The sequence below is a fragment of the Cricetulus griseus genome, chromosome 4 (assembly GCF_003668045.3).
Source record: "Cricetulus griseus strain 17A/GY chromosome 4, alternate assembly CriGri-PICRH-1.0, whole genome shotgun sequence".
Classification (NCBI taxonomy): domain Eukaryota; kingdom Metazoa; phylum Chordata; class Mammalia; order Rodentia; family Cricetidae; genus Cricetulus; species Cricetulus griseus.
This window is the reverse complement of record NC_048597.1, coordinates 52,211,532-52,336,161: the sequence shown is the minus strand read 5'-3', so window position 1 is coordinate 52,336,161 and position 124,630 is coordinate 52,211,532. Positions and strand designations below refer to the sequence as shown.

The 124,630-nt window shown below is 43.8% G+C and overlaps 2 protein-coding genes across 2 annotated transcripts in view; one reads left to right on the top strand and one right to left on the bottom strand.

The window, feature by feature from the left end:
• The first annotated feature begins 36,450 nt into the window (after positions 1-36,450).
• Positions 36,451-90,747, top strand: Fstl1 (follistatin like 1). The gene is made up of 11 exons (XM_027412705.2): positions 36,451-36,582; positions 36,723-36,779; positions 71,718-71,822; positions 75,462-75,591; positions 76,576-76,608; positions 78,050-78,180; positions 81,998-82,116; positions 83,383-83,495; positions 83,791-83,901; positions 86,350-86,426; positions 88,102-90,747. Exons 2-11 carry the CDS (start codon positions 36,723-36,725, stop codon positions 88,144-88,146), a joined length of 921 nt encoding a protein of 306 aa, XP_027268506.1. The 5' UTR covers positions 36,451-36,582; the 3' UTR covers positions 88,147-90,747.
• Positions 90,748-117,891: 27,144 nt separating this feature from the next.
• The window catches only part of LOC103161082 (butyrophilin subfamily 2 member A2), an 8,674-nt gene continuing 1,935 nt past the window's right edge, over positions 117,892-124,630 (bottom strand). The window contains exons 2-3 of the mRNA XM_035444121.1: positions 119,864-120,392; positions 117,892-118,256 (exon numbers count right to left, since the gene is read on the bottom strand). Coding sequence (XP_035300012.1) covers positions 117,892-118,256; positions 119,864-120,392 — 894 coding nt within the window. The remainder of the gene's footprint in view (positions 118,257-119,863; positions 120,393-124,630) is intronic.

The following is a 124,630-nucleotide window of genomic DNA, read 5'->3' as shown; positions in this document are numbered from 1 at the left end:
ACACTAGCCAAAGTGCTTCTCATTTCTCTCTGCTCAGCAAGTCTACTGTAAGCCTCAGGGGGTAAGTGAGGAAGTTGGAGGTACCACCAGAGATGGGTCAGAAGTTTCCTAGATCTTGGGGTTAAGCCTACAAGTTAGCTAAATGCTAACTTGAGGTTTGGGAATGGGGGAGCAAGACCATTGGTGGTACAAAGAGCTTCAGATAGCTCCCTCTCAAGGCTCTTAAACAGCTGGGTCACAGGGTGAGACTTTTCCAGAATGTTCTACACTTCAAGCTGCCATCTTGGTCATCCATGAATTTTGGAAAAAGCCCAGAAAAAGAAAATGACTTAACCAAACAAATGTAGCAAATGGGGGAAGGGCACTAGGGGATGGGTGAGTGAAAGGCAAAGAACAAGTAGGAACAATTTAAGGAAATGATAGGAAAAGCAGAAAGAAGGACTGAGAAGACAGTTTAGCTGGTAAACTATTTCAAGTATAAACTATTCGTACCATACTTTATGGAATATTTCATTTTCTCTTTGCTTGGGATGCTGGGAATTTAACTCAGGGCCCCATGTGTGCTAAGCACACTCTTTGGTTGGCGAACTATTCATCTAGCACTGTCCAAATATACTAACAAAAGGCTTTGCATTCATAGAAAGTGTTCTGTGTCACCTTTCATGGATGGAGACGTGAAGGGCAGGGACCGAGGTGTCCATGCCCCCAAACACTGGGTAAAACAGATTTTCCCAGCCCTCATTTGTCATCTGGCCCTTAATTCATGAAAGCAGTTGCACTGCAATGTTATTCTGGGGTTGTTCCGGCTCATCAGAACAACTGACGGAAAGCAATTATGAAATGTGAGAAGATAGGAACTTTGGAAATCACTGAGATCAAACTCCTTAACTTCTCCATATTTCCAGAGACCGAAGCACAGTACAGGGACATAAAAAGGTTTAACCAGGATCATGTGGCTGCTCGTGGAAAGTTGGGACCCAAGACAGATGTTTTGATTTCTAGGCAGCCGACTACTCAAAGATTTCCTTCTTTGGTTTCTTATTTTCATACTCTACTCAAGGTAGTCCACATTCCAAATGGGTGAAATGTGACCCAAAGCTCTGGTTTCTCTCTTTTGGAGTGTTTTAGGTTTTTGTTTTGTTTTGGTTTTTTTTGTTCTATCTGTTAACCATGAGGAATTGAATTTAGTCAAGTACATTGAAGTTGTCTATGAGACACTCTAAGCACAGCTGAAACCAATTAGATGCTAATCAATTTTACTCTGTCTGATGCAGAGTGGAAAAAATGTCCCAGAAGTCTCTCCACCCAAGATGTTCTTGGCCACAGGTCCCTTGCTGTGGGCCCTCCCACCTCTCTTAGTCATATACACTCAGGAAGGAGACCCCGCCAACTCCCTTCAGACCCCAGCAGAGAACAGTCCCGACCCAGTTCTCCCTTGAAGTAAAAGTGCATCTTAGAGGAGAAAAACAGCAAACTTAAGGCCTATCCACACCAAAACTTCGAGAGTATGAAGACTTGAGGAAACCCCAGCCCTATCTGCTCTCTGAGGCCACCCCAGGAGCTTGTGTCCTCCCATGACTGCCCTCCAGCCCCACCCCTTCTGTGAGTAATGAGGACCAAAGCCTGCTTTCAAATCTGACAACTCAGAGTTTGATGTGCAGAGTCACTGTCCACTTTTGACTGAATCTAAAATTGAGCTAAAACCCAAAGCAACCTCTGGCATGTCTACAATGCACTAATTCACATCGCCAGGCTATCTGCATATATTTTTCAAACAGCTGCTGAGGAGTACAAGCCTCAAACTAAACATGACTTCACAAATGACTGTGACACCTTTCCACATTCTTAGCATTATCCTCACAGGGCCACCAGGGCTGACTGGCTATGAGTCACCACCCCTAATCTACAGTCAGGGAACTTGAAAGAGCCAGGTGCCCAAATGCTGGCGGTCATGGAGTGTTGAAGTAATCAGATCCTTAGCAACAAGGGTCCAGAGAAAATACTAGAATGTTATTCTTGCTAGAGGGAGGGTTCAGGAGTCCGTGATCACATGCAATAAAGGCCTTATGTGCAAACATGAAGACCTGAGTTGGACCCACACACACACACCCATAAAAATGTGGGTACTGGCTGGGGAGATGAATCAGTGCTTAAGAGCTCTGGTTGTTCTTCCACAGGACCTGGGTTCAATCCCCAGCATCCACATGGCAGCTCACAATTGTCTATAACTCCAATTCCAGAGGATCCAACACCTTCACACCGACACACATGCAGGCAAAACACCAGTGCACATAAAATAAAAAGAAAAAAATCATTAAAACAAAAAGCTGGGTATGGTGATGTGCACCTGCAGTCCCAGTGCTAGGAAATGGGAGACGGGAAGATTTCTGTGGCTTGCTGGCCAGACAGCCTAGACAAATTGGTGAGACCAAGACAATGTTTCAAAACAGCTCCGGAAGAACAACACCTGAGGTTGACCCCGGAGTCCATGTACACAACATACACACACATACACACTCACTGACTCCCTCCTTCCTTCTCTCCCTCTCCCTCCCTTCCTCCCCCCCCCCCGTTCTCTCTCTCTCTCTCTCTCTCTCTCTCTCTCTCTCTCACACACACACACACACACAGTCCTGAATAGCATTGTAGTTCACCTTCCTGGTTCACATGAAATGTTTTCAGGATGTGATTTCTCCTCTTTTCTTCTCCAGTGGTTCAGTTGGTTCTAAATTATAGCAAAAATTTTTCGGTTGGGTAGAATTTGCATTATAAATAGCTAGGAACAACTCTAGTGTTTTAAAGCATTGATTTAAAAGCTCGTGTAAGAGTTGTCTATATTAGAGCAAATTATTTGCCTCCAAGATTATCAGTGTGTTGCTATAATCCTTTTTGAATATGCTTGTGAAACTCAGGTTGTCTATTGTTTTTCTCATAAGCTAATATACTCTCAGAATTCCGTTTTTAATACAAACTGGTCTCTTTTTAGTAACCAATCCCAATTTTGTGTTTGTGCCATCTAAGTGTTTTCGTTACTAGTGTTTTTCAATCAGTTTAAAATGTACAAGTTATAATTACAGAAGAAACATCAGCCAACCAATCCTAAACATTTTAATACTAAAATAGTATGTAGAACTCAGACTTGGTGCAAGTTGATATAGGGAAAAAAGACCAAACTTATTTGCATCTCTATATGTATTTATTATTCAATGTCACATTAGTTAACATATCAGTAATGCCATTAAATAAAACAGTATAAATTCACCATCTTAAAGATAGAAATGGGCAAACTGGATTGAAAAACATAACCCATCTATATCTACAAAGATGACACAGACAGGTTGAGAGTGTAGTAGTAGAAGATAAATCATCCAAATATGAAGTTTGTCTCCTTGGGTCTGTATTACCTCACTCAATCTGATCTTTCCTAATTCCATCCATTCACCTGAAAGGTTAATGTTTTCATTTTTCTTTACAGCTGAATAGTATCCCATAGTATATATTACCACATCTTCGTCACCCATTTGTTAGTAACAGGTCACTTGGGTTGCTTATGTTTCCCAGCTGTTGTAAACAGAGCAACAGTAATCATGGTTGATCAAGTATCTATGGAGTAGGATCCGAAGCTCTTTGGGTGTATGCCAAGGAATGGTGTAGTTGGGTTTTATGGTAGAATTATTCTCAGCTTTGTGAAAAACTTCACACTGATTAGTGAATGTGCTAGTTTGAAATCCCACCAACAGGGAGTGAGGGTTTCAATTTCCCCAAATCCTCTCCAACATTTGTTGCCAGTTATTTTGTTGATCTTCAACATTCTGGCTTGAGTAAGATGAACTCTCAAAGTTGTTTTGATTTGCATTTTCCCAGCTGCTGGGAATGATGAACAGTCTTGGAGATATTTCTTAGACATCTTTATTTCTTCTTTTGAGAACTCTGTTTAGAATGAATGCAGGCCCATTTCTAAGGGTCATCAGTTTTGTTTTTTGTTTGGTTTGGTTTTTTTTTCTTTTGACTCTTTTGTTTTTTTAATCATTTACATATGCTGGGTATTAATCCTCTGTCAGATGTGTAGCTGGCAAATATTCTCTCCCATTCTGTGGACTTCCTCTTTGTTTCTTCAACTGTGAAGCTTTTTAGTTTTATGAGGTCCTCTTTGTCAATTGTTGGGTTTTATTCTTGGACAAAGATTGTGAACATCCCTGTCTCATTGCTTCAAGCTTTTTTTCATTTGGGATGGTATTCGCTATGGGTTTTTCATATATACCTTTTATTATGTTGAGGTATGTTCCCTCTAGTTCTGCTCTTTCCAGGACTTTTATCATGAAGACATGTTGGATTTTTTTTCAGTCCTGTTTTTTTTTTAACCTATTGAGATGATCATGTGATTTTTGTCTTTAAGTCCATTTATGTGGTTTATTACATTTATTGACTTGCATAAGTTGAACCATCCCTGCATCTCAGAATAAAACCAACTTGGTCATGTCCAAACTCTTACTCATCATATCTGTCAAGTAACAGAAACTTATCTTGACCACACAAGCAAGAACAGGAGTTTGTTTCTTGTATCTGGCAACAGGGGAGTCTTATACATCCTGACAGTGGTGATGCAGCTGAACACCAAGAGCAGAAGGATGCAAACATCTGGACATCTTCCAGTCTCTCTTGTCTTCTCCTTCCCATGTGTCTCCTCACTTTCAGGGGTGCTGTGCTGGCACCAATGGTGGAGAACTCTGTCAGTAGATCTGGTCTTGAGCTGGCTCTTGCCCCAATGAAACAGAACAGCCACACACCTTTCATGGATCCCTTCACACATGAGCCACGGGACCGTTTCTATTCCACCCAGATTAAATTTGCTTTCAGTCTATACTCTACCCCCAAACCTCCAAACTTAGCCTTATCTCTATTCCTATCAACACCATCCTTCACCAGCATGGCTTCCATTTACTCAAACCCCCTTTGGGATCCTTCCCCTGACCATGTCTCCCTTTGAGAGCCCATTATGCATACCTACATCACCTGTCACTTGTTATTAACTTTGTCACTCTAGTGGGAATCAACTATTCACTTCATTGTTTCTGTTCACCAAACAGTAGTTTCAACTCACATCTTTCCATTCTCAATCTCATTTGCTTAGCACAGAGCCTGGAAGAAGACAGAAGCCTCACAAATGCTGAACAACTCATTTCTGTTGTTGTGATAAAATACCCTAACAAAAGCAATTTAGGACAAAATGGATTTGTTTAGCTGGTAATTCCCGGTTATAATCTGTCATTGCCAGGAAGTCAAGGAAGGAACTCAAGATAGCTAGTCACATCACATCCACAAGCAGAGAGAGGATAATTACGTATGTACTTGATGCTTATTAGCTTTCTCTCCTCTTACATAATCCAGGGCCCAATCCAGGGAACGGTGCTCCCCACTTTCAGGCTGGTCTTCTTGTATCAATTAAGGTAACCAAGGCACTCCTCCATAGACATGCCCACAGACCAACCTGACTTAGATGATCCACAATTGAGACTCTCCCACCAAGTGATTCTAAGTTGTGTCAAATTGACAGTTGAAGCAACCCATCTACACATCTGCCTTGTGCTATTCTTCTGATAGAGCCCCTGGTTCCCTCTCACATTGCCTACTTTCCATCTGTGATCTCCTTCTTGTTATAATTACTATTTCTTTATCTAATGAAAATCAGAGCTTAGTCTCCTAAACACAGAGAGAGCCATGTTGTCTTAGATGAGCTATCTTTTTAGTAGTTATAATACAGGAAGGGATATGGGGTGGGACGGGATACCAGCCCTTCTGCATCCCGACTTTGACCATTAAGGGATGCCTGGAAATGTTCTCCCAGTATTGATGCAGTCACTCCCTAAGTTCTTTGCCTGACTTTATTTCTCGGGTTTCTACAATGTGGAAAGCACATAAATTCCCCTTGAGACATTAAGTTAGGAATTGTGCTCCAGTGATCAAATTCATCTTGAGAAGCACATCTCAGTGGCGTGACAATAGCTATTGTGTGGTTCCCTCAGTTCACACTTTCCAAAGTGAAAAAAAAGTGAGTTAATGTGTGAGACTTAGAAGTAATCTCTTTTATGATATCGGTGTCAAGTGCTTCCTCAGAGTCATCTCTGCTCCATGCAGACCAATTCTTTCTGTAGAGCCCCAGCTAGTCTACAAGACCCCAGGAATTTTGCAGATTCATGAAGTCTCAGGGCTGTCACCCTGAAGAGAGGCCTTCTTCTTACATAGGGCAAGGCCAGTATTGCAGAACTGAATGTAAGAATTTCCCACTAAACAACAGAGACATAAGTCCTCCTTCTACTCATTATAACTTTTAATAAGCCATGTGCTTGGGTGAGGAAAAGATGGGAGGTAGGAGAAGCTGTGAGACGATGAGGAAGAATCTGCCATTTGGTCTACAGAGCCCAATGCCTCTGCTATGCATGCAAACGTGCTGTCCTTCCAATGCTTTGTGCTACTCTAGATCGGTGGTTCCCGTCTAGGGAAGTTCTTGTCCCCAATGAATGCTTGACAAAGTCTCAAGACACCTTTGGTCTTCACGACTTGCACTGGCACCTACAGGTAGAGCTCAAACTATCAAAAAGGCTTTAAGGCAGAAAGCTGAGGCAGGGGAATCATGAGTGTGAAGCCAACATGGATTCATAGAAAGACCCCGTGTCTAGACAAAGTAGAGGAGCACTTAATGAGGGATCCCAACTCAAGACAGGGCTAAGGAAGGCTTCCAGAGAGAAGTGTCTCCAGATCTGCCCTGCAACACTCATGAAGACCCATCAGATGTGGGCTGCATTCATTCACAGCTTCCTGGAGATTTCCCTTTTTTTTCTGTAATATTGATCTGAGTCCAGCAAAAGTGTGAATTTTGTGACTTTCTCTGGATGCCAAGATTTAGATAAATAACCTCACCCACGCTCAGCCAAATATTCCCTGCTTCTTTCCTCTCCCGTTTCCTGCACTATTGCTAAGGATTGCATTTGGTTATTTTTCTCATTACTGTGATAAATCACCCTGGCAAAACTCAACTTAAGGAAAAAACATTTATTCCAGCTTACAGTCCAATGCAATCATTCTACCATGGTAAGGGAGACATGGCTGCAGGCAGAAAAAGCACTGGGGCAGGAGCAGGAAGCCAGCTGGTCACATTTCACCAACAGTCAGGAAGCAGAGCGAGATGAATAGCAATGCTCAGCTCCCTTCCTCCTCCTTATTCAACCCAGGGCCCAACCATGGAGCAGCGCTGCTCACATTTAGGGTGGGTGTTCCTCCTTCAATAACCTAACCAAGACTACCCCTCCAGGCGTGTCCAGCTGTTTCTTCCCTAAGTGATCTGAGGTCCTTTCAAGTTGACGATAACTATAAGCTGTCACATGTCCCCACCCTACCTATGATCTGATTGAGTCTCCATCTTTGTCCCACCACATACTAATCGTTGGCAATCAGGTGGTTTCCTATCCACACCATCCCCTCCAAGAAATAGGCAACTCCATGTGCCAAAGGACTAGCATTCCAGAGACAAGCAAATTAGTGTTAAACTCAGTGTTGGCTGCTTTCTCGCACACCCATCTTCTATAGCACAGGTTCTCAATGGCAGCCTCCCAGGACCATAATAGGAGGGCTCTGACTTACTATGGGTGCAGCCCCAGCAGTAAGGTTCTCTACGTCTTCCCAAGTGGTTTTTAATATGCATCGAAGTTCAAGAGCTGAGAAGTCTTCTCCAAACATGTTGGGCCTCCATTGCAGAAGCAGTGAACAGAGTTAGTTAGTTGATGCTCCCCTGTAGTATAACCAAGGGCCATAGTTTGAGTTCTGTTTTTATGCATAGATTGGGTTATATAACAATTTCTGTTAGTGTGCATGCCCCTTCTTATAATGCCTCAGAGTTTAAAATTATGTGTAGGCATAAGAGGACAAGTAGATGATTTTTCTTAAAAGATCATTGGAGGACATTTTGCCTTACTGCACATGTACCCAAAATAAGTTCAGGCCAGATTGTCTTTCTGCTCTTGTACCTGGACATGAGGAGGATGCAACTGGATAGACGCTGAGTGTCATTGGGAAAGAGAAAGTGATTTCATTGTTTAGACAGGGGTGTGCCTGCAGCTCTGTGCAATCTGGGCCCTCTGTTGCTAGCAGTAGCATTGTTCAGAGTGGACTGTGTGCATGCAGTAGTGTGGGCAGTATATGCAGTTAAGGCTGCTGTTATTATTAGATAACCGTGGTGTATAAACCAAGTGGATCCCCAGGAGCAGAGCTTGGTTTCTCCTGAAGTCTCAAAGGACAATCTGCCCTCTTCAATTTCTGGCCTCTACAGGCTGCCTGCATTCCTTGACTGGTAGTCTCTTCTGCCATTTCCAAAGTGTGTTGTGCTTGTTTCCAGGTTCTTTTCATTTCTTTTCAACCTCTACTTTCATCTCTACCCTAAATCTGTCACTACTGTTCCCTGTTATAAACACTCGGGATTGTACTGGCTCGACTGAGATAATAGAGAATCATTTCTTCATGTCACAGTCCTCTCTCAAAGCTTCCTTTCCCCATTAAGAACCATTTGACTCCCCTGCCTTGTCCCTACTGACTGGTGAGCGATCTGACCCCTATACTAGCTGCAACACTCGGGAAAGCAGGCCCTGCACCTCCAGTGTGAGCATGGGAGACATAGCTCTGCTCATCATCGGCCATATGGCAGCATGGAAAGGGGAGAGATGCCCTCCCCCACCCCACCTCCCTGCCCATCAATGCCTGAGGGTAGAGGGGAGAGTTTGCCATGAGGTAAGAGCAGGAGAGCTGGCCCTGCCTCTCATCAGCTGCAGCATTCGGGAGAGAGGCCCCTATACCATTCCTGGGCAACACAGTAGAGCTGGCCCTAAGGCGTAGGTGTGGGGGAGCTGACCCTGAGGACTTGAAAGCAGGAGAACTGGCCCTGCCCCTTGTTTATCACTGCAAGGGGTGAACTAGCCGGGACAGTGCAGGAGAGCTCACCCCAGTGGTGAAGACAAGAGAGAGCTGGTGGGCCGATCAACCCTGCAACTACCCAGGCCCAGAACCAGGGTTATGAACTGACCCACTCCAACATTCATACCATCTGTGATCCTCTGGAGCACCTGAAGGGACAAGTCCTGCAGATGCAAAGCTGCAGGGTCTCCATGGCACAGAGCAACAGCAGGACAACCAAGAGGAGTTCCAGCGGGAGGCCAGCATTGACAGTGAAGCAGAAACCAGAGGCCTCAAACCAGACCAATGACTCTTTTCGATGAACACTTGCAAATAGATACATGGATAAAGGTGTGTGGGGGGAAACATTCAACTGTTTATATAAACCCATTTTTGTCACACTATTCAATTACTGGCCAAAAAAAATTAAAATGTATATCCATAAAATGACTCATATATGAATGTCCTTTGCAGATTTTTAAAGGTTTATTTAAAACAATACAGCTTTATTGAAACAAACCTTCACATAATGACACTCAAAAAAGAAACATGTTCAGAGGGACTACAATTTAAATAAAGATGGTATCCCTCAGAAGTCCATGTGTTACTGACCTGGTCCCTTGGGTACCAACATTGGCAGGTATTGTGTCCTTAGGAGATAGAGCCCTTGGTGAGTACTGTAGAGCACCTGTCAGTCCCTCCACTTTCTGACTGTGAAGCCAGCTGTTTGCTCAATCACATGTTCCACGACCGAAGTTCAGCCATCTTCAGAGGACCAAAGAATAGGGCCACCTAACTTTGGGTTGGAACCTCTAAAACTGTGAATCAAAATAAATCTTATTTCTTTTTAAGTATCCTTGGATATTACAGTATAGTACAGAGAAACAGACTAATACAATAGATTTTGAGAAAGCAAACACAGGCCTCGCAAGGGATGTAATCACCCACCTACCATTTAAGGCAATGGTTAGCTTTGTAGTTTGTCAGGCTTCTAATAGCCAGAGGTTATGAGCTTCTTAGACGATAAGGACATTACAACACTAGATTTTCTGGCCTCACATTTCCAATAAATTTGTATCTTAGGGTTTCTACTGCTGTGATAAAACACCGTGACCAAAAGCAACTTGGGGGAAGAAAGGGTTTATTTCACTCACGCTTCCCTATCACAGTTCACCATCAAAAACAGCCAGGGCAGGAACTCAAGCAAGGCAGGAACCTGGAGACAGGAGCTGATGCAGAGGCCATGGAGGGATGCTGCATATTGACTTGCTCCTCATGGCTTGCTCAGCCTGCTTTCTTATAGAACCCAGGACCACCTGCCCAGAGGAGGCTCCACCCAAAATGGGCTGGGCCCTCCCCCATCAGTCACTATTTAAAAAAATGCCCTACAGGCTTGCCTACAGACAGACATTATGAGGGCATTTTCTCAGTTGAGGTTCCCCTCCTCTCAGATGACTGTGGGTTGTATCAAGCTGATGTAAAAACTAGCCAGCACAATAAGCAGGCTGAATTAGGCCACCAGTGATGATGGTGGCAACAGCAACTTTGCCCCACCACCACTTCACTGACCACTAAGGATATCTTACAGTATCTGGAGATATATTTACCTGCCCCAAATGACAGTGATGGGTGAGCATGGCTGGCACCTGGTGGCTAGAGGTCAGAGATGCTATTAAATATTTCACAATGCGCAAGACAGTTCCTACCACAAGCAGTTACCTGGCTCAAAGTTACTTTGAGAAACACTGAATCAGACCACTCCTAGTTAGAGTAGTCCTTCGAACAGCAGCTTTGGCATCACCTAGATGCACTTCTGAAGTCTTCCCCCCAGCTTCAGACCAGAGCAACTGAATCAGGAGACGCATTCTAACAACGTCCATGGTGCCTCAAACACACACTGAAGTTTAAAATGGGCCAGCGTGATGCCTTCTAGCTCACCTTCACTTTGGAATCACTCAGTCCTTTAAAAAGAGATGGCGATGATGCCCGAGTTTTACCTCAGACCTGTTTAGTCAGGTCTGCCTGCTGGAAGCCAGACACAGCTCTCTGGTACAGTTCTCTGGGTAGTTCTAGGTGCAGTAGGTGCAGCAGGTGCAGCAGGCTGGGGAACCTTAACCCTGTGAACTTGGAAACGTGTAAAGCCATTTGATATAGAACTGCAGAATCTCAAACCTTAGGAGGCCCTGGGAACTAAAACACACATTTAACAAGACCGTCAGGTGATTCTAGTCATGTTAAAGTTGGAGAAGACCTGGACACTGGTAGCCCATGCCTGTAATCCCAGCACTAAGGAGGCAGAAAAGCTCAAGATTCCATCATATATATATATATATATATATATATATATATATATATCCTATTTCTTTTCAAAATAGAAAATGTGGGTTTACAGAGGGCATTCACTCTATCCCTACATGGTGGAAACTGTTCAAAATCTCATTTAAACAATGTTCTTGTGTTTCCAAGTGCTGAATATTGCACGACTATGCTTACTGGCGCTGCTCACAGGCAAGCCTTATATTCTAACCAACTCCCAGCTTGTCAGCGTCCGGAAACAAGTCTTTTTTTAACAAAGTAGTGTGGAAAAGCACCTTCTCCCCCAAGACGCAGGGGTGTGGTCCACAGGGAGAAACTTGGCTGAGACTTGTCCAGGGAAGTGGGGTCTCTAGCAGAGGCACACCCAGATCGTGTCAAAGGGAGGGAGGGGAGAAAGGAGTTATGAAGAACAAAGGCAGGCTGGAAGGAAGTCCAGAAGAGTGAACATTTTAAGAGAACTGGAAATGAAGGTGTGGATTTCCAGTGATCAACCTCAGCCTTCAGGACTCAGTGAATTATGAGTAGACAAATTCCATTTGTTGTCATCTAAATAAAGTAAGAAAAATAGAATGATCTGTGGAAGAGAAAGGAGAAATGAAGAAACAGATTTCTTTGTAGTATCTAATCTGTAAATTGGGAATTACTCTACCTAGTTCATAGATGCTGAAAAACCAAGACTTAGAGAGACTTGGTGACTTGCTTGAGGACCTACAAGCAGGCTGGCTAAGATTTAAACAGTGTTCTCTAATTGCTGTTCACCAGGCTGAAGGTGACTGGTACAGATTGGATTATGTTCTCACTACCAGTCCCCTGCCCTCAGTGTTTACATGTTCAAGACCCAAGTCCCTCTAGGTCAGAATGTTGCCTTGTTTTATGGAGATAATCAGCTTGAACTGAAATAGCTAGAGTGAGCTTTAATGTGATATGACTGGTACCCTTCCAAAAGGGGAATCAGGAGAGACCCAGCTATAAAGACTGTGTGAGTAAACCAAGGAAGGAAATGGTTACCAAAACTCAAAGACACAGGCCTATGCCATACTCCCCCCTTACAACCCTCAGAGAAGCCAGCCCTGTGTGCACCTTCATTTCAGACTTCTGGCCTCCAAAGCTGAGACAATAAATATCTGCAGTTTAAGCCACCCAGTGTGTGGCACTTGGTTATAGCAGACTAGTTTTGTTTTTTTTTTTTTTTTTTGGGGGGGGCTTCGGGCATGACACACTAAGTGACCCTCTGATAAGGGTTTAGTTTTAAAAAGAAAAGGAGACAACCAAAAGGCACACAATTCCTTTTTCAGAAAGCTATTAACAAACCAGCTGAGCAGGTGTTGGAGGACATCCCAGGAGAAGGCTGGCATATGCTGAAAATTGCAGGAGGCAGCTACACTCTCCAGGGACAGAGAACAAAAAGAAGAGGCCAGCATTATCTGGACCCAGGATGTCAGAAGGGAAGGCCTCCTGAGTGGGGCCCAGCCTGGGGGCTGCCTGCCTCCAGGGGGACACTAGGAACTTCAGCTCAGAAGTGTTGAAAAATCACAGAAACCAGAACTATGAGCCTTCTCCAGAAGCCGTCCTTGAATACCCTGACAGGAACAGGATACAAAAGTCTGAAGACGACCCTGCAGCCTCCAGTGTGCCCTTCATGTCTGTGGTCAGAGTGTCTCAGGGAGCCAGCCTGAGACAGATGGATACGACTTGCTGATTCTTCCCTTTTCATAAAGGCTTCAGCAGGGATCCCCTTAAGAGGACCCCATTTAGCATCCCTTGCTGGGCCTTGTTGCCAGCGGTCCTGCTAGCTGTTCAGTGAAGCAGACTCCTTTGTAGGCAAAGTCTTCCATGAATGCACCTTCAAAGTGCCTTTCCTTCGTTTCAACTAAAACGTTTGGAGAAAACTGAGCATGCCTGGAGGCATTTGTGCCTGCCATCTTTACAAAAAGCTTAAGCAAGCTGAACATCCCCAAAGTATTCCTGTCCACCATAGACACATTCTTGTCCGTGACCTAAGCATGGTTCTAAGTGTGTCTGAGTATGTTCAGACTCGCCAGTGAAGTCCAAGCTTCCTCTGTTCAGGGAGGAACATGTTTGGAAATCCCCATTTTTATTTACCAATTATAAGAAATAAATCTCTTTTCCTGCTCCTTCTGTCCTTCTCACTACATAGCCCTGGCTGGCCTGGAATTAACAAAGATCCACCTACCCCTGCTGAAAGAGTGCTGGGATTAAGAGCATATACCACCACGTCTGGCTCTTATGATTTAGCTATGTTTTTGGGTTTTGTTGTTGTTTTCATTCTATACGCACCAAGATGTGAACTCCTTGAATTTAATGATCATCCTAGAATTAGAATTTAACGAAGTTCACATGCACCAGCTGGGTTTTGTTTTATTTTTGTTTGTTTGTTTGGTTTTGGTTTTTGGTGGTAAGGTTTCTCTGTGGCTTTGGAGGCTGTCCTGGAACTAGGTCTTGTAGACCAGGCTGGTCTCACCCACAGAGATCCGCCTGCCTCTGGCTCCTGAGTGCTGGGATTAAAGGCATGTGCCATCACCACCCGGCTGTTTTTTTGTTTTGTTTAAGATTCATTTTATTTAAGCTAGTAAACAAGGAGGACCCTAAGAGAGACATACATGGTCCCCTGGAGAAGGGGAAAGGGTCAAGATCCCCTGAGCAAATTGAGAGCATGGGAAGAGGGGGGAGGGGAGGGAGCTACAAGAATGAGAAGGGAAGAAGAGGAAGGATGCAGAGGTCATGAGGGAGCAGAAAGGCTGAGTCAGGGGAAGAATAGAAGAAAGGATATGTGATAGGTAGGGTTTTAGTTGGGGGGGTGGTAGGGGAGGATGGGAGGGAGAAGGGAACTGGGATTGGCATGTAAATCAATCTTGTTTCTAATTCAAATAAAAAATATGAAAAGAAAAAAGTATAAAGTTTAAAAAAGATTCATTTTATTTTATGTGTATTTTTTTCTGCATGTATACCCATGAACCATGTGCATGCTTGGTGCCTGCAGAGGCCAGAAAAGGGTCCCCTGGAACTGGAGTTATAAATGGTTATGAGCCACTGTGTGGGTTCAGAGGACAAAACCCAGATTCTCTGCAAGGACAAGTGCTCTAAACAAGTGCTGAGACATCCTCCAACCCTCCTTTTTTGTTTAATTTTTGGGATTATAATATGATTACAACATTTCTCCACTCCCTTTCCTCTTTCCAAGTCTTTCCATCTCTCTCTCCCCCTCTCTCCTTCAAATTCATGGCCTCTTTTCCACTAATTGTTATTGCATTCACGTATGTATGTACATATATATTCCTAAATATAATCTATTTCATTTGTATAATGTAATATTATGTTTTCAGAGCTGACCATTTGTCACTGGACAACCAATTGGTACACTCTTCCCTGGGGAAGGCCACCTGTCCCTTTCCAAACTTCCCTCTGTGGCCTATTAGTTCTTTGTGCAGGGTGAAAGCATGGACTTTTCCCTGTCCAATTTTGGCATGTCCATTGGTGTCATATCCATGTTCAGCTCACATTTGGGCAGTCACATAATGAGACTTTACTGGTATTGCTTCTGATATTACTAGGAGACACAGTCTCACAGCAAACTCCCTGGCTCTTACAATCTTTCTGCCTCCATTGTTTAAAAAGCCCTAAAATACCTCTTCTTCCATATTGCTCTTTTTTAAAAAATTAGGAATATGATTGTCTCTATATGCTCATTTTCTTTCCATCTCAGTCCTGATCTACCATGACTTCACTAGTCCCAAGTTAATGACCTTGTTCACAGTCTGATCCTTATATACTCCTTCGTCCTCTTTTCCAGCCCGCCCCTTCATCCCAGCATAGTCTGTGTACTCTTCCCCCATCTCCTTCTCCAGCCTCTTTGCTGACAATTCTCCCATCTATGTTTTTAATCTCACCTTCTTCAGGATCTACTTCCTCTCTACCTATAAATAAAGCCCTACGTGGCTTGACCAGCCCTGGCTCCTCCTCATACATTTAACATTGTGTACCCTCTCTTTCTCACTTCTTAGCATCTCTGCCATCCAGTTATCTGTCACTAGCATTCAGACGCCTTTGCTACGGTCTGCCGTGGCCAAATTCACTGTGTACTTCTTATTATGAAACAGCTTCTGATTTATGAAAATATTTTATTGGTTTAAAATCTCTCTCTCTCTCTCTCTCTCTCTCTCTCTCTCACACACACACACACACACACACACACACACACACACACGCCATTGACATTTTGGAAAACAGTAAAATACACTTGTTTGTTTTTTAAAGGTCATCATAAAGAGCATGTATGAGAAAACTAGGGTTCTCTGAATGAACTAAAATAGAAGTTGGAAACAGTTTGGAGGACAGAGAATGTTGACACTGTAATCTCAGCCACTGACAGTCTTGGGAGAATACCTCTAGATAACAAGCACTGTGAATACCAAATGTTTATCCCTGTCATCACCAAGACACTGGAGTCTCATCACATAAGGCTAAAAATCTATTTTTAAAGTAGCTTCCTTACCTTTAACAGAGAAAGGAAGCTGCCTCTCAACTTCTCTGTAGGACATAAAGTCATGCTGGTGCTCTGCAGAAATAACAGAATTGTATTTGTTACCTGCTTATCATGCAGTGACTTTATGTGTGCACCCTGAGATAATCTGTGCTGCATAACTGAGCAAGCTCAGGCTCACAGACCTCAAGGCCCTCACAAGCCCAACCCATCTTGTGTATAGCAGGGCCTGGATTTGAACATGAAGCCCGAGTTCTTCCTGTTGTATCAAACCATGTCCCCAGATAAAAAGCTTTAGCTTCAATCCTGTGTCTTCCCAGAGACCATGGCAAACACATTTGGGCAGCCTTGAAACTGCAAACCCTCCAGAGCTTTCTATCCCATGGTGTAAATGACAAAGAAGTTTACTTTAATGTGTGGGTTTCAAAATAACCTCTACATGGGTTTGCTGGGCCTACATAACAAAATGCTGCAGGTATTTGCTGGAAGTCCAAAATGAAGAGGTCAGCAGATTGAGTGTCCTCTGACGAAGCTCTCTTCCCCTGTGTCCTCTCATAGCCCTTTCTCTGTAGGCACACATCTTGTGTCTCTATGTGTTCAAGTGTGCTCTTATAAACAGGACTGATGGGGAATGCTCTTCTGTATATATGTTTCTCTTATTGGTTAATGAATAAAACACTGATTGGCTTAACAAGAAGTGACAGGGCTAGGCAGAATCAGAATATAAGCAGGGACAAACAGGAAATCACTCTCTTCTCTTTGGGGAGACACTAAGCAGTCATCACGTAGCAGGCAAAGGAGTTGCAGGTCTGGCATTTCCTGGTAAGGCAAGACCACATAGAAATACATGGATTAATAGAAATGGATTAATAATCAAGTCAGAGCTGGCCAATAAGAAACCCTAGTCAGTGGGCCAACAGTTTCAGAATTAATATAGAGTCTATGTGTTTATTTGGGGCTCAAGGGCCACAGGAGATCCTGGACCAGAAAGCTAACATTACATAGAACACCTGAGCTAACATTACATAGAACACCTGTTACATTGAGTTAGAACTCCTGACAATTTAATATTAGCTTGATCACTTAAGGACAAATGTAGTCACATTCTGAGTTACAAGGGGGTCAGAGCTTCAACATGAATTTCGAAGGAACAAACTTCAACCATTATGATCTTCTGAAGGAAATTCAAAAATGTTGAGTTCCTTCCTGTCTCATTCAGTGCTGTGATGAAACACTATGACCGAAAGCAACTAAGGGAGGAGAAGGGTTATTTCTTTGTGCACTTCTGTGTCACAGCCCATCACTGAAGGAAGTCAGGGCAGGAATACAAGCAGGGTGGGAACTCAAGCAGGATGGGCACCTGGAGGCAAGAACTAGAACAAGGTCATGGGGGAACTGCTTACCGGCTTGTTCTCCAAAGCTTGCTCAGCCTGCTTTCTTATACACCCCAGGACCACCTGCCCAGGGGTGGTACCACCCACAATGGGTTGGGCCTACCCAGGTCAATCACTAATTAAGAAAATACTCCACAGTCTTGCCCACAAGGCAGTTCCCTCTTCCCAAATGACTATCTTGTGCCCAGTTGACATAAACCAGCCAGCACAAACTGAATTTTAGCTATCAAAATCCAATGCTCTAAGGCATAAAATCCCATTATGACATCAGATTATGAAACTATAACTTGAACATGTCTTAATTTAGTTGGGTTCTTGTCAAATCCCACTGATTTCTAAGATGCTATGATCAATTAAAGACTTAGAAACAGGAGCAAGGGAGAAGTTGATGTACACTAAAGGCTCCAGGCATCATTCACACCTTAGATGTTTGTGCCTGGTTTTTCTGAGTGTCTGACTCCATTGCCATTGCACTATCAGTAGCCTTTTCTGTTTACAACAGATAATCAGATCCTTTTGTTAATCTCCAACCCTGCACCAGCTCAAACTAACTGGAGTGTGTGGATATGTAAATAACAAATAGACTTGATTTGAAGGATTGAATGAACTCTTCAGTGTATGGCTTCATGGAAAACCATCTTGCTGACTTAGCAACATTGACTGACACCTCCAAAACCCAGCTCTTGTTTAGATTGTTGAGGCTGCCCCAACCCAACTCAAATTTCAGGCACGTGAGATACAGGCTAGTAAAACTCAGCAAGGATATATATATCCTGCCTTTCCATAGAAGAAAACAGGGAAATTCTGGGACCCTTTTAAATTCCAGATTCATGGATAACATACTGGCATACCTTGGTCCGTCATATAGTGGGATTTACATCTGGCAGACTGAACCAAAATAAATGGGAAAACACAGTTACATCTATAGTGCTTGTGCTTTTTTTTTTTTTTTTTTTTTTTTTTCATTTGTCCTAGTGTGCTTTCTGTTGCTGTGCTAAGACACTGTGACCAAAAGCGACTTGGAGAAAAAGGGGTTTATTTGGCTTTCATGTCCTTGGTCACAGTCTGTCACTGGAGGAAGCAAAGGCAGGAAATGAAGCAAAGATTGTGGAGGAACTCTCCTAGGCAGCTTGCTCCTCATGGCTCAATTCAGCCTGCTTTTTTATACAACCCAATTTCACCTGCCCAGGCACGGCATCACCCACAGTGGACTGTGCCCTCCCACATCAACCATTAGTCAAGAAAAGGCCTCATAGCCCTGCCCACAAGCCAATCCGAAGGAAGCATTTTCTAAATTGAGGTTCCCTCTACCCAGATGACTCTAGCTGGTATCTAGTTGTCAAATTAACCAGCACATTATTGTTCTCTAAACAATGCAGTACATAACACCTATGTGTATGGTCTGTATATTATTAGGTTCGTAAATACTCTAGGGATGACTTAAAGTATATATGAGGATATGCACAGGTTATATGCAAACCCATTGGTATTTTATGTAAGGGACTTGAACACATGTGATAGAAGTGTCCACAGAAACTGATCCCTTGTGGAAATCCAGAGACAACTGGAAAGACAGCAACTGTAGTCTGAGATGTTCTCCCTCTCTGCCCCTGTACCCCACCTTATACTCCTCACCAGTCTCCATTTAACCTAGTCCTGAAGTGACCATTGCCCCACCATAGGTTTGTTACAGCAAAAGCACAAACAATGAAGTCAAATCTTTTGAGTTTCAAACTAAGCTTTGCAAGAATAGGGTTTTGAGATATGAAAGCTAGTACCATCAAAGACTTAGGACATAAAATCATGCCATAGTATTTGGTATTAAATTCAGAGCCTATGCTTCTAAAAGAACAGCACAGACAGTTCCTGTTATTCTAGTTATTCTAGTTATTTTAGTTATTCTATAATTAAACAGGGGAACATGCTATTTCTGTGCAGATATTCCAATGAGAATGAAAAGCTAAGTTTAAAAGCAACTGTGCCATAAACAATAACTGAGGGGACTTGAGGAATTCTAATCGAGACCTCCCAGTCTATGGCTGCACCAGAGGAAAGGGATTATACAGTTTATATTTTTATGTATGGTTTATTCAGTATTCCGTTCTGTCCTCAGAAGAACCATGGATGGTATTGTTATTCTAAGTAGTCACATTTGATAGAAGAAACGAAGAAGCAAAGAGCTTAGGTGAGCTAGCAAGTTGCAGGTCGCTAGTAGTTCAGAAGCTGTTGTCTCACTCAAGACCCTTTATTCAGAGCCCCAGTGTAGCAGGCTTTCTTTCAGGCCACCGACCAGCTCCCAAATCAAGACATGGAGACTTATTATTAGTTATGAATGCTTGGCCTTGTCTTATGCTTGTCCCACTAGTTCTTATAACAGTTTAACCTGTTTCTCTTCATCTATGTTTTACCTTGGGCTTTTTACCTTTCTTTCACTTTGTATTCTTCTTTCCCTTTTCCATGTCTGACTGGCTGGTCCCCAGGTGTCTCCCATTCTTTTTCCCTCATTCTCTCTCCTCTTTTTTCTTGAGCCTAGATTCCTCCTTTTTCTCTGCCCACCAGCTCCACCTATCCCTCTACTGCTATTGGCTGTTCCGCTTTTATTAGATCAATAAGGTGCCTTAGGCAAGCAAGGTGTAAGAGCAATCTTTATATAATTAAACAAATGCAGCATAAACAGATGTAGCGCATCTTTACACAGTTAATGGAATATTCCACAACACAAATGTAGCACACCTTTACAGTTAAATATTCTACAGCATAAACAAATCTAACACACCTTTACACAGTTATAGTCCACAGCACAAACAAATATAGCACACCTTTACATAGTTAAAGGAATATTCCACAGCACAAACAAATGTAGCACACCTTTACACAGTTAAAGGAATATTCCACAACACAAACAAATGTAGCACACCTTTACACAGTTAAATATTCTACAGCATAAACAAGTCTAACACACCTTTACAGTTATAGTCCACAGCACAAACAAATATAGCACACCTTTATATAGTTAAAGGAATATTCCATAGCACAAACAAATGTAGCACACCTTTAAACAGTTAAAGGAATATTTCACAACACCCCAGTACCTTCATTTTGCCTTGCCATATCCCAGGGAAAGACAACTCAAGCTCATTTTTTTTTTAACAACAAATGTCTCCAATACTACAAGCAGATACCCTCACTCAACCCTTATCATGTACACGGCAGGCAGCCCCCTAGGACCCATCAGGACAAAGAAACGTGTTTTGCCCTTTAGCACTGTCTCCAAGATGGCTCTAAAGCCCGGAGATACTGAGTTAGACTAAAAGACTGCATGCTGAGTAGAGGAAAGTTACCCTTTCTGAAATGAGGGGCCGATATGGGATGAAACCTTCCTGCCAAATCATATTCTGGCAGCAGTCAACAACTTCTGGGGGCATCTCTGTGGGCTCGGAGTCAGCCACCAGGTCTCATCCCTCTCACCAACTGGGTTCCTTTTACAGCCATACCCTGCCCATCTGAAGCATTTCCAACCACCTCATCTCACAGACACAGGATGTTAGCTCTTGAGACATACACAGTCCATAAGTTGATAAATACACTGAACACCTGCCTGAGAGCAAGTCTTGGGGGCTGGGGTTAACAATTGCGTCGGGGGGGGGGGCTTCAACGTGGTCACCTTATTGCTTAAGTCTGGCTACAGATTCAGAGACACAGCCCTGCCAACAGCTTCCCCAGAGGTTGAGTCTCCCCCCACACACAGAGGAGTCCTGTCTCCGACTATCTTGACTCCTTCAGTCTGCCTCCTTCAGAATGTGTGAAAGTGACAAGGGTGCCAAGAGCTAGGTGGTGGGTGACGTTGCTCTTTCCCGACATTCCATTGGAAAGGAAATAGCCTGACGTAGAGAGATTTTCCCAGTGTCACTCCTTATGATTCAACCACTCATACTTTCTACAGCTCTTCTGAAAACTACTTATGTTCTCTAGTTTATATGGGATAAAATGTGTTCCACAACTTCCTTGCATGCCCTCTAACAGAACTAATCTCACTTCAGTTTCTGAGTCCCTTCATGAACATTAACCAATGCATTAATGGGCTCTTTCAGTCTTCTTGGGAAAGATACGCCCATATTGGTGAAGGGAATGTGTTCATTGCAAGGCACCTTGAGGAACACAAATAAGGAAGTCTCAGTATGTCTTAATGTGGCGTGTCTAGGCTGAAGAGCGCAGTAGCTTCCATGGGTGTCTTTCATAGGAATCTGGGACAGCAGCACTGTTCTCGAAGTCTGAGATTTAGACTCCCACCACATATGCATTCTTAGACAGCAAACTGAGCCAGTTCTTAGCATCCCATTAGAGCACTCTCCTGATTGGTCAGATGCTGGGACTCTTGGTCTTAGGCTAGTTCAACTTAAATCCAATTAGCTTTGACTGAGAAATTTTTGTGGCTAGGATCATCGATACATTGTCCATGTGTATCTGTGTTAGCTGCTTTTCTGTTGCTGTGACAAAATGCCACAACCAAGGCAACTAGTGGAATAAGTTTACTTGGCTTCCAGGCTCCTGTCGTGACAGGGAGCGTGGAGGCAAACCACAGACATGGTGGCTGGAGCAGAAGCTAAGGGCTCATATCTTGAATCGCAAGCAGGAAGCAGAGAGCACACTTGGAATGACATCCGTCTTGTAACTCTCCAAGCCTGCCTCCAGTAACACTTCCTTCAACATGGCTACACCTTCTAAGTTTTCCCAAACAGTACCACCAACTGGAGACCAAGCATTCACATTGCTCCAGGACTGTTTGTGCACACACAAACTTATGCTAACACTTGACTTCTTTAAAGGCGGGTGGGTTTCTGGCACATGACAGAGAGAAGGTGGCTAACTGATCAGCTCCCAATAAAACCCTTGAGCATGTTTTTAACAAGTTTGCCAGTTTAACACTCAGCACTTGTGCCAATTTGTTGCTAGAAGTATGCAGCTCCCATAGGACTCAAAGGGCAAAGAGTCCTTGGCATTTGCACCAAGTTTCCTGTCCTTTGTCCCAGGCACCTTTTCCTTTGCTGACTTTGCTTTATGGCCCCTCACTGTAATAAGTCCTAGTTCCTTCTTGCTGAGTCCACTGGATTCTCCCAGCAAACCACCGAATTTGAAGGTAGCCTGGGAGACCCCTAGTATGCATCCAATCAAATGGAGAGATTTTAATTCAAGTTAGAGTAGCATATTCCCTCTTCACAGGAGAGAGAGAGAGAGAGAGAGAGAGAGAGAGAGAGAGAGAGAGAGAGAGAGAGAGAGAAAGAGAGAGAGAGACTCTAAGAGTTTCCTGCAAAAATATTTCTTCAATCCCCGCATTCATTCATTGTGCCCCTATTTAGTTTACAGTAATGTAAAAGCAAGCTTTCCCTGAAGGCAATGTGAGCAGCTCCAAGTTTAATGAGGGGAGAAGAGATATGGCAGGGTGGACCCCAGCTGGAGGAGGCTGTCACCTGGAAGGCTCACTCTGCAGGGCCATCCTGCAGCCTGGCTCAGCGTTTCTATATACTATAAAGCTGGCAAGAATGAGCATTTTTTTCTGCCACATCCACACAATCTTAATGAGCTGGATTTCTCTACATGACCCCTGTGCACTAGTCAGCCCTCTGTGGAACTGCATCTATTCGCATCGATTTTTAGGTTTCATGGGTGAATTAAAAGCGATATCAAGAGTTTGACAGAAGCCCAATCACTGCTCATGTGCCCACTCATTCCTGGGAAGTTGTGCAGACCCTGGAAGACTGTCAGGCAGTGAGGTTTTATGATAAATGTCCATGATTATGCTGATAAGACTTTCCACCTAAACTAGACAAGGGAAGGCATTTTCTTTTCAATGGGAAAAAATTAGAACACATTGCTTTCTGCAAAGCCTGAGGCTGGCACACTAGCATCCTGCTTTTTCTCCCAAGAGTGGAAGTGGGAAAGAGGAGGAAAAGAAGACATTAGAGGTGGGGAAAGGCTCTAGTGGGGGGAGAAGGAAGAAAAGTTAACTGCTAGAGAGCAATGTGAAGGCTCTCTCAGCCATGGGTGTCTGGCCAGGGAAAACCCACCAGGAAAGATCACACTGCCAGGACCCTCAGGAGCCACCGAGCCATGTCTCAACAGACCTAGGGCAGCTCTACTCTGACAGCAGTGTTTAGCATTGCAGGATCATCATTTTTTTCAAACAGCCTTTACAGTCTGCTCCTGAATTATAGAGTTAGTTGTTTACACCTGCTCTCAAAAAGAAATCTCTGTGCTCAGGGCAAGTGCCTTGGGTTCATTTTATTTTTTTTTAACTTTCATGCACATTAATTGTACATAGTAATGGGTTTTGTTATGGCATCTTATAATTTGCACAATGCATATTTTATCATATTTACCTCACATTACCTTTTCTTGGCCCTCAACCTCCCCTGCTGCTCTTCTTTGTCCCGGCGTTTCTCCTTTCTCTTTTCATGGTTTTTGGGGGTGGTGTAGGGGGGTGATTGTTGGGTTTCGTTTTGGTGACTCACTGCATTTTATTAGAGCACCTTATAAAATCCTGGCTAGGGGATAATTTACGAGAGCATAGGCTCCCCCAGCCGGTGGCTACACCACTGAAGAAAATGTCTCTCCTTTTCCTACTGGCTATTAACTCCTAGAGGGAGGGCAGGGCTTTGTGAGCCCTTTGCCCTTGGCCAACATTATCTACGTGAAGATATCCACCCAGTCTTCATGGAGTGGCAAAGCTGTACCGCCAACCCCTGCCCCATGTGTGCCAGGGCAGGCTGTCAACAGATCCAATCTTGTGCAGGTCGTATGCTAAAAAATCACAAGGTCTGTGGTGTCCAGTATGCAATGGCGCTGTCAAACTTCACCTCATGCCGCTCCACCTTCTGGCTCTCACACTCAACCCACCTCACCTTCTGCAGGATTTTCCGAGTCTTGCAAGGGGGTGGTATGGACAGCTGGCTTCTGACAAGCAGTCTGCAGCCCATTGTTCTCATCACTCTGGCCACGTTTGAGTCTCTATAATTGTTGCTGCCTACTGTAAAAGGAGTCTCTCTGACCAAAGCAGACGGCAGCACTATCTATCTGTGGGTATAAACACAACTACACAGAAAGGAATTGTGTGAACACATTCCCATTAAGTAAAACAAAAGCAGCAACTTCCCCAATACCACCTATAACCTCCCCAGCTTCAGGCTTTGAACTAGGCTTACAGAACTGGATGTGGATTCCCTCTGGTGGAGAAGGCCTCAAAGGCCATCAGGAGGTGATTGGTAAACCCTCCCCACCTGGGTTCTGATTTGCCGTTGCTGCACCAGTAGGCACTTCTTACCTCTCATGTCCATTCAGGACAAGTTTGTTGTTGTTTTACCAGTAATCTTTTATGTCCTCATGGTATCTTTAAGCTGGGAAAGAGCCCAAGCTTCAGGCCTACTAAAGTCCCTTCTTTGGAAAGCCCTTCTCCTCCATTCCACGTGGAAATGTGAAGCTGTTGATAAGAGTGGGTAGCCTGCTATAGGATGGTATTAAGCAAACATTGCCCAGCCCAGAACCTCCTCCTTGGCTGTGTGCTTTGTCCAAGGGGTGAGCACAGGGCATAAACAGAGCTAATCAGAACCTTTCCCTGGATGGATCTTTGGGCCTGAGAAGAATAATAGCTTGCCTCACGCTAGGAGGCCAAGGCAGAGAGAAGACGTGGATTCAGTCACACACACGCACACACACACACACACACACACACACACACACACACACACCAGTCTTCTTTACAGCCACATGGAAAAACTAAAACAGCAGCATAAGCTGAGAGATTAGCTTGTGTGTGTGTGTGTGTGTGTGTGTGAGAGAGAGAGAGAGAGAGAGAGAGAGAGAGAGAGAGAGGGAGAGAGAGAGAGAGAGAAATAGAGAGAGAGAGAGAGAGGAGGGAATGGAGGGAGGGAGACACACAGAGAGAGAGAGAGACTAACTGGCTCACAACATTATGTCTGGCATTGGTTTCCTAGAGCCACCCCAATGTTAACAGCTTAAAACAGCAGACATCCATACATTCTCAGACAAAGTAGAAATCGGAAGCCCCAAATCACCACAGTGTCATTAAGGTTCACTTCCCTTCAGGAAGAACTTGTTCTCTGTCTGGGCCAGCTTGTGGTGCCTGATATTCTCTGGTGTTTCCTGGCTCGGGGTTGCAGCACAGCATTCTCCATTTTCATCTTCATGCCACTGTCTGTGTTTTCTCTCCTCTTCTATCTGTGCAAGCCTATGCACACGGTTGCCTTTAGAGCTGCCCTTGTGGATAATCCTCCTCTGTTCAAGAGCCGTCATCACCTCTTTGACATATAAGAACACATCCACTCTTCTGCCATGTAAGGTCACATTGCATACTGCAGAGACTTTTTTTTTTTTAACCCACCACCAATTTCATTCAGATCGCTGAGATTTTACTTACTTCCAGCAGCTCCTTCAGGCCCCAGGAGCTACCAAGTCTCCTCCTGCCTTTCACCAAGACAGAGTGTTTCCTCTTGACTTAGATGAACATGATGTGGCATCAGTGAGTCAAGAAAAGGGTGCCTTCAATCACACAGCTCTGTGTCTGCAGCAGGAGGGGCAATGGGGGAGGTGCAAAGGCCTATGAACAGAACCTTGGCTCTTCTGGTAAGGTGTGAGAAAACTCACTTCTCTTTTCCAGACGTGTTAGTTCAGAACCCTGATAACTGTTATATTCAAAGGATTGGTAAAGATGTTTACAGTATCTTATTGTCTTAGATACTCTGTAGCAATATTTGCGGCCAATATTTTCTCATGTATAAAAAAAAAAAAAGAAAAAGAAAAAGAAAAACAGGCTGGGTGTTGGTGGGCCACAACTTTAATTCCAGCACTCCGGAGGCAGAAGCAGACGGATCTCTGTGAGTTGGAGGCCAGCCTGGTCTCCAGAGCGAGTGCCAGGATAGGCTCCAAAGCTACACAGAGAAACCCTGTCTTGAAAAACAAAGAAAGAAAGAAAGAAAGAAAGAAAGAAAGAAAAAGAGGCCCCAAAGTCAAGGGCCAAATCAGGTTCACTGCAGTTGAGGCTCTGATGACGCCCTAACTCTATTTCCTATCTCTGTGTCTTCAGGCCCAGGCAAAGGTATCCTGTAATCCAAACTCGGGCATCCTGTACCCAGGTCAATAGCACAGAGGGCCAGCCTTTCTGATGGACAGATTCAAGTCTTGGAATTGGATTTCATTAGCTCTGTTGTCGGACTTCAGTCAAATGCCCTCTCTGAACTCACTGTAGCCAACTGGCTGAAATGTACTGACGAGTTTTCTCCAAGCCTTTCTTTCCCTCTAGGGCAGTGGTTTTCAACCTTCCTAATGCTGCAACCCTTTAATACAGTTCCTCATGTTGTGGCGACACCCCCAACCAACCATAAAATTATTTTCGTGGCTACTTCATAACTGTAATCTTGCTACTGTTATGAATCGTAATGTAAATACATTGGGAGATAGGGGTTTGCCAACAGTGTCATGACCCACAGGGAACCGCTGCTCTAGGGGGGAGGTAGAATGTGTAGCTGACGAGTGGCATAGGAATGAAGTGAAGTCCTGTTACTTGAAGTGCAGAGCAAGCACACAGCATAAAAAGGAATGGGCACATCCTGCATATCATGGCATTTAGAAATCTTATCAGGTCCTGCTCTGAATTCAATGACATACGCCTGCCAAGCTCATCCTGAATATGTGGCTATCGCAGTGAATAGGAAAATTCACACAACTAACATACAATTTTTCAAAAATAACTTAGAAGTAACTGTATGTGTCCTAAGATACTCTTGACCTTTAGAAAGGGAATACTGCATTAGACACATCAATAAATGTATAAATGTTGAATAAACACTTTATTTTCCTCAAGATGCTGATCAAAGAATCTTGTCATGGGTATTCTCAGTCATTAGTCAAAATGTTACCATGAGTTTGATGAACTAACCATGAAAATATTGTATTTAAGGAGTCCTTTTAGCCTAAATGTGAGATTTTGTTTTCTGTAGCCAGCTATTTTCAGGCTTCTAGTTACATAGTATCACAGAGAACCTGGATTATGTATATTAATGTGTTTTCTTTAAATGAGCTAACTACCGAGAAACATTTGATTGTGGGGGTTGCTAAGCTAAACCAACATACATAGTTTAAAGGTATCTTGACTTCCAAATTTACGTCTAAGGATATGCTACTTTGGGAAAGGGGTTCTGCTTTTTTTTTCCATAGAAGATGAAAATCTGTGGATTCCTTCCAGGCTCATTTGGTTCGATCAAACAAGACCCCCTGAAATGGTGGCCCAGGTGATCCAATATCCACGACAGCTTCAGGACTGCTGGCTGAGATGACCAACCACACAAAATACCCCAGTCAGGACTTGAACATAATCCTAAATTTTTTCAAGATATCCATAAGATTAACAACAGCCCCATCAGCAGGAAGTAGTCTAGAAAACTATGACCAAATTCCCAAATATTGTTTATGAATGTTTGTTTTCATTTAAAGGGAATTGTTTATAAGTGGTTAATAGTCACAGTCAATCTCTTTCTAAAAAAAAAAGAAAAGAAAAAAAGGGGATATAACATAGAAATGAATACTTTACATTGGTATAGATTTTAGTTTATTGATACAAATTTAAAGTTAATTTTGTTTATGCTGAATGTATGTTTCTACTCTTCTTTAAGGCATTGTATTTATACAGCTCAATTAAAAATGTAATGTATAATTAAGAAATACAGATTAATAGATAGTCATCTACAACAGTAAATCCAAGAAACTATAGAGTTCGCCTTCAATGTGGCAAGGCTAGCCATTTGAGCAAGAAACTGCTCTTGCCTGGACTGCTTGACAGTATGCTGTATAAACTGGACATGCAGGACCCACAGAAAAGTGGCCACTAAATTTGCCGAAACAAGATGGGACAGTCTTTCAGGGTTCCTGCTTCATGGAAGAGTCTGCCAGAAATTCTACAGGACACAGAAGAAAGCAACTGAAGAACTTTGCCAGTATAAGGCAAAACAGATCTTCAAATTTCCTGCTTCATTAAAAGTCTGTCAGATTCTATATGCCTATAGGCTGAAGATGGATGCCCCTATGTTACAGAAGAATTTTGGGTGACTGTCCAGGCAGCAGGATATCTGTCATTTCTAGAGTTTTTGGAAGTTGCTTACAATGAACTTCCAGTTTACTTAGGTAATATTATATCCTTCTGGGGTCTTTGATAGAGTTGAAGACAGATAGTTATAGTTTTCCTTAGTTATGATAAAAAATAAATTAGATATAACAATTTTAGACTCACAAAGATAGGATAGATGATAGAATCTTTAATTTTACCAAATGCAAATAGACTAAATATTGTAACTATAATTCTTGCTTGATAATTGTTTTGTTATATATGACTTTATTATGTTAAAATTAAAACCTTTGTTCTTAGTTAGATAGAAAAGGGGAGATGATGTAGGATGTTCTTCTTTATGCTGAGACTATGTCTTACTTTTATTGGTTTTGGCCAGTGGCCAGTCACAAGATAATTAGGCAGGAAATCAGAACAGAGTTGTGGAGTAAAAGAAGGCAGAGTCAAGGTAATGCCAGGTAGCATGCCAGAACATTATCAATAAGCCACAACCGTGAAGTAATACACAGATTATTAGAAATGAGTTCTTTTAAGAAGTAGGTGCTGGGGGTGGGAGAGGAGGGATGGGGGGTGAGGGGAGGGAGAGGGAGAAGGGACTTACATGTGAAACAAGCTTGTTCCCTAACTTGAATTAATAAAAAAAAAGAGAGAGAAAAAAAAAGTAAGTGCTAGCCAATAACAAGCCTGAGCCATCGTCCAAACATTTATATTCAATATTAAGCCTTAGAGTCGTTATTTGATAAGTGGCTTCGGGGACCAGCAGGTGGGACGAGAAACCTCTAACTACAAGTATCTGTGGGGTAATTATATATTACAGCATATCCCAGCAGACACACGGAGTTAAAGACCCAAGGAGTTAAAGACAAATCAATGCACATTTTAAAAACACTTTTTTTATGTTTGTGTGTATCTTAGTTAGGGTTTCTACTACTGTGAAGAGTTACCATGACCACAGAAACTCTTATGGAAAGAGTTTAAGGAAAACTAACTGGAGCTGGGTTACAGGTCAAAGGTTAAGTTCACTGTCATCATGGCAGGAAGCATGGTAACACACAGGCAGACATGGTGCTGGAGAAGCAGCTGAGACTTCTACATTCAGATCTGCTGACAACGGGGAGAGAATGAGACACCGGGCATGGCCTAAGCATCTGAGACCTCAAATCCCACCCCCAGTGACAAACTTTCTCCAACAAAGCCACACCCACTCCAACAAGGCCACACCTCCTAATAGTGCCTACTCCCTATGGGCCTATGGGGGCCATTTTCACTCAAATCATCACAGCGTACTGTAAGTGTGCATGTGTGGTACTGGGGACTGAACCTGGTGCCTCATACATGGTTCAGTAGCCTCCCCACCCCCACCCCTGCTTTTATTAACTTAACAATAAAAATATTGTTTCAGTTCATTTGGAACAACAATGATAATAAATTGGGTAAGTGTGATGTCATCATCCCATTTAGAAATATTTGATGAACATTTGTAGCAATGTTGCAAGTCTGCTTCTAAGGCCAGTTTATTTCACATTTGGTTTCTATAGCTGCCAAAGTCAGAGAAGTAAATTCATTGCCATTACCAGAAGTGCATCCACCACAAAATTGTAGGTAATTTTTATTATATTTGGAGAGGTAATTAAGATTGAGTGAGATCTCAGGGTAGGCTCTCATCTGGTACCACCGGTACCCTTTCTTACAAGAAGTGGGAACGGCAGCAGGCAAAAGGCCTCATGAGGAGAGAGGGATGATGGGCCAGCAAAACAACCAGCCCATCTGGATTCCTGGATTTTTGCTTTCAGGATGGTGAGAAATAAGCTTGGGTGGTTGACAAGATCTTCAACAATTTTCTATTATGGTAACCCTCTGGGATGAATATACTCACAAACCCACAGATCTTAACGAAGATGAGTCCCCTCTCTTCACTCCCCAGTCTCAGATACTCAGTTCTCAGCCCTAGTAATCAGTCTGGCAAAGGTTTTTGTGGAAATCTGGTGAATAAATTTCCCTATAAACCATTCATTTTTCAACTTACTTAAAAGTTGTTCCATTTTTATATTCTTATAAAAGGATAAACAGGCCACTGGGATTCTCAGAAGATTATGCCAGAGGTTTTTCTTTTTTCATCTGTGAAAGTCTTAATTTGGACAAAAATCACTTAATTATTATAAGATACATCCAAGAATCCAATTTCAAAATATTTCTCTACAACATATTTCTTTTTCCAAAATGACTGCTGTTTAGCAGTCCTTATTATCATTGTTCTCTATCCTGAAGTGATAGATTGTGTGTGGATTTATTTTAATCTGATAGGGAGTACCATGCTGACATATAAATAGACAATAACAAATTGGGAACAGCTGTCTTTTTGCCAAACGAAGATGCAGATTTTCAAGCTTAACAACATCTAAAACCTGTGTCCCAAGATCATCTGGGAGCATCAATAGGGGTAAAATATTTCCAGTCACTTCTCATGTCATTACTAAGTATTACAAATACTTTGCCGTGTGGTGATGTATAAAATCTGCCACATTAGTCACATTAACCATGTCAGTGACTTTTGTCACATACTGTGAGCCCAGCCTCAGGGTTCTTGCTGCAGTCCTTTCTCTATGGATAGTGCAGTAAAGGTTTCACGGCTGAGCCTGGCTACAGCCCCTTCCTGGGAAGCCTTCTCCCCTGTGTGACTATATTCCCATAGCTCCTGTAGGAAATACTGTTTTCATTAAAGATGCAATGTATTATTAAAAATACATCTATCCTGCTATTACTTTTCTTAGTTGCTCATCAAATGGCAATTCTTTTCAGATTTTGCTACTGAACCTGTATATAACCAGTGCAATAATCTCGGGAACATTTGAGACGTCGTTATTTTTATCCATTTTGCATCAACTCCCCTACAAGGTGTAACTTGCTATAATATTTGTTGTCATTGTTTTCCTTTATTTTTGTATGTCTACATCAATTTATATACAGTCATCCCTTGTTATCCTGGAAAAGTGTTTCTAGGGTACCTCTGAAGTGTCCAGAATCCATGGATAGCCAGTTATGTAAAAATATTTTATACTTTCCCATATACTGTAAATCATATCTATATTGCTTATAGTACCCAGTAAAATATAAACACTGCAACTAGCCATTAGGCAACATTGTTGTGGGACCAATGACAAAGTTGAGAAGTTGTAACATGGGCTGGAGGGACAGCTCAGGGGTTAAATGCTAGGCTCACAACCAAAAATATAAGAGAAGTTTTAACATGTTCATTGCCAATGCAAACATTTTCCTGAATATTTCTATTAATGGTTATAGAATCTGTTTTAATAAAACCCAAAGACATGGGAGAACAACTATCCCAGACATGCGCGAGGAACAAAGAATGCATTTTATCTTCTCATATTGTTCCTCATTTAATTAATTCTACTACACGTTTGTGTGTGTATGCATGCGTGTAAATGTACGAGTGTGAGTGTGCATGCGTGTGTGCATGAGTGCATGTGAAAGCCAGAAAACAAGCTCAGATGAAATTCTTCAAACATTGTCCACTTTGCTTTTTGAGACAGGATCTCTCATTGGCCTGAAATTCATCAAGTAAGCTAAGCTAAGCCCCAGAGAGTCACCTGTGTCTGCCTCGTCAGCCCAGGGATTACAGGCTTGTGCCGCTATGCCCAGCTATTTTCACATGGGTTCCAGAAGTCAAACCCAGGCCACCAGCTTGTGTGGCAAGCTAGCCTATTAATTTGCCTTCTGAGCCCTTACTTCTACTATTGTTGAGCAAAACCAGAAGATAACTTCCCCCAAAGATAGGTATTTTTTCTTTTTTCTTTCTTTTTCTTTCTTTTTTTTTTTTTTTTTGCAACAGGGTTTCTCTGTATTGCTTTGTAGACCAGGCTAGCCCTGAACTCACATAGATCTGCCTACCTTTGCCTCCTGAGTGCTGGGATTAAAGGCATGCGCCACTACCGCCCGTCTAAGATATGTATTTTGTAAGACAATTAATGGAGGGGAATTTTTCCAAGTATTGTATTTACTGTCACATGTCTTTAAACATCACTGAAAATGATGATCTTTTGTCCAGATGCCCAGGTTCTAAAAGCCCTGCTGATTCTAATCACTTGACCAGTACCCCAGGACGCTTAAGATCAGGGTTTCACTAATAATGAAATAACCTCTAATCTCTGCATTTTAAACAGACTTATCGTTACTTTTGAATTTTTGATTTACTTCTCAGATCTGATTGCTGTTATTTTCCCTGGACTAGTGTGACAGACAGTGAGCTCTTTAGAAATAGGAACTTGTCAACTCTACTCTTTCCTAAGCTTTTCTAAGAAAAGCTTTACCTTCAATGTAAAGGTCCTGTTTTTTGTTTGTTTGTTTGTTTGTTTGAGCTGAAACAACATTTAATCTAGTTTAAATCAAACAATACAATAAGTAAATCCATACCGTGGTACAACATCACAGTCTAAGGGAACTACCTCTTTTTCTCCCACTGGCTCTCTTCATGGAGTTTGGCAAATAGGGTTCAGTTCATTATTGGGCACACTGACTGAATATGGAGCCAGATTTAATCTATATATTTGCAAAGCCACATTCTGTTTTTATATGTGTAAAAGTAAAATGAAAAATTAGAATTTTATTTCCAATCTTTTCTGGAGACTCGATGGCCCTCTCTGCAGAGCAGAATTCACAATATAAGCTAGCCAACATTAGCTTGGGTTTTTAGGTGGATCTAAGGTTGGGTCCTCATTGGTCTAAGTTGGCCAATTTCCCCAGGCACAGTGATTAGTTAAGGAGACACCAAGAAAGTCAATTTGGAGCTGATGGTTCCCATGTAATCCCAGCATCGAGGAGCACAAAACAAGATGACTGCCAGTTTAAGGCCAAAGATTGAATTGAGACTCTATCCAGAAAGAGAGAGAGAGAGAGAAAACGAGGAAGGAGGAGAGTGGGAGGGAAGAAGGGAAAAAAAAAACCAAGAAACTCTACTTGGATTTTAAAAGCATGTCTTCAGACTTCTATGATATCTCCAGAAAAAGGCTAACTCCCTCCCCTCCTTGAGACCACTATAAGTCAGTTTATCACCCTGAGAACACAGACTGCCACTCTCAGGAAGCACCCTATAAAACCAAGGAAAGAAATGGCTGCTGAAGGTAGAAACAAAGGTCCTTGGGGACATGTTCAAACTCCTAGGTGAACACTTGCCTAAATCCAGCCATTATCCTGGTACTTCTCAACAATATCGGGCCACTAAATTCCAGTTAACTGCAACACTTTATTTAAATTGACTTCTATAGATACTTAAGTATCTATTACCCCAATGAAAAAATATCCCTTACCAACACAACTGTCGGCTCCCTCTTACAGTTTGTTTTGCTGTTATTTTTACTTCTTTTTGGGTGTATTTGTTGATTGTATATTCATACTCTGAATCAAGAACAATTATGTCCTAAATAGTAACCAGAGAATAATGGTGTACAATAAAATGCCAAGTTGCAAAGCTATCTAACCTTGGAAACATATATGAATTTTTGTGGTCTTCAGTTTTCTTATTGGAAGAAAGAAGTCACTTTTAAAATGTCTTCAAGTTTATTGTAACGGTTAACTAAAAATATGGCATGCTGGATGGCATATAGTACTGGGTACAATTTAGATGCAAGGCAGATCGATGAAGTAATAATGGCTACCATATATAGAAGCCTACTATCTATCTGCCAGGCACTTTTTATAGCCTATCACTTTAAATTTCACAAGCTCCTGAAGGGCATTATCGATGTCATTTGTCAGATGCCAGAACCTAGGTTGAGAGAGAGCAAAGGCTAGCAGCTGGCAAGTGCGATGCCAGGATAGAAAGCCAGGTTGATCTGACTTCAAAGTTAAATACTTTCTTCTACCCCAAGCTGTTGTCAAGAAAGGTGCAACTGATGCAGTGAAACTCACTTTGGATTCTAAAAACAATAAAGTGAATTTCAGTAGAGGAAGGGCTTTGCCGGTTTTGAAGATCACAAAACATTGTTAATTATTAGAGGACAGAAACAAAACTCGCTACATCAGGGCTCCCTTCTTCAACTCTAGCACCATGACAGGCAGGACAGATGATGGGGGCCATCCAATTTCCTATTCATCTCGTTCCAACAAATTGGGAGGCATGCAATATTTTGCTGGTGTGTTTCAAAGACTATGTCACTCTCCCCTGGTTCTATTTTCCTTTCTGTTGCTGCAATAAAATACCCGGACCAAAAGCAACTTAGGAGAGAGTTTATTTCATCTTAGAGGTCACAGTCCATTGCTGCAGAAGGAACCCCAAGCAGGAACCTGAGGCAGAAACCATGGGGAATGCTACTTGCTGGCTTGCTTGCAGGCTCATACAAAGCTAGCTTTCTTGTACACCCCAGGACCACATGCCCAAAGAATGGTACTGCCCAAGTGGACTAGGTCCTTCAATATCAAATTATCAATCAAGACAGTGCCTCCACAGACTCCACAGGCCCATGCAATCTAGGCAGTGCTCTCTTAGATAACTTCAGGCTATGTCAAGTCAACAGTCAACATGAACTAGGACACCCCTCTTAGGTATAAATAATAGCAAGTAGTTTTTGTTTTTGCTTTTCCATGCAGCTGTTTACACAAGCACGTTTTCCAACTCTACCTGTGCCTGTGGAGTCTGTTCAATTCCAGGGGTCTGAACTAGCAGACCCCTTGCCTGGTCAGCTCTAAAGCCATGGCCAACCTTCCAGTTTGACCAGTAGCTGAGTTAACACTTCAGTTTCTATCCATGCAACACTTGCAGCTCTCAGTGTGGAATGCAGGCATCATTTTGAAACCTTCTAAAACCTCAGCCGTCAGTAGGTATTCAGCAGGCCTCAGGAGAAGAAAATTCTGACAAGTTCAGAGGACACCACGAAACCTGGTATGATGTGAGCAGTGGGGTGTGTGGTGAAAGGGGTGAAGAAAAGACAGATAAGGTTAGGCACACAGAGTAATGGAGTGCTTACAAGGAAGGCAGAAAGTCTGGATTTGATGTGGGAGAAGAGTGTCGATGAAATTTCTCTGTGGATGAAGACATGAAACCTTGGTATCTGACCTCCAGAGTGAAAGAAAATGGCGATTGTTTTTCTTCAGTACAGACAAGAATGAGTATGCCCGGAGTCAATCCGTTACCAGAAGTGGGTTCTTGAATTTCTGAGCGAGGAAAGAGAGGCAGGGTATGGGAAGTAGACTTGTACACAGGACTGAAGGGCTGAAGCAGAGGAGATCTCTGCGGGAAACCGATTAGGTTATGGTGACCACCCTGCTATGGGAAAAGCACAGGGGGGCTGGAGGCAAACTCTGAAAGAAGTAATGAGTGGAACCCCTGAGCTGATGGAAAATGGGGTTCATCTGGATGTTGAGTTTGAAGTGTCACACGTGGATTTATTCCTGGTCACCAGAGACAGGAAAGTAAGGGCAGGAAAGAGATTCTTAACATGGGTGTGTGTGTGTGGGGGGGTCAGCACCCTTTGAAGACCGCTATGGGATGCATAAATATGGAAGTTACCGGAAATTGCAAGGGTACGTTATAACAGGAACATTGGTGAGGAGTGGATGGGGGAGAAGGGATCACGTTCCTGGATTAGAGGAGAGGATATAAAAACATTGCACAGAGGCTCTTAGCAGAGCAAGGCAGTTATGTCCTCTCTCCAGTTGAATGCAAAAGTAGCTTTTTGTTCACCAGCCCTTCTCGGGCTCCAGTACCTTCTACTTTGGCTGTAGTTACACCCTCCTATCCTCTGTTCTCTCTGTCCCTTTCAGAAAAGAGGGGTGGCTCTGGAATATTCAGGTTCAAGTCCCAACCCCGGTATGGGCGCTCACTGTGCTGCCCACCTAGCTGGCTCTGCAGCCTGCAGCTAGTTCCTGCTGTCTGTCACCGGACTGCTGCAGGCCAGCGCCCCTCCCGGGGATGGGGTTTCAGCGGTTTTCCCCGCCTTTGTTGCAGGGTCCCTAGAGATACGGATACCCCGTGCCTTCTCTTGAGATGCCTGAGGATTCTTAGTAGGGGTCCGGGAGAAGACTGGGATGCCTGCGGTGCTCGGAAGCTCTTGGGCTCCGGGCGGGGGCCGGGAGGAGGGAGCGCAGCGGGAGCCGCGGGGGCTGCGCTGCAGAAGGGGAGGAGAATGGGGAGGAGCTGGGGGGCCGGCGGGCGGGGAAGGAGGGGTCTTAAGGGGCGGCGAACCCAGGTCGGACTTCCTCGGAGCCTGGCGACCAGGAACGATCCCGTCTCCGACTTCAGGTCTCTGCCCTACCCCACGTCCTCCAGAGCCCGGGACCCGACCACGGTGAGCATAGCGAGGAGGCTAGGCGGCTGCAGGCTCCGGGGGTGCTGGGAGGAGGGGACGAGTCTGCGGGACCCGAGGAAGTTTCCAGGGTCCGCGTGGGGCCCAGAGCCTTCAGTCTCACCCTCTTCTCCCTTCCGCAGATGTGGAAACACTGGCTGGCGCTAGCGCTTGTGGCCGTCGCCCTGGTCCACGGCGAGGTAGGTGACCGGTCTCTGGGGTTTGCGCGCCGGGCGGCCGGGTGTGCGCCCCAGGGATGCTCTCTGGGTGGAACTGGGGGTCCCCACGCTTGCTATAGAGTGGGACTCTGGGGTGCTCCGAGCAGAAATTCTACTAAACAAACTTAAATCTCAATTCTGAAGTAGTTTGGTCCATAAACTAGAGCCCCACCACGCCTAATATGGAGGGAGGCTGGGGAGAGGGGAGAGGGTACAGACTTGGCGGATAGGAACAGAGGCGGCGGCCAGAGCAGCAGCAGAGTTCTAACAGGCGTCTGGAGTTCTGTTCACTTCAGAGGAAACTACGAATAGTTGCGGACTTTTCCTTTCCAAGTCTTCCCTCGGTGGGGGAGGACTGAAAAGATTGTTTAAATAGCAAAATGAAATGTCCTTTCTCTTTTGTAGAGTGAATTGTGTTTCCCCAAAATGCATTTTCTTCTTTCTAAAATGTACGGGATTTTTTTTTTTGTTATTATCTGGGCTCCATAAGAGCCTTTTACAGTTCAAATTTTCCCTTAATCTGCGGCTCTGCCCTTTGGGGGCCTCTGATTTCCAGTTAAAACATGTAGCAGCTCTGCCTTTCTTTTTCCTCTTTCTTTCTTTTTCTTTCTTTCTTTCTTTCTTTCTTTCTTTCTTTCTTCCTGTTAATGTTTTCTTTTCAACTCCAGTGACCTCCTGAGACACTACAAACAAACCAACAAACCCTATGCTCACAAGCCCCTCCATTAACTCAAAGGTTTATGGACAGAAAATAAACAATTCTAAATTCCCCGGGCTCCAGTCTCCAGAAAAGTGAGGTCAGAAACTAAACATTTGATAATTATGGCAGGAAATGTGGAAGGAATTAAAAAGCATGAGAAAGAAGAAATGGAATGCACATTACAAAAGAAATAGCTCCCTGGTGGGTGGTTTATAGCCCCTCTCTGAGTTTTTCTTTCATTTTTCCGTCTGGCCCCACCCTTTACATCGAAGCTTGATTCTGCTGCAGAATTCATAAATGCATACAGTCTTCTTACTTAAAAAAAGCACACACTGTACTGATGTTTCCTTTAATTCACTGCATCATTGATTGAGGTAGAAACAAGCTATTTTTACTCCCAGTGAGATAAAAGCAGCAACTATTTATTAGGTAGTTACAACTTGTAATAAAATTCTACTTTAATCAGAGAGAAACTGAGTCAGAAGTTTATGTGACTTATCAAATACCTTCAGTTTTTATAATAGTGGGGGCAAGATGAGAACCAAAGCCTTCTTGCCCCAGACCCCATACTCTTAATCACCTCCCCACCCCACTTGCAAGCACAAAAGCTTAGAATTTTGCCAAGTATTTTGACATCAGATGTTGGCTGCTTGTATCGCTAGCATCATATCTTTTAATGCCTTTCAAACCCTGTGAGGTGGGCTTTGTTAGTTCCATCTTGCAGAGCAGAGAACAAAGTTAAGGAAACTAGTTACATTGTCCAAGTTCATATAACTGATTAAAATCTGAAAATGTATCGGTATGTGCCCAGCTCCCACTACCCTGCAAACACTCCTTGAGCCCCAGCCTGCTCCTCATCCATTTTTCTTCAGAGTTTGAATGGAGGAAATACCCCGATTTTTAGCCCTGGTTAAAGAATACTCCTCCTTCCCTTTTATTGATCTCGGGGTCCTCGCCTCTAGTCCTGGCACTTCCGAGGCAGAGGCAGGCCAATATCTGTGAGGCCAGCCTGGTCTACATTTCGAGTTCCAGTACAGCCAGTGCTACATAATGAGACCCTGTCTCAAATGATGATGATGATGATGATGATAACAGCTGGTATCCTGTGATAGATGAGGTGAATCCCTGCTTAGTGTCACAGCCAGCTTAAGAATTGTCAACTAGTTTGTGAAACGACAGAACTCTTTGCAGAGGTAAGGTGTGCAGGGACTGTGACTCATCTGCACAAGGCTGCATGTCCCAAGGTCTGGGATCTGTCGTAGGTAACCTGCACTTCTCTCTGGCCTCCTCATCCTACTGCTCTGCAGGGAAAAGCTCTTTCCTGCTGGAGCTCTATGGAAGAAGAGCCAGTATTCAGTTCCCAGGCAGAAACCTTGGCGCAAGGGGAGTGGGGGTGGGGGTGCTGAGGCATGAAAATCCAGGGAGTTGGTACAGACAAGAGGCAGTGAAGTCAGACATAGACACAGCAAAGAGGGGCCACAGCCGTGAGCCACAGCCACACCATATTTCATGACTTCACTTTATTAAGGATTATTATCTTTTAATCAACCCAGCCTTTATTGCCTGACCTTTCAGGTAACTCTTGGCAAATTTTAACGCACGTGTTAAATACTGCATCTTTAATCACGGCTGAAAAAGTAAATTAACCCTGTCTATGGAAGACGTGACTTGGCATACATTTTAAACACTATATTTCCAGTTAATGATGCTTGCAGTAGAGTTTTTTTTTCCTTGTTAACCATAAGAACATTCAGCAAACACTCAAATATGGTATTTCTAGTCTTTTGGCACGAGTCCATTTTAGTAAAATTTAGATCTGCTGCAATTGTGCAAATATTGTTGAACTCTCAAAAAATGAAACATAGAAAATAAAGTGAACTTCCTTGCTGCCTTTTGCTGTAATAATCAAACCTGAGGATTTAATTCACTTTTTAAAAATGTGATGGTTTTATAACTCCTGTCTTAAAGGTTGGAGTCAACCTTCAGAACCAGCTGTTCCTCTCAGGGAAGGGTGGCTAGAATGTTCTTAATGCTAGTGTGTAGATTCTATTTGGTTACATTTGAAAAACCATTAGCAAATCTCACTAAGGGAAATATTACATTGTTTTCAGTATTTTCCATGGTGTCCCACCTGGCACCACAGTGTAACACTGTGGCTGTTTCCTCCCTCCTCCCTTTGTACTGTCACTACTTTACCACCAGGGTGTTCCTTCAGCCCACCTGGATCAGAATTCTGCCCCATCTGTGTGAGCACACACACGTGCTCTTCAGAGCTCTGCCCATGTGTCTAGATACATACTTATTGGGTGGGATTAGGCAGGGGTGGGGCAGCAGCTGAGAGGGGGCTTCTACCATCACCCCCTCCTACTCTTCCTTTCCAGGCCCCTCCCACCAAGAATGACCCACAGTTCTTTGGAAAGCTTTGGTAATGCAATAAAGGGGTGATATAGAGAATCCCAGGCATCAGTTTGTGTGCCCCTGGAATCTTGTGGACTGTAATTCAGTTCCTCTGACCTGACAGGCTAGAGGGGACACATAGCCCAACTGCCTGCTTCAGGACAGTCTTAGTAAGTGTCCAAGGGCCCCCTCCATGCATGCCCTTGCTTATTTTTGCTGTGGTTCCCAGCATTCAAGGTCTAGAAACTCATTATTGTAAATTACATATGCAAAGGACAGATTTACAGAGGAGATCACTCATTCCAGTAGGGGATCCACACTTGAGCTGTGAGCTGGGAATGTGTCTCTTGAGACAGTGGTGTGGAGAAGCAATAACAGTTCTACAGACGGATGCACTGTGCTTAGCTGTAGGCATGCCACGCTAGCAGACTGCCAGGCAAGGTTTTGTCCCTCGGAAGCCACACTGCTAAATGTCACTTACACCTCCCCACCTGCATGTAATTAGCCACTAGGGCTGTATCAGCCGCCTAGGGAGGGTTGGGAACAAACACCTCTGCGTTCTATAGGACTGTCCTTGAGACTACAGTGTAACCCATACCTCCCAGCTGCAGCCCCTGAGCACTTGCAGCTTGCACATTAGCCACTCAAATGACCTCCTGTTTATCCTGTAGCAAATAAACTCCTTGCTGTGATTCTGAAGGCACTGTTGGGAATTGAGAAGTTAAAACATAGCAGGGACACCTCTGAATAGCCAAAACAGACGGGCAAGCACCTGGCAGATGGAGGCACTGCTGCTGCCAATGTCTCTAGAAGGTGGAAGCATTACAGTTCCTATCAGAGTGAGTAGGGTGATAGGAAGGCCATGCAAACAAGTTGAAGAGTTGTCGATTGGAAATGAGATGTTTTTTTTTTTTTTTTTTTTTAACTTTCTCCTCTCCAAATAACCGGACATCCTGGGGAACATTTTGAACAGACATCCATTTTATTGGTTTCAGAATATCAGCTATCATATTATTAGAAAAAATTAAATGTGTTCTTTGTGTAAGTCAGGTGTTGAGTGACCGTGGAGTTAAATACAGATGTCTTCTCAGGTTGCCCAGTTCCAAACCCCTTGGCTTTAGCAAGGGTGCTTTCTCCAAGAGTGAGCCAGGAATGGCACAGGGTTTCGCTTCACGGTTTCCATCAGACATAGCATTGTCTGGTTCAGGACAAGCATGCCCTGCCCACATACACAGAGCAGAATCCAGGATGATGTGCAAATCTTGGTCTCTACCCTTCAATTCCTTAAGGTCTGCTGGTGGGCCAGGAGCTTCAAGTGCTGAAGGATAAAATGTACATTAGAATAACATTATTAGCAAGTGGATTCAAGGACAGCCTGGTCAACATAGAGAGTTCTAGGCCAGACCTACATGGTAAGACCCTGTCTCAAAAAAAAAAAAAAAAGGAGGAGGAGAAGAAGAAGAAGAAGAAGAAGAAGAAGAAGAAGAAGAAGAAGAAGAAGAAGAAGAAGAAGAAGAAGAAGAATCTGGGAGGTCCTTCCATAATTTCTTGAAAATTTCATTTTTAAAAAGATTTATTTATTTTACGTATTTGAGTGTTCTGTCTGCATGTATGTCTTTGCACCCCCTGTGTACCTGGTGTCCTCAGAGGTCAAAAAAGGGCATCATATCTCCTGGAACTGGAACTGGAGTTAGAGATGGTAGTAATCTGCCACTTAGGTGCTGGAAATCAAACCTGGGTCCTCTGCAAAACTAAGTGCTCTTAACCGCTGAGCCATCTCTCCAGCCCCTGAAAATTCCCCTACATTAGAAAAATATAAACATCTATAATGTGTAGCTTGATAAACTTTTATACCCAGACATTCCCAGGAAGCCAGAGCCACTACCCAGTGAAGACAGGGAGTTGGCGAAAAAGGCTGTTAAGTTCCAGGTAGAAAAAACTCATAGTAGAAATAGTGTATGCAAGGGTTTAGCCCAGCATACATTTCATCATTCCTTGTTGAACAGTGGTTTTCTTTTAATCAGTCTCTTAGTGTCTAGTAACATTTGGCAAATTTTTAGTTCACGTTTTAGCAATAATGATTTTTTATGAATCAGTGAAAAGGTTAATTTATTCTCTCAGGAGTCTGGCAATTTAGGTGTTACATAAGTATTTGGATGTGTAGTTGATTATTATACATTTAAGGAGAGTCTTCATAAGATGCCAATCATGTTATTTAGAACAGCTGTAAATTAGAACTGCCCTGACATCTAGTAGGAGAAGGGAGGGCATATGAGCTACTCTGAGCTCTTTTTCCAAATCTTACCTGTAGGTGGTGGGATGGACGGTAATTTTATTTGTTGCTCTAGTCTTTTCTATATTTTCTAAGTTTTTTATGAGTGTATCTTAGCTTCATGTCTCCTGAGAACATAATGCTAACTTTTTTTCTCATGTTGTATGCATTCGACCTGTGTGTATGAGTGGGTATTGACGTGTGTGAACACTTAATGGAGTGTTGTGCATATGTGTCTGAATGTATGTGGAGACCCAAGGTTGATGCTGGACGTCTTCCTCTAGTGCTCGATACCTTATGAACTGAGTCAGGGTCTTTCCATTAAACCCAGAACTCAGAAATATAACTAGTGGAGATGGCCATCTTGCTCTACGGATTCTGTCTCTGTCTTCAAGTGCCGGGCTTGTGGGCCGGCCACCATGTCTATGCAGCATTTATGTGGGTTCTGGGCATCTGAATTCCATTGCTCACATTTGCATGGCCAGTGCTTTTCCACTGAGCAATCTCCTCAGCCCAGCATTGACTTTTTCATTAAATATAAAATGACATTAAGAGGATAAATTCCTCTTGGAAAAGGAAATGGTCACAGGAACCCTCATGACATCAAGGCCCTAGATGAAATATCAAAAGAGTAGGACTAACAGGGATTGCTTTATGAGAGAATATGGTAGATGCTGCTCTCTAGTGTTGGGGTCCGCCCTGTAGCAGTCCCATGCCACAGAGGCCATCTATTCCAGACTGATGTCTTTGGGGCTGCAATCGGAATAAGCCAAACAGCCCCAGGTCCTACCCTGAGTGTGGGAGTGTGGATCTGGAAACTCCTAGCTATCCAGCAGCATTAAGGACGTGACAGAGATATCTTGTCATCTCAGGAGGGCTCTCAGTTCATACTGGAGTCCACGGTTTATTCAAGCATCCTCTTAAATAGCTTTCTAAAAGTAGGAGTTCTAGTAGAAGACATCTATTATCATGTATAGAGCTGATATCAATTATTTCCTTTAATCCTAGAGACTGTCCTAGAACCACGTACACAAGCCCTCAGTCATTCTACAAGGGCACATCTCGATAGTCCCTCACTAGTTTCCAGGCATGTTCCACCAGCCCTTATAATGGGTGTGGGTCCATCCAGGGGCCTAGGTCTATTATTACACAAACTAGGAACCATTCCCCACCAAGGCCAGGCATCCGGAGGTAAAGACAATGGGAGATTCGAGCTCCTGGAATCGAGCTGAGGCTTGCATCCAAAATATCATAATCAATATTTGGCCCTGACACTAGAGCTCCCAGAGAATTGATGAAATCAGTAGTATGTGATGATCTTATTAAACACCATAGGCAGTGAAAATAGGTACCTGCCAACACTGGAATAAATAGAAATGGTATGAACAAAGCATACGTGAATCCTTACTTGCCAATACCCATGATAGACATTACTAATCAATCATAGAATTCTTTCCTACTGAATTCAGAGGAGGTTTGAAAATCTTATTCAACAGTATTCCATGTAGCCATTAGCAATCAGTCAGCGTCTCTATGTGAAATGAAAGCTATTTGTCATTCCTGCTGGAATACTCAATCTAGTTTGGCAAGCCCTGACAGATTTTTAACTGAAACTGGAATAATAAGTCATCATGGTGTGACTGACATAGTGAACAAGAGGTGATGGACCTGAGGTTGAAAGTGTCAGGAAAAGCCACTTACCAGCTTCTGGCCCACACATCTAAGTTGTTTGGGTGACTGTACATACCTTAAAGTAAGCCAAGCCCTTTCACACTGGCCATCAGCAAAGGCATGGCAATGAGAGTTTTCTTAGCTGCCCTGATGAAATAAAGACACCCTTGCTTTGGTTAAGACTCGAAGAGTGGCTGCCATCGCATATAGCAGCTTCTGCATTAGCAGAGACTGGCAATAACTTGCTAATAGAATGGTCTCTGGATAGTTATAATATAAAATGTAGCCTATAAATTGGCATTTTCTACTGTGGTTGAAAGATTTCTGTGTAATCTCTTCACAGACTTTTTATGTCCTCATTTGGAAATAATCACTGCTACGCTATCCCCAGGATTAAGTCTGAATTTATGCTGCCTGGTATGTCCTGAATAATCCAGGCACATTTGTGACCAATCAGGACGTTGCCAAATGACTGATGTAATTTATGGCAAAGGATATGTTGTGTTGCAGGCATGTGTGCATGGTGTGTGTGTGTGTGTGTGTGTGTGTGTGTGTGTGTGTGTGTATGTTGGGATATTTGATATTTGATTCCATGTAGGGAAAGTGACTCTTTTCTCCTTTGTTATTTTCTAAAATAAAATCTTGTGTCTGAGGAAAAAGATGTCTTTCCCCAGGCTTTCATTTATCCTTCAGTGATACTTAATAAATACGACTTATTAATCTGCAGACGCCTCAGGCATTACCTCATGGCCCTCACTGGGGTGTGATATCAGTCACTTCACACATTTCTTTCCATTAGCAGCGGTGTGAGACTAATAGGACTATGCAGGTCTTTTCCTGAAGGCACCGCCTCCATCACCAATGGTATACAGCCCAAATGGGTCTGGCCATCAGAGGCCTCTAGAATGAGCAGCCAGCCTTTCCTCACCTCTTGCCTCTGGTTTAAACAATTCAACAGCAGTGGGATGTGGGTCCCTGCCCACCCACAATCCCAGAGGCTGCCCTGGGCAGATGGTATCATTTCTGCCTCCCAACCTTGCCAGCTGTGGCAACATTTTGTACAGAACCTTATCTAAAATGATGTCTTTTCTTGGCTGGTGTTTTCCCATTTCCTTGTCATTCAGAGGTATCCCAAGTTCTCTTTTTCATTGTCGTTTGTTCTAACACTAGGTATCTCCAAGTCTGTTTTGCCTGTTTATCTGTTTTTAGTTATGCATTGAACCCTAGGCCTATGTCAGCCTAGCCAAGAGCTCCACCATTGAGCATGTCCCCGAAGCCCTTGTGGCAGAATCTTGCTGTGCACCTCAGACTGGCTTTGCATTTGTCATGCTCCTGCCTCTGCACCCCAGATGCTGAGATGACAGGCTGGTGCCACCGTGTCTGGCCTCCAAGCCCATCTTTTAGATAGACCCTATTACAGAGCACTTTTGTAGAGTAATGAAATAGTCCATGACGTGGAGGTCCTGGGAAGTGTTTCCTGACAGTCAGGAACACAGCACCTGATTCTCTGACAGGAACCCAGAGTCCTGCTAGGAAAGCATGGCTCCACCCAGAGCTCAGCCTGACTCCAGCTTCATTTGCTCAGAAGCTACTTAATCCTAGGCCAGGACTCTTCTTTGCCATCTTCTCTCTTGGAAATGAATGGTGTGAGAGTCCATGAGAGCCCAAAATAAAGGGATATCAAATATTTATTGGGAGAACTCTCATGAATGACAGTAAGGTAGACAGCCACCTCGGTCTTCTGCCCAGGGGCACTAGAAGCTGTGATCAGATCTCCCACCACCACACGAGAGCAAACACACTTGTAATCTCTGCTTATCCATTCCATGTAACACCTCAGACCATGCCCAAAAGGGCCGGTACCCCAAAAGCTATTGGCTAAATGAATTCCCACAACACTCCCTCTCGTTCATCCTTTGTCTAGCCTTTTCCTTCTCAAGGTTCTCCCTGTTTCCCTTCTAGCCATCCCCCCAAATGCCTGGGTTGTATTAGGAGCTGACACAATCCCTATAGACTTCATTTGTCTTCACACAGTTTAAACTCACAAACCCTTACATGCTGCTTTCATCACTCATCTGAAACAATTCATTTTCTCAGCCAATAGAGAAAGAGAGTTTCAGGCTTGTGCCCCCTCTGGGGCCTAAGTTAGTGCTGGCGAAGAAAGGCCTAGTCTCAGGAGCTTTCTTTCATCTAGCGGGAGAAGCAGGCAGGGAAGGGTACAGCCTCAGAATGGTCCAGTGTGAGAAACAACAAGATGGGGCTGAGAATCTCCCCCATGCTGGGGTCCCGGAAAGCCTTTCAGAAATAGCAGCTGAGCTTGCAAAGGGTTTGCTGTGTAGCTCAGGAAGAAAGAGAAAGAGCTTCTACTTCTTTCCTACACACTGATTAATCCTCATTTTACCCAGGAAGAAACTTCAGTTGCCCATCATCAGCCAGAGGTGGAATATAAACCCGGGGCTTGAAATCCCAAAGTCAAAGCTCAGGGGTCCCTGCTACTCTGTCTTGTTTCTGGAAGTCAGAATCTGGAAACACACCAAAGATTTTGCTTGTCGTCTGGACTTGGCTCTGTACAAACCTCGTCAATAAACTCTTCAAAAGTACATCAGTTGCTGGATGGCTTTAGTACCTTAGTTGATACTGCAGCCCTGCCGGCTCCAGCCTTGTGAATGTGATCATGATCTGCGCTTGGCCAGCTGCTTCTCTGATGCATGCTGAATTCAGTTACTATTTGGGAGCATTGGCAGCTAATGGCTAGTGACTCAAGGTATTGTAAGGCAGTTTCTGTGTCCTTGAGATGTATTCACAACTGTTCCATACCACATAAGGCCAAACTGCAAAGTGGCCCTGAACTCCAATCCAGTTGCTAAGTATGGTTGTCTGTTGTGTAGAAACTCCTGACTGAGGGGCAAATGGGACCAGTTTTGTCCTGCACTGTACTCACCAAGCCATGTGCCCTGGCACAGGGCCCCTCTGCCACCCAGCAGAAAAGGTCCCTTCCCCCACCCAACTGGTTAGTGAAGCTTCCAAAGCCAACATTATTTCAGAGTCCTAAGCTTATTAGACTGTGGTTGCCATTTCTATGTCTGTAGCAGTTTTAATCAATTGGTTTCATCAGAGTCCTGAGGCCTCCATCAAAAGCTAGTTCTTCATACGGACAAGCTAAAATAACATAACTGGAAAGAATTTTAAAACATGGTCCTTCGCCCCTCCAGTGTGCCTCTTTTGGCCGTTGCTCACTTCAATTTGGGTGGAGGAACTGTGAGTTCTCAGGAGCTAAGAAAAGTATCCCCAGCTCCCCTCTGATGGATGGATTACTAGAATTTCCCTCAGCCTATAGCTGGATCCCAGCTCTGGGAAGAAATGTCTAAGATAGAGCGAGCCCCCGGCCTGGAGCCTGTCAGGGGTTGTGTCATGTGTTTGCATTAGCTGAACAAAGAGCTACAGGCTTTCTGGCCTGGCTCCCCTCCTCCCTCATTCGCCCCTCCACTGGGAGAGGCCAGCTAAAGTCTAGACAGCGTCTACTTGGCACCGTGCCTTCCCAGCAGCCCACAGGGCTCTGCAGCCCTGACTGCCTCGGCGGTGTTCTTTCTGGTTCCTCTCCTTGCTCATTTCCTGCCTTTCTCAAAGTCAGCCCTGAGTTGTCTTGGGGGACTGGCATGTACCTACACACATAGGAAGCAAGTTAGTGAATTATGAGCCTGCCCAGCATTCGACTGCCTTGTGAGGTTCTGAACTGCGAACTACTAGCTGGCAACATGCCTGAGAAAAGTGGCCTCGTGGAAGTTAGCTTCAAGGAAGCCTCCATCTTTGTCCAGAGAAGGCTGGAATGAATAAGCCAATGGCACCCCAAGGAAGAACCGAGACAAACATTTAATCCCTTATACCCCCAAAAGAGTGAGAGTCAACTTGCAGCTAAAAATCCCCCCATTTTGGATTTTCAAAATACTCTATTTAGAGGAAGTAGGGTATTTCATTAGCTCTTATCTTCATTTTGTATCTATGGGGGAACCATTGGAAAGAGAGGTTAGCTAAGGAATAAGAAAACAGAATGGAGGAAAGCAGGAGGCCCCTGGGTTCTGCTCTTATTCATTGAGTTCAGCATAAAGGGCCAGGGTGTGGTGCCTGAAGAGTCTTCATGCCCAGGATCCTAAATCCTGATTACCCCTTAGATAGGAGTCCTTTGATTTTCTCCTTCAAGTGAAATCTGTGTATCAACACCGAGATATGGAAGATGCCAAATACCCTTGGGATTGAGGAAAAGATCTTAAAACAAACAAAACCCCAACAAAATATCGAACAATCCAAAATCCGAAGAGTACAATCTGAGATTTTGTTTTTGTATGTATGTATGTATGTATGTATGTATGATTAGTTTTTCTAGGCAAGGTTTCTCTGTATAGCCCTGGCTGACCTGGAACTAGCTTTGTAGACTAGGCTGGCCTTGAACTCACAGAGATCTACCTGCCTCTGCCTCCTGAGTGCTGGGATTAAAGGCCTGTGTCACCACTGCCCACTATGAGATTTCTCTACAAAAACAACTTTCTTCTGACTTTTTAAACCTTCACATTTTCCTTCAAAAGATGCTGCAGTATTGGAAATGGCTTATGAAATAGCTGTGTAGAAAAGCTACTTGGAATCCTTCTTGCCTCCCACTATGTTGCCTGGCTCATGACTAGGATCCAGGAGTATGTATGTATGTATACACATTTGCACACACAACCAATGCACACTGATTTAAATTTTGCCCCTGGGAAACACAGGCATCTGCCAGTATCTTATAGTAAGACTTACCTCAACAACAAATTCCTGTGGAAACTGACAGATAGAGGCAAGTAAGTGTGCATTGTTTGACTGTCTGTTTTACTGTGTGACCTCTGTTATAATGCCATGACATCATTCTAAGCCTAGAGACAGTGCTTATTTTTTGTGACTATGAAATTCGACTGCTAGTGAATGCATATGTCAGTCACTCAATCATTCTGTTTTAACCAAAAACAGTCAGAATGCCTGCAATTAGTTAAGCTGACTAAGTTTGGAGAGGGATCCATGTTTGGAACATAATGTTTGTAACAAGACAAGAAAATGGATACGGAACTCAAAGATAGCCCAGAGGGATTCCTGGTTACTGTCTCAGGGATGCTTGGATCATTTAAACCTTGGGGGTGGTATTGGTATGGGAGGAATTTCTGCTGGAAAAGTTACATGTAGTGAAGCAGACGTGCAGGTGCTCCCAGTGAGCACCGCAGATGTTTTCACACCTCGTCCCCTTTACTGGCACAGTCTGGCTTGAAGCTATGAAGCCCAGGGAAGCTTCATAGCTTCTTGCTGGCCCAGCTCCGGTTCACAAAAGCTTCTGTAGGAGAGAGGCATATCTACGCACCAGTTCATTCACAATGGTGGGAACAGGCTTCTGGAAATGCTGTAGCTATGATGCTGCAGTCAACCAGGGCAGGGCCAGGCTACCCCAGAAACTGCAGGCTCTTCTGGTCCCAAGAATCTTAGGAATGTGAATGTGCCCAGTTGCTCTGTCTCTCCCCCTTCTCTTCTCTCCTTCATTTTCCACTTTCTTTCCTGTCTTACTTAGCCTGTGTTGCTTTGGCCTTGCTGACAGGCACACGGGGAGTCAGATTTCCTGGGTAGGCATTTATTTTAAAGGCAGGACTTTCTCTGTCTGCATCAATCGGTGTCTGCATCTTGTTCATCAAGATATCTGCAATGCACCACGGGCTGGCTGAGGACCAAGAAAACCCCAGCCAAGGAACACCTGCTGACTTTGGCTTCCTCGGTTCCCTACCGGAAGATGGCAGAAGGAGGAGAGTGAAGCTGGAGTCCAGGTGCTTGTTAAGGTTGGATGACACAAGTTTAGTCTTCCCCGAGTGACTGTCATGGCAGGAGTCATGATATTCCACACGTGTGCCCTACCCTTTGCCTATCAGAATATTCACACAACTGACCCAGAGAGAGCAGAATTGCTCCAGGAAGCTCATGGTACCTTGTCTCCTAGGAGACTTCACACAGTTCTTACAACTTGTCAGACCACTTTGGAGGAGAGTCCAGAGCCAATGATGGGGGGCAGGACCCTACCTTTATCTGGACTGCTTAGCACACCTTCTGGCCTCTGTTTAAACCTAAATATCACCCAGACAATGGGCTTGAGGTTTGATACTCTTCCTAATGTGGCCTCTTTGAATAAATCTATTTTTTTCTACTTTCCGTTATTGCTTATTTGTTAATTGGTTTATTGAGGATGGGAGACCCAGCCTGGCTTATCTTAGGGGTTTCCAGGGCTATGATTATTACTATATTTTTATTTATTTATTTATGTGTGTGTGAGTGCGTGTGCGTGTGCACGTGTGTGTGTGTGTGTGTGTGTGTGTGTGTGTGTGTGTGTGTGTGTGTGTGTGTGTTTAGTTGCCCATGGAGGTCAGAGGCATTTTTCCCCGAGCTGGAGTTACAGGCGGTTTGTGAGCCACCTGAGGTGGGTACCAGGGTTTCAAGTGGGTCTCCTGAAAAAAGCTGCATGCACTCTTAATTGCTGAGCTTTCTCTCCAGCTCCTTATATCTTTTCTTTTCTTCCTTCCTTCCTTTCTTTTTTTTTTGAGACAGGGTTTCTCTGTGTAGCCCAGGCTGACCCTGAACTCACAGAGATCCACCTGCTTCTGCCTTCCAAGTGCTGGGATTAAAGGCATGGATCACCACCGCCCAGCCAGCTTTTTATTTCCTAATAAAAATTTCTAATTATTTTAGGGGCCATATTACTTTCAGGACAGTTATAAAGTTAACAGCTTTCTCCTAGAAATACAACTGGGAAGAAGTCTGTTTATTTTCTACAAAAGGTCCTGTCTAGTTTGATCTGGATAAGATAGGCACTGTTTTTGTTTGTGCGTTCGATAGTTTATTTTAGGCATTTTTAATCCCCCCAAAAGCCATTATAGTGATACAAACTCCTATTAGAACAGCTACTCTTCGAGGATTTTGAACTGGTTGAGTCATTTTACAGCTTAGGAAATTGCATGTCCGCTCAAAATCCCCTTACAGGTTTAATCAAACAGAAGGCTTCTCATGTCTTAAGTTGTTGTACTGAATGGTGGTTTAATTAGGAGCCTGCTCTCCACACAGGCTGTTTCCTTGCTTGGCTGGATTTTTTTTTACAGGTGATGCTGTCATTTTGCTCAGTGTAAATGGCATTGTCTTGGAGACCTTAATTACTCATGCTACAGTGACCTGGGATGTAAAGAGCTCCCTGCTTCTAAGTGACAGGTTTTTAATTATAGGAAATGTCTTCTTTCTGCTTATGCTGGGGGGTGGGTCAGAACTGGCTTTCTGTGTGACTGGCTGGCTTTTTGACTCTGCATGCGTGTTCATTCACATGTAGTGTGTGTATGCACAAGTGTGCATGCATGTGTAGTGTGAGTGTGTTTGGCTCCTGAGTACCTGGATATTATTATGGGTTCTAGGCTGCCAACCTGTAGCCTAGGTGTGACAGGAGCAAAATTCAGAAAGCCATAACGTTCCCTTTAAGGGAGAAACAACGGTTAAGAGTTTCTAAGGCTGAGAGTGTTTGGAGCATGAACTGTTCCACGGTGATGCTTGTCCTGGAAATGGGGGTGGGGTGGGGCAACCAGGTAGCTTGAAAGCAGAATGGGCATAACTGGGGGAGGATGGGGACCGACAGGAGGAGGATGGGGCCAGGGAATGTGGAGCAACAGAAAGGTCAGCGTTTGTATGAAGTTGCCATAGTGAAACCCAATGTTTCACATGATGGTAAAAAACGGGAAACTGGAAAATGATGATGAGGAAGATGGGGGAAGGACAGCAGCTGTGGTGTCCGTGGGAAAGGCTGATTTGTGGCCAAACAAATGAATGGGGGTGCTAGACGGAAGAATGACTCTGTAGCCCAGGCTTGCCTCAAACTCATGGGCCATCCTGCAGCCGCAGCTCTCAAATGCTAGGATTGTGTGTGAGCCCAACTCGTAAATATTTCAAGGCTAATGTTCCAGGAGCTGATCTGGACAGACTTCTGGGAGCAGAGCCTATCTGTATCGAACCCCAGGTCTTGCGGAACTTGCTTCCTAATGAACCTATTTCATGGCGATGATATAGGACCTATCTGGAGGCCAGCGCTTGTCCAAGGGAAAAGTCTTCTAGGAGTTATTCAGGTTTATACCATCAACATGGTTCTGTCTGTACCTGCTTCTGGATTCAAGAATTTTCTCTGAATTAAGACAGGGTCTCGAGGTATAGCTCTAGCTGGCCTGAACTCAACATGCTGTTCAGGCTGATCTAAACACAGGCAAGTGCCAGAGTTAAAGGCACTACCATATCTACCGTCTCTGGTGTCTTATTTTCACTGTCTGTACTCCAGTCTCTTAGCAAATTCTGCTACAGACTCTACTGTCAAATACATCACCTGTGTTGACTGTCCTCTGTCTCCATTTGCCACCGCTATAATCCAAGCCACCATCATAGCATGCCTGCAATACTATAGGAGTATCCTAGATGCTCTCGTGTTTTCTTTGTATCATCTGGCTATCTGTTTCTCTATACAGCATCCATAGTAGCCTTTATAAAATCTCCATCTACACGAGTCACTTTCCATGCTGTGTTCTCCAATGTCCCTTACTGAATTATTTAGCTTCTCAGTGGCTCTAAGGCCCTCAATGCTCTGGCCTTTGCAGGCACTGTGTCCCCTCTTTCTTCCTGTTGTGCCCTGTACAACAGTCACAATGACTCTCTTCCTGTTCTGGGAGCATAAGAAATCCCATCCTGCTTTGCCCTTCCCTCCTGTGAATGAACTGTTCATGCTTTAGGTTTCAGCTCCAGTGTAACCAACCATACAAAGTAAGGCCCCTTTCCCAGCTTCCAGTAAGCCATGCCACATCATCCTCCGACAGCATGGTGTGAAATGAACTTGTTTTTGTTTACTCACCGTCCTCCTTAAAAACACAACCCTTGTTTGTTTCATTCACCAACGACTCCCCAGCTCCTAAACTTGTGTTTATTAAATAATGGGTGCCTAGTAAATGCTTGTTGAGTTATCCACTGACTGGTCCTGTGTAATGTGGTCGACCTGCCTTTTATTGTGCGTCCCCGTGTCATTGTCTCTGTGTCAGTGTGTGGGTGTTTCATGTGCCAAGGAAAGTGGTCATGTGCCAAGGAAAGTGGCTGATAACACCTGTCCATCAACCCTTTGTTTGCCCTTGACCATCCAGGCAATGCTGACTTTGCTTAATCAGACACCTGGATTCTAATCCTAAAGAAGCTGACATTTCAGCAGAGGCTAGGAGTAGTAAATATTTTTGTTCTTTAACTTCCATGCTCAGCAATTCTGGTATAACTGGGCACCATTCCCGGAGGAAGTGAATGCCCCCAGCAGTATAGGATAAAGCGTTACATTCTGTTGTTGGTGATTTTTTTCCTGCAGCCCACACATTTCTCTCTCTCTCTCTCTCTCTCTCTCTCTCTCTCTCTCTCTCTCTCTCTCTCTCTCTCTCTCTCTTTCTCTGCTATTTTACTGAGACCCTCACTTTGGGGAAATCCTTCCTATACTTGCCCTTAGCTGTCACAGCATCCATGAGCGTGATGTCTCCAAACAAAAAAAGAGCATTCAGGTCTCATGGAAGAATTCCTTTATTCCAGGAAAACTTCCACCCCACAACACAATGAACAGCACTGGATGGAGCTGCACCTCCCAACCCCCAACTGATCCAAACTCTTACATTTGACCCACAGACCAGTTTTTTTTTTTTCCTGACTCACCGCAGCCAGTCTCTCCACCTTTCAGTGGAGTTGGACGTCTCTTAGGGTCCTCCAGAACAGTTAAATGTGTGGCATTTCTCCAGCGTGGATCAGTTAAAAACAGAGTGGTGGTTTTCAGAACTATCCTGTTACATGGAACTCGGGATATTTTTCCTCCATAAATACAGATCTGGCCATAGCAGCTAAACCAGTACAGCTGCTGTTAGCCTTTTGCACAGAAAAGGAGGTCTTTGTGCATTGTTGGTACAACATGAGGGTCTCATGGGATCTTATTCCCTGCAGAAAATAGAGGGTTTGACTGCAATGGAACTAAATTCCTCACCATCGCTCTTCAGGCCTCCTGTCAGCCCAGGCTGGTCTGATTAGCCAGCACATGTCAATTTTTCAGATTTTTCTTCCCAGCTGCTCCAAGGGAAGAATGCAAGGCACACATGTTTCAATAATAAAAATGTGTGTGTTTTCAATTATTTAATCTCGGAATACTAATAGGGGTGGGGGTGGGGAGAGAGAGAGAGATTAGCCAAGCAAATGCAAGAAAATGACAAAGAGGAAAAGTTTTGACAAGGCATAGCTATCTCATTGTCTAATATGTCCACAAAAGCTCAAAATATGTAGTTTATTTAGCCCTTTATTTATGTGATCCATGTTGTAAGCCAAGCTGCTCAAAGTCTAAACATAGGAAATAGCAAACCTGTGTGTGTGTGTGTGTGTGTGTGTGTGTGTGTGTGTGTGTGTGTGTATTTTCATTTCCTTGTGTGGGAAAGATTGGTGTGTGTGGCATGGTATGTGTGAGTGGAGGTCAAAAGACAATATGCTGATGAGGTCTCTCCTTCTACAGTGTGGGCTCAAGGATTAATTAAGCACAGATCACTGGGTTTGGCCGAAAGCTCCTTTACCCGTTGTGTCATCTCACTGGACCCAGCATTTTTCTCATAGAGAAAACTATAATGCTGAAGCAACTGGGCCATGGGCATTGAAAGCAGAGCCAAAATGAGGCTTATATGCCTATGACATAGGCCCACTGCAAATTCTAGGTATTCATACTTCCATATCTTGCTCCTAGACATAGCTCAGTCTACTACCTTGCCCATATGTTCATGTCATATGTGGGCTTCAGTTATACATACACTTCTAGAACATTCAAAGCTACATCAAATCTTACTTTACCCCCCAAGCTCCTCCTCTGATTCAGTAAAGTCAGAACTGAGCACCACTGAGTGCTATGCTGTGTAATATGATTAGCTTCTTTAGCCACCAAGTAGCTACAACTACTCCAGTATGGATAGTTCAGATAAGCCCAGAACCCATCCACCCCCAAACAATACATTTCCCACCAGAACTAGTTCACAAGAACCTATTTCTGAAGGCACCACAAACTTTCACTGCAAGATAAATAAAAATCGAACTGGAACTAAGATGAATGCTTCCTTCAGAGTTCCAGAAAACCACTTGGCAGGCTGCTAAAGGCATCAACAGTCTTAACCAACTGTGAATCCTGCAAACCTCAGTGACAGCCTGTCAGGTAAGATGGGCCCCTCAGTGCGAGGGAATTCCTGCTTGGCCCTGTAATTCCCATCAGAAATCCATGGTTGAGGAGGTCTGAGGTCCTAGATGATAAGTTACTATTACGTAGCTAAATTTATATGATCCCAGACTGTTTTAGAAATATTTGCTTATCAACATAGACAGATGCTGCTCTCAACTTTTATTCAAGGGTCATCTTTTTTCAGTGAATGGTAGTGACTGCAGAGGTCCATGGCTATTCTAGGTTCTTAGAGTAGTTGAGTAGCCAGTCCTAACCAGGACATTTTTACCACCCTCTGTAAGTCTCAGGGAACATCGTAGAAGAGGAGATGAGAGACTGTAAGAGCCAGAAGTTGGAGTAGAGCCTGCAAAACCCTGTCTTCTGGGCATGATTCAGCCATTACAGTAATCACATTACAACAGCTGAGGTTGCCACCACTGGGCCTGCATCAGACTAGGTCTGTCAGTAGTCATTCAGGGATGGCAGAAGTGTTCCTTCTGTCCCTGCTCAACTACTAGCAACTGGTAGATTCTGGGGGAAGGGCATTCATTATTTTCAGTCATGTGCCCATGATCCTATCAGGCGCCAGCAGATATTTCCAAATTCATTGTCACACAGCTAGCTCACCTTGTGTAAACTTAGTGGATCACAAAGCAAAACAAAAAGATCTACACAGAAGGGACTTACAGGAATTGGGTGTGTAACAGGCATAAGTTGGAGATAGGAGAGAATGAGAGGAAGGTAAATATTGTTAGAAAAGAAAGTTAATATAATTATATTTTAAAAATATACAGTTAAGCCAGGCGGTGGGGGTGCACGCCTTTAATCCCAGCACTCAGGAGGCAGAGGCAGGTGGATCTCTGTGAGTTCGAGACCAGCCTGGTCTACAAGAGCTAGTTCCAGGACAGCCTCCAAAGCCACAGAGAAACCCTGTCTCAAAAAACCAAAAAAAAAAAAAAAAAAAAAAAAGCAGTTAATGGCAGTAGTGGTTGGTGTACACCTTTACCCCAGCACCCAGGAGACAGAGGCAGGTGGGTCTCTGAGTTTCGAGGCCAGCCTTGTCTACAGAGGTAGTTCCAGGTGAACCTAAGGCTACACAGAGAAACCCTGTCTTGAAAAACAAAAGAAAACAACAACAAAAAATACAGTTAAGTCAAAAGACAGTATGAAAATAGTATGTAAGCTTTCTTCATGCATTGAAATGGTAACATTTGGGAAATGTGACTTAAAGCAGTTTTCCGCTCCTTTTTGTTTTTGCAAAACACTTCTTGGGGCTTTTTAGGAAAGTGGCTAGTATTAAATTAACAGAAAGACTTAATGTTCTGAAACTGGTATTCAATGTTTGTTAGTTAAGAGTTGTCCAGACAACTGTCACTTATGTTGTTTGCTTTTCTCATCAACAAACCTACCTGACAAATCAAAGTTCCAGCAACAACTCAGAAAGAACAGGCTTCCTTTGTCACACAGCTTCAGAGAGAGTTCAGTCTGTGACAGCAAGGAAGGCATGGTGACAGGAGTGGCAAAGTTCCTGGTGCTGGTAATTTGCTCCTATGGCTTCTTGTCTCATGGCTACCAACCAAGAAGCAGAGAAGAGACCTAATCAGGGATGGTCTAACCTTCAAAGACCTGCCCCTAGGGACCTACTTCCTAACCAAGCCCTACCTCATCAAGGCTCTATAGCCTTCAAAACATTGCCACAAGCCAAAGGCAAAATACTCAGAACATGAGCCTGGGCTGGGAGTATATTTCAGATTTGAGCTGCAACATCACTTAGCCATAGATTTCATTGGCTGTGCATTGTCTTGAGTCACTATTGTTAGACCACGGTGTTTCTGTTCCTTGAAACCTCACATATATGTTCACTCTCCATCTAAACTATAAGCTATTCAAACATGTGCTGTGCCTTGTTCTTTGAGCCTCCAGCACACAGATATGGCATGGTTTGGGGAAAAATGGATGTGTGTGTGTGTGTGTGTGTGTGTGTGTGTGTGTGTGTGTTATTTTATTTGGCCTGATTTGCTGTTTTTGTTTTGTTCTTTTTTTTAATCTCTCTTGGAAATGGAGTCTACTCATCCTCACCTTGGACAGCAATAAGGATTGTTCAAAGATTCATTTGTGTTTAGAGTCTTACCTTTCTCCACAGGAACTGGTTTTATGTAGCTCTTAATTTGTTCTAGAAAGATCAACATTTCTCTAATCAGACTTGTTAAAGGCCTGGGGACTGCCAGATTTTCCCACGTAGCAGAGCAGAGAGAGAGCAATGGCTAAAAATTGATCCTTGTAAGTCATAAGGTGCCCTATTACCTCAGAAATCTTGGGGAAGTCCCAAACTTGGCAGAGATCTGTACCCCACTTTTCAGCCTGAGAGTCTGAGCATGAGTACAGATAAATGAGAATGTTAGCCCAGTGGCTTCCAGTCTAAAGCCAGAGTGGGGATCAGGACCACCACCAGCATGACTGTGCAGTAACGTCAGGAACTCCTATTAGATGGCTGAGATGGCCAGCATCTGGGCCATTACTAGAGGCTGCATGCTGGGTGGGCCTTACCCTCTAAACGTCCTACAATTTTGTAACTGTGCTTGTGGCTGAACCTGATGCTTATAATATTCAGCCTGGATCTATTATGCCTAAAATATAGTCATTTCTGCTGATCTCCTGGGCCCTCTGACCTTTCCCTGCACTTCCTGACCACGGGAATCCCAGCACCACTGCTTTTGGTTAAGGAATGTGCAAGAATGTACCCCAAGAAATGTCCCCTCTTCAGGGGAGATTTATTAAGCCTTCTTGTTGCTGGGAATGATTAGCTACTGACCACTTTGCCACCAGGAAGCAGTTCAGAGGCACGGTCTTCCTTATCTTTTTAGAGAAGCATCCCAGTAGCGGAACCTCTTAGAATCTGACTGTTGAAGCAGGGATGCAAGAGGCAGTCCATGTCCTGAGTGGTAATTTCTTAGGTTCCTCACTGGTTTTGAGTCCGTAGAGTTCCAGTTGGGTTTTTTAGTGTCTGTATGTCCCATTGAAATTCAGTCCTCAAATGTGTAACTGGGTTTCTGGGGACCTGCAGACATCAGGTTAGAGGTCCTACTCTATAAAATAATTCCCCCCATAGACCTCATGGTCCATGTGATTAGGGTCATAGTTTGTGCCTGCTGTCTGACTGGAGCTAAATTGTCACAGTGGATAAGACAGATGGGCTGAAAACCACATTCTCAGACCCTTTCCTGCTTGTCCTGTATCACCTGTTTTCTCAGAGATGCTGGCTGTCATAAAACAGAAACAGAGTTTGAGGCCTCCGGGTCCGGCCTTGGATGCAGAAACAGACTGCCCAGAGAACTTTGTTCTAACGACTCGAAGCCCTCTTCCTTGGGATGCTGCTGAAGGGAACCATTGGCTCACATTTAGCATCACTGAAGGGTGGGATAGGGAACAAGGGGAACTAGATGGGACCCAAGAGCCTGGAAGCAGGCAAGCCAGAGGAGTACCACCTGCCTCAGGCAGTTCCTGGGAAGACTATTCCTGGGACTCCAGGTTTCTCCTGGCCAGCAGTTTCCATGGCAACACAGTGTCTGAGCACTTCTAATTACATCTGTCTGCTTCTCCTAGAACCCTACTGAGCCACACACATATGGAGACTTCATTTAGTTGGGAGTTTTTAAGTTTTAACCCCTTCGGCACTTTTAGACTAGAAAAATAATTGTTAGGTTGGGGGAATCTTGACAGCTGTTTTGCAACCACACATTCCCCCAAAAGGCCTCAGGGCTCTGTCTCAATTTTTAAACTGGAGACCCATGCTGCTGCACTACACCAGGTCTTCTAGTTCCATTTTGCTCAGCATCTCTGACCTCCCTGTCATCCACATTAGCCCCAGCCCCAGCCATTGGCAGAAGATCTCAGTCTTGGTTGGGCACCACAATCCCTTTGACAGAACCCAATCCCAGGGAAAACACACTCCATATGTCTAGCTAAGCGTGGGCCTTCCCTCCTAATTCTCTTTCCAGTAAATTACAGCCCATTACCAGGAAAGCACATGAACCAGAAGGGGGCACTAAGAGATCCCTATTTCTGCCAATAGCCAGGAGCCCCACATGTTCTGCCACAAAAGAAGGGACAGAGCAAGGCAAGTCTTGTTTCAGGTCTACGTTTATCAAGTAGTCCATTTCCTCCTACTTCCTAGGATAACGAAGAAGCAGGGTTCCTAGGAAAAGGTCACCAAACTGCTGCCCTAAGGAACCAACCAAGTCCACTTTTTCTCTGGCATTGTCTCTCTTCCTTCTCTTTACCTCTGCTTCCTCCATGACCAGGCCGCCAAGGTGTCCGGCTGCTTTTATCCTGCCTGAATGTATGCCCTGCGTTCCCACCAGAAGGCCCCACTGCTTCCACCTTCCTTCTGCCCTTTCTTATTTGTTCAGCACATCTCAGCTGGAGCATACATGAATCATAGACAAAAGACATCACTGAAAGCAATTTCAGCCACCCATTGCCTCATCAGCACACATGTGCCCATAGAGACACACACCTGCTGGTGTCTGTGTGGGTTGCAGACAGTCTCCGATTGGTCAGGTTCCAGGCTGAATGTTAATGGTCAGGCAGAGATTTATGAGGTCTTCAGTCTTTCTGTAGAAGAATCCACCCTTGTGTCAGTTCTAGGAGAGGAGTTGGTACTGTCACTTTGCCTTGCTTCCCCAAGTCACAGTGATGCTACCCAAATCTGCCCTTTAAACTTAAGGTTGATTGTGTTAGACCCCCGGAAAACTCAGGTATCCGGGGTCCCAGGCCATGTTCGAGGTCACCCCAATCACCAGGCGGATTGCTACATCCAGAGCTTGCTACAAACTGCATGAGGCTTTATTGTAATTTAACGAGCTAACCCCATGTTAGCTCGGGTCTTTCACCCACCTGCCATGGCGGATGGCTAGCAAAAGACAGTTCGAAGCCGCTGCGTATAGATCTTTATAGGGCAGCGTAAGGGGAGTGTCTAGGGGTATGCACAGACTTACGATTGGTGTGCCTCCATGCTTGGAGGGCTTGCCCTGTGTTGATTGGCCAACTGGTTGTTATGGCCCATAGGCCCTCCCAGGGTGGTTGCTATACTTTGTGCATCAATTGCTGTGCGCTTGTCTGTGAAGCACACCCGGGGTCGTAAAGCATAGAGCCACCAGCTAACTTCTTATTGGTTCCTTGTCACGAGGCAGGCATCTGACTTTCTAGTGTCTAGGACAAGGTCATAGAAGCACGTGTTCAGCCATTATGGCTGCCAAAAGGGAAGCTGGTCCCTTCAATTGGGTGACATGGGCGTTATGCTAGGGCCTACAAAAGGACACTTTTGTCCCCTAGTAGGTTGTAGCTCAGCTGGAACGAAAAAATATACACAATCAATTAATTAAAAAAATAAGTTATCAAAATGGATTCATACAGGGGAGAATTGCAAATCAGAGGAGGAAGAAGGAATCCGTAACAATAAAAAAGAAAGGCTTGTTGAGGATGAAATGACATAGCCTGAGCTAAACCTGGAAGGACAGGAAGACTTTAGGGCAGCCAGACCATAAATCAAACTTCTCAGATGGTGATAGTGTTTTTTTAGCTGGTCTTGTGGGACATTCTCTGCCCATCTGAAGGCTAAAGAAACAATATCTCATAGGGCTGACATTTTCTAAGAGTAATGAGCTCTCATTTCGACTGGAAAAACCTAAGAGCCCAGGTTTGTGCCTTTAACCTGTCCTGGCCACTTACTCTATTCACAAGTCCCGCCCCCTACTCTCCAAAAGAAAGATGATGACAAGGCCACATGAAGCAGTGAAGTCCCATAAGAGAGAGGGAAAGACCACGTGATGTGAACTTGTTAATGTGTCTAAGTGAGGGCTGGTATATGAGAGTCAGGCAACCAACCTGCATGGGAATCACTTTACAGGACAATGGCTTCTCTTCAGAATAGGGGAGCGTGGTGGTTTGAATAAGAGTGCCCCCTACAGGCACATATTTTTGAATGCTCAGTCACCAGGGGGTGGTACTATTTGAAACGATTAGAAGGATTAAGGGGGAAGTATGTCACTTGCTGGGGGTGGGCTTTGAGAGTCTCTCTGGCTGCTTACACACCAAGGTGTAGCTCTCAGCTACCTCTCCAGCACCATGCATGCCTTCCACCATGCTCCCTGCCATGATGGTAATGGACTAAACCTCTGAAACTGTAAGTCAGCCCCCAATTAAGTGCTTTCTTAAGAGTTGCTTTGGTCATGGTGTCTCTTACCAGCAGTGGAGCACTGAGACAGGCAGTAGTATGCAAATTGGGATAATGAAATTAAGCTGCACATAGGGGTGAAGGGTAGAGTACACTATTCCCCAATCAAGGTAGCTAGCTGCTGTGGTTATTTTGCCACAGCCAATTCCTTCCCTGGCAAGTGTGTGTTGCCAACAACCACCACCCAGGTATTGCTGGAATTGGCTAACAGAGCAAGATGCCTCTTGGTTTTATCCCTCTCCCCGCTCCCTCCCACCCAATCAGAACAAAGAACTCTGCATTCCACTCAGAATTCCGAAGAATGAATACTAATTGGTTCCTGGCTAAGGAAGTGGAGGGTCAGCTTGCAGGGAATGGAGGGCTGAGAGCAAACAGGGATTTGGGTCCAGATGTGGCTCTCTCTGCAGGGGATGGATGCTTCTAAAACTGGCTGTCTGGGATACTCAGTCAGCTGCCCTGGAGCCATCACCACTCAGAATTGAGAGTATTGGGGATTTAGGTGTGGGGATTGTTTTTTTTTAAGAAACTCGCGATCAGCCATTTTTCTTGAACTACATGTGGAAATAATTAGAGCATGAATGCGGAGTAAATGTGAGGCCTGGCAGCGCAAGGCACATACTTCAGTGACAGGTTCTTGGCAGGAAAGGAGACTGAATCGCCAGTGAATTTCCGTTAGCCATTTTCTCTTTCTTCCCCCACTCTTTTTTCATACAAGGCAAACATAAGTAGAATTAAAAGTTAATTAGTAGCACTCTAGTGGGGTAGAAAATTCCAGCAGATTCCTCACTAGTGAACTGAGCCCACCTGGTACCTGTTGTTTTCTCTAGGGCAGTGGTTAATATCCCTAATGCTTTGACCCTCTAATACAGTTAGTTCCTCATGTTGTGGTGACCTCCAGCCACAAAATTATTTCATTGCTACTTCAAAATTGTAATTTTGCTACTGTTATGAATCATAATACACATATCTGATATGCAGGATGGTCTTGGGTGACCCCTGCGAAAGGACTGATTGACCTCAAAGGGATTGTGACCCACAGGTTGAGAACTGCTGCTCTAGAATGATCCAGGAGGAAACGGGAAAGCATTGCTTATGAAGTCCTTAGACTCTAAGAACCTACTCTGATGCCTCCAGCAAAAAGCCTTGAGATGCCATCAAGCTGGCATGGATACAAACTGGGCATGGCAGACATGCTTGTAATCCCAGTACCCTGGAGGCCGAGGCAGGAGGATTGCTGCTAGTTCAGTACCAAGCCTGCCCTGCATCCATAGCATGCTTTAGGTGAATCAGGGCTACATAATGAGATCCTGTCTCAAAAGGTCTGTAGAGAACCCTTCTCTTAGTGGGCATTCCAGCGAGCTTACTTGGGAGATAAACATTTGGTATTCAGGATCCCATGGTGTGGTAAGTGTTTGAGCTAGTTAATGGAATTCAAACAATATAAAGGGACCTGAGCATCATGTCCAACTCTTGCATATCATAGATTGGTAAACTGAGGCTTGGAGATGTTAACTTCTTCCCTAGGTCACACCATACGGGAGGCAGACACATTTCTAGGGTCCTACTTCAGGTCTGCCTCTTGGTGACTGGTTCAGAGCTGTGATGCTCTCACTGTCTCATCTTAGCATTGGCCAAATCACTTCTCATGCAGTCATATCCATCTTTGGAACACTCACCTAGCTGGGCTTCTCCCCAGTTTCCTCCATTTTTTTTGGCCACTTTACTTTCTGAGCCCTTGCGCTGGGGGCAGGCAGAGAAATGATAGGGCCAGCAACCCTACCATATTGTGCTTGCCAAGCCTTGTACCCTGGCCCAGCACTACATCTGCCTGGAGGGAAGGTGTCCTTTCTGATTGCAGAGTCCCCTGGTGGACTGTTGGGCACATGCTCTGCAATGCTTGGACTCTGTTTCCCATATCCCTTCCCCTCCCCAGCTGTCCTTAGCCTTCCACCCCACCCTTTCCGCCTGAGCCCATGTGTTCCTCTTCCCCCACCTCTGACTCCTACACAGATGACATCCAGATGTGCGTCTCTGTCCCCATTTCTATCCATCAGTGGGATACCCTACTGTCTGCTTAGACTTGTGTCCATACCTGACTCGTCACTGCCTACCTTGTGTTCACCCTACCCCTTTGCCATGGCTGTATCTCTGATAGACATTCCTCTACCTGCTGGTCCCCCCAAACCAAAGGCCTCCACAGCCCCCAGGCTCACTCCTTCCTTCCCCTACACCAAGTATATTGCCAGACCTCGATATTCTTTAGAAAGTTCTGGATGTCTTTCAATCATATCTCTACCTTCCTCCCATGAGGCAGTCTCTGTGTTTTCCCTCTGTGTATGGGTAGACCCTGCCATCCCACAGGGGTGATAAGCCCCATCCTCAGAATGGGTCCCCTGTTTGCAGCATTGCAGGTGTCTACATGCCAATCTCGCCACCCAGCTGCATCAGAAATCTCACAAAGATGGAGGCCACATCCTTGGTTCCTTTAAGACTTATGCTATATCCCTTATGCCATGCTGGTCCCAGACTGTTGCCTTGATTTTTTTTTCTTTGTTTACTTGTTTTGAGGCAAAGTGTCCTTTTGTTTTCTAAGCTAGCTTGCTACTCCTAGACTCAGGAGATCTTCCTCACTCAGAGCTTGGGGTACAGGTGTGCTCACCACCATGCCCAGCTGGGTCTTCATTATGAAGCTGTTTGTCTTGGAACTTGCTATGTAGAGCGGGCTGGCCTAGAAATCACAGAGATCTGCCTGCCTCTGCCTCCCAAGTTCTAGGATTGCAGGTGTGTGCTACCAAGCTCTGCCACTGTTACTTTTCTTTAATTAATATGGGCATTCATCAGTTCTAATTTTAAATACATTTAAATGATTTACTTTCCTTGTTTGAAGAAGCCTGGAAAACTATGTATGCGCCCTACATTGGCTATTTAAGTGGACAACTCTTTAGCAGAAGAACAGAAAATGAATACCTTGTGCAAATCTACCAGGATGATTTGGAATAGATAAATGTTCTATGCGTGCAAGTTTCACCCAGGCATCTAAACTTTGACTGGTATACAAAGATTTTATGTGTTTGAGGTAAACAATTTGATTTTTACATCTGTATTTTTAGTTGTGAGCCTAGCCTTTAGTGGCTGAACCGTCTCTCCAGCCCAATGTTTTTATATTCATCAAGCTAATTAACACATCTGTTACCTCTAAGAAGTAGTTACTATTTTGTGCATGCCCTGGGAAGATTTAAGGTCCCTTTTCTTGGCAAATTAAAAACAGCCATTACAGTATAGTTTAAATTAAAAAAAAAAAACATAGCCTGCAGAAACTTCTCAGCTTGTATAATTGAAACTTTGTATTCCCAAATGCCATTTAATGTAAAAACTGTTCCCTGAGAGTGGGTCTGTGGGAAGCCAAAATATGCAAGCCACTTAGTGCTTGCTTGAGATAAGCCATGTGTGCACAGGCTATTCTGCAGGGCTCTGGAAGACTGACTAAAGCCCCAAAACATTGTTAGAATGGTCTTCTTTAAGGAGGAAACAGTGAAGCAAATGGAGAGAGTTGGACTGCCCTGGATGCTAACTAAACATTTATTTCAGTGCTTTTACTGGCCAGGTCCCTCCCAGAACTCTGAGCTCCATTTTGCATTCACAGTTTCTTCTTCTTCTTCTTCTTCTTCTTCTTCTTCTTCTTCTTCTTCTTCTCCTCCTCCTCCTCCTCCTCCTCCTCCTCCTCCTCTTCCTCTTCTTCCTCTCCCTCCTCCTCCTCTTCCTCCTCCTCCTCATTTCTTTTTCTGAGACAGGGTTTCTCTGTGTAGCTTTGGAGTCTGTCTTGGAACTAGCTCTTGTAGACCAGGCTGGTCTCGAACTCACAGAGATCTGTCTTCCTCTGCCACCCAAGTGCTGGGATTGAAATCATGGGCCACCACCACCCAGCCAGTTGCATGTTCTTATAGAAGATCCCCACCAAACATTCAAGCTGTAGGTCTCTCAAAACCCACCTGTGGCTCTGGTATGTTAAACATGAAGTAAGGCAAGGAGAACCCTTCTCATGTCAACAAAGCAGCTCTACTATAGGCTAGTGGCAAATAGGGCCGGATACCCACCTTGGCATAAGGAGGACAGTGAGAGTGGGCCAGGGAAGATTGGGAAGAGGAAAAGAAGATGATGCTGACCCAGCTCCAATTAGTGAAGTGATGCTTCATTGAGCTGACATTTATGGCTTTGCTTATAAACTTCCATCTTTGCCAAAGCACATGGTTCTTGCAGAAATTGTTGTACTTCGAAAGGCTTTTTAGAAACATTTCCATGTGTATTTCGTGATGTTCAGCCCAGAGACTGAAACTCAAAATCACCTCTACTCGTTTTGCAATAACTTCCTTTTCCATTGCTTGCAACAACAATACAATAACAAAACATCATCACAGGTCTGAAGATGACCTGTTTCTTGTCTTTGATTTGTAATGTAAACAGAGCTAGTGGTTCATTGGAAAGAGGCTGGAGTTGAAACTTGGAGGCCAGGGCCTGGGTATAGTGTCCTCTGAGGGTAGTCATCATGCCAGGATCTTAAGTCTGGAAGAGTCCAGAGCTCCTTTTGGAGAGCCAAAAAATGATAGGAAGAACAACCTATCAAAATTGCCAAGCGGTGGTTAAGAGCACTTGCTGCTCTTCCAGGGGATCAAAGTTCAGTTTCTGACACCCATGTCTGCTAGTTCATGACCTCCTGTAACTAACTCAAGCTCCAGGGAATCCAATACCGTCTTCTGGCATCCTTGGGCATTCACAGCATATCCTCACACAGGATACACACACACACACACACACACACACACACACACACACACAAATAATAATAATAATAATAATTTGAAAAATAGCAGTTCTGCTTGCTATCTCATCTTCTTTATCTTTCTTTCTGGTTCCATGTTCTTTCCTTTTAAATTTGAGAAGATAATTTTGGATATGGACGGTATGTGTCACATGCACCCGTCCCTGGACAGTTTTCCCCTATTATGGACACAAAATTCATCTGGGAGGTGCCCTTTTCAATGATAGCATGATTAACCAGAGGGTGAAGAGTTAATTTTAAGTTTAAATAGGTTTAAAAATTGCTGTGCAAGCACGCTGCAGCATTAACATGCGAGAGCTGACAGAGAAAGTTTTCAGCTGGTAAAAGGCAGAACTGCATTCATTTGCCAAGAAGAATTTGTAGTGTGAAAATTAGCCATGAGACCAACTCTTCAAATTCTAGCTTGCCGTGTACAGCCAGTAAACACCATGGAGACAAGGCAGAAGTGAAAGGACCCAACTGGAACTTCGGATGGTTTTCCATTTGGAGGCTGTACTAGGGTATGCCAACTTGTCACAAGCTGAGGTCATCTGAGAGGAGGGAACCTCTTTAAGAAACCATCGATCAGGCTGTAGGGCATTTTCTTGATTAGTGATTGATGGGGGAGTTGGCAGCTCATTGTCAGGGATGCCATCCCTGGGCTGGTGGCCCTGGGTTCTATAAGAAATCAGGTTGAGTAAGCCATGGGGAGCAAGTCAATGCACAGCATCCCTTCATGGCCTCTACATCAGCTCCTGCCTCCAGGTTCCTGCTGTGCTTGAGTTCCTGTCACAATCCTTGAGGATTAACAATGATATGGAAGTGTAAGTCAAATTAACTCGTTCCTCTCCAAGTTGCATAGAGTTTCATCACAACAATAGTAACTAACCCTAACCAAGACAGAGGCAGATATTTTGTTGGGATTATTATTATTATTATCCAGGGTTTTTTGTTTGTTTTGTAGTTTGGGGTTTACTTGTTATTTTAAACAGTATCTTGTTATGTAACATACAAGGATCCTCAACATCTTCCCACCTCAGCCTCCCAGGTGCTGGGATTATGGGCATATGCTCCATGCCCAGTTGTTTTGTTGGTTTTTAAACCTCTATTTAGGTGTTCATGCCTGAAGAACATACCTCCACTCACACCTAGTCCGCCACACTCATGAGTACATTCAGATCTATGCGTCTGTTCATACTTACGTATGAATGGACATGCCCAGAGACCTTGTCTGGTGACCCTGAATAGGCCAGTGTGGTTACCTGTCCCTAAAATCACTATGATTGATGACACAGCACACCTTTCTACTTCATTTGCAAGAACTGTATGTCATCCCTGTACCAGGCCTCAAAACTGGCCCCTTTGCCCTCAGTGCCCTCTCTCAGCCTTACTGGAGAAGGGAACAGGGAGACTCAGGGACGGGATCAACTTGTGTTCCTTTCCTGAACTGCCTGTCACTGGTGCTGCCATGGAACTCTTCTGAATCTCAAATGCCCCTGCATCTGTTCCGTGCAACTGAAAGGGCAAGACACACAAACAGATGATGAGGACAGGTGTCCTGAGTCAGCCTCTGCACATCAGTTCTCCAGCCCCTGGCATCAGGCCCTTGTGACCCCTGACTAGATTACTGCCATAGACTTTTCGATCCAGAATCAGCCACTTTGCAGAAACTTACCTGTGCCCCCAAGGAACTTTCCAGGAGCCTTGGGATTGGCTCTGACACTTTGGCTCCCAAAGATGAATGGCAGAAAGAGACAATGCTTCTCTAGAGAACATGTCCTTCATTGTTGACCTTGATTTCTGCAGTCAAGCATACCCGTGAGTGAGGAGAGGAAGGGTATTGAGCGCCCCAGGATAGACAGCCTCAACAGACTGGCAGTTCCTTCTGCCCCTGCCACTGTCATGTCCACCCTCTTCTCCCTCATTCCTGCACCTCTCACTAGGAGGACAGAGCTGGGTAGAGCTACAGCTCTTCTGCATTGCGGCTGTGGGTGCTGTGAGACAAAGAGAGAGATTGCCACCTATTGACAGACAAGTCACCTGCAAAGAGAATGCTTGTGTAACCAGCAGCTCCCCCATCTCCGAGCTCTGTAAAAGGCCCTCCAGGGATTATTGGGCCCTTTGCATTTTCCGTCCTGACAGTCTTGCTCTCAGCGGTACCTTTCCGCTGAAAAGGACAGGGAAGAATGGGGATTTGACAGTCCAAGGTGACAGTGACAGCATTTCAATGGGAAAACTGAAAATAAACCACCTAAGGTAGTGACAGCCACTTCCTGTCCCATTTAATTCGCAGTACAATTCTAACCATCAATATTTCATATTTGCATCTGAGGAATCATGTTTCAAGAGACTCCCTTGCTCATGACCATGACCGTGGCAGATATGGAAGAGGGTTGGATATGAAAGTCGGGTATCAGGTCTCGATGTCTAAGTACTATGCTGCCTCCTTACACCTTCTATTGTATAACCCATATCCCCACTGCAACTTCCCTAAACATAAGTCACATGGATTAAAAATAAACCAAATATAGAAGAATTGTTTCCCTGTGGTTGGAAGAAGATCCAACTCTGTCACTTGTACTGGGCCCCTAAGATCAGCTTCCTCACCTGAAAGATGGGGATAGATGGTGTCAGAATTGGGGACTTAGAGTAGGTAAGTAGTAGGTCACTTTGCAGAATTCCTGGTGTTTATGAATGGGTGCTTAGTCCCCTGTGAGCTGAATACAGGCTCCTTTTTTTTTTTTTTTTTGGAGGGGGGAACCTTAGGCAAATCATTTGACTTTTGGAGCCTTAATTTCCTCATTTGTAAAATGGGGTTAATAATAATATGCATGTTCTTATTGTGTTAGCCATGCAGTAAGGTGACATTGTGTGTATAGAAACATTTTGCTAGTTTGTTTTTGTTTTTGTTTTTTTATTTTTCAAGACAGAGTTTCTCTGTGGCTTTGGAGGCTGTCCTGGAATTAGCTCTTGTAGACCAGGCTGGTCTCCAATTTACAGAGATCCTCCTGCCTCTGCCTTCCAAATGCTGGGATTAAAGATGGGCCCCACCACTGCCTGGCTACATTTTGCAAGTTTTATTTATTTATTTATTTTTAAGATTTTATTTATTATGTATTATTACAACATTATTATTATTATTATTATTATTATTATTACAACATTATTATTACAACATTCTGCTTCCATGTATATCTGCACACCAGAAGAGGGCACCAGATCTCATAATGGATGGTTGTGAGCCACCATGTGGTTGCTGGGTATTGAACTCAGGGCCTCTGGAAGAGCAGTCAGTGCTCTTAAACTCTGAGCCTATCTATCCAGCCCCCATTTTGCAAGTTTTAATTGCACTCTTCAAACATTAGTTGTTAGGGTATAAGAAAAGGTTATGCTTCTCAAAACGTATTTTTGAGAACTATTACTTCCTGCAAATGACTTGAGTTGAATTCAGCCTCCACAGAATAGCTTTTATTTGTAGTATTTACTAAAAAGGGGTGGTATGAGACAGCTCAGAGGGTAAAGGCAATTGCAGCCAAGCCTGATATCCTGAGTTCAATCCCTGGAACTCACCAGATGGAAAGAGATATTCCACTCCCACAAGTTGTCCTCTGACTTCCACACATACCCAGCCGGGGCATCCCCCCCCCATACACAAGTAAATACATACTAAGCACACACATGACACCAAATGCTCCGAACACTGCAGGCTCTTCTGCAAGCGGCCTATAAGCTATTAACCATTGATCACACTTTTTTGGACTATCTATTTACTCTTGTTTCACAGATGAAGAAATACATGGCTTGAAGAATCAGAGGAACTAATTAGGGACACACAGGGGAACCTTTCAAGTGCAGACATTTGCCCAAGCTCACTTGTGTGCTTTTGTGTGTCTCTTGCTCATTTATTTGATGGAACCATGGGTTCAACTGTTCAGGGAAGGGAAGAGGCCACCCGAGTTATTTACAACAATCAGCAATTGCTTTTTCGGTTCCCTTCTAGCTTTGCTTTATCCTCTGAGACACAGCTCCCACAAGAGGGAGGGCCCTGTTTGTCTGGAAAGTCTGCTGGCTATCCCCACCCCACCCCCCTTTACAAAACAGAGATCTAAATCCATCTTCTGAGAATACTTCCTCTTTGCTTCACTGTCTGCCAGCGGTTTTTGAATTCTCCTTAGCAACATTTAAGAAAAAGAAATGGTTTAGCAACAGCATGTAAACCTATGAGGATGTGAAAATGCAAATGACAACTAGACCAATGAGAGCCCTACATGGCAGGCAAGCTGGCTTATGGGAGAAAAGAAAAACCTGAAGTTTGCAAAGTAGCCTCCAGGTGGCAGCAGAGCAGCTACTTTAGACCCGTTTCAAGGCTCTCAAGCCTCAACTTTTTGTTGTTGTTGTTTTGAATTTTGGTTTTGGTTTTGGTTTGGTTTTGACCTGTTCTTGATTCCCCGTTTAAGAAATATTCTGTTACTGTGGGTAGGAGTTCTTTAGATGACATGGTAGGCATGGGCTAGAAGCATGCACTTTGCTTTTATTCCAGTCATTCCTAGGCTTCTTCCATCTTCGTTGTTTTGTAGCCAGCTCCAGCCCAGTAGGCTGAGGCCTGGAAACTTGGAGCGCCTGCTCAGCCTAGATGAGGACAGGGCCTGGAGGAATCCTATTCTCTGTTTATCCACCACTGCTGCAGGGCTGAGTGGTGAGAGGGGTGGGGCTGGCCCTCTACCACCAGGGAATGGGATTAAAGAATGTGCCACCAACAAACTGGTGCCTATCAAAGCCCACATTTTCATGTGGCATGCAGACCTTCATTTCCTTGCAGTTCTGTTATGTCTGTCTAAGCAGGAATCCTGACCAGCAGGAGGCTTGTGGGCCTTTCTACTCTCTTTGGGGCGGTTTGGTCCTCTTCCTCTGGTAGCTTGGGCACACACAGTGACTGAATAGCAAACAATAGCATATCCACATTTTAGCCATCCCTCTCCTGCCCTTTGAGATGGTTTTGCTGTGAACACCTCTCGGTGTTCCGATGTCGGGATGTGTCTCCAGTGTTTGCACTTCTTCCTGGCTCAGTCTTCTCAACCTTAAAGAGTATGTAAAGGGTGTGGAACCTTCAGAAAGCCTCACCTGATTCCCTCATACACACCTGCTCCCTGGAGAGCCCGCTGTTGTGCGTCCATATATGCGTTCTAAATACTTCCTCCCTGGGAGCCAGAGTTCATGAGGTCGAGGACTGCCCTTTGTATCAAAGCCCTTAGCATAGCGCTAGCTGTAAGACAAATGCTCAATGCCTGTTTGTTTTTTTGTTTTTTGTTTTTTTTTTTTTTTATATGAGAAACAATGCAGGAAAGCCATTCTTGATTTGCTCTTAGGGGAACAATCTGGGGTTTCCGAACCTGAGCCAGAATAGTGCCTATGAGTTTGGTGCCCATATTGGAAGACACCTTTAGGCAGACCAAAGTCCCAAGCCTGAGAGGTCATTACCACTGTTGTTTCATCCTGTGGTGTGCTCGTCTCAGTAATGTGGCTTCCTTTGTGATTTGTGTTTTAGGAAGAACCAAGGAGCAAATCCAAGATCTGCGCCAATGTGTTTTGTGGAGCTGGCCGGGAGTGTGCAGTCACAGAGAAGGGAGAGCCCACATGCCTCTGCATTGAGGTAGGTACTGATGGCAGGAGTGGAGGGCAGCGATTGTGGAAAGTTCCAGGGATCCCATCATTTCTATAAACGCACAGCTTGTCTACCCCAAAGACACATGGAAGGCTTCACCTAGGGTTAAGAGTGAAATTCCTGATTTTTAAATTAAATTTTAAAAGAGATAGCTTTTCATTTATTTTTCTTTTAAAAAACTGTTTAGGGAGTCTAGAGATCTAGCTCAGTAGGAAACATGCTTGCTGTATTCAGAGCCTCAGGACCCACACAGATGCCTGCTGTGGCAGCGGGAGTCTGTGACCCCAGCATGGCAGGAGAGGGGCAAATCCATGGAGTTCACTAACCAGCCATTTCATGAGCTCCAGATGTAGTGAGAACTCTATCTCAGAAAATTATACAGAGAACAACCAAGAACAGTACCTAATATAGACCTCTGGCTGTTATACACATGTGCACACACGAGCTCTCTCTCTCTCTCTCTCTCTCTCTCTCTCTCTCTCTCTCTCTCTCTCTCTCACACACACACACACACAACACACACACACACAGTGTAGGGGAAGCTGTAGCCACGCCTTCTTAGGGGCTGGCTACAGGAGTATCTGAGGGCTTGTGAGGGCGTGGTCAGAGTGAGTAGGGGGACTGCGTTTTTGGTTTCGGTTTCTCTTTGCTTCTTGCTGTACAGACTACCACCGGCTGGCTGGTTCGCTCTGTAAGTAAGGCTTTTCCCTATTAAATACCCTTATATTTCTACCTGACTTCGTATTGGTAATTTCCTACTATATCTGGTGTCAGAAGTGGGATACGAACCCACGCCTCCAGGGTGACTCCGTATTGGTAATTTCCTACTATACACACACACACACACACACACACACACACACACACACACACAATTACATGATAGCAAGGAAATTGACCCAGTTTAGATGTCCACCAGCAGACGAACAGATGATGAAATGTGCTCCATATACACAATGAAAAACTATTCAGCTATAACGAAAAATGGCATTTATAGGAACATAGATGGACCTGGAAAGTGTGATATTAAGTGGGGTGACTCAAACTCAGAAAGAAAGACAAAATGCAGGTTCTTATGTGGATTCTAGACCGCTATACAATGTATTAGGGTGGGTGTTGTCTAAAAGGTAAAGATGAGATCGGGAGTGTAGTCAGGGTTAGACCTCTGTAACAGTGAGGAAGGGTAGAATGTAGACAAAGGGACGCATGAGTCATGAAAGAGGATATACATGAAAATTTGTGTCTAGCTACAAATCTGCAATTTTTGTCTTTTGAGGTTTGGGTTTGTTTTTTTATGCTGGATGTTTGAACCCAACTTTCTGAGTCAGAAGTAGCAAGAACTGTTTAGTTTTCCTTAGGAATCTAACATGTCAGTCCTTTGAGGCAGTGGCTGTGAAAGCTGAAATCTCTTTCTACTTCCACTGACCACTGGTGTAACAGGAAGAAGCCATGACTAGTCACAAGTATATTTGTCACATTGACCTACTTTGAAAAAGTGACTTTAAAAAAATAATCTGAGAGGCTCTGTTAAGAGTAAAAATTGTTCCTTTTTCCTTTGGTTTGAAATTTTACCAAGCCATCATTCTAGTTATTTACATCTATTTATATGTAAACTGTATTGTTATACATGAAATTAAGTATGGGATTAAATTTTAAAAATTTCTTTAAGTTAAAACATTACCAATTATTTTATGTGTCAAACAGTGTTGGTATTTAGACATTTGTACTACCAAGGAATTCTCAGTTCTCATTAGTCTGAGGTAACTGGCATTAATAACTTTCCTAAACACCAGAGTTTCCCCTATTTTATAAATACTCAATTTTAAAATACTTTTTCCACACATAGGTCTATGAAGTCTGTACATTGCAGTCTTTGGTGTGCTGTGGCAGCCTCCCAGACCGACACAGATTTTAATATTTTTAAACAGCTGAATAATATTTAGTGATGTAAATTTATTCATTCATTTCCTTGGAGATGGATATTTAAGTGGTTCTCTGGGTTGTTTACCACCACAACAATAGCATCCTTTTGCCAATATCCTTTATTTCTTAGAACTGATGGCCACTGGGGGTCTGCTGGGTCAAAGGATATGCAAATTTTAAATCATCAGGCAGAATGTGGGCTTTGAAGTTTTGTCTTTAAATGGCATTTGAAAGGCAAAATGAGTCTTTAGGAAATAGGCAATAAATTTTCATTCTGCATGTGAATGTAGGTAACCCTGGCCATGGGCTTTTCTTCTTTTCTCCCTTCTGTCAAGCTGCTCCGTACCCTGGAAATGGGCTTTTCTGTAAATAATACCCTTTGAGTCTCCAGACCCTGATGCATTGCATCTGAAGGCAACGTGTACCAACTTGAAACCTAAAACCCGATCACTCTGGGATCCCTTCACCTTGGCAGTCTGTGCTGGAAGGATACCGACCACCATGTGGTAGCATGACTTAGACTCTGGAAATAGTCTCAGCTTGTCCACAGATAATTGTGTGGTTTTAAGCAAATGAATTCCCAGGACTTGCTGTAAAGATGAGCCCATGTTGGCTTTGTTCAGCACCCAAAACATACCAAGCACTTCATAGTAAATGTTGACTGAATGAATAAATGAAGTTCACCTTTCTTGCCTTGGGTATCTTTGTGTATAAAATGGAGGGGTTGGAGTCCCATCCTGGCTCAGGACTCTGGTTAACATCTGTCTTTTGTCTTCACTCTAGAAGCCCTAGTCTGCTTATAAACCGGATGAACTTTCTTCCATATCTCTGTCCTTAATGATTTCCTGTCGTCTTTCACCCTCACTGTCAGCCTTACAACAGTGGTTATGAAATTAGGACAAAAGCTGCATGGCTCCTAAATGCTACAGAGAACTTGAAATCCTTGTCATTTGGTCCTAGAAGAATTGGTGTGTGTGTGTGTGTGTGTGTGTGTGTGTGTGTGTGTGTGTGTGTGTGCGCGCGCGCGCGCGCGCACGCGCATGTATTGAGTTTCCATGCCCCCAGTTCTCAGCTCTAACTCTTTTGTGTCATGGAAAGTGGGATTTGTCTATTTCTGTTTCCCTAAAAAATGCCTGAGCTGGGCTCTTTCTGAGTCATAGAAGTATACCTCTCACAGCGTCGGAGGCTGTGACATGCAAGATCAAAACAAATTCATGTAATGTCTGGTGAGGGCCTGGTCCCTACTTGCAAAGGAACCCTCAAACATGGTGTTCTCACATGGCAAATAATAGAAGGGCCAATGGGCTAAATGCTGTGTGAAATCCCTTTTGTAAAGGCCTTATTTCCATTCATGAGGAAGGATCCCTGGTGATTTCATCATCTCCCGAAAACATAGCCTCTTTGTGCTGTTTCATTGGGGATACATGCAATACAAATATTTCAGCCACAGGAGGGGGTTTGTGTACTCGAAAGTTGGCACTGGACCAGGATAAACAGAGGGGCGTGGAGAACTCGAAATAGAACTGCTATACCAAGTGGAGTACAGTCACTGATGATGACCAGAGCTGGGGTTCCCCAGCCCTGGTGATATAGGTGCTCCCCAAGCCCTGGTGATATAGGTGCTCCATCTCTGTTGGTGGTGAGTCACCCAACATGTTCTAGCCTGCATGGCTGCATAAACATTCTCCTGCCCATCTGTTTCAGCAATGCAAACCTCACAAGCGGCCTGTCTGCGGCAGTAACGGCAAGACCTACATCAATCACTGTGAACTTCATAGAGACGCCTGCCTCACTGGATCCAAGATCCAGGTTGATTATGACGGGCACTGCAAAGGTAAGGCATGCTGTCATTGCTGAATGCCAGGTCTTGTGACAGGGAGACAGACACAGAAACCACAGCAGGGTGACCACATAACCATTTGGAGATGCTCCTTCCTAACATTCAGAAGTCTGCTAGGTTTGGCCTGGCTGACTTTGCCCTGTGTTCCCTGCTCTCAGCATCACCTGCATCTGGAGAGTAAATAAGGTGACTGCATCAATAATCAACAATGATAAAAAGGCTCTTAAAGGAGTTCCACGCCTTTTAGGAAAAGTAGCTCAATTTCTCCTTTTCCTGCTTTTAAAATTTGGGCATTTCTCAGCCTAGTAATATACTTCCTTTATTGTCACTCTTGTTGTTGCGATCAGTTGGAAAGATGGATTCCCAAGCATGATTGCTAGTCACCAGACCTTTCCAAGTCTAGAGCCTGTCTAGCCATTCCATCTTTGACTTTCCCTGGGAAAACACAAAGCTGTATCCCAGACACCAGTCTCCTCTCTGTCCCTTGTGCAGAATTAATCGCTATATGAAGTTTTGAAATTCCAGGGACTGCTCAACCCAGCAGGGAGAAATATAAATCTAGAAGGATGATCCATTGTCCACAAACAGGAAGGATCCCCATCCTTAGACCCTACAAAGAAAGAAAAGGATATAAGAATTGAAGGCAGGGGGCTGGAGAAATGGCTCCATGGTCAAGAGCACTGACTGCTCTTCCAGAGGACCTGGGTTCAGTTCCCAATACTCACATAGCAGCTAGCAGCCACCTGTAACTCCAGTTCCAGGGGACCTGATGTCCTCTTCTGACTTGCAGGTACCAGGCATGTACAATAGTGCAAAGACACACATGCAAGCAAAACACCCATGCATTAAATCTTAATTTAAAAAAGAAGAGTTTAAGACAAAATGATAACAAGGTTGCAAGATTTCACAGTTTAATCCTAAAACCATCGGCATCTTTCATTCTTCACTTGGCATTACACATCTCCTATTGTCTTTCAGAAAAGAAGTCTGTGAGTCCGTCTGCCAGCCCAAGTAAGTACCTGACCTTCCTGCAGGGTGTGTGCATCTTAGGGAAGAGACTTATCATGGAGGAAGCATCTTGTCTTCCACAGTCCCCGCTGAGCTGCCAGGATCATGTGGGGTCAGGACTTTTGATCCAGATCTGAGGGCAATACAGCTCAGTAAAACCACGAGACTGCGTTATAAAAATGTTTGTTTTGTTTTGGTGTCTGCCGGTCAAAGTAGCTGTTTGGTTCTAAATGTTGACTCTTCTGCATTTTTGCTGAGTGTTAAATGCCGTATAGGGACAGCCAGTGAGACCTTCTTTCAGGGCCTTGTAAGACATGATCATGTCATGGACCCGTGAAATCAGAAGACACAACTCTTTGTCAGAAGACAGTTGGAAATGCCAGTATTGTGACTGCTGTAGCTTGCTATTAAAACGTATAAAATCTCAACATGGTTTATAGGCCCAGACCTCACAGTAACCTTGCAGGTCTCACTGTAATTATCTTAGAGTTAAAGTATAAAGGCTCATAGGATTGAGTCGGTTCCCCTAAGCCACACAGCTAGGAGGGACAGAGTGGGAAATGTCCGCATGTTCATTGCCTGGCCCTGCACCTCCTCATGCCCTGGCATATGTTGTCTTCCAGGAATCTCCTTTGGCCAGAGCTGTCTCCCCACAGCTCACATGACTCCCACTTGTTTCCACATGGCTTGTAACAGCTGCCCAGAGCAGGGCTGGCTGAGGCGTGGCCCTTTCCTTGGCCTTGTTTTCTGTAGTTTATAATAAAGAAGGCTGGGAGAGAGTTTTGGAAGGCTTAGTTGGTGAGAAAGTGAGAACTCCAGCAATCCATCAGCATGAATAACTAATGTTTTCCTTTATTAGATTTGTTAGTTCTTTAAGCACATCTCAGGATCAGGAGAGTTGTTTTAGTGGATGATTTTTTTTCTCCCTTGCTCTCTAACACTTATGAAAACACCCTTCACCTTTTCCTCCTTACTTTTTCTTAAATAAAAACTCCTCTGTTTGGCCACTGTTTCTAGTCCAGGGCCTCTCAACCTTCCTAACTCTGTGTCCCTTTAGTACAGTTCCTCATGTTGTGGTGACCTCCAACCATAAAATTAATTTTGTTGCTACTTCATAACTGTAATTTTGCTACTGTTATGTAGCAAAATGTAAATATCTGATATGCAGGATATCTGATATGCAACCCCCAAAGAGGGTCAAGATCCAGAGGTTGAGAACCGCTGTCCTAATCTTTATGGGTGTTTTACCTATGTGAGCGTGACTCCTGGGGTAGACACATTTCTGTGCTCTGGGTATGATAATCCTGCCTGCCTGGATGCTGTGAAGACTGAATACAACAACCCATGCAGACCTGAGTGGGACACTGGGCTCTGGATAGTGGATGACCCTGGGGTTCTCTTCCTCACACCCACCTCACATATCTCCCCACCCCCTACTCCGCAGTTGTCTGCTACCAAGCTAACCGCGATGAGCTCCGGCGACGCATCATCCAGTGGCTGGAAGCTGAGATCATTCCAGATGGATGGTTCTCCAAAGGCAGCAACTACAGTGAGATCCTGGACAAGTACTTTAAGGTAATCAGAGTCGAGGGCAACAGTATTCAGTCCTGGAGAAGGGGGATCTACCTCTTCCCCTTTAATGGCTATCAGGAGACACAGAGTTCCTTAGAGTCCCAGAGTAATGCCCTCATCACCAGTTACTTTATGGAGCTGTGAAAGTTGCAACCTGCTTGACCAGCTGGAGGCCAGAAGTTGACCTTTGGGATCCAACATGCCTGCCTGTCCAACATCCCTTTGAACATTTGAGAACACCAGAGTCTCCAGAAGCAGCCATGGTGACTGCTGTAGCTCTCCTGCCCTGTGTAACACTTTGGAAGCTGGTACAGAGCACCCTCTGGTTTACCACACCCAATTCAGCATCTTTCCTGCCCAGCTTACCACCTGTTTCTCCATGTCACTAACTTGACTGGGACTGGAGTAAGTAGTGCTGCTGTCCACCATATTAGTAGGAGAGACAGAGAGTTCCATCTGGAGGCCCAGAAAGATACTGCTTTTGAAGGGGAAAATGAGTGAGGAAATAAATTGTTGTCTTGGGTATGGGTATCACACACGGATATCATTCAGGAGCCTGGAGAGTCATTGGGAGAAGTGGTTAAGGGTGCTCTACTAGTTAATTGACAAGAACACAAGAGACACACCTACAATATTTCAGACACACAAACCGCACACACCCATCACAGACACTTCTTACACTCAGCCACACATTCATGTAGCGCATTCCCACAGAGGCACCAAGCCCCTAGGCCTTCAGGATGTACATGTTAAGGTCGGTGCCTTGAACACTCACTCCAGTGCATGCTCACAAAGCCTACTGTCCCCACAACTAGCTAAGTGTAGCTCCACATATGCAAGGGACTTTCTGGAAGCTCTCAGGCCACCCGAACACCTTTCACACCATCCTAGTCTGTGGATTCTTTAGCTGGCATTATGGACACAGATGAAGAGAAGCTGGGTTGGGTTGCAATGCATATGTGATCGTTTAAGGCATCTCCTGTATTACTCTTATTAGATAGAAGTTTTCTCCACCATGGCAGAGATTTAAACTCTGGATTCCTAGTTTTCGTCTTACACTGGAGAGAAAGCATTGCTCTTCCCACTCAGCAGTGTCCCAGCCATTCCCAAATGACAGAGCACTGAAGAAATGGGTGCTTCCTCTTCTGTAGAAAACTGCATCACTTTGCTAAGCAGGAGAACCAGACAGGAGCAGAAAAAAAAAAAAAAACCATAAAATGACTCAGGCCTGGCTGCCAATGCTGACACCTGCATTCAATACTCAGGACCTACATGGTAGAAGAAGAAAACCAACTCTTGTAAATTGTCCTTTGACTTTTACACATATGTTGTGGCATGACACTCCCACATACATACACAATAAATAAATAAATAAATGTAATTTTAATTTTTTTAAAGACAATGATTTTTCCCAAAGCCAAATGAGAAGTGTCTGCACGGTTTATTATAAGCATTCATTCTGTCCTGTCCTTAAAGCATGGAGCTGTTGGGCATAGGACACTAATTCCAAGAGGCCACTTGGGATTTTGTAACCTTTTGTAGATGGAAGCTGGCCTCAGGCACTTCTGATACCTGCTATTAAATTTGATTGCCAAATACTCAGGCCACTCTGCCACTCAACACATCTCCATGTCCCCAGGCAGTAACACTCTTACAGGCTCCTAGGGGAAGGGAAAAAAACACACAGCATGGCCACTTGGGAAAACAGCTTTTCTCTGGAGCATTCTCCCATCTCAGAAAGCTTGCTGACGGATTACGAACACAAAGCCCCTCTTCCAAGACATCTACAGGAGATGCCATCCCACCAGGTCCACAGATGATGTAGATGAAAGAGCTGATGTCTCAGACATCTCTGTGGCAGAGCCTTGCTCTCCAGCCCAGCTGGCTTTCCTCACACTAGATTAGAATGGCAAACCTAATGAGAATTCAAGTAAGGCTCACACTGCCTCTCCCCTCCCAATGGTCCAGTCACCGTTTCTTTGATGAACTCAGAACAGAACAAAAGGTGAGCCTGGTGGAAGAGCCTTTTGTACCATGTTGTCTTACCTGTGTCACTAGATGGGGGGGCTCTTAGAGGGTGGGGCTGAAACTGGAGCCAGCCTTTTTATCTCCCTGATCCTAGCATCGTATACCCAGAGCCCCAGCTGCTTTATGTGAGTGAAGTCCTGGCTCAGCCCATCTCCCCTGAACACTATGTCAACATACAAGTATGATTCTCTAGCATGGGTCTCAAAACATTCCTCTCCCTTCCTTTCTGCAATCCTACAGTCAAAACAGAAGAATGTTACTGTCTCAGAAACAGAGCTACAGACGGGCTTACAGAGGTATCCAACCTTAGCAGCGGGGTTAGCTGAGTGAAGAATGCTGGCTTCTGGCCAGGGGTTGAGATGCCACTGGGTTTAATGCTATTTCTGGGCAGGTACCAGATGGATGAGATGAGATGAGATTGACAAGAGATGGGATGTCCCCTTGGTTTCAGGCCTACGTTCTGGTTCTCCGATAGTTGAAGTGTGCACACAAAGTACTGACTTTTGAGAGCCAACTGGACTGGAGTACCAGGTGCCCAGTTGGTGACTGTGTACCTACTGCAGGACCATGGCTTCCCCTACATTCACTCTTGTTACCAGGCAGGGGACAGGGTTTGCTCTAGTTGTACTCAGGAAAGTTCTTTGGTCCTCAGAACGCCCCCTCCCTGATCAGGCTTATTGAATTTTGCATCTTTAATTAATCAAAACCTCACATGTGGATTATAAGGAGATGCTCGGGGCAGGTGTACAGTGGGTACATAAAGAATGTCTCAGACCTGTCCCTGAGAATCAGGACAAGAGTGACAAGCAGGTTCTAAGCAAAGGTGTAATGGTTGTCTCGTGTGTTCCTCTCACTGCATATGCCGTGGACATTTTACTTGCGGCACGTGGCAGCCATGAGAGAACAATTGGCTATGTTTTGCCCCTGCCCAGGAGTCTAGGCAGACATTTCTTCCAGACTCTTTTTCACAGTGTAAGGAATCAACTTAAAAATAACTTGGGGATGCTGATCGGTTCCCAGTGAAGCCTAAGAAAAGTGTAGGAAATGGAGGGGTCCCCCTAGGACTAGTTAGGATAGCAGCAGCACCCAACATAGAATTTGATCTAAACCCTCCAGTTGATGCTTCCTCCTGTTGCTAGGGGTTCAGCATGTCGAATGACTCCAGATGGCTGAGGCCTTAGTTTAGTTAGCGTCTTGCTTTGGAGGGAATGATGCCTGACCTCACCATTCCTTGGTCAGTTGGGTTCCTGTGGTATCACAGGTCATCAGCCTGCACAGCGTAGCCTGAGAACCTGTGTGCACATATGCACTGACACTGCAGTGCAGGGCAGAGGAGGCGGGAGGCTGGTAGGCTTCTGTGGGCCCCAAAGGGAGCCTGGAAGATCATTTGCACTGCTGCTTCTCCTGAGCAGCCTGTTAGAATCATACTCCAGTGTGTGTGACAGTGACACTATCAGTGGTCTGTGGAGCAGTGTCAGGGAGAGGGTCACAGGGTATTCTTAGGTAATGCAGACATCTATCTGTTCAGGCTGCCCTCCTGAGCAGGAAGTATACTGAAAGAAACCCCCTGATGGCTTCTGCTTAGGCACTTCCATTTGCTCATCTTGGAGTACCACTTCCTAGTTTGGGTATCCACTGATCTGAGTCACTGCTATTGTAGTTCCTTGTGGCCAGGTGAGGACAGGATTGGAATCTATTAAGAATTAGATGAACTGAGGGGTCAGGCCAGAGAGCATACCAATAAAACTGGGGCTTCCTAAACACTCCTGAGAGATCTCTTCATCTCTTCTAGAACTTTGATAATGGTGACTCTCACCTGGACTCCAGTGAATTCCTGAAATTTGTGGAGCAGAACGAAACAGCCATCAACATCACCACTTATGCTGATCAGGAGAACAACAAACTGCTCAGGTGGGGAATGAGGGTCTGGACATACGGTCCCCAGGGAAGGTTGCCTCAGTGAGGGGGAGGTGTGAAGCCCTTCCACCAGCAGAAGAGGGTCCAGTGCCAATGCGAAAGAAATAGAAAAGTAGGATTTCTGTTCCTGATCTATTCTGTGAACGTTATAAAACTGGGATAGCAACATTGGTATCTGAGCAAGAGGTTATTGTTTGGGTTTAGAACTTGCAAGGAGAAAAGACTGTAATTTTAGAATAAATCATCAAGATCTTGCCATACCCACGATGCTTCTGAGTATGGCATCTAATATTCTGCTGTTGATCTTCTGACAGAACTGTGTTCGTGTATTCTCTAGTGGTAAATCTAAAATCGTTTCATTCCCGGTGTTTAAGATGATCAGTACTGTTCCATGTAGAGTTCCCTAATTGCTATAAGCGTTTGTTCTTCTTTTAGCATTTTCTTAGAAAAAACTTTTAATAAACAAAGAAACTTCTGGTATGGTACTAGTACATCAGGAAGAATTAAACATAGGAAAGTTGCCTCTCTTTTGTTCAAAACAAGTTCAAAGTGCAGCTTCCATGAATCTTTCTAACCATAGTCCTGGACCATGCATCTTTTAGTAACCTGGATTTAGGCAATTTGATAATTTCAATGTTTGACCCTCAAAACATCCCAGTGAGGGAGTGACTCTCCCCCCTACCTATAGAGGTAAGAAAATAAACTCAGAAAGGCTGAATAACTAGCTCAGGAACATTTGAGTAGGAAGTAGCTGAGCCAGGGACCAAGTCTTAGTCAACAGAGGGAGTGATGGAGCCAAAGTTCTATAAAACTTCTGAAAGACCTCTTTTTAGAATGGTGATGGTGGTGATTCTTGATTGAATTTAATATTCTTTCGAGTCCTGTATTCCTTTTCATGATTTCTATCATCTCCTGCTATGGTTTTTCTGGACTGCTTAACTTGACAGTCATACCCCGGGAAAAGGCAATCTAGAGGAAGGTATGCAAATAGTGAGAGCATTTGTTAATCAAGGTGGACAAAACTGTTCACAAAACTTTAGTTGTCCTTGGGGGAGCATTTGAACAGCCTGTGTAATGTGATATCCAGTCTAACAGCTGAGTAACTGGGTAATGGTATGACAGGCCAAAGAGGAGAGAAGTGTTTGCAGTGAACAGTCATCTTGCCTGAGGCTCCAGGTGTCTGGAGCCTTGTGCTTCCTTCCTTTTGTAGGGAAGAAGCCACCTCCTTGCTGATAGTGCTTCTCTTGTGTTTTCTTTCAGAGGACTCTGTGTTGATGCTCTCATCGAACTGTCTGATGAGAATGCCGACTGGAAACTCAACTTCCAAGAGTTCCTCAAGTGCCTCAACCCATCCTTCAACCCTCCTGAGAAGAGTATGCCTAGTCTAGAAACTGAGTGTTGTCAGGGATGGGAGGATTTACAGGAAAAGGAAGGTGCAAGTCAGAAATAACTGGTAGAATACTCCAGAGATACCAAACTAGCCCCCATCCGTGGTACCAGTCTGTCATCAACCCACTGTCTCTATGATAGGGTTAAGGCCATGAGTTTATGGAGCATTTGACCATGAGAGACAAGGCAGTCCTTGTCTGGGAAGGGGGGACTGTACCAAAGACACCACCTTGTTCTACCCTCATGTCCTAACTGTTGCCTTTATTTATGATCCAACAGAGTGCGCCCTGGAGGACGAAACATATGCGGATGGAGCTGAGACGGAGGTAGACTGTAACCGCTGTGTCTGTTCCTGTGGACACTGGGTCTGCACTGCAATGACCTGCGATGGTGAGCCATACTGAGGGCAGGAGGAGGGAGCAGAGCTATGACTTGAGTGAAAGAAGGTGATGTGGGTATGAAGGGGAAAAGAAAAGCCAGGGACTGGAAGTCAGTGGCAGCCCCACAGCCCCCCTGGGGAGCATTGTGGGTGTAGCACTTGTTCCAGACGAATCGGGTGTGAAAATCATTCCAGAGACGTCAAATGAGAGAGAATGGTGGCTCAAAGCACCAATAAATGTCAGTATCAGACCGAAATAACCATCCTGAAAGAAAAGCTGATCAGTGAGAAATATGTACCAGGGCTCTTTGTATATTAAGCGACTTAATCCTTGTGACACTTGAGGATTTATATATATATTATATTTATATATATATATATATATAATATTATTATTATATAAAGGGTATATATATTATATATATATAATATATATATATAATATAATATATATATATATAATATATATATTATATATAAAAGGGTCAGGTGGTCAGAAATCAAAATGACCTTAATTTGCCATACCAGGCAGGGAAAAAATGTAAAAAATAAATTAGTTAAAAAATTAAGACCATTGAGACAGGAGCAAGACAGGTTGGGAACATATAGGTGTTGGAGTTTGGGAGGCAGAGCAGAGGTCAAAGAGTACGTTGGAACTACTCATGTCCCATCAGAGACTTGAGCTACAGTGATGTCAGCGATCAAGAGGGAACATACATCAAAGTCAGACTGAAGCAAAGAGCCGGATGAAAGCAAATCAGAGGATATTAGAGCGAGATTCACACTTTTGAGTGTGAAAAGAAATGTCAGTTAGAACCAGACGTAAAAGTTCTACCTGCAGGAATGACCCCAAGGTTATATTTTAAGAAGTTAACTGAGGCAAGAAAAAGTCAGTATTTAAAGTTATGTTCAGGGGATTAGGTAAGATGGCCACTGAGCAATAGCAATCAAAGACCCACGAAGCACTCTAGCCATGGAGCCCAGAACACCAGCAGTATAGGTGGAAGCCAGTGTTATCCATAGGTTCACTAACCTTCCTAGGTCCAAGTCTGCTTCAGTGTGAGAGAATAGATGGCCAACCTAACTGTAGGGACAGATGAGAAAGCAAAAGAGGCAGTTTAAGGACAAGAATTTTCTAGAAGACAGTGGAACTGATAGCCAGACAACCACGCTGTAGCTACTGAAGCATCAAAGGGCATCTTTAAACAGGGACCCAGTTTGCCTCAACCAGGAAGCACCCCCGTCTGTCTTCCCAAACTCCCTTCCATATATCTAACTGCTCTTGTCCTTGCTTTGTTAAGGTATTCCTCCTCCATTTTAAGATGCATGAGTGAGAGTGCACTGACTTATGGAACACAAACACAAACATCTGGGTAATAAGCCAATCACAGTGCATCCTACAACACCTCACTCCTATGAGACTGTGTCAGTTTCCATAGCCACACTGTGGGCTGCTTGTCCTCCTCGAGGAAAGGTCGGTCTATGGGGCCTCAATACGTCTTGGTGTACAGGCTGTGACATAAGAGGAAATTGAAGAGGCATTTTCAGGCCAGTGTCTGAAAACTAGCAGTGTCATATTAGATCACAAATCTCAAAGGCACAAACAGGGCATTGAGATAACACCAGAAGGGGCCAGGGCCATGAGTGCTGGCTATGAGGGATTAGTGTCTATTGTTTCCTAATGGTAAGTGTTGTGTTCAGCAAATGGATTCCCAGGCACCCTTCCAAACCTTCTAGATTATAGTCTACGAAAAGAACATCTTATGGACCTGTGTAGGTTTTTGCTTTTTGTTTGTTTGGTCATTTGGGGGTTTTGTTGTTGTTTTGTTTTGTTTTGTTGGGATTTGTTTTGTTTTGTTTTTACTGTTTTTTTTCTTTGTACTTGAGAAATGTTTGTTACATGTCGTAGTTATCAACCCTGGGTGTACAGAACCCCCCAAAAAGCAAAAACTCTGGGCCCAGATACTGCTCACCCCAATCAGTTATATCAAAATTTCTACAGGTGAAAGCCAGGCAACTTGAGTTTATTTTATTTGTCTCTTTATTTTGTAGTTCTGGGGGTTGAGCATGGGGATGGGGTTCTTGGTTTGTATGCTGGGCAAGTACTGCCAATGAACTGCACCCGAGCCAGAAATTACATTTGCAAATGTTCCCTGGAACATTGTGAGCATGTGGGAGCCACTGAGAATCACTGCCCCAGGTGTGTCCTGAGCAGGACTTCGGTGGTCGACATTGCTTTTCTGTAGGACTAGTTTGTCTTGTGAGTTAACGAGAGCAGCAGGAACTGAAGCCAGAGGGTAGGGGTAGATTGCTTATTTGTATTACTCTGAATGACTTGATGCTCAGAGAGAGGTGGGCCATTCAAGTCTCCTCCACAGGTTAAGTGGAGAGTCTGTTAGGTAGAGCCCTCCCCGGCTTAGCATAGCCCCCGCTACTCTGAACTTTGACTTTTCTTACAGGAAAGACTCAGAAGGGGGCCCAGACCCAGACACAGGAGGAGATGACCAGATATGCCCAGGAACTCCAGAAGCACCAGGTGAGCAGCCGAAGTGCTGGTTCAAATGTCACTGTTGCTGCCTGGCTCTTAATCCACTCAGCAGCTGTCCGGAGCCCCAGGAGATGAGGGAAACAAAACACACTTCATTTAACCCAGTAGATCCCAGAGGATGCTACCGAGCCTGTACTACCAAACTGTGGTCCCTGAAGGAGTTGCTGGAGGTGGGAGGGGCTGGGGTATCTCTCCTTCCATCAGCCAGCATCTGAGAGCTGCTACCTTGAAATGATTCTTAGCATTTCTATCCTTGGGCATGTGTGGGCAGAGTAGACTCCTAAGATGGAGAAAGCCCCAAGGTGCAGATGCAGGTGTAGACCATGAAAGTCAAGCTCGTGTTCACTGCGAAACATTCAATACAAGGCAACTGGACATGGAGCACCAAGCATGCCTAGTCGATGTCAGCCTATGTTGTCAGCAGTTTCTTAGAGTCAGTTCTTAAATTAAGGTCGAATTCACATGTCATAAAGTTTACTCCTTTTAAAATAAGCAATTATGCAAGTGAGTGACATTCAGTGCATTCCTAAGATTGTTGGCCATTCCTCATGGTAAATTCCAGAGTGTTTTAACATTCCCCAAAGAAACCCCATGCCCATTAGAAGTAACTCTACTTTTTTTCCCTTTCCCTCTGCCCCTGGCAATTGCTAACCTATTTTCTGACTGTAGATGTGCCTGGTGTGGGCGTGTCATATAGAATGCTCTTTTTCTGTCTGACTTTTTGCACTTGACTTAATGCTTTTCAGGTTCATGCTTAGAGTGTGAATCTACCTACTATTGACTACATACATATATGACATTCTATGTATGTAGTCAATAGTTGATGGATATTTAGGTGACTTCTGGCTCCGATGAAGGATGCTGCTGTGAGTTTTACTATTCAAGTTCCTGTGTGGACTATGTTTTCACTCCTCCTGTATGTTTAGGAATTGAATTCAGGACATAAAATAATGCTGTGTTTAATCCCCAGGGGATTGGTTGCCAAACTTTTTTCCAAACACCATTCATTGTACATCTCCCCCAGGGGTCTCCATTTTCTTCACATCCATGATAACATTTGTTACTATTATTCTCTATTTCATCTGACCTACTGGATGTGTAGTAGTATCTCATTACATTTTCATTTGCATTCCTCTAGTGTCTAATGGTGTTGTGTCCTTATTGGCTATCTGTACATCTTCTTTGGAGGAACGTGTCAGGCACCGTTGTAAGAGCTGGTACAGTGTTGCCCTCATGTTAAGGGCATTAAGATGTAGATTTAGAAATACTTCCAAGGACACTAGGAAAGCTGAACAGCCAAATTCAAGCCCAGACAGTATGCCTCTGGGACCTATTGATTCTAGTTATCTTGTAGGACATGGATTCAGAACATTTTCCCTTTAGTATCCTTTATCATTAGAAGTGTGGGACAATAATATGATTTGCTTATTTCATGAGATGTTCATATAGAGTCAGCTCTATGTCAGTAAACCACCCCTGAATGACCACACCACAAATTGGACATAGCCTCGTGTTGTTTGTCTCTCAAGGAGGAGCCGTACAAGTACACAACTAAAATCTAGCATAATCATGTGTCCATTGATGCTGTAAGTCTGGGGGCCTGGATAAATGCCACCAACTTTTTAACATTTGTACAATGATTATTTCCTCTTCCATCTCAAAGGAGACAGCTGAAAAGACCAAGAAGGTAAACACCAAAGAGATCTGACAAGAAGCACCTAGCACCATGTCTGCAGCCCAGCGCCTCCTCCTCTTCAGCGCTGAGTTCAGTATACTCGAGTGTCTGCTGTGATCACCAAACCACCAGTATTTGCTTGTCAGGCAATGAATATTATTTTGTTTGTTTTGCAATGAAGGAAATGAGGGTGGCTGGCTAGCAGGGAGAGGCCACAACCTTCATTTCCAGGAGTGCTTTAAGAGAAACTAAAGGGCGCTTTGGGGCTGGAGGCAAGTAAGGAAACTGCTTCATGCTGGCAGAGGAGCAGACCCGGGTCCAAACGAATCCTTTCAGGGGTCACAGCAGCCGCTGGAGGCTACAGGGACAGCATGTGATGTTGGGGGGAGGGCTGAGCTGGCTCTGCTGGAGGAAGGGTGGGGAGCTCTGTGGAGAGGAATCCTGCTGCCTTTGACCCTTGTCACCAATGTCAGCATTAGAGACCTGCAGCATATCTGCTTCCCCTCGGTCCCAACAATCACCCGAATATACAGCCATCCCACTAGTGTCCTGCGTCCCTCAGATTTGGATGGACTTTCTAGGAGGGTGTGTTTAAATGATGCAGATACTTAAATACTTCAAGCGCCATAGAGACCTAACCAAAATTTTAAAATACACTTTTTTTTTTTTTTAACCAAAGGTGCTATTTCTCTGTAAAAGACTTTTTTGGGGCAAGCTGATTTCATTCCTCAGTTATTATCATTATATTATTGTCATTCTTTTAGTATTTCATTTTCTTGACTAGATATTAGGCTTTTGTAATTTTTTTTCGGTAGTCCTACTGTTTCAGAGGTGAAAGGAGTTTGGGTTTTTTTTCTGGGTACAGGGAACTCTGTAACATAGATGACCCCTTACCCTGCCACATACTACACTAGATACAAGCCAGACCTGCACCACCCCACCCCGGGCTTCCAGAAGGTCAGCTACATGCCAATAAGTGTGAGATGCCTCGGACAGAAGCTATAGGATGAAGCATCTTCATGGGCAGTTATTGAGATCCAAAGAGTTCATTTGCTTTACAAAAGCAGGTTATCCCAGCCTGCCAACACACAGTGATCTGAGGCTAACTGGCAGAGTGACCCTGGCCCTGTCTGCTCCTATTCTGGGTGCCAGTTTCCTTAGAGTGGTAAGAATGCATCTTGGGATTTAATAATTGATACAGTTTGTGGTTTAGGTAACTGGTCCAGAGGGAGCTAGAGTCCTGTGACTCTGCCTTCTCCTTAGAATAGATGAAACCATACAAAAAGAAAAGACAGCCAGTAGCAGCATGGCCAGGTTTCGCCTTGGTCTAAATGATCCTTTCATGTGGCTGGGGTGAGGACTTCATGAGTCAATCTGCCCAGGAAGAGAGCATGAAGGAGAACCTCCAACCTTCTCAACCTGGTGCACATGAGTGCAGTCTCTTCTTGGAGTCAGATTTCCCCATACAGATGAAGGTAGAAGTTTCCAGATTTGAAAACAGTATAAAATGAAGATTGCAAGTTAGTTATTGCAAGTCGGTTCTTTCTTTGGACCTCTGATTCTTAACTCCCTTACTGCCATGTTTCATGTGCTTTTAACATCATACACACACACACACACACACACACACACACACACACACACACAATATCAAAACCTTATCTCATTTGCAAAACTCAAACTATAGACTCTCCAAATTATTGAGATTTTCCTGCATAGGCAAGTGTGGAAAGTTGGGATGGGAGTGGAATTCCTCCTAAATAGTTTCCCTGTTCTCATGTGAAAGGAGACAACTCCACTTTGTTGAGTGTTCAGAGCTTTTATGTCCCATCTCATTAGAAAACTCTTGAACCCCTTGTGCAGTCCAGATTTCAACTCCCTCTCCAAGTGCCTTGGAGAACTCACAGCAGCATGCCTTAATCAAAAGTTTTGCCAGTCCTTGGCCATGATGGGAGAGGGCAGAAATATCAGTTTGCTCAAAGCAAAGACCCACAGTGTCTGTTCACCAGTCATCTTTAGAACAGTGGTTTTCAACCAAGACTATCCCACCCCATAACATTGAATACCCACGGGCAAGCCCACATTCCTCTTGAGTCCCATTACTTCTGTGTGAGCAAGGCCGCTGTTGTCTGCACCACCATAGATTCATGTGATGGGTAAGCCATTCATGACAAGTTGCTCAGTAGCCTAGTTTGGGGAGCCCTGGGTACAGCTTTTCATGAGACCAACAAGCATGATTGTGTCAAGCTCAGTTCCTACAGTCCTCCAGAAGCCTACTGGAGGTTCCCTGGGCCTTCTGTGTTGTCTTTTGTTTTTTAAATAAACAGCAGTGTCTCTTAAGATTCAGAGCCCCGGGAAGTCTTCCCCTATACATATACCAGGACTCTGGATACTAGTGCCAGTCTTGAAAACAGGCTCCTCCATCTGTAACCAAGTCCATGTGAACAGTCTGAATTCCTTGGTTATACCTATGATCTAAATAGTTAAACTTCAGGAAACAGTTCCAACAGATTTCTGTTGCCCATGTAGTTATGAAAATGCATTTGTATTTAGTGTGCTTCCATATTTCATTTAACTTGTTTTTGTAATTTCTGGGTTTTGTTACTATGAATAAATAAAAATAAACAAATAGTTTTGCTGGCTTCCTTTTCTCCAATGAAGGCCAAATGAAATTATGAGAGTGTTTACCTTTTACCACATAAAAGTAGGTTTGAGATTCTCTGAGTCTTGGTGGGGGTGATATAAATGCATAATTATTGCTGGGCATTGGTGGTACACTCCTTTAATCCCAGTACTTGGGAGGCAGAAGCAGATGGATCTCTGTGAGAGATCAAAACCTGCCTGGTCTCCAAGAGCTAGTTCCAGGACAGCCAGAGCTGTTACACAGAGAAACCCTGTCCCGAAAAACCAATAAATAAATAAATATTTCCTTCTATTTAACATTAAGCCTTAGGCCACCATGCATAGCAACAATCATGTATTCTCAGCATTTTGTTCAGTTATGAGTTTCCAAAATAATTGTTGCCCAAAGCTGACCAAGGCTGACAGCAACATAAATCTGTGGCTTGTAAAGAAATATCTAGAAGGCACATCACAGCTGTTGAAAACAATAACAGTAGTTTTCACACTGGGATCATTTGCCTCCCCTGACTCTGGCTTACAGTACCAAACATGAGTTCCTGCCTATGAAATGGGCTTTAAATCCAACCAGAAGATAGTTTGTTGCACCAGTAATGTTCATGCCACTATTGTACCGATGGGCACATCTTGCCTGGAAGATGGTAGTGCAGCGTGCTGGTCCATAACTACAAAATATTATGTGTAACACTTCTCCCCCAACAGCAAATCTGTGAGACAAAAAACATAATTCTATAATGAAACTTTTTTATGTGGATTAGAGAGAATCTACCACTGTCCATTTCAAGCTCCAGTTGGCTTTGGGATTCAGCAGTTAAAGTAAGATAGTTTTATCTAACTCAGTTAAGGAGAAGAGTTAATGTAAGATTGGAGTCTGCTTCAAAGAGAAGTTGTACTTGAGAACAAGAGCTTGATAAATTCACAACAGCAGTGATAAAACATCTAGAATGTGCTCAGAAAAAGACAACTTGTTGAAAGGAATCTAAACTGAACAGAGCTCCAACATTTGGCTTCTGTCTTAATTAGGTTTACCATTGCTGTGATGAAACACCATGATCAAAGCAACTTGGGAAGGAAAGGGTCTATTTTACTCAGTCTCATATAACACAGTTCAAATGTGAGGCCAGGAACTCAAGCAGGGCAGGAACCTGGAGGCAGGAACTGACACAGAGGCCATGGAGGGATGCTGTTTAATGACTTTTTCCTCATGTCTTGCTCAGCCTAATTTCTTATAGAACCCAGGACAACCAGCGCAGAAAACAGCACTACCCACGATGAGCTGGGCCCTCCCCAATCAATCACTAATTAATAAAATGCCTCTTGTAGGTTTGCTTATTGCCCAATCTTATGGAGATATTTTCTTCCATAAGATGTTGCTGTTATGATGCTTCTTCCTTTGATGACTTTAGCCTATGTCAAGTTGACTTAAAACTGGCCAGAATAGTTTCCTACAAGCAGAAAAGTGTAGACTCTAGAAGGCTCAACTTGAACAATGAAGTGCAAAACCCTGTCGCCAACTGTAGTCAGGAGCAGGTCTTATTCACTTAGAGTGAATAGCCAGCCCCAAGACTGAGGTCAGCAGGATCAATCAGTGTCTGGGGCCACCTATTTGTATGCCCTGCTGTAGAGCCCGAGAACTATGAAGTGCATCTCTCCAGCAGGGTAACTAATACTTAGGAGGACTTTAAAATATAAAGAGAGGGCCTCTGCTACCTCAGTGCTCCAGTTGCTTACCATAGTCCCATTGCATTTTGACACCCTGATGGGTCCAGTCTGGAGAGACTTAGGAGGGTGGGAGAACCTGCACAGTCAACAGACTGCAAAGCTGGGTGAGGTCAGTAAGGGCCCCTGGTAGAAAAAGAAGAGAACCTTTTAAAATGAAGACAGCTTGAGCAGACACTGGGCACTTGCCCAACACAGAGATAAACTACTAGGACAACAGTATAAACCACAAGAAAATAAGAGAACCTCAAGTCCAGATGACAGTCCCCACCTGCCCATGCAGAAAATTCAGCCTCCAATTTTTGAGTAACCAAAATGAAACTGCTCTGACGTTTCACTTTTAAAACCAAACAAAACCCCCTACAGTTTAGTAGGATTTTTATTCTTCCATGTTTAAATGTTTTGACTTATTTATGTATATGAATCGTTACCTACATGTACATATGTGCATCACATGTCTTCCTGGTGCCTGTGAAGTTCAGAAAAGGGTGTCAGATACCTTTGAATTGGAGTTACAGATGCAAGTAGGTGCTGGGTGCCAAAATCAGGTCCTCTGCCAGAGCAGAGGTTCACTGAGCCATCTCTCCAGCCCTTTCATTACATTTTTTTAAGAGCTGATTGCTTTATTTTAATTCTATTAGTGGTTTGTCTGCTTGTGCGTGCACGTATCACATGCCCATCTGGTGTCTGTAGAGGCTAGAAGAGGGCATTGGCTCCCCTGAAAGTGGACTTACAGACAGTTGTGAACTGCCATGTTAGGAATTAAAACCATGTATTTTATTCTCCTCCTTATATTTATCTAATTTTGCTTTCAAATGTTCTCATTATTAGGAATTTTTTGTTTTGTTCTTTTTAATTTTTTTAGCATCTCCTGCTCTTTTATCTTCCCTCTGTAACATTCTTCTCCACTCTCTTACCTTTTGTTTATTTTGCTTCCTCTTTAGTTTCCCTTGTGTCATTCATTTGTTATTTATACATTCATTCTTAACTGGAATTCACTTTGTAAACCAGACTGGCCTCAAAATCATGGCAATCCTCATGACTCATCCTCCCAAGTGAATGATTTCAATAGCCCACTCTCATTTTTACATAGATCATTCAAACAAAATAAAAATCTTTACAACCAATGAAGACACCTCAGACTACATCTTAGATCAAATTGATTAAACATATATCTACAGAACAGTGGTTCTCAATCTTCCTAATGCTTCAACCCTCTACTACAATTTCTCACATTGTGGCAACCGCAAGCATACAATTATTTTGTTGCTATTTCATAGCTGTAATTTTGCTACTATGAATACCTGAAATGCAGGATATCTGATCTGCAACCCCCACAGGTTGAGAACCACTTTACTAAACTAAACTAACAAGGCAGCCTACTGCTGGGAAAAGTGTCCACCAATTACACACCAGACAAGAAACCGATACCCATGGTACAGAAAGAACTGCAAAATGTAAGTGGCAAAACACTCAAATCAATAAACAGACTACTAAACTTAGTGACAGTTTGCAAAAGAAGAAACACAGAGAGCAAATAAATACTTCAAAAATCTTCAACACTCTTAGTCATTAGTGCAATGCAAATTAAAAGTAATTTCAGCCCAGTCAGAATGGCTATTGTGAAGAAAACAAATGACAACAAATGTTGGCAAGGATGGGGAAGGGGGAGGCCGGACGCTTACCCACTGCCAGGGGATGTGAAAACTAGTGTAGTCACTTCAGAAGCAGCATAGAGGTTCTTCAATAAATTAAGGCCAGAACTGCAATGTGACTCAGCTACACTCTACATATCCACTGTCCACAATAGCTAAGAAAGAGGACTGGCCTCAATGTCTGTGGACTAATGAATGGATAAAGAAAATGTGGTACATATGTACAAAGAACTTCCTTCAGTTCTAAAGAAAAATGAAACCATGACATTTGCAGGGAAACAGATGGGTGGAAATCATTATGTTAAGCGAAATAAGCCAGACTCAAAAAATACTACATATTTTCTCTTCTGTGCAGTAACTAAATTTACGTGTGTGTGTGTGTGTGTGTGTGTGTGTGTGTGTGTGTGTGTGTGTGTGTGTGATGAAATTAGAAAGACCACCATGAGAAAGGAGGAAGAATTCCTAAAGGAAGAGGTGAAAGAGAGGGTAATGGAATTCATATGGCATAGAAGCGTTAAAACAAAACAAAACAACTCTTTGAAGAAAGGAAGGAAGCCAGCAAGAGGGGGTAAGGGGACCTGGAGAGATAATGGAGGAAGGGGATGAATGACAACAAAGTGACTTATGAATGAAATGGCATAATGAAGCCCATTACTTCCTTTGTCTCAAATTTTTAATGAAAGAAAACAAAAACGAAAATGTCATCCCATTCAAATATACCATGAAATCATCTCATTCCTCGTATCAGTTGTTCTGTCAAGAGATGAATTTCGGGCACAGCTGCACGGATGGAGCCAACTTAGCACTCAATAGTCCAGTCATTACCCTTGAACGTGGCCTCCTCATACTAGGGTACCGCCATGGGCATCTTGCAGATGCCCCCACCCCCTGACAGACCCAGAGGAAAAGTGCATGCCCCTCATTCTGGCCCATGACCACTGGGAACAGGCCGTGTTTGCACATATCATGCACACTGCTGGCACAGGCTCCCTGACTCTGACAGACTCCAGGAAGTGCTCTGTACATTGACTTATTGACTAAACTTGCCTGCAGAAAGAAAGGGCAGGTAAACAGTGTCAGCCACTAACACCACCCTGGTGTACTTCATTGCTCAGGAGAGACACACACAGCATACTCTGGCAGCACACTGACCACCTCTAGGACAAGCACGGTCTTTTTCACCTGTACTTCCCTGGCTTCCACCGCCCTGAGGAACTGTTGCTCAGGATGTGAAACCTTCCAGCAGCTCACAAGTCCAGTGTCTGGCTTTCTGACATCACACACACACACACACACACACACACACACACACACACACACACACACACACACACAGACACCCTTAGGAACTCTGGCTCAGCACAATCTTGCTACATTTGCTTCTGAGCGGTGACCTTGAACAGTCCTGTCATTGGCTTTCCTCTCTTCTCACCCCCTGCTGCATGCTTCAGGACGTGATAAGTCCAATTTACATGCCTGTCTAAATCATACAGGTCAAGCCACTAAAGCCCCATACCAGCCTTGAGGTTCCTGCTGAGTTCACTTCCTACTTAACTCTCCTGTGAACCCAGGCCTGTCAGGACCATGGACTGTGTGTCAAACACTGCTTCTCTCTTGCCCATTTCCTTCAGTGATGCCTGTCTTTCCTCCATTGTCTTCCAGCCCCTGATAGTCATAGGGACCTCAGCCAGAACTGCTTTCCCTCATATTGCCTAAGGTTATGTAGCCTTTGTCTCAAGGAGCGATGAATGGTTACATTACACCCACCTCCATGGCCCTCCAAATACCTCATCTGTCCCCATGCCCCACAGCCTTACAAGCCAGAAGTCTCTTACAATCTAAGCAATTCAAGGCAGAACATTCCCTGATTATCATAGTTTCCTGCACCACACAAGATCGAGGCCCTCATCTGAATGCCGATTCATAGATTTTTCCCTTCCTCCATAATAAAGGTTGGATTGAAGGGACCAGCCCCCCATTTCGGCAGCCATGACAGTAACATGTGCTCGCTGTAACCTTGTCTTAGTCACTAGAGGTTAGGTGCCTGCCTCGTGACAAGGAACCAATCAGAAGTTGGCTGGTGGCGCTATGCTTTAGGACCCTGGGTGTACTTTGCAGACAAGCACACAGCAATGACGCACAGAGCATAGCAACCACCCTGGGAGGGCCTATGGGCCATAACAACCAGTTGGCCAATCAACACAGGGCAAGCCCTCCAAGCCTGGAGGCACACCAATCGTGAGCCTGTGCGTACCCCTAGACACTCCCCTACGCTGCCCTACAAGATTTCTCGGGAGCCCCTTGGAGCTATCGTTTGTAGCCAACCGCCATGGTGGGTGGACAAAAGACCCAAGCTAACATGGGGCTAGCTCGTTACATTACAATAAAGCCTCATGCAGTTTGCAGCAAGCTCTTGAATCCGCCTGGTGATTGGGGTGACCGCAGTCGTGGCCTGGGACCCCGGATACCTGAGTTTTCCGGGGGGTCTAACAGGATCTGGTGTATATCTTTAAAAACAAAAACAGGATCCCATATAGCTAAGGCCAGCCTCAAACTCATTGTGAAGCTGAGTGACTGCGAACTCGGATCCCCTTTCCTCTACCACCAGGTATGTGCCACCATGCCCGGATTAAATGATCATTTACAGGGAGGAGCAATCCTGGGGCTTGAATTTAGGACCCTGAACACACTAGGCAGGTGAGCTGCCACTGAGCTCCAGTCCCAGCTCCTGACAGCTATCTTCTAATACTTCGTCCTTCCTCTTTCTGTTCAACTCTTCCCCTGGGTTCCAAGTTTTTATCCCTCTAAAGAAGAGTTCTTTAGTATGGACCTAATCACCAGTCTCTCTCTCTGGCCAGTTGACTGTAAGAACGAAGACAACACCTCCATTTCATCCTCCCTTCTCTCCACTTTTCCTGCCTCGTCAGTGGCTATTTCAGAGAAAGACATGTTCGTGTCCTTTCCCTGTGCTGTAATTCCTTCCTTAAATGGGCAAGTTCTTCCTGGCAGATAGCTCAGCCTCAAGTGTCTTCTCACCCACAGCAGGGGTCATGTACCTCCTGCCATAGCCTGCCTACATCATGGGTACCACTTCCAGGGCTTGCAATATATTCCTCCACCTATCAGCCATTCTAGGGGGCATTCCTGTAGTCACATGCTACATCCCATACAGGAAGATGATCACTCTAAGATTTCCCTGGCAGGTGATCCATCCTCATCTCAGCCTCAGATGTGTGTCTTCTCACTCAGAGCAGGGGCCAGGCAACTGCCACTGCAGCAAAGAGGTACACAGTCCCTTGTGGAGAGGAAGCCATGCTGGAGTTGTGCCATGGAAGCTCCTCCCTTAGGCAGACAAACCCATTTGCATGTCTTATGCATAGCAGGAGTCATGCAACTGCTGCTCCCAAACCTATCTTTGGTTCTCTTGGCCCCTGTGTTGTGTGACTTTTCCTGTGAAGACAAAATCTATTTACCCCAGATAGGACATTGACAACAGATTAAAAAAAAAAAAAATCCTCTCAAATCTCAATTGGTAAGCCAGTAAGTTTTGGGGTGGGGGGGGTTACAGGATCATGGATAAGAGGCTATGTTCTCATATCTGCACCACCAGAAAGCCTACCACAGCATGTGTGATGACGTACAAAAGCTCCTTCACAGGAACTCTCTGTAATTCTGGTTGGGGTTTTTTTTTTGTTTGTTTTGTTTCTTGGGGGGGAGGGGTTGGGTTTTTTGGGGGGGTTGGGTTTTTTTTTTTCCAAACTTATACAAACTAGGTCATCTGAGAAGAGAGGAATTCAACTGAGAAGACACCCCCCACCCCTCAGATTGTCCTTTAGGCAAGCCTGTGGGGCATGTTCCTGTTCAATGATTATGTAAAGGGACCTGACCCACTGTGGGTGGTACTATCCCTGGGTAGATGGGCCTAGGGTACAAGAAAGCAAACTGAGCAAGCCAGAGGGAGCAAGCCAATAAAGCAGCATTCCTCCATGACCTCTACTTCAGTTCCTGTCCTGACTTTCCTTCATAAGCTAAAATAAACGCTTTCACACCTAAGATACTTAAAATGGTGTTGTCACAGCAACAGAAACCTTACTAGGACATTAAAGCAACTGGCATTATAACATCACAGGAAGGTATCTTGTCTCCCTGTAATCATTTACCACTTAAATAACCTGGGGGTAGGGGTTAGTGGACCTAAGTCTGGTAGTTTGGTAAGCTTCCTCAACCTTGTAAGTTGCATGAACTTACTGTACCTTATGAATTTCCTTTCTCCTACCAGGAAGGACTGTTTCAATTCCGAGGAAATAGCACACCATAGTTACTTGATCTATTCAGGCTACTATAATTAAATAGCTTATACTGAGTAGTTAAAGCCACTTATTGTGGAATGTAAAAAATAAATTAATAAAAAAATTTTAAAACCATTTGTTGTTCATAACCTGCAGTTTGCAAAGTCTAAAATCAAGGCACCAGCAAATTTGGTGTCTGTTGAGGGCTTGCTATTTCCCTTAAAGATGTTGTTTTCTGGCTGTGTCCTCAGAGTGGATGGGGTGAATATGCTCCCTAGGATGTCTTTAATAGGAAAATTAAATATCACTCGCAATGGTAGAGAACTCAACATTAAGTTTCAGCTTGTAAACTAAAGGGTGAACACATTCAGGCTATAGCAAGAAGCGTTCTGTAATTGCGGAAAGATTAAATTAAATGGCTTTTAAGAGTCTAGCTATGTATCACGTGCTGACCTCAAACTGGCTAATCCCCAAATTTCAATGAACTTCTTCCTTCCTCTGCCACTCAAGTGCTGGGATTACGGGATTTCATTTCATTTTGGATTCTTCACATACTGAGCAAGTGTGCCCCCTGGGCCCCCACCCCCACCCCAGCAACCATGAGTCTGTTGAGATTGGAATGGTGACTACAAGTAAACCTACATGAGAAACCAAATAAATTTGACACAGGGAACATGGAAGCATGCTCAGAAATGGGTTGGATAACTTTAAGTACTCTTGATACACATGTCCTGTTGGGATAAATATTTCTAAGTAGCCAAATTTTGGTGGCTTAGATGGTCTGCTTCACTCCAATTTAAAGACACATAAGCAGTACCTGTTTTCCACTTTGATCCTGCAATCCCCACCTCCACCAATTCTGCCCTTTGAAAGACTGCATTGTAGTTGATAAGTCTCTTTTATAGATATTTCCTTCAATGTTTATACAGGCTTCTTTGTGCTTCTCTGTATGCTCCCTTAGTAGTCAAGGAAGCATGGAAGCTTGACAGGACTATTGGTCTTAGACATTAATCTTGTGTACTCTGCATAGCTTGCAAACTTCATTGTGTCCTGGCAACTACAGCTGTGTTGTTCCTGGCAATTGCCATTATATTCTGCTTCTGATAAAGCTATAAAAAGTCTGATTGCTCTCAATATAATTCCCATAGCTTAAGTTTTGCTGTGAACCCTCCAAATGGCCTGATTTAATTCCTTGAGGCCATATCAGTTGACCTTGGCCTTGTAAGTAAGTGTGTGGGCACTTACAACATATAATATGTTACTATCAGAGATTTAAAGTTGCTTAATTTCAAACACATGCACACACACACACACACACACACACACACACACACACACACACACACACACACCTCTATTTTTTTTGAGACAGGGTTTCTCTGTATAGCTCTGGGTGCCCTGGAACTTGCTCTGTAGATCAGGCTGGCCTCGAACTCACAGAGATTTGCCTGGCTCTGCCTCCTTAGTGCTAGGATGGGATTAAAGGGATGTGTCACCACTACCTGGTATATAGAAGTCTTTTTTAAAAATTGTGTGTATGTGCAAGTGTATGGGTAAACATGTTCATGTGTGTGTTCATGTGTATATTGCAGGCGTGTGTGTGTGTGTGTGTGTGTGTGTGTGTGTGTGTGTGTGTGTGTGTGTGTGTATGTGTGTGTGTGTGTAGACCAGAAGTTAACATTAGCGTACTCTTCACCTTATTTTTTTGAGCCAGAGTCTCCCACTGAACCTGGAACTCAATAATTGGCAAGTCTCAGGGATACCACTTCAACCCCTGTCCTCACCCAGCACTGGTGGTTACACATGTGTTCCTCTGCACCTTTCACATGAGCTCTGGAGATGTGAATTTGAGTCCTCATGCTGGCACAGCAAGCGCTTTGTATCTATGCAAGTGTCACTTCCCCATTACAACCAAGTCAGATCAGGTTGGATTTAGGGAAATACCCAAAGCAAAATCTAATATTAAAAGGCAATGTCCAGGGTAGGGGCATAATTCATTCAGAATAGTGCTTGCTTGAAAGCATGGGGAACTGGGTTCCATCTCCAGAACCCACATGAAAATGCCAGGCATGGTAGTGTGAACTTGTACCGGAGGTGGAGACAGAGGATTCCTAGGTCTTGCCGGCCAGTCTGGATAGCCTAATTGAGGACCACCAAGCCAATGAGAGACTTGTCTAAAGGAAGTGGATAATGTTTCTAAGGATGACATCAGATGTACTCAAACATGCACCTGCACACCCATAAAAAGCATGCACACTTATTCGTCCACACACACACACACACACACACACACTTTAAAAAAATTTAAATTCTCATTGACCATGTTATAGCTACAGATTACTCATCTCATTAAACATTGTTCAGTTTTATTCTTCAAATTTTTGTTCTCAGAAATAAAATTTTACCCAGTTTAATGGATAACATGTCTGTGATTACATTTAAATCCTTGCTGACTTTTCAACTTACTACCAGTCTCTGGAAATATTTTTACAACATATATGTGTTTAGGAAGTGAAAGCCCACTAAAACAACTTAAATGAAGCACAATTCAGAAGATGAGTCTTATACAGGAGAATTTTATTTTGTGTTATGTAAGTATAAATTACCTGCCTCTGGGTTAGCTATAAGTTTGTAAGAGCTGGCCCATAAAGTCTTAGTGCAATTCGTGGCTTTGGTGAGTCTCACTGGTTTGTTTTTTATTTTGTTTTGTTTTATTGTTTTTTATTTAGTGGGCAATCTCCACCCCCTCTCTCCCCATGCCCTTGAGGCAGCTGTGTTAATTTGTTGGTGAGCTTGCAAAGGATAGTACGATTGATTGCCAGTCTCTTCCTAAGGTCCTGTACAAGGCATGGAGTGTCTGCTCCATGAACTAGTTTACACTGTGCCTGGTGGTGACTTAATTCTGCAAACCCAGTCTTGAAAACAGGTTAATCCCCTGGGTTGGGGTAAGATTTTTGCCATGCTCAGCCAATCAGAAAGAGACCAGGTCCTTTCACCTAGGATACTATGATAAATGCATGTGCATGAGAAGCTATAGGCCCACAGGCCGTACAGGCCCCTCATTTAAGGCTTTGATAGTGCACAGTTTGGTTTGGATTTTGTGGGTCAGATCACTCAAACATGGGAAAGCAGTTAAAACCGTCAGTGTCTTCCCCGAACATCTTGCCCTAAAGGGTTGCTGCAAAGGAGTGAGTCAACCTTACCTTAAATCTCTTGGGTGGCACGGACCCAAGGTGCAGTTTCACCGTGGGTTGGGTAACCCATCCTTGTCACCACTTTCCTCAGTATTGGCAGGTCAGGGTAAGCATGTCACGTGAATCAAAGTTGGCTCTGTGTCTCTACAGGTCGAGGTGGCATCATCGGAGCTGCAGCTGTGGCCCTGTTGCTATCTGTGGCTGTCTCTCGGGGACAGAGGGTCAGTCCTTCATAACCAGAGTTTAAAATTCCATAATCCAAAAGTAAAAAAAAATGGGTTTGGGCAGTGGTAGCGCAGCATGCCTTTAATCACAGCACTCAGGAGGCAGAGGCAGGCAGATCTCTGTGAGTTCGAGACCAGCCTGGTCTACAAGAGGCCTCCAAAGCCATGGAGAAACCTTGTCTCGAAAAACCAAAAAAAAAAAAAATGGGAAAATGGGAATGCATTCAGGGACTCAGCTGTGCATCTATCTCTTATTTTTTTCTGCTGTTTTTTTTTTTCCTAAGTATCCAAATTAACTGCCCCCTTCTTCTGGAAACCGAGAGTATACCTCCTGAACATCATTTAAGTGAAATGTCTTTACCTTGCTGTAGTAGTAGTAGTTTCTCATCAGACCACCAGTCAGCAAATAATGACACAGAGACTTAATATTAATTATGAAAGCTCAGCCTTAGCTTAGGATTTTCCCACTAGTTCTTATAACTTAAATTAACCCATATTTATAAATCTATGTTCTACCAGGTGGTGTTACCTCTCTTTCATATTGCACTTCCTGTTTCCTCTCAGTTTCTCCTCAGTAGTCCGGCAACTCTATGGCTGATCCCAGTCAGCCAACCGCTGACTCCGTCCTTTGACTCAAGGTAGCTTTATTGGCACATGACCTTATTTTCACGGTTTCTCAAAAATCTCCTTCACACTACTAATGTATAACTATCTGCTTCTAGATTATGCTTGTCCCATGTTTTACACAAAACACATAAAAATAGTTTCTTCCTTCTCTTTATTTGTGCCCTTCTCAAGGGAACATTCCCTTGTCTGACCAACGTGAGTGTCCCGTAGTCAGGGTTCCTGTTCAGGCACCACTTTCCAAATCCTGCATGGCTTTGGGATTGACAGGACTGGAGTGCCAGGGAATGGAGAAACACAGAAACACTGCAATGGAGTGAGCCATGCACTCCGATGGACATGCACCAGCAATCCAGAAACTGAGAGTGTCTGAATGAGGAGGCAGTTAGCTAACGTTGGCAGGCGAGTCTCTGTAGGGGAGTAGTCTCCAGCTACAGTTATCTGGGAGGAGGAAGCCGCAGCAGATAATTCCTCACATAGTGTCAATATTTGGCATCCTTGACATGGCCATGCTCATGTCAACAGCACACATTCACTCAGGTTCTCATCAGGTCCTGCTGTTGTCTAAATAAGGGAGTCTTCCTGTCAATAAGATATGTATGCATGATAAGAATATTTCTTAACCGAGCGGTGGTGGCGCACGCCTTTAATCCCAGCACTTGGGAGGCAGAGGCAGGCGGATCTCTGTGAGTTCGAGGCCAGCCTGGTCTACAGAGCAAGTTCCAGGACAGCCTCCAAAAGCTACACAGAGAAACCCTGTCTAGAAAAAAAAAAATTCTTAGAGTCTATCAAAGAAAATATAACAGATAAGAGCATCATCTTAGAGAACATGTGAAAGGCTTCCAACAGGCTGGAACATGACAAATATGGCTCTGGCAGGCCTTGCCCTTCCTCTCTGTTCCCTCTTCCTTACAGTCCTAAAGCTATCACCTAAGGTCTATTCCCTTATTTGGCCGTTTCCTCCTCCTAGAGCTGACTACCAAGGTCAAACTATCAAATGAAGTCTAGCAATCAAAGACCACTTTGGCTGCCCCCAATTAACCTGCCCAATCAAAATTAAACACCTCATCCTAACATGGGGTTCCCCTTTTACCTTCATTAACTGCTATTTGCCTATGGGCCACATCTGTCTCCTCTCTGTCCAGAGGCAGTCCTTTGTCCCACTCTGGGACAAATATCCCTTCCCCTCTTTTTTGTTCCCTTTCCCTTCCCCCTGGTCTCTATCGCCTGTCTTTGTCTCTTATTTCCTGCCCTTTGTCCCTTTGGAGCAAACAACTTTCCTTTTGCTGAGAACTTGTGCTGTACTGGTCCTTTCAGAAAGTAAATATCTAAACAAGTCAGTTTCCTGTGCCTTCAAACTCTTTGGTTACCAGTAGAGGAAAGTGGGGCTCCCTGTTATTTTATTTTTCAGGTATGATGTTTTGTTCTGTTTGTGAAACTGAGCATCTATCCATGGTTCTAATCCTTTCTTCTGCTTGTGTTTATGTTGTTTGTTGGCCATTTGGTCCTAAGTCAGTAACAATCACTTCCTCATGTCCTTAGCACTACTAATAATTTTTTCCTTCTTTGCTTGCCCTCCTTTGACTTTATGTGTGGCACAAACTTCACTACTTGTGTAAGCTCACTCACCCATCTTTCCCTTTGTCATTAAAACAACAGAATTTCAAATATGCGTGCAACTGGAGAAGCTCAAGAATGGAAAACAAACACAGAATCACTCAAAAGCCCTCAAAATAAACAGAAAATGCCTCCCCAGGGGCGGGGGCGGGGGGGGGAGAGAATCTGAACATGGTGTTGAAGGGACCAGCTCCCCATTTCGGCAGCCATGACAGTAACACGTGCTTGCCATGACCTTGTCCTAGTCACTAGAAAGTCAGATGCCTGCCTCGTGGCAAGGAACCAATCAGAAGTTAGCTGGTGGCGCTATGTTTTACAGCTCTGGGTGTGCTTTACGGACAAGTGCACAGCAATGACATGCAGAACATAGCAACCACCCTGGGAGGACCTATGGGCCATAACAACCAGTTGACCAATCAACACAGGGCAAACCCTCCAAGCCTGGAGCCACACCAATCCTGAGCCTGTGCATACCCCTAGACTTTCCCCTTACGCTGCCCTACAAGATCTCTATGCAGCCGGTTCTAGCTGTCTTTTGTAGCCATCTGCCATGGTGGATGGATGAAAGACCCGAGCTAACATGGGGGGTTAGTTTGTTAAACAACAATAAAGCCTCATGCAGTTTGCATCAAGCTTTCGAATCTGCCTGGTGATTGGGGTGACCGAAGTCCTGGGCTGAGATCCCAGAAGCCTGAGCTTTCCGGGGGTCTTACATTGTGACACAGTCATTACTGAAGGGACCAGCTCCCCATTTCAGCAGCCATAACAGCCTAGCAAGTGCTTGCCTGACCTTTCCTTGGTCACTAGGAAGTCAGATGCCTGCCTATTTCGGTAGCCATAACAGCCTAACACGTGTTTGCTTGACCTTGCCTTGGTCACTAGGAGGTCAGATGACTGCCTCGTGTCAAGGAACCAATCAGAAGTTAGCGGGTGGTGCTATGCTTTACAGCTCTGGGTGTGCTTTATGGACAAGCACACAGCAATGATGTACAGAGCATAGCAATCACCCTGGGAGGGCCTATGGGCCATAACAACCAGTTGACTAATCAACACAGGGCAAGCCTGGAGGCACATCAATCCTGAGCCTCTGCATTCTCCTAGACACTCCCCTTACGCTGCCCTATAAGATCTCTATGCCATGGCTTCTCTGCGTCTTTCCTAGCCATCCACCATGGTGACTGGATGAAAAGCTACCATGGGGTTAGCTCGTTAAACAACTGCAATAAAGCCTCATGCTGTTTGCATCAAGCTTTTGACTTTGCCTGGTGATTGGGGTCGTCGTGGTCCTGGGCCGAGATCCTGGGGACCTGAGCCTCCAGGGGTCTTTCAATTACCAGAACTGGGATTTGTATAAACTTAATTTAGAATTGCAGTCCCGGGAATGTTCCAGAACAGAGTTTAAGGAGTCCAGGAGAGGATCTGAGCTGAGTCATATCATCCTCAGGTCTGTTCTGTTTTATGACTCATTAAGAAGAGTGACATCTAGTTCTTTTGTGAGATAGTGACTAAGATCAATACCATTTACGTTCACTTAGCAATTATTTTGTGTGTCTTTATTATATTCTCATCATTTTCTAAGTGTTTAAGCGCTTGGATGCATCAGGCGTCAGTGTGTGGAGGGAGTATAATAGTCTGCTTTGTGAAGCCCATTTCCTAGTAAGAAGAGATAGATAAAAGGCATAATAAAAAGTAAACTACGTAAGGTGATAAGGTAGCCAGACAAGGGACAGAGAGACTGTGGGATGAGGGGGCATCTGGGCTTCAGCCTTTAAGCAGGATCAAGACAGGCCTCATTGGGAAAGAATGTAAAGAAAGGAAGTGGAGATTCGATGGGTGATGGATGAGAGAAGCAGGAGTGTCAGTCCGGCTTGACGAAGGGAAGAGGGAGAGAGTGGCAGATACAGAGGGGGAAGAGGAGAGTGTTTCTGACAGCATGAAAAGGCCATGTAAAGACTTTGGGTTTTACTCTGATGAGATAAGGGCACTTAGAGGTAAGTGAACGGGGAAAACAGTAGGTGCTTCTCACACTATTTGTGTGTGCGCACAGTCCTTAAAACTCCTTCCGTGTCTTTGTGTCAACTTGAAGTGTTCTCCGTATACACTTGTACATTTAGCGACCCAGGAAGTGGATCCTCTGTACCAGAGTCATTGTGGGAGTGTTGGCTTCATGGTGGGAAGAGCTCTAGGTCCATAGGCACCGTTTGGATCTGTGGAAAAGGTGGGTGCATGCCCTGTTAACAGATGAGAACTGGGAAGTCGAAACAGATAAAGAAACGGAGAATTGAGCAAATGTCTCTGTGGTCCCTGGTGGTGTCAGGCACTGAGAAAGGAGTTAGGATGACAAACATAATCAACACTGACCCTTCTCCAAGGGCAATATGTCATCGGGCTGTGTTATCTTGTGAGCACACTGCAAAAATAAAATAAAATAAAATAAAAGACAAACATATTCTGTTTCTGAATCAAAACTCAGCTCTGTAGAGTTTTCTAAACCAAAGTCTGAGTTTTGATACAGAGACACAGGGAGGGAGGGAGGATGAGACACTGGAGGAGGAGTCATGATTACACTGAGTCCTATTCATTTTCATATTCACAGATTAATATTTTAATGAACACAGTGAAGAGCTCAAGGACAGTTTTTCAGAGTCAGAGGGGCCATGTGCTGAGCAGTAGAGCAGGCAGCTGTTGACCCTGGCAGCTGCAAGAGGGAGGAGGTTAAAGGTTATGATTTCTGAGAGGAAAGAAAACCGGCAGGTCTAGCAGTTAATGTCTTGAGCAATTCCCCCAAGGGGTGGGACTTTGGGGATACGGAAGTACATAGTTCATTAAGGGGACAACTGTCATTTTACTTCTCATCTTTGGGCTTAGACTGGTTGTGAAACAGAATTTTATTTCTAATGCAGTAAAGTTTTTACATCAAAGGAGACCCCAGACCTTGTCCAGATATGCGAAGCACTTGCTATCAACATCAAAGGCCATCGATGAATCTGTCATTTGCACTAGAGAATGCTATCCACAAAAGCTAAACTCTGGCACCCTGAGCCTGACAAACTTCCGGAGGTCCCCTGGAAGCTACAGAGGCCCTTTGTTCATTCTTTTTCTTTCCGACGAGGGCCCTAACACATCAGAACACCAGAGGATGAGGCAAGAGGGTTACAAATTTGAGGCGAAACTGTGCTAAAGGGTGAGACCCTGTCTCAAAACATGGAAAAAGGAAAAGACAACCCACCACAGACAACAAGCTGAACTCTGCATAAGTAGGATTTTCCTAGCGTCCACTCTGATCAAGTAGCATATTGGGAGATATGGGAATGGAGGAGAAGCAACAGGAGTGATAGGTTCAGACCCGGGTCTGAATCCCACTCTGTACTCAATTATTGTACCACATCAAACAAATGTGCTGTGTCTTTGTTTGTAAAATGAAGATAATAATCCTCTGTATTTTATACAGTCGTTATGAGAATAAAATGAAATATATAGTATATAGAAAACCTAAAAGTCTTGATGTGCTGAGTGCTAAGTATTTGCTGTTCTTCATTGCTGTGGCAGCTATCCTTTTCTATAGAGGGAAACTAACAAGTCTTCAGAACTATGCTGTGTAAGCTAAATGAAGCAAACCTGTTAAGGCCTCGGCAGACAGTGAACTGCCAAAGAAAAGTGTCATCATTGTTGGCTTTGTGGCATAGATATTTGTATAGTTTGTATGTATCTGGACAACAGAAACTAATGGAGGTGAGTAGTCAGGGGAGGCCATGGCCAGATCCAGTTTTCTTTTAGAGATAGAGCTAGCAAGAGACAAGCCCCAGCAGATCATTCAGGAGGCTACAGAAATAAAGGAGAAACTAGAGTGATTTGAACTAAGATAATGGCCTTGGGTTAACCAAAGTTTAAGGAGGTAACTTCTAGAAGAATTGGCTCTTGGCTAGTAAATGGATACGGAGGTAGAAGTATTGGTCAAGAATGACTTCAAGGTTCTAACCAGAACAGCTCGGTAGACGACAGTGCCATTTTCTGAGACACTTGGCTGTGGAGAGAAGTCACGAGAGTCTCCCATATGCTGAATCTCAGTTGTCTTGAGATGTCCTGATGGACACATCTTGCAGTTGGTAGGAGGTACTAGGATGTCTAGGTTGCACATCTAGATTTGGAGCTAGAAACAGTATTCCTGGGTGGGGACAAGATGGCAGTCATGGAAAATGTATCAAGAGAAGACATTATTGAATCAGGCAAGCTTACTATAAATTGCTAAATCTCTGTACCCTTTGTTGTTTGAGACAGAGTCTCATTTCACAGCCTAATCTGCCCTTGAACTCCAGCTATTCCTGTCTCAGGTCCTGAATGTCAGGGGAAAACCTCTTTAGAAACTCTAGATATGTTTTTCCTGTATCCTCCTGGCCTCATCAACAGAAAGTATTCATGGAAACTTTGTGCAATTCATCAGACTTATACTTAAGAACATCTCATGTACAGAATCCAGATAGGAAATAAAACTGAGAGTTCCTAGGAGGTCAAAGCTGGCACAGAAGGGTCACCATCCGTATATCAAGTGGAATAGCACAACTTTGCTGACACAGATGTCAAACAAAGAAGAAAATACACCCTGATGCTTAGCATCAGGATGAATAAGTCTTGCCTGACCTTCTGTGGTCAGACAATAAAAAGTAAAACCACAGAAACTTGAAAACATGCAGATCTGTAAAAAAGAATGCATTCCCAGGACACATAAGAACAGCAAGGTAGTGAATGAAGCAAGGATGCATTATTTAATCCAGAAATGTGTACAAATTGTCAAGAAAATTAGGTATGTGTGAGAAGAAAATTTTGCCTACAGAAGAAAAGGAACTTTATCTTCCTAGTTCTTAACCTAGTTTTAAATACACAAACTATCAGAATTTCTCCTTTTCAAAGAACCTGGGACAACACTGTTTGTTCTAGTTCTTACTCTAGATCCATAACCAGAACTGTCAGGCAGCTATTTTATTAGTGTGTGTGTGTGTGTGTGTGTGTGTGTGTGTGTGTGTGTGTGTATGAGAGAAAGAGAGAGAGAGAGAGAGAGAGAGAGAGAGAGAGAGAGAGAGAGTCTCACCCTGTACCCCCAAGCTAGCCACAATTCTCCTGCCTCAACTTACAAAATATTGAGATAACAGGGTTGTTCTTTTTTCCTATATTCTTTATCTTTCACAAATATATTTCTCTTTCTCTTCTTGTACCACGTAATGTATTTCATTGGGATGATTGTTTTGTGCTGTTAAAGTTTCTTTTTACAATTATTTATTGGTGTACATGTGGTGGAGAGCCATGCCACACAGCGGACACGTGAGGTTAGGGGTTAGCTGTGGAAATCTGTTTTCTTGTTCCACCATGTGAGTTCTGGGGACTGACCTCAGTTTTTTAGGCTTGGCAGCATGTGCCTTTACTTTTTGGTCATCTCTATGTTTCACAAGTTCATAAACAAAGTAATGAGTTTTATTTGATCATTCAATAATAATGACTATTAATATTATTAGTGTGTGTGTGACATGTATGTGTGTGAGCACGGATGCCATGGTGCACGTGTGGAAGTCAGAAGACAACTTTAGTAGGGTGTGTTCTCTTCTTCCACCTTTATGTGGGTTCCAAGAATAAACTCAGACGTCCAGGCTTCCATGACAAGACTTTTACTTTCTGAGTCATCTCACTTGCCCCCATTTAGTCATTCTTTTTTTAAAGATTCATTTTATTTTTAATTCAGAAAACAGCAGGCCTGTCAGAGATATCAACTGAACATGACATAACAGGTTACAATAAGACTAGGAACAAACCCTCATATCAGGGCTGGATGAGGGAACCCCATAGGTGGAAAGATGTTCCAAGAGTAGCCAAAAGAGTCAAGACACACCCAGTCCCACTGTTAGGATTCCCTCAAAAACACCAAGCTACACAATATAACGTATATGCAGAGGACCTAGCACAGCCCCACGCAGGCTCTATGAGTGCCACTTGTAGTCTCTGTGAGCCCTGCTTAGTTGATTCTGTGGACCATGTTTTCCTGGTGCCCTCAACTCCTCTGGCTCCTACAATCTTTCCACACTCTCTTCCACAGGGTTCCCCACTGCTCCTACATCCTAGGCTTCTGGAAGTTCTTTCTACTTCCTGTGTCTCCATTTCTACTTTAAATCGGCATAATAATAGTATTTACAACATTATTTTTTATTTAGGATTAAATTAGCAAATGTGTGTTGATTTTTAAAGCTTCTAGCCCTCAGGAAATGCTGTGTCAAATATCACAATCACCAGTTATCTTCATCTCATATATTGCCTCAATTCTCATACTGCCCCTGTGTCAGAGATGTCTCATAGATAAGGAACAGGGAAACATAAGCTTAGGAACTTATCCAAGACTACAGAACTAGAAAGAAACAGAAACAGGAATCAAATCCCCACACCTCTTGCACCCACTCTGTACTGTTCCCCTTTGTTTTTCTAAAGATCATTTCATCAACATGAATATTCATTTCCAGTTGATGTTCCCTATAACGTAACTGATGAACTCACAGAACTAACTTTGACTTAGGCCAGGTGACCTAGAGGTCCATGTCCAGCTTGGTTTTTTCCCATGGGTGCAAGCAGCATTTATCATGCCCCTCAGAGCTCACCTCAAGAATGTAAATAAAGGGTTGGAGGGATGGCTCAGTGGTTAAGAGCACTTACTGATCAGGCAGAGGACCAGGGTTCGGTTCCTAGTACCCATATCAGGCAGCTCACAATTGTCTGTAACTCAAGCTCTAGGGGACCCAATGGCCTCTGGTGTCTATGGGCACCTACATGTACCCGCTAACATAATTCCTACAGGCACACATGCCTATACATAAGTAAGTATTTAAGAAGAATAAAGTAACTCAAAAAGAATATAGACATCATTCTGTACAATTCACATGTCTGTCTCCCTGGACTGTCCACTTCCTGGGATATCCTATGTGGAAGTTTTAGAAGCAGACATATGCTTTATGGCTAGAAATAAGATTATTTTATCAGCTGAATCACATAACACACAAAATTAATGTTTTGATCCAATTAAAAGTTTTGTTTCCAGAATAACTGTCTTCTTTTTTCCTAATGTCTTATTACCATTTTCTTCTCTATCTATAACCTAAGCTTAAGTCCTATGAGCTCAAACACCAGGAAAGACATTGCCACACTCAGGTCCCCAAAAAGGAACAAGGGAAGATGGATGAGTTCACATGTGCTGCTATAACAAATATCATCACCAAGATGACTCATTCATCATTCTGAAGGGTGGCAAACCCAAGGCTAAGGTGCTGACAGACCCAGTATCTGATAAGAACTCCTTTTGTGGCTCATAGATAGCCCCTGTCATCTATCCTCACATGGCAGAAGAGATAAGGGACCTCTCTCACACTGTACTGGCTGGTTTTGTGTCAACTTGACACAAGCTAGTGTCATCAGAGAGGAAGGCTCCTCAGTTGTAGCAGGCTTTCTTTTGGCCACCAATCAGCTCCCAAATCATGGAGACTTATTAATTATCAATACTTGGCCTTATCTTAGGCTTGTCCCACTCACTCTTATAACTTAGTTTAACCTGTTTCTCTTCACCTACATTTTTACCTTTCTTTCATTCTGTATGTCCTACTTTTCCTGCTTCTTCTGTGCCTGGCTGGAGGCTGCCTGGCAGGCCCCCAGGTGTCTCCCTTTCTTTCTCCCTCATTCTCTCTCCTCTCAGCCTAAATTCCTCCTCCTGTTTATTCTCTCTGCCTGTCAGCACCCCCTCCCCAACCTTCTACTGCCTAGCTATTGGCTGTTCAGCTTTTTATTAGACCAATCAGGTGCCTTAGGCAGGCAAGATGAAACAAATTCAACACAACTGTACATAGTTAAACAAATGCAGCATAAACACATGTAACACATCTTTACACAGTTAAACAAATAGAGCATAAACAAATGTAACATACCTTTAAACAGTTAAAGTTATATTCCACAACATAAAAAAATGTAACACATCTTTACATAGTTAAAGAAATACTCTTATTCCACAACAGTCAGTTGAAGAAATGCCTCCATAACATCCATCTATAAGGCTTTTTAAATTAGAGATTGATGGGAGAGGGTCCAGGCAACTCTGGGTGATGCCAACCTTGAACTGGTGTTCCTTGGCTCTATTAGAAAGCAGGCTGAGCAAGCCATGTGAAGCAAGCCAGTAAGCAGCACCCATCTATGGCTTCTGCATCAGGTCCAGCCTCCAGGATCCTGCCGTTTGACTTCCTGTCTGACTTCCTTTAACATTGAACAGCAATATGGAAGTGTAAGCCAAATAAACCCTTTTTTCTTTAACTTGCTTTTTGGTTATGGTGTTTTAGTTGCAGCCATAGAAACCCTAAGACACACAGCAATGCAGATCTCATCATATTTGCTTTGCCCTAATGACCAAGCCACTTCCCTGGGGACTCTACCTCCTACTACCATTACTTTTGGTGTAAGGATGTCAAAGGATGAATTTGGGGAAAACACAAATATTCAGGTCATAAATCTATTTTTACAAAAAGCATAGAGATGTGAGAGATTTAGAAATCTAAATATAAGAATAATGAAGATAGAAATCACTGGACAAATAGAAAAAGCTCAAAAGAGTTAACATCTCTATGAATGTCCGTTATTTCTACAGCCTTTATACAGTAATGCATAAAAGGACTTTAGCAAACATATTCATGATAATTTGGGGGAAGGTACCTCTTAGCCTCTTCTCTGTTGGTCAAGTATCCAAATAACACGAGCACCAAAAGGAAACAGAAATCTGATGTAGAGGAAACAGATTCCCTCTGCTCTGAGCTCATTAAGCATTCACCACTGAAGCACACCCCAGTGAAACTGACACATGGCACTTACTCCACCAGGATTTTAATCTCCTTTCCTTTTGCATGGAAGACTTTTGAAATTTATCCAGAATTTAACATGTTGGGAGAATGAGATTAAATGAAACAAATCTTGTAAACGAAAGAGACAACAGGGATAAAAGAAACAAGATTGTTAATCTGTAACACTCTGAACTGATTGCCTTCTTGTTTCTTGTTTTTATCTGGTGATCATTAAGTGTTCAGGACAAAAGGAACAGCACTCACAAGAGAAACCAGGAACTCCACTGACTAAAGGCATGGCAGGTTCTTGGGCATTTGGATCTCTTAATATTCATATTCACCGAACCTTTTCTCTGAAGGAAAAAAGTGGGGGTGGGGTGGAAGGAGAAAGATAATATAAAAGTTAGTTTTGTATTAGAAGCAGTTCAACTACAATGCTTTCTTAGAGCCACTCAAGAAGGAAAAGCTGTGAGCAATGAATTCTTTGTTCCCTCTAAGAATGGTAGCCCCCTAAGGGGGCTCTAAAAATACTCTAAGGGTATTTTTTTCTTAATTGCTGTCCATTTATAAAGTGAAATTTGGTCTTACTAGCTCATCCATTCATTCACTCAACAAATATTTTTGGAGAACAATTAGAGAAGCAAAAGGGAAACAGGAAAAGAGAAAATAGTATTTCCTCTCAACTTTCAGAGATAAAAAGGGAAAAGATCAACATAGCCCAGAGCCTCAGGGCGACCCTCCCTTGTCTGTTAGCTGTGTGGAACTGGGGCTTATGGTGAGGAAGCTGATGTCATATGTGAGCAACTCACATCACATTCCAGGATGCTGGCGGGGAGATCATCCCAGACAAGGAAAGATTTCAGACTGAAACATTCCCTGTCTCTCTACAAACTTTCTAGCTTACAATTGAGTATCATTCAACGTTACTACCCACCACCCTTCCATGTTACCGCCTCCTGTTGTCCCTCTGCAATTCTCATCACTCTGTCTTAGCTACTACTCTTGCAAGCTTTCCATCTCTTACTTCTTGGTGTCAATGCCATTATCCCATGTATACCCCATCCATTTGGGCCTTAGCCTCCTCTCTTGTAAGACCTTTGCCTACATATTGTTTTAGTAGAACTAACCTCTCTGTGGTTAGTTCTTTGATGGAGTCATTGGCAATAACTATGACTTCTCCCTTTTTCAATTCCCAGACTCTTACTGTTTAATCACTGGCTTTATCTTTCCAATTCACCATCTCAGGTCCCCCAACTTGAATAGTTACTTGAATGCCATCAGGACCTAGAATCCAATGACTCTACTGCTTTTGGAGAGATATTGAAGGTAGAACCTAGGGCTACATAAATGCTTGGCAAGTGTTCTATCACCAAGACACAAGCCCAGCCCTCCTACCACCTTTTCTCTGTCCTTTCCTCAACTCCATCCTTCATCTTTCCCAGCTTAAATCGTCATCTTTCCCTTCCTCTTAAATTCTGCTGCTGATCAGTATACTACCACCCCACACCCATCTGTCTCCATCTGGCATGTGGCATGACAAAACTCTAACATCTGGCTGACCCAACTCTATTACCATTGTGTGTTTACACTCAAATAACTGAGTTTGGAGAAAAACATGCACTGGTGTTCCCAGTGACCGCATTTTAATTTAATGATCATCAACTTCAAAAGTGCTTTTAGTGCTAAAAAGAAGGAGGAGGAGGAGGAGGAGGAGGAGGAGGAGTAGAAGGAGAAGAAGAAGAAGAAGAAGAAGAAGAAGAAAGAAGAAGAAGAAGAAGAAGAAGAAGAAGAAGAAGGAAGAAGAAGAAGGGAAGAAGGAAGGAAGGAAGGAAGGAAGGAAGGAAGGAAGGAAGGAAGGAAGGAATGAAGGAAGGAAACTGCTCTCTAGTTGGTCTTTCCTAGATAATGGTTGTACTCTTTCAGCACTGATTGCCTAACCTTACACTCAGCTAATGAGTTGACTCCTATTTAACTTCTCCTCTCTAAAATAATCTATTCTCCATCTCCATCTTTTTTGATTCTTTAGTAGTACTCTGCATAGTTAAACATTCCTTCCTCTCTGAAATGTTTTCCTTGTTTTTCAAGTTATAACATTCTCTTGGTTTTCAATTTATTTCACTCTTCTTGCCTTCTCTTTCTGCTTTACTGTGTCCCCATCATCTCCCTCACCCACAAGGATGTAAAGGCTAGAGAAAGGGGGCCTAAGCTTTATAAACATAAGTCAGATCATTGCATTCCTCTGCTCAAAAGCTGCCAGTGGCTTTGCATCTCCTCTCACTGTATGAGGAAAATCCAAAAACCCTTACAATGCTCTACTAGAAACCACACAGTGCAAGCCGCTCTCACTTTTCTACTGTCTGAAGCCCTACACTCTTATCACTAACGCTTCCCATTCCAACCTCTGGCCTCCGTGCTGATCCTCAAACCCACCATTCCAGCTTACCTCTGGGTCTGGCTTCCACGTATCTGTTCAAGTCTTTGTTGAAACTGAACATGGAAGCGAGGCTGTCTGTGGACAGTCTAATATTACAACTCCCCCTCCCACTCCCTTCTTTCTGATCTGCCTCTGACCTTTTCTTTTCCTTTATGTGGCTAGTCACCATATGATCTGATACGTGTTTTCCTTTACATTGAAAAACACATATAGAAAAATATGTAAGTGTCCGGCACCAGTGTAAAGGTAAATCTCTTACAACTGAATACTACTATACAACCAACATCCACACCAATAAGTGGAATAATATCTGTACCCTAGAAATCTCCTCATCTTCTTCTTGTCTCTTTACATCTCCACTCCCAGGGATCCCACTATTCTAACTTCCTTCACACAGCATAGAAGATTTATCCCCCTGCCCCCACCCCACTGCGGTATTGAATTTCAGGTAAATGGCCTCATATGGTGGCATACAACACATGTCAATGATCTGTCTACTATGTGTTTCTTTCCCACTAACAGCATGAAAGTTTCAAGAGTGTAAGAATTCATTTTATTCATTGGTGTGTATCTAGCACCTACAAAGAGGATGTGGCACGGAGCTCGAACTCAATAAATATTTGATGTGCAAATGAGCAAAATATCGGAGCAAGCAGAAATGAGCGGACGAGAAGGGCTCCGAGTGTGAGCCAAGTCTTGGGGAATGGGCAGGAGTTAGTGAGGCAGATCAAGGAAAAGTTATTCCAGAGAGGCAGAGTGTGCACAAAGGCTTGGCACTGTGAAAAACAATAGACACTGTGTGAAAGCCTCAGGGCGTGGTAAGCCCAGAGCAATGAGCATGAGCAATGAGCAATGAGCAATGGCTGTCATGAGACACTGCAGAGCTGGGAAAACAGGCAGATGCCAAACCTCAAGGGTCTCACTTAAATAAATAGATGAGAGGATATAGGGAGAAGTAAAATATGAGGGCTTTTTAGATAGTTCTAGGACATTTTAAGGGTGTTGAAATTTTAGAGGATACAAACAACAGTATTTCTTTTGAGGTCAACTCATTAATAATGTATCCTAGTGTTCTCAGAAGGAAGTCTGAGGCCCACTATAACGTTCGAAGACACACCAAGTTCATCTGAATGTGTGGGAAAGACTTAGAAGTCTGGCAGACAAGTGAGCCCCCCTTTTTCCCTTTGAAGGAAAGGCCAGCTCATGTGGGAAATTTAAATGAATGCGTCTGTCTGGTTCGGCCTGTTTTGCTGGACTGAGGGAAGGCAGTGGGAGCTCTGCCTCCCTCACCTGTTAGTCAGGGCTCTGAGGAGACCACACCCTGTCCCTACAAACAGGAGGGGACAGAGGTGCTCTGGCTGTTGTTACCATCTGCTGCAGCTTACAGCTTACACCAGCACTTCTTGGACTTGCATGGGGATCACAACCACCCGAATCAAAATTCAGTACTGAGTATCCCCCAGGATTTACTTTCCACAGGTCACAGTGGGACCCAAGAACCCACCAGTCCTTGAGTTTTCCGTGGTGACAGTATTGCTGTCCTGGGGAATCACTACCCTGCACACTTGCCTGCATCCTAAACCAGACATAGAATTTTATGATATCTCCTTTTTCTTTTTCCAGAGGTGTGAATGTCCTACCATCCCTGTACTTCAACTTCTCCTTTCTTACTAAATGTTTCTATTACTCTATTTTATCAGCTAAAATATAGGGAATCCAGTTAAATTTGATAAATAATATTAATGCATTTCAGATATATAGTATTCGACATAGATGACATTACTAGCAACCAAAACTTTAAAGTTTGTGTTCATTAGTTAAGATTGTCATCAAATTATTTAAAGTTCTAATTTCTTCATATAGAAAGGAACAATAGCAAGCAATTATCTTGTAGGGCTAGGTTAAGGACTTGAAATGGCATATGTGGGCTGGGAATATGACTGAATGGACATGAAGACCTGAGTAGGGGTCTCTAGCATCCAAATAAAAACTCGGTGCCGCAGTGCCATGTGTAATCCCAGCCCTGGGGGAGCAGAGCCAAGTGGATTCCTGGGGCTCGCTGCCCAGTCGTTGTAGCTGAATTGGTGAGCTCCAGATTCAGTGAGAAAACCTACCTCAAAAAATAAAGTGGAAAAGCAATTGAGAAAGAATACTAACACCAGCCTCTGACCTCCAAACTTGCACACATATGCATATGCACCCCAAACACACATGTGCCCACATAGACACACATATACACACACAACACATATGTAAAGTTTCAGTCACATGGTAAGTGGCCCATGAATGGCAGCTATGACTACTCAGCCTGTCACATCAGGAAGCTTGAGTATCTAGCAGAGGAACAGAAGCCTCTCTGGGAGGAACAGCTACCTCTGTCTGGATAAGAGCTGTCATTCCCCAAAGCATAGTCTTCTTTTCAAACCCAGGGGACTCCACCTCAGCACCATTTCTGACCCCAAGCTACAAGCTCCTGTTCCTGATGCCTTTCTAAGCCCCCAAAGTGCTCAGAAGTGCTCGCTACATTTGGCATTCAGTAAATATTAATGAGTGGTAGCTTCTGTGTGGGAACGTATAGCCTATTCTCACGCTTCCCCTCGGAGTTGCACTTACTAGGGTACCGCCGGATAGATCTGATGGGCCGGTTGTTTTCATTTGTCTCTGTAATATGGCAGACATATTTTTCATTTAACTTGACTGGATATTTGAGGACAGAGTAGACTCTGTACAAGCCATTCATCTGCTCCTCCAGGACTTCCACTGTACTGTGGTTGCTAATGTCCCTTTCTCCCCGGTCTAACCAGGTCACGTTGGGAGTGAGGTACCAGCCCTTCGATGTGCAGGTAACCACATCTTCATCATCAATCTTGTCAAATTTCACCTGGGGCATTTCAGAATCTGGTTGGAAAAAGATATAACAAAATAATTACTTCCTTTTTGTTTGTTTGTTTTAGTCGCAGGAGGCTCAAGCCTTCGGTGTTTATACTAACCCAGAGAGACACCACGTGTTCCTGGGTTTACTGTAGCTAAAATTTTGACCCAGTATAATGAGAGAAAAAGAGGATATGTTGCCATCTAGGCCCCTACTGCTGCTGTCTTTATTGGGGGGGGTCTTTCCTTCTTGGTGTGGATTTACTCCAGATTCTCCACTGACCTCAGATGCCCCAATTGAGAATTACGGAAGAGTCTATGACAACACCACTCTGAACAAACAAATGTTCATCTGATCTCGGAGGCTAAGCAGGGTCGGGACTACTTAGTACTTAGATGGGGAAATCACAGAAGGTAAGTAATAAAGCTGGGAGGTGGTACTTGCCTGTAATTTCCACCACTCAGAAGGCTGGGCCAAGAGGATTTCTGTGAGTTCAAGTCCAGGCTAACCTACATAGAAAGATCCTGCAGTGGTGGTGCATGCCTTTAATTCCAGGACTTGGAAGGTAGAGGCAGGCAGATGTCTGTGAGTTCAAGGCTAGCCTGGTCTACAAAGCAAGTTCCAGGACAGCCAGGAATGTTACACAGAGAAACCCTGTCTCAGGAAATAAACAAAACAAAACAAAACAAAAAACAAAACAAAAAAATCCCATCTCAAACAACAACACACAGAGAGAGAGAAACAATCCTCACCATCTTCCAATCTCTTTCAACTCTTACCCTGGAGGAGGCTGTCTTGCAGGACTCACAGCCCCATGGGCTCTCTGTCAGAAAGGACATGGTTTTCCAAGCAATACTGGAGGATAAGGGCTCAACACTGGGAGAATATGGATTTAACCCAATCAATGTTTTTCAAACTACTTTTTAGATTTTTAAACTTCTTATTCTATGTGTGTGTGTGTGTGTGTGTGTGTGTGTGTGTGTGTGTTACCTACACATATGTCTATGTACCATGTACATGCCCTGTACTCATGGAGGCCAGAAGACTGGTTGTATCCCCTGGAACTGGAGTTACAGATGATTGTGAGCTGCCATGTAGGTGCTGGGAATCGAACCAGTGCTTTAGCGAAGGGGCCATCTCTCCAGCTCTGAACCCAATGTTTTACAGTGAGAAGAATAAAGCCTAGAGAAGCTAATGGATTGCCCAATGTCATCCAGATTTAGAACTCCAGTCTCCTGATTTCCAGGTCAGCACCATTCACACTAAACTGTGCCTGACCTTAGGGTTTTCCTATGGGACTGTTGTTGCATCAGGTGTGTGTATGTGTGTGTGTGTGTGTGTGTGTGTGTGTGTGTGTGTGTGTGTGTGTGTGTAGGGGCAGTTACAATGTATAAAATTTTTTATTCAACAAGTGCAACTTTGGCTGCCCTTCAGTTCATTCATATTAATGAGTGAGTGACGTGTACTGGTATAGACAGTGGAACAGTTTTAGTTAAAGTAAATTGATATCCCTACTCTTACGATAGGAATAAAGTAATCAGAGTTAGAAAAATGAGACCACCAAGAGAGAAAATGTAGAGCTTATGAACAGAGGCCACACTTGAAACCAAGTTCATCCACCAAGTCCCTTTACCTTCCACTATCAGCTTGACCTTATTCTCGCCTCGGCCATTGGGGGAGACAGCTGAGCACTTGTATACAGCTTCATCCATGAAATCCACATTCCGAAGCAGAAGGGACAGAATGCCTTCAGAAATCTCGTTCTGATCCACAGAGACCCTTCCCTCATATAAGGCATTCTGATCTTCAAGTTGCTCTGCGTTATCGTAGAACTGGTAGACCACCTTTGTGTACACTTGAAAGAAATCATAGTACTTGAAAAAGCGGTAAAATTCGCGGTCTTCCACTTCATATTCCTCTATTATGTCTTCCCTTTCCCAGTAAAACTCGAGGTTTTCTGTGCTGTCTATAAAGGAGAACTCGCAGTCAAGGGTCACATCAGTGAACGGGTGCGCCCGTACCTCTTCTGCTGACACTGGATGGTCAAGAAGAAATGAAATTAGTAAAGGCCGATGGCCACGGCATTGGGTAAGGGACAGCAGCAGACAAGACAGAGAAGGATTTATTGGAGGGGACGGGTCAGTTATAGAATCACTAGAAGGCTAAAGAAGTGAGCCCAAATATGTGAAGGGAAGATGTGGCTGGTCATGTGTGTTCTGCCTGCCCCAGCGTTCCGCTAGACTCAGAATGACACAGCAAAGTGGGTCTGTCAGAAGGACCTGTCAGGGAGCTGTGTTGCTGAAGGTGTTGGCTCCAAACTCAAGCTGTGCTTGCCAGATTGACACTGGCAAAAGAAACCTGCCACATGCACTGTGCACCGTAACCCTTCTATCCCTCAGTCAGCTGCCAGCTCAGCCCTTATGTAAACATCTCTGACTGACCGAGCAGGCATCACTCCCAGAACCTTAACGTCAAAACATTCTTGAAAATGTTCTTTATTCTCCACTTTGTGAATCCAGGAAGGCATATTGGAATGTCAGGAAGATGGTTTATACATGAAAATCTTTCAGTAAACTAACCTATTCTACCTGCCACAAATACCTCCCAGCCTGGGCAGAGTTCTCACTAGGGGCCTGATGGCTGTGGTCCTGGACTATATAGATCTCATGGATTCTTGGCATGGTGTAGACCCCTGGCATGTGATAGCTGAAATTTGACAGGTCACCTGACTGAATGTTTTCAAACTACCTCCCCCAGAACCCACCCAGAGGTTGCCATCAGCAACAGGCAAAGACTATAACAGTGGGACTCTCTCTCTCTCTCTCTCTCTCTCTCTCTCTCTCTCTCTCTCTCTCTCTGTGTGTGTGTGTGTGTGTGTGTGTGTGTCTGTCTGTCTGTCTGTCTGTCTGTCTGTCTGTCTGTCTGTCTCCAAGGAAATGCCAGGCAGCAAAAAGGAGGAAGAATTGGTAAGTGGAGCTCAGTGAGGGTGCTGCTTGATATAAAAACTATGACGAAATAGAAGAAAAGTAGGTTTAAGCCTAACAGCAAATCTGGGTATCACGTTAAGTGGGCAAGGAAGCTTCTAAGCCATCAGCAAAGTGCAGGCAGACAGACAGACATCCAGCAGAGGACAGACACAATCTGCCCAACTCAGCATGCAGGGATCTGATGGCTGCTGACAGGGCTGTGAAATATTTGGTAAAATATTACTATAGGTGTCTATGGGGCATTTTGTGTTAGGTTGACAGACTTAAGTAACTCAGTTACCCTTCTATTCTATCTGAATCCTGAACAGAGCAAGACCAGCTGACTATCCTACCAGCAGTAAGAACGCCTGCTAAAATGCATGGGCAATCTCTTTCATGCCCTCATACCTGAAGTGAGACATGGGCTCCTCTTGGATCTCAGGTCTTTGGACTCAGATCAGAATCATACCTCTGGCTTTCTTGAGACCCACCGTGTGTGTGTGTGTGTGTGTGTGTGTGTGTGTGTGTGTGTGTGTGTGTGTGTGTGTGTGTGTACCTGACTCTATCGGCTTATCACCTTACATTTATTTTGTGTTTACAATATGCTAAGCATATTGTAAGACCTTTCATTTCTGGATTTAACCTTCATGTGCAGACTACATTGAAGCAGATACTATCTAATACCAGGAGGGGTGCTGTTCGGGGACACACAGTTCACTTTGTGAGTGGTAGTAGACTCTGCTGAGTCTCGGGACTCTGGTTCCAAAGCTCCCCATCTAAAATGTGCTCTTTCAGCTAATAGTCTTTATTTTTTAGAGTTGAGCAGCAAATCAACTATGGAGGAAACGGATGAAAGAATACAAAGGAAGGCAAGATAGAAGGGGCAGCGTAGGAAGAAACAGCTTATGTAACATTTGGAAGGATAGATTTGCATGTTTTTAAAAAGCAGTTTCAAAGTCCTGGTCTGAAAAATTACAAATCCAAGCTCTAGTGCTAAGTAACCCCTTACTAATCATGTGGCTTCAGGCGACTTCATCTCTCTGAGTTTATTTCTGTATATATAATGAGGACACCACCTGCTCCAGGTGATTGTGAAACACCTTGGGATTTTAGACAGTCATCTGCCAGAGGGACACAAGGAAGAGACCAGCTGTGTGTAGCTGTACTCATTCCGATCTCTGTCATCAGAATGTGTAGTTTACTCTTTGATGGATCATTGGTTTTATCATCCAGGGTTCAGCCCCAGAGCTCTTGCTACAGTTGTACCTTTTATGGCCTTGGAAGGAAAGGCTTCACACTCTAGAATCTAAGAGCAACGCAGTCAGCTAAGGCTGGATGTCACCAGTCTCTGACTGTTGTGTCTGCACAAGTCCCCACTCCTATCTAAATATGCCCTTCATCTTTTTCAAACTGTTGTTTCTAGGCTGTTGTCTTTCGCCCCCCCAGGTCTAAAAGACCAAGACAAGAGAAGCACCAAAAAGCTAAAATTGTACAAAAATTCTTTGAAAATAATACAAAAATATGGTGGATGTCTAACACATTGCTATAGCGCCTGGTACATCATACCACATTGATAATATTGTTATGCAATTGTTACTAGAGAGGTGCTAAGAGATGTACCTTCCTCATTCGCATCCACATTCTTTTTAATGTTTTTGTAGCACTTTTAGTATGAGTGACTGTTAACTCACTTTGCCTTTTACCTACACACACACACACACACACACACACACACACACACACACACACACACACGTTAATCGTCAAGTGAAAAGAGCCAAGAAATATCACCAGTGGACCAAGACTTGCACTAACTTCTGAGTTATCTCTGGGGACTAGGGATACCCTCAAACTGCTGTTACCCATGGGAGATGAGAATTGCTGTGGGTTCCTGTGATATGGCATGTCCCTGAGGACTGTAATGTGTTTGTTTGGTCACTGTGTGGAGTAGTTATATTGTAGGGCTTGTACGCACAGTATCTTCTTAGAAACCTTCCATTATATGCTTCAGGTTAACTCAATTACATTAATAATTTCAAGATCTGCACCTGACAAATCACCAACATTGTTACAGACTTAAGCACAAAAAGTTAAATTATGACCATCCAGATTATTTTAGGACAGGGCTGATTTCAAACATTCTGACACTATAAAATTTGGTACTTTCACAGTCACTTAAAGGTGGGGGTTCTGGGTGTCTTTTCTGTTCTGGTGGTAAGTTTGCAATCACCATGGAGATGAAGTTAGACATGTGGTTATGGCTTCAAATGGACACATCTAATATGGAGGGAGGGGTTTCTTGTTAGAACAGACAGAATTAATGTTACAAAATGTATGATATATTCTCCCACACATTTTACCACATTTTGTAAAGCAAATTAGTATTTGCTTTTCACGTTTAGCAAATAACAAGACTGAGATTTGAAGAGATTCAATCATTTGCTTGACTGGTTGTTTTGCTGGTTGGTTGGTTTTGCTTTGTATCTCTACATCATTGGCCTCACTATCTCCAAAATGGTTTCCAAAATACAGAGTTTTTGAAAAAAAAAAAAAAAGACTCACCTGTATGGTGAAGAAGCAGAAGTAGGTTGACCCACATCAAAAAGAAAGCCATTCTGTGAAGAACAAAAAGGCAGAAGTTTGCTTCAGCTAAGAGATAATCTGGGCCGCATAGCCACAGCGTGTATGTGTGGGGTCTTCTTCAGTACTACAGCTACCCTCCAGACCTGGCAGAGGTGCCCTCGGCTGACAGAGGCTCTATAACCTGTTCTCCGTGTGCCAATGTCATCTGAATGACAACATGCTGCCACTTTAAGAAGTTCTCACACAGAAGTATATAGGTATGCAAATAAAGGCACAATACTCAAACAGAATCCAACCGCCCACTTGGCCTCATTTCTTTTTCTATCTTGTCTTGTTTGTTTGTTGCTTTGTATTGTTTTGTTTTGGTGACAAGGTTTCTCTGTGTAGCCCTGGATGTCTTGGGACTTGCTCTGTAGACCAGGCTGACCTAAAACTCAAGAGATCCACCTGCCTCTGCTTCTGGAGTGCTGGGATTAAAGGTGTGTGCCAATACTTCCTGGGCTATTTCTCCACACTTTTTTAAGTTCTACTAATACATCCCAATTTCATGGAACCACCCCACCGCACCACACCACACCCCCATCATTGCCTGTATCGTTCCTGACATCGTTGCCCCATACACACATGAACTGGTTAAGGCAGCCCTCTTGAAGCCTTCTCACCTCAAGCATAATTTTATTGCACAAATCACACTGTAGGCAGTTTTTCTCATGTCCTCTTTATCTCTGTTTCAAAGAAAGGCAAGAAAAAGATTTCCTCTCAGCATATAGTCTTGCCTCCAGAAAATCCCACCTCTATCCCAGTGCTACTTACCATACATTGTAAGTACTATGTGTCAAATATCTCTCCAT

Excerpts from the sequence above, each read along its gene's own strand:
- Fstl1 (XM_027412705.2), top strand. The coding sequence starts at position 36,723 with ATGTGGAAACACTGGCTGGCGCTAGCGCTTGTGGCCGTCGCCCTGGTC. Across the intron at positions 75,592-76,575 it reads TTATGACGGGCACTGCAAAG|AAAAGAAGTCTGTGAGTCCG; the intron begins GTAAGGCATGCT and ends ATTGTCTTTCAG. Across the intron at positions 82,117-83,382 it reads GAGAACAACAAACTGCTCAG|AGGACTCTGTGTTGATGCTC; the intron begins GTGGGGAATGAG and ends GTTTTCTTTCAG.